This window comes from Eleutherodactylus coqui, chromosome 3 (genome assembly GCF_035609145.1).
Source record: "Eleutherodactylus coqui strain aEleCoq1 chromosome 3, aEleCoq1.hap1, whole genome shotgun sequence".
Lineage (NCBI taxonomy): Eukaryota > Metazoa > Chordata > Amphibia > Anura > Eleutherodactylidae > Eleutherodactylus > Eleutherodactylus coqui.
Genome location: NC_089839.1, coordinates 179958888 through 180103066, shown reverse-complemented (window position 1 = coordinate 180103066; position 144179 = coordinate 179958888). Strand labels below are relative to the sequence as shown.

The window sequence follows — 144179 nt, the reverse complement described above, 5'->3', positions numbered from 1 at the left end:
ACCCCTCTAAACCCAGAGATGGGCTATGTCGTGTTCACTTCTATAGAGAAAAATAACAAATCCTGCAAAAAAGACACGTGAAGCTGGAGATTTAGAGTTCCAGGGGCATCCGTGTCAGTGTATCCAGATCTTTCCAAACGTACACTCCAGCTCCGCCGGGCCCTCAAACCTATTTTAAACGCCTTGAGAGAAAGGGACATTCCATACAGATAGGGTTTTCCCCTTCAACTGCAAGCTAGAAAAGGAGGGAAGACGGTGATATTCAGAAACCTAGGTGACCTACCCAAGTTCTTAGGGACTTTGGAACTGCCGCTAATTGCGATTCCAGACTGACCCAGAATTGGAAGGTTGCCGGTCCCCCCCGCCTAGAATGGAGTGGCAGGTGGTGAAAAGAAGCGGTTGGCCAGCGAAGAATAAATCTCAGAGGGAGCAGGACAATGGCTGATTCGGAGAGCTCAGTACTTCCAGACTCTATGTGTTTCATCGGCTTATAATACTTTGATGCTAGGATCTTTTCTTTCTCTACTCAAGATCTCTCTCTTTATATGTTGCGTCTATTTCTATTTTCACTTTCTTCTCCCACTATGGTTGGCGGTGATAATGGTCCTGCGGCGGACTTGATTTTTGCTTCAGACATGCAAATTAATTCTCCCCCTCCCCCCCGTCTCCCACCCCTCTTTTTTTTCTTTATATTCTCTCTCTCTTTCTTCTCCCGTTTTCTGTTTTCTCAGTCCCTCTTCCTTTCTTCCCTCCCCCTCTTAGTCTTTTTTTTCTTTTCCTTCTTTCTCTTCTTCTTTGCTGTTAATAAGAATTATGGCAGTGGTGATGTCGGGGGAAGACTTCTGTTTTCGATCTCCCCTTCCTCCATCTAGTGTAGGTAGCTTTCAGCTGCATGAAAAGATAGTGTGCGACAGGCTATCGAACCTAGTTTAGCCTGTTGAGGTTATTTAAGTTTGAAAATGTTTATGTTCCCTCTTTCCCACCCCCTTTTCCCTCACCCCCATCCAATTTAGGCCTTTGCTCAAGGATTTATTATGGTCTTTGGCTGTTTATTGCCATGTCTAGTCTGACGGTTTGCACCTATAACGCCAAGGGGTTAAACATTCCATCTAAAAGAGGCCAAATACTCTATCATTTGCAAAAGAAGGGGATGAAGGTACTTCTATTCCAGGAAACACATTTTAAGGCGGGTGAGATCCCTCTTTGCTTTACTAAATTCTTTCCTTCCTGGTTCATTGCCCGGATCCAGCCTGAAAGGCCGGGGGTGTGTCCATTGCTTTTCACAGATCTTTGCAGATTCAACCCCTTGGCACGGTACTTATTTATAAAGGCTGAAGTGTTGGGCAAGGTGATCACACTTGCTAACTTGCTAACCTCTTGAGGGATCTGGCAAAGTTTGCAGATGGTGCAGCCATTGTATTGGGGGGGAGACTTCAACTTGGCAATAGACCCAGAACAGGATACATCCTCTGGTAGGTCCTCTGTCTAGTGGTCCGTGACTCGTTCCCTACTAAGGGAGCTGGGAAGAATGCACTTGGTGGATTTGTGGTGAGTGCTGCACCCGGGCTTCAGGGATTACACTTTCCACTCGTCAGCGCACAATAGCTATGGCAGGTTGGACTACATATGGATTTCCCATATGCTTCTAGACTCCCAACTGTCCAGTGCGTTTGGGCATTTTATTTAGTCAGACCACGCCCCGGTTTATGTTGAACTCGTGGGCTTCCAGGGAGACACTCATGCAAAAACTTGGAAGATAAATGACAACATGCTAGGAAACCCCCTGTGCATTCAAGATATTAAAACAACCATAGCCAATTATATAAAGGATCACCAAAACGATGTAACCCAGGCCCCACTTAAATGGGAGGCTTTGAAATGTGTTCTAAGAGGAATCCTGATCTCTCATGGAGCTAGATTAAAGAAAGAGCAATCTAAGGATCTGGGGAATTCATTGACGTCCCTGCATGACTGAGAGGTAGTGAATAAAAGGGTCCTGAGCAATGTTTTATGGGCAGAAATTCATCCTTACGCCAACGGATTGTGTCAATTTTAGATCAGAAGATGCTGGCTTTTAGGGACAGGGTTCATAAAGAGGCATACGAGACGGGGGGACAAATGTGGGCGCTGGCTGGCCCGAACACTTCATCCTAGAGCTCCTTAGATGTTTGTCCTGAAAATCCATAAAGCTCAGGAGGAAGATTCTCCACTTGGGATATTTTGGAGGAATTTTGCCTCTATTATGTTATGTAATATAGAGGTGGGTCCCTTGGTGGGAGGAGTTAGGAGAGAGGAAAAAGGAGGCATTTATAAGGAGTATGGCTCGGGTCCCTTGGGCCTAGAGGAGTCTGGGGCTTTGGAGGAAGACTTTGCCCATGAGGAGATCTTGGAGATTATTAAAGATCTAAAGTTAGGCAAGAGCCAGGGGCCTGATGGGTTTTGGCACGATGTTATAAATTATTTAAGGAAGAATTCTCCCTGCTCCTAGTGCAATTTTTTAATGGGGTTTCCCGGGGGAATCCCTTTCTGCCCCAGGCTCTTCAGGCGCATATAGTAGTAATCCCGAAACCGGGGAAAGATCCCTCTTCCTGTGCAAATTACAGACCTATTTCCCTAATTAATATAGATGTAAAGATGTTCGCTAAACTCATATCCAACAGGCTCAGCAAGTATATCCCGAATGTGATCCATAGAGAACCAGGATTTGTCCCTGGGAGAGAAGCCAGGGATAATAACATTAAATCTATCTCTTTGATTTCCCGGGCTAGAGCGGGAAATAGGCCACTCTGCCTGCTCGCAGTCGATGCGGAAAAGGCATTTGCCAGGGTCAGGTGAAGGTTTTTGGAGGGGACCTTTCAACAAATGGGACTGAGGCGGAGGATGAGAGAATGGATTTTGGCCTTGTATAATGACCCTTCGGCTAGGATCAGGGTGAATGGTGCCCTATCGGAAACTATCTTAATTCACAATGGCACTGATCAGGGATGCCCTCCCTCACCTCTGCTCTACGTCATATCAATGGAATCATTGGCCAACGCTATCAGGAAAAATGGGTCAGTAAGGGGCTTGACGGAGGGCTCCACCAAACATAAGATGGCTTTGTTTGCAGATGACCTCCTCCTGTTCCTGTCAAACCCCAGGGTGGGACTGCCAGTTGTGATGAAGGAATTTGAGAGATATGGGCGGGTGAGTAATTTCAAGGTCAACCTCCAAAAATCAGAAATTTTAAATGTGACACTTCCCCAGACTGAAGTTAGAGAGCTCTCAGAAATGAAGTGGAGATTCACCTCTATTAAATACCTAGTGGTACAGCTTCCGGCGAACCCCTCCCACATATTTGAGTTAAATTTCTAAACTTTTTTGACTAATCTCTGGGCGGATGTGGGCAGGTGGAGCCCACCCTATGTGTCATGGATGGGTAGGGTTAACACAGTTAAAACTTTACCGAAGTTTTTGTATTTATGTCAGACCCTACCTGTTCATCCTGGCCAGTGTTATCTGTTCAGTACAAAATCTCTGATCAGTAATTTTGTGTGGATGGGACTTAGTCCTCACCTCAGATTTACGCTGTTCACACACTCTAAGGAGGAGGGGGGGGGGCTCTCAGACTTCTCGCTCTATTAAAAGGCTAGCCTTGCAAATTTTGTCCTTACTTTACTACAGGGCAAGTTATCTAAGCTGTGGGTAGAAAACGAACATGGGGCGGATTCTGGGACGATTCAGGGGGCCCCCCTGGATCCTGGGGCAACTCCTGGGAGAACTCCACACCCTCCTGCCATTATTGGCAGGAGTCTTTAAGATTTGGAGTGTATGCGCCCAGAAGCTGGGCCTGATATCTCTCCTGGGTCCCCTTACGCTGCTGGTGGGCAACCCTTAGTTTCGGGCCGCAAGATATAGCAGCACTATCCTGTCCCTTCCTAGCTCCCCGATTCCTCGAATGTGGTAACCCAAGCAGGGGTGAAACTCTTGAGAGATTTCTACAAGGACTCTAGATCCCCCCTGGGGCTTGGTTGAGCTATTTTAAAGTGAGAGGTTTTCTGGAGTCCCTGACGCCCGGGGGTTGTGGTTCCCTGCCGCTGATGCCATTTGAGGCCCTGTGCATGTCGTCATCCCCCATTGAGCACGGGATCTCGTTAATATACAAATTGTTGCTGGCCCGCGAGACTGGGGACACTCTCCCCAGTTACACAGGGCAGTGCGAACGGGAGCTGGGGGGTAGCTGCTCCGGACCTAGTTGGTGGAGGGCCTTCCTCGTGTTACAAGAGTACCAAATTTGGCAGACTGCAGGAGCAGAATTTTAATATTCTATCTCGCTGGTATGGGATACCGTCGAGGCTGCATCAAATAGATGCCCACATCTCTCCTGTGTGTTGGAGGTGCCAGGGCAGTCCTGGAACAATGCTGTATATATGGTGTGAGTGTCCAGCAGTCAGAGATCTTTGGATTAGTGTGGAACAACTCTATAATACTATGACCAGATCGTCAGTGTCCATAGCAGCTAAGATGTTCATTCTTCTAATGCTCCCCGATTCTATCGCCAAGATTAAATCGGAACTGCTGTGGTTGGTTATATTGGCAGTGAGGATGTCTGTCCCTGGCTTGTGGCGTTCCACTTCATCCCCTTCAAGGATCATCTGGACAGAGAAACTTGATATGCTTATGAGGTATGAAGAGGAGAGGTCTATGGACGAGCTGGAGTGGATTGGTTCCTATGAGCTCTGGAGACCATGGATTTCTATGAGAGCTTCTGATCCCTTTAAAAACTGTCTGGCGACTGGTCGACTTTGCTCCTAATGGGTCCCCAGAATCAAAAGAGCAAGGTCCATTCCCTTCCCTTCTTCCCTTGCCCTCCTTTCCATAATTTTATTTATGTGTATTCTCAATCAGTCATATTATTACTCTACAGAGATGTGATGTTTCTAAGATTGGACTGAAAATTATTCACAGATTGATATAATGTGTTGTTGCTGTTTGTTACTCAAGAAATGCATAATAAAAATGATTGAACACTAAAGGTATCATATTTACAAGATTACTTTGTTTCCCTTAGTAAGAACAATCTCATTTTTCTCTCTGGATGGGAAGACTGTGGAAGTGTCGTGGATCCTGCAGTTTATAATTTTGACATTAGATGGCAATGTGGTCTTCTAAATCAGCAAGTGCTCCTCTTAAATTCCTGGAAATGGAATTATTAATTTTTTTTGTTAGTGTGCATCTAGCCTTTCAAACAATAAGGGCTTTTACCCCTAAGCCAATGCTCAAAAACGCTTATCTCGGCAAAATTTATTTGCGGATGAACAAGGTTGGATGACTCATAGACTATAGTACTCTACTTTTTGCGCATGCAGGGCTAGTTCACACACACGTGCGACAAACTCTTTCTGCGGATTAAAAGGCTATTTGTCTAATGAGGTCCAGATATGTTCTTCTTTTCGCAGTTTTGAGCAGTGTTTCACGCATCCCTTTGGGTATTTGCGCACCGCCTATAGTTTTGGGGGCCTTTTCTGCACAAAACACAGGAAAATATAGCAGGTCCTACTTCTTTCTGTGCATGGACGTGTGCTCGCTAAACACACACCTGGAAACGAGCCAATTGAAATCAATGAGTTCTCTTCTCTTTGTTTAGCGCATGTATATTTTATGCATGCAAATCTATATGTGCAAATACGGTCGGGTGAAGACTCCCAAAATTTCAGATTTTGAAAATAATAATTTTCACAAAACTTTGGATTTTGTTTAAGTAAACACCCAAAGTAAACAACCAAAATTTACTAATTTGTAAGCTACATGGCTTACAAAAAAATCACAATCACTTGAATAAGTTAAAACATTCCAAAGTTCCTACCACGTAAAGAGACAAATGTCAGAATTTAAAAGTTGGGCTGTTTCAACAAGACCAAAACTGTCTAAGACTCCAAGAAGTTAAACTGCAACTTGCATAATCAACTCTTTTTCCTGTTTCATCTGCTATGTGCTCTTATCAGCCAAAAGCTGTATCAGCACTCTGCACACTACATTTCTTGTAAATAGCCTGTTTTCTACTGTTACTAGAAATTCAGAATGGAAGTGAAACTGTGCGTTCTCTTAGGAGGTTGTGTAAATACTCACTTGTCTTGGGACCCAGGACTCAGCAGAGCCACTGCCACTACCCGATCCGCAGGGCCAGAAGCCAATCAGTAACGTAACCAGACCTCTCGATTTAGGCGGGACAGTCCCGCTTTGGAACCCTGTGTCCCGCCTTCCACCGGGACCCCAGCGGAACAGCCATTTTGCTTTCGCCCCGCTTTCTGGTGACATCTGGTCACCACCAAAGTGATTACTGGGTAAGGTGCCGCAGCTCCCTGCCCGGTAATCACTGGGCAGTGTCGCGGACCGGATACACACACTGACCGCAGTATGTGTATCTGGGATCCTCCTCCCCCTTTCTCTCAGCTCTCCTCTTTGGTTCCGTAAGAGAGGAGAGCAGTGGGGAAGAGCGCTGTTGCTGGTGCAGAGACTTCCAGCTGTCGGCAGCAGCGCTGAGGGGATCATCTGTGCTGTGAAGAAAAGAAGGAAGGTAAGTATGTGGGCCACTGTGGGGGTCACAGGGCTGGTATAGGGGGCACTAATACTATGGGTCACTGTAGGGGTCACTATTATTGCTGAAGCTTGTGTGGGGGGGTCACCATTATTGCTGGTGATATTGTGGGGGGGGGGTCACTATTATTGCTGGTGATATTGTGGGGGCTCACTATTATTGCTGGGGATACTTTGGAGTCATTATTATTGCTATGGTTACTGTGGGGGGTCACTATTATTGCTAAGGGATACTTAGCAAGGGACCCCAGGGGTCACTATTATTGCTGGGGCTTCTGTGAGGTCATTATTATTGCTGGGGATACTTTGGGTGTCAATATTATTGATTGGGATACTTTGGGGGTCACTATTATTGCTGGGGATGCTGTGGGGTTACTATTGTTGCTGGGGATACTTTAGGGTCACTATCATTTCTGGGGCTTGTGTGTGTGGGGGTCATTATTATTGCTGGGGATGCTGTGGGGTTACTATTGTTGCTGGGGATACTTTAGGGTCACTATCATTTCTGGGGCTTGTGTGTGTGTGGGTCACTATTATTGCTGGAGATACTGTGAGATTACTATTATTGCTAGAGATACTTTGGGGGGGTCACAATTTTTGCTGGGGATACTTTGGGGGTCACTATTTTTGCTGGGGATACTGTGAGAGGGTCACTATTATGCTGGGGCTGGTATAGAGGAGCATTAATACTACTGGGGCCACTGTGGGGGGTCACCATTATTGCTGAGAATACTGTGGGTTCGCTATTATTGCTGGGGCCTGTATAGGGGACACTATCACTACTGGGACCACTCTGCACATGGCAGCGTACCTCAAGCTGACTTAGGGTATGTTTTACGTGGTGGAAATGCTGTGGAATGTCCATAGCGTAAATTTCTGCAGCTAAAAACACAGTCAAAATCTTTACTTCACGCAGTGAAAAAGAAAGACGAGGCGGCCCAGACGCAGGAGACCTGCTCCGGAACTGGACAGGTAATAATTATGTGTCCTAGGCCGCGGGCAGGGTGGGATTCCGCTGCGGGCTCTTGCATGTGGAATCTGACACGCAAGTGGACATTAGCCCAAGACGTTACTATTCTTGTTTAGTTTTATTAACTAATGATAACACTGGAAACAAAAATGCACTATTTCTCAAAATAGTTAAACTACCCTAATTTTGGGTCAAAAAACACAAATATGACATTAGATTTTGTTTATTAGCTCTGGTTTTTAAGATATACTAATTTCAAATCAAAATACGCTTTGAAGTTCTTTCTTTTCTTAAAATAACTAAACTACTCCAAATCATTGGGACGGCAAACGGCATTGAATGTTTTGTTTTGTTCAACAATCCACATAGGTTCACAGCACATGAATTGCAGACAATATGTGGTGCTCAGTGCTTGTCCTGATCTCCTCACTGGACACTGAAATATTGGCAATATGCAGTCTTTATGATTGGAGTAATTCAAAGTTTTTTGGCAGAAAATGTTGCCTCATTATACATGTAGCAAAAATTTTCAGAAGACGTGACATCCTGGATTCTAACCTAGAATTACAAAAAAAAGCAAGTTGAAGAACACTTAATTGCATTTTTATTGGAATATATACATATTAATTCTAGCATTTAAGCATTACGTTATCTGATTTACATTTCAGTTATTCAACTATTTTACTATATGTACTTTTGTTTATTTAATGATTTCACTCATCTAACCTTGTGGATCTGAATAAAGGTGCATATATTTAACTTAAATGGTCTGTATGACTAAGGATAAAGGCTGAACCTGCAGATGGATATCTTTTCCTTCTGGAGAAGACTTTGATTTGGCTTATATATTTAGTCCTGATGTCAATGGCTGTTGACAGGTTGAACATTTACTTATAGGGAAGCCACTTTCAAATAGCTGGTGCTGTAGAGGTACTTTTCCATTCTCCATTTGAATACTCCTAAATGTAAATGGCAAAAGTGACTGGTTTACCCATTGAGAAGGAGCATTTTTAACACCTTAAAAACGACCCATACATCTTAGCCTTTAATGGGCTTTATTCTGCAGTGCTGTATTTTGATGGTGGCTACGTCAAAAGCCTGCCATGTGTCTCCCGTGCCAGGGAGATCGGCTGCTCAGCTGTCAGGTGACAGCCTGGCACTTGCTCCAACAGCAGGCACCAAAGAAACCATAGGTTACTGATGTGATCATGGGGTCTCGATGGGTTGTTATGGTATTAGAAGAATGATAAAATGTGGCGATAATCAAGTCCCCTAGTGGGATAAAAGTTAAAAAAGTATAACAAAAATAACTAAAAACATCAAAACCCCACCTTTCCACCTTTTAATAATAATAAACCTTATTTGTATAGCACCAACATATTCTGCAGCGCTTACAAAATAGGGGTAACAGAAACAAAACCACAGTTACATGAAGTAATCAATTGAAGGAAATAGGAGGGCTGAGGGCCTGCTCCAATGAACTTACATACTACAAACAATGGGTTGATATAGAAGGTAAAGGGGTGATATAGAAGGTAAAGGTCTGCAAGGTAAGGCGAGGTGGAGAGTGTGAGATGCTACACACATAGACAAAGGTCAAATTGAGCCGTACAGTGGCTAAATCGGTATGACTGCAGGGGGTGATTGATGGCAGCTAGCAGGGATTGCAATCAGTAGGACAGAGAATATGTTATCAAGAGAGTACAAAGGGGTTTGGCTTAGGAGCTATGGTATGCCTCCCTGAAGCGCACGCCTGAAATTATGTGTGTCAGGGATTGCATGGATAGTTTGGCGTAGAGTGTTTCAGAGGACAGATGCTGCTCTGGAGAAGTCATGGAAGCATGAATAAGAGGTTTGAATTAAAGGTTTGCTTAATCTGATTTTGTTAGCAGAGTAGAGGGCGTGGGCTGGGTGGTGGATTGAGATGAGGGATGCAATATAGGGCGGCACGGTGCTATGGAGAGCTTTGTGGATGAGGGTAGTGAGTTTGAATTGGATTCTCTATTTGATGGGCAGCCAGTGCAATGACTAGCACAGGGCAGAGGCATCCGAATAGAGGCTGGACAGGAAAATGAGCTTGGCTGCCACACTCAGGATAGATTGGAGAGGGAAGACTCTAGCACAGGGAAGGCCAATCAGAAGCGAGTTGTAATAATTGAGCCGAGAGTGGATGAGGAGACTGGTGAGCATTTTGAGCGTGTCCACTGTAAAAAAGGGGTGGATTCTTGCGATGTTCTTGAGGTGCAGGTGGCACATCCGGTCAATGGATTGGATGTAGAGGGTAAAGGAGAGATTGGAGTCAAATATAACCCTAAGACAGCAGGTGTGCTGTCCTGGAAGTTATGATGTTGACACATACTGAGATGGAGATGTCAGCATGTGGTCGGTTAGTAGACGACGGACACACCAGTAGGTCAGTTCTTGAGAGGTTCAGTTTTAGGTAGAGAGAAGATATAGTGTTATAGATAGCGGACAGACAGTGAGTGGCATTCTGAAGGAATGGTGCTGTGATGTCACGGGAGGAGGTGTATAACTGGGTGTCATCAGCATAGAGATGGTATTGAAAGCAAAATCTCCTGATGGTTTGTCCAATAGGGGCTGTGCAGATGGAGAAGAGGAGGGGGACGAGTACTGAGCCCTGGGGGTTCTCAACAGCAAGGGGAAGATGAGGGGAGGTAGAGCTTGCAAAGGATCCGCTAAATGAGCGGTCAGATAGGTTGTAAGAGAACCAGGAAAGAGCAGTGTCCTTTATGTCGATGGAGTGAAGCATATTGAGGAGGAGTTTATGATCAACAGTGTCTAATGCTGTGGAGAGGTCGAGGAGGATCCTTAGGGAGTAGTCACCCCTCGATTTAGCTGTCAGGAGGTCGTTTGACACTTTTGTAAGGGTGGTTTCTGTTGAGTATAGAAGGCATAAGCCAGACTGTAGGGGGTCAAGAAGAGAGTTTTCTGAGGGATAGCTTATAAGGTGGGAGTAAACCAGGTGTTCTAATAATTTGGAGATGAAGGGAAGATTTGAGATAGGTCATTAGTTGGCAGTATCGGTCGAGTCAACAGTTGGTTTCTTTAGCAGTGGGGATATGACTGCATATTTGAATGAGGAGGGGAAAATGCCAGAGGTGAGAGAGAGGTTGAATATAGTGGTGAGATGTGAGATAATCACCGAGGAGAGGGACCAGAGAAGGAGTGAGGGAAGAGGGTCACTAGTGCAGTTGGTGGGAGGAAAGCAATCTGGAGACTTCTTCCACTGTCATTGGTCTGAGTACAAAGAGTGAGCAAGAGCTAGATGCAGTACTGAGGAGACTAGGGTCAGGGCTAGTCTGGGATTGGAAAGTTATTTCTTGGCAGATGTTGTTGATTTTCTTTTTTTTGAAGTAAGCAACCAGGTCTTCGGCACTGATATCCATCAGGGGCGGACTGCAATTTAGAGCTGATAAAAGAATGAAAAGTGTCAAAGAGTCGTTTAGGGTTATGAGATAGTGAGGAGACGAGAGAGGTGAAGTAGACTTGTTTAGCATGGTGGAGGGCTAGGTTGTAGGTTCTGAGTATGAATTTGAAGTGGAGAAAACTGCAGACTTTTGTGGCTTTCTCCTCAGCAGCTCAGCATACCTAGAGCACTGGCAAATGAAGCGCATTTGAGATGTGAGCCAGGGGTACCACAGTCTGCATCAGACGGCTTGAGTTATGGGGGGTGCCGCTTCATCCAGGGCCTGTTTGAGCATGGTGTTGTAATGTGGGGCAGCCAGGTTGGGGCAGGAGAGGGATAGGGAACAGAGAGGACTGAAGGGTCTCAGTAAAGATTTTGGTGTGAACGGCCTGAAGGTTCCTGTGCATACAGTAGGTAGGAGGGTCTGGGGAGATGCTAGGGAGCTTGACACAAAAAGAGAGGAGACTATGGTTTAAGAGAAGGAGAGGGGAATTAGTCAAGTGCGAAGCAGAGCAGAGATGGAGGAAGACCAGATCCAGAGTATTGCCATCTCTGTGAGTGGGAGAGGCTGTGAGTTGTGAGAGACCAAGATAGGAGGTGAGCGATAGAGGCAGATGGGGTCATTGGTTGGGATGTTAAAGTCACCTAAGATGAGGGTTGGGATTTTGCAGGATAGGAAGTGGGGGAGCCAGATGGCAAAGTAATCTATAAACAGGCAGGGAGGACCTGGGGGGCGGTAGATAACTGCTACACGCATAGACAGTGGATGGAAAAATCATAGGGTATGTACCTCAAACGATGGGAAAGTAAGTGAGGGTACTGCGGGGGATGACCTCCAAGGGGCATTGTGGAGAGAGAAGAGCACCTACTTCCCCACCTCCCCTGTTTTCCGGTCTTGAGATATGGGAGAACTGCAGGCTATTGTAAGACAGTGCAGCAAGGGAGGTAGTGTCAGGCCCAATGTCCACAGGCAGATTTGAATTGCATAATCCACGCCGGACACCCATGTGGATGATCCGCAGTTCAAGCTGCCAAATAGGAAAGCATGGGCCGTCCGCACTTCAGTTAACACCTGCGGTTTTGATTTGCGAATGTCACGCGTGGAAAAAAAAATCGCAGCATACTCCATTTTACTGCAGATACTGCATGGTTGGGTTCCATTGATCTTTATAGAAGCGAGCAATCCGCAATGTATCCACAATTCAATTGCAGATGTATTGCGGATTTGTAGGCAGATGCCTCACTGGTTGCTTGGAGACCAAACAGGGAGGTAGGGAAGGGGGGAAAGGCAGGCACTTTTAAGTTGCCTTTTTGTTTTCTGCATGGACAATCTGTAGTGAATCCACGTACATCTGCGCGGAGAAAAAAAAAAAGCATTCCTCAATCGCCGGCAAGCATTTAACAATAATTTCTACACTGACGCGCAGGTTTTCTGCTGTGGAAATCCACGTGCGGAATCCGCGCATACTGTGGACATGAGGCCTAAGACTACTTTTTACTATGTAAAAAAAAAGTCACATATGTGGTATTGCTGTGTTTGTAATGACACAGGGAAAAAATTGTACACTATTTAACCCACATGGTGCATGTTATGAAAATAGAATACAAAAAACATGGCAAAAATAGCTACTTTTGCCTATCTCAACTTACAAAAAATAGAATAGAAAGTGATCAAAACCTCACTTGGGTCAAGAAATGGTACTATTTAGAAAACCTTTCACACCACTGTTGACAAAAGAAGAACAATTTTAGGGGTCTTTGGATGCAGCGAAATTAAGGGAGGCCCAGAGCCTACCAAAAGGCCTCTCTGGTCATCTGAGTCCAGATCCGGTATATCCAAGCCCTGTTTTTCAAGAGCCCTGTCTCCCAGTGAAGCAAGGCTATACATCGGATATCTATAGAAACAGAGAGCGGCTTTAGGATATTAGCCATCTGTGCCAACTCCTCCAGCTGAGTCAAGATGAGGGGGATACTCAGGCCCTCAAATTGGTCTCTGAGGGCGTGGTGAAGTTGGAAATACCTAAAAAGGGAGCTACTAGGGAGTGTCTGCAATTGTAAAAAGGTACAGAAAACACCACCTTTGACAACATCTGAGAGGGTAGTGATCCCATGGCATCTCCAGAAGACTATATCAAGCATACATTGCAAGTGTGGGAGGTTGGGGTTGCACCATAGAGGGGTATGAGGAGACCATTTAGTTGCCTCATCAGGTATCAAATGAAGGGCGGCATTCTAGATTTTGAGAGTCACCCACATGGGCGCAGGTAGGGCACTTACACACGAGGTTGGACCCCTTAATCATAAGCCTCTCAAACTTTGTTCTGAGCCCACCACTTTGCGCTTGAATCCCACCACTGGATTCTAATCGGTAGACGATAGCCACCACCCCACACATACAAATTAACTAGACAAGTACTAATAGTAGAAGTGGGGAAGGGCCAACCCCCCTCAATCTGTGGACAGGTAGAGAGTTGACAACTTGATTCTTGGGGTGGAGCCCCACCAAAATATGCGAAGGAGTATTTTAGGGAGAATTGTAAAGAATCTTTTAGGGATCAGATTAGGGACGCTCTGAAATATATACATAATTTGGGTAATAACTTAATTTTAATTAGGTTTATACGACGAACTAGGGTCAATTGGATTGTGGCCCATCACATTGCCATGTCTCTTGCCCAGTCCAAAAGTGGAGCAAGATTATCTGTGTAAAGATCGTCGGTAGATTTCCGCACCATTATTCCCAAATAAGTAATGCTATGTGTCCACTCCAGGGTAGCAGGGAGGGCTAATGATACCGCAGGGGTATTGACCACCAGCAGCCCAGTTTTATCCCAGCTAACCCTTACTCCAGAGTACTCTCTGTAAATGTTAAAAATTGAGAGCACTGAGGCTAAAGAAGATTCTGGGTCTTGCAGGAGCAGAATAGTATCCGCGTACAATGCCACCCGTTGTTCATAAGTTCTCAATTGGAACCCTGTGACCGTCGTTGACACTCAAATCTGTATTTCAAGCGGCTCAATCGCGATAGTGAAGAGGGCTGGGACAGAGGACAGCCCTGGAGGGAAAAGAAAGAAACACAAAGGAGGTAGATTCAAGCGCCTGTATTTGTGCCCTAAGTGGTGCGACTATGTCCTCTAGATCAGAGACTCGCATCTCTACAGTGGCGGTGAGCTCTCGCAGGTTATGGACATCTGCCTGTAGCAGGCCGAAGTCAGACTGCAGGGCATCAATCTTTTGCAGTAAGAGCAGATCGGCATCCTGTTATGGCCCTGAGTATGTTTGCAATAGTTGTACTTGGGGTGGTGGGACCAGGGAGGGAACCCTGAGGTGAGCTGGACGCATGAGGTTCAGTTTCTTCCATAGCGTCAGGTTTCACAAGTTGTTGTACTCTATTGGTGAGCTTTGTTTGTTTTGTGTGTGTGTGTGTGTGCGTGGGGGGGGGGGGGGCATATAGGTGGAGGGTGTTATTGAAGTATAGAGAAACGTATTCAGAAGTAGAGATGTCACTTAGCCAGAGCTTTTAAGTACGACATAGGAGTTCCCTCAAGACTTCCACAGCTACTTCATCACTGAGCTCCCATACCCAGCAGAGTGTGGGGTGTGCACAATCATGAGTTTGTCGTGCTAGCAGCAACACACTCCACAATTTCTAGTTTCAAGATCAGAACTCTGCAGCAGAGATATTATGTAGGGTGTTGTTTCAGCAAGAATCCACTGGGTGGCAGCAGAGTACAGTAACAGTCCTACACACAGTGGACAGCAGCTGTATCTCGCTTCTCCCTCTGCTCCGGAGTGTCTTTTCTTTCTATCCTGGACCCCAAGCTTCTGCCTAAGTGGGTGAATAAGGAGGGCTACAGGTGGGTAGATGAGGGGGGAAGGCAGACAGGTGGCTTCACTTTTGGTGGGATTATAGTGTTTATTAGGATTCTCTTCTTGTTGCCTCCTCTGGATTTTCCTCTTTCTTCTCACTGTGTCTCTTCCCTCTCCTTCCCTTCTCCCCCCCCCCCCCCCTCTAGTATCCTCCGCCACCATGCTGTGGTGTGAAGAGCTGGTGTCTCCCTGCCTCCCAAGATGATGTCTGGCAGACAGTGCAGAGGTGTCAGGTGTCAGCAGGGGTGTGCAGGCAGCCCTAAAGTGCAGGGGCCTGGGGAGGGGGTTTGCAGGTTGGGAGCAGTTGGCAAAGTCTCTGTCAGGGCTGCCTGTCACTCACCCGGCCATCTCTGAATGAGTAAAGCAGAGGGAGCTGTGCACAGCCGTGGTGCCTTCAGGATTCCTCAATTTAACATATGATTTACACAGCAAGGTAAATGCCATTAAAAATAAAAAACAAGTAAGAACTGCAGATTTTGTTACTCTTGCCTCTAGAAAAAAAAAGAATAAAAAGCAATCAAAATATGATTTATTTTCAAAAATTGAATAAATGAAGACTGGACTTCATTCCACAAAAAACAAGCCCTCGTAGAGCTCCATCGATGAAAAAATAAAAATGCTACGACTCTTGGAATGCGGTGACACAAAAGCAAATTGAAAAAAAAAAATGTTGTATACAAAAATTGCAAAATAAAAATTGTATAAACCTGGTATCACAGGAATCGTGCTGACCCAGAGAATGATATCATCACATTATTTATTCTGTACACTGAACACCGTGAAAATGAAATCCAAAAAACAAATGGCAGAATTTATTTTTTCCCCAATTTCCCTAAAAATGCTTAATGAAAGTTATACAGTACATTATATGTACCCCAAAATGATGCCATTAAAAATACAATTTTTAAATTTATGGCTCCTGAAAAGTGACAAAAAAAACCTGAAAAATGAGTTGGTCATTAAGGAGCAAACAGGTCCCTAAGGGGTAAAAAAAAAATGTTTCAGTTGTTACGGTATGGCATACATAAATGTTATTTATGGTTTTGAGACACTTTTTCAATAAATTGTATTTAAAAAGCCCTGTTTATTGTTTATTCTTTTCATATTTTTTATATAGAAGTACTTGTTATGCCTTTGCAGCAATTTTGTTGAACCAACTTTACAATCATGTTCCCTTCCGTCTGTTCCTACTCCTTGTTAAAGGGGTTGTCCCGCGAAACAAAGTGGGTCTATACACTTCTGTATGGCCATATTAATGCACTTTGTAATGTACATTGTGCATTAATTATGAGCCATACAGAAGTTATCAGAAATTTTTCACTTACCTGTTCCGTTGCTAGCGTCCTCGTTTCCATGGAGCCGTCTAATTTTCAGCGTCTAATCGCTAGATTAGACGCGCTTGCGCAGTCCGGGTCTTCTTCTTTTCTGAATGGGGCCGCTCGTGCCGGAGAGCGACTCCTTGTAGCTCCGCCCCGTCACGTGCCGATTCCAGCCAATCAGGAGGCTGGAATCGGCAATGGACCGCACAGAAGCCCTGCGGTCCACCGAGGGAGAAGATCCCGGCGGCCATCTTCAGCAGGTAAGTAAGAAGTCACCGGAGCGCGGGGATTCAGGTAAGCGCTGTCCGGTGTTCTTGTTTAACCCCTGCATCGGGGTTGTCTCGCGCCGAACGGGGGGGCTGTTGAAAAAAAAAACCCGTTTCGGCGCGGGACAACCCCTTTAAGGTACATTGCAGGCTATGCATCGTATTCCATACCAAGAATGTTTGAGAAGGGAATGGAAAATTTATTATTGAAACAATATTCATACTGTAAATAGAGAGAGAAATCCTGGTGGGAGGAGGAGGGGGGGGGGGGGGGAGGGAGAAAGAAAAACAAGGGGGCGCTCTCTGGTGTAGTATTCCAAAGATTACACTGGGGAACAATTTTGAACAAAATTTTTGTTGACTTCAGTTTTTCAGGTGATTTAGATTGAAATAGGAATGCTGATTTTTTTTTAAAAAAATGCAGTTAGTTGTGTTCTATCACGTCAGTTTTTTAATGCAACTACTGAAGCTTTGGTCCAAGGGACCACTAGTTTTCTCCTATTGGTCAAGAGCAAACCTCCCTTGAGTGGTGAAGGGTGGAGGATGAACTTGGCGACAGATTGTTATTTGTCCAGGCATTCAGTTTTCTGTGTGACACTGTGGTGAAACGTTGTGTGCCGCTTTATATAGAGAATCAGCAAAATTTATTATTTCATTTACATACTTATTACCTTTCCTTAAGATCATGTCGGCATTAACTATTTTTTGTCATAAGTGCCTAATCAGCCCTGATTCCTTTTGCTTTATCTGTGGCAGTTTTATCATTCCTAGTCAAAGAGTGAAGATCAGCGCATTTGTCAAGCAAGCCCATTGCATATTTCAAAGTTAAACTTGGTGATCAGGATAGGTCTTGGGCCCCTCACAAGTGAGTCGAGAGTTTACAGATAAAGGGAACACGTTATGAGTTGCCCTTTGGAATACCTATGTTTTGGCGAGAGACATGGATTTCAAGAGATCATTCCAATGACTGTTACTTTTCTATAGCGATAACTTCAGGATATAACAACAAAAAATAAGTAAAATAGAGTATCCTAGTCTACCATCAGCTATACGTCCAGTGTCTCATTCAGGTAAAATTCCCGGGCCAGTTTTTGTTAAACTACCCTCTCTTGAAGAAAATAATAATAGTGAAGAGCTAGGTGACAGCAATGATGAAGATTTTGAAATTGAAGATGACTTAGTTCATAAGGGATTTGATCAGCATGAGCTGAATGATTTGGCACGTGATTTGGGACTATCAACTTTGACCTACTGACAGCCAAATCGAGGGGCGATTACTCCCTACTGATCCTCCTCGACCTTTCCGCAGCGTTTGACACTGTTGACCACAAACTCCTCCTCAGCATGCTTCGCTCCATTGGCCTAAAGGACATTGCTCTCTCCTGGTTCTCCTCCTACCTATCTGACCGCTCTTTCAGTGTCTCCTTTGCTGGCTCTACCTCCCCTCCTCTTCCTCTTGCTGTTGGGGTCCCCCAGGGCTCGGTCCTTGGCCCCCTTCTTTTCTCTATCTACACAGCCCTTATTGGACAAACCATCAGGAGTTTTGGCCTGCAATACCACCTGTATGCTGACGACACCCTGATATACACCTCTGCCCGTGACATCTCTGCACCTTTCCTCTAAAACATCACCGACTGTCTGTCCGCTGTCTCTAACACTATGTCCTCTCTCTACCTAAAACTAAACCTCTCTAAAACTGACTTACTGGTATTTCCACCCTCCACCAACCGACCTCATCCTGACATCTCCATCTTGGTGTGTGGCGCCACCATAACTCCTAGACAACACGCCCGCTGCCTTGGGGTCATATTTGACTCTGATCTCTCTTTTACCCCCTGCATCCAATCTTTGGCCCGAACATGTCAGCTGCACCTCAAAAACATCGCAAGAATCCGCTCTTTTCTCACTGTGGAGACGTTAAAAACGCTTACTGTCGCCCTAATCCACTCCCGGCTCAATTATTGCAACTCGTTGCTGATCGGCCTCCGCTGCATCAGACTCTACCCTCTCCAATCCATCCTGAATGCGGCAGCCAGGCTCATCTTCCTGTCCAGCCGCTACTCGGACGCCTCTGTCCTCTGCCAGTCACTGCACTGGCTGCCCGTTAAATACAGAATTCAATTTAAACTCGCTACCTTCATCCACAAAGCCCTGCACAGCGCAGCGCCCCCCTATATTGCTTCCCTCATTTCAATCAATCACCCAGCCAGGGCTCTCCGCTCTGCTAATGAAACCAGACTGAGCGCCCCTTTAATTCGAACTTCTCATTCCCGCCTCCAAGACTTCTCCAGAGCAGCACCGGTCCTCTGGAACGCACTACCAAAGGCTGCCCGGGCAATCCAGGGCTCGCAGAACTTCAGGCGTGCTCTAAAAACGCACCTTTTCAGAGAGGCATACCGCATTTCCTAAACAAACCCCCCTGTACTCCACCTGATAACATGCTCTCTGCCCTAGTGACTGCAATCCCTGCTAGTCATCATAAACCGCTCCTGCAGTCACACCGTTTCTGCTGTCACACAGCTAAATGTCTGACCATTGTCTATGTGTATAACATCGCTCACTCCTCAACTTCGCCATACCGCGCACATCTCCAGGCCCTTTACCTTCTGTATCACCCCACCATTCGTAGTATATAAGCTCGTTGGAGCAGGACCCTCACCCCTATTGTATCAATCAACTGATTACTATATGTAACCGTGGTTCTGTAATTTTTGTATTTTGTCTTTCTGTATTCCCCCCTGTCTATGTAAGCGCTGCGGAATATGTTGGCGCTATACAAATAAAGTTTATTATTATTATTATTATCAAGAAAGGCTTCAAAAACTTGCTTGCAAAAAGAGCAATCCAGAGAAATTGCATTTCTGCAATACTTTAGAAGTGACAGTGGCTTTGTGTATTGCCAAAACATACATGGTTAAATGGAGGAATTGGGAAACCCAATCTATGACTCAACTGAATGGCGACTGTTCATCGATAGGTAAAAGTGGAAGTTAAACACAATAGCAGAACTATAATATCCCGGGGACATTCACATGTTCCACGTCTGATGTTGTGTACATGATCATGTGCAGTAAATGTCCTGTTGGGGGCCTTTATGTTGGAGAAACAAGGCAAAAACTGAAAACCAGGATGAGATCTCATTGCCACATGATTAAACAGAGAAAGACAGTGCAGCGTCCCGTAGGGTAACCCCTGACACATGACATACGCTGAGGAGCTGAGAAGGTAAGAGGCTGACTTGTCATGGTGGCACTTACCAGGCTCCTTCCTGGAGAGACACACGTAGCCAGGGCCAAGACAGCACTGGGCCTCTCCCGGGCATTCCCGGCATGGGGATGCCCAATAAACAGGATAATAGGTGTAGAAAGATTTGTCACGGGTGACGCCACCGTTCCGGTAACCTCCGGCATGACCATTGGCGGGGGAAAAAAATGAGCCACAGACACTTTAAGTACCTCAGGTCCCCAGGAACAATCAGGGCCTGAAAATAACTTTACTGGGAAGTTTAACAATACAAAGCACAAATTCAAGGGATACACTAGTGCAGGCAAGACAGTAGATTTGATGTCAGGGAGGAAACTCAGGCTGATACCGGTCCTGCAGTTCATGTTATCTGTCAGGAATGGCTCCTGGAAGGGTAACACCCCAGAAGAGGATAGGGTTAGCAACACTCCACAGACTCTCATTTTGCTAACATAATGTCATACATGTAATGTCTTGTCTTGATGCACTGTACAAAATGTCTTGTCATTCTGTTATGTCAATATCTGACTCACAACCTACACTTCGGTCTCTAATTCCCCATAGGGACCATGTCTTTACAGCAGGACAAACAATGTCATAGATATAAATAATACCAGGGCCTCACATGCTATACACTACTGTCTCTTTCTCCACACCAGGGGCCTTGCTGCATGGTTCATATTATTAATCAACAATTCCTATGCTCTATGTATATACAACGGTACTGACCATAAGGGGTTAACCCCTTAATGACGCGGCCCCTTTTTTTTTTCCATTTTCGTTTTTTCCTCCCCCCTTCAAAAAAATCGGAACTCCTTAATTTATTACATTTATTACATCAATGTCGCTGTATGAGGGCTTGTTTTTTGTGGGAGGAGTTGTATTTTTCAATGGGGGTATTTAAAGTACCATATAATGTACTGAAAAACTTTAAAAAAATTCTAAGTGGAATAAAATGAAAAAAAAAAGCCGACATTTCGCCATCCTTCAGTGCGTCTTGTTTCTACGGCGCACAAACTGTTACAAAAGCGACATGATAACTTTATTCTATGGGTCGGTACGATTACTATGATACCAAACTTGTATTGTTTTTTTTTTGTACTATACTACTCTTTTTTTCTTTTCAAAGGCATTTAATTTTTTTCAATTATTTTTTGCGGTCATCTTGTGCGCGCAATAACTTTTTTATTTTCCGTCGATGTAGTTGAGCAAGGGCTCATTTTTTGCAGGATGTCCTGTAGTTTCTGATAGTACCAATTTGGAATACATACGACTTTTTGATCGCTTTTTATTGCATTTTTTCTGGGAGACAGGGTAACTAAAAAAGTGCATTTCTGGCATTCTTTATTTTTTTTTTCGGACAATGTTCACCATGCGGGAAAAATAATGCACTACTTTGATAGATCGGATTTTTACGGACGCGGCAATACCAAATATGTATTTTTATTTTATGATTTAAATTTTTTAATAATAGATATGGCAAAAGGGGGGATGAGTTAAACTTTTATAATTTTTTTTTTTACAATTAAAAAAACTTTATTGATTTTTTTTAAACTTTACTTTAAAGCATTACGGCATACTGCCACTTAACGGGCAGTCTATCAAGCCACCCCACGGGGATGGCTTGATAGGCTGTCTGCTAAGGCAGCCCTGGTGCCTTTCAGAAGGCCCCCGGCTGCCATGACGCCTGCACGGCTCCCCTGATCTCACCGCGGGGGGGGGGAATTTAAATGCCTCTGTCAGAATTGACAGCGGCATTTAAATGGTTAGTAGCTGCGATCGGCCGATAGCGGCTATTGCCCGCGATGGCAGCTGTAATAAACAGCTGACGCCCGCACTGTATGAAGAGAGGCTGCCCCGCAACCTCTCTTCATAATACCCCGCCGCTCCATGACGTACCCTTACATCATGGAGCGGGAAGGGGTTAAACATCATAACTCAGGAACAACATTAGCGTTCGTAACCCTTAAAGGCTCTCTAGCAACTCCCCTGGTCGTCCACCAACATGGGGATACCTCTGCAGTTGCTGCTAGGATGTCAGCGGTTTCTGCCCCTTCCTCTGCTGGCTGTTGCTGCTTCATTTCTTACACTGTCCTCACTCTTCCGTGCTGCACCCTGCACTCAGCTGCTGTGACGCAGATCTAATTCCTTATATAGAGGCCATGAGGTGCAGAGAAAAGGACCGAGAGTGGGAGCAGTGGGCAAGGCTTAGCCCTGCACTGTTCACTGTTTGAGGGCCGCTCCTAAATAGTGACATCACTGAGGCTGAGCCTCCATGTACCAGTGTTACACATTGCAGACGCATGTTTCCTTCTAGTTTTCATTCTCTTGATAGTTGGGTTATAACTTTGATATTCATATATAGGGATATGGACAATGTTGGTTTAAACTGTGCATCTCCTGCTGGTCAGAATCCCCATGGCTGAACAACTCAGTCTCTGGAAGGAACTGAACAGCATCGGACAGCCTCTATTGACTATAATGGGGTCTGCCCACTTTCCGTCCAGCTGCCCAGCTTTTGGAATGGAAAAAAATAGCTGCATGCAGCACTTTTTCTTCTGGTATTTTGAGCAGGATCTGTGACGGAATCCACAGACAAAGGTCATAGAAGAATTTGGGAGTACAAGTTTATAACCATCCTTGATACTCTCAAAAATGGAATGAAAGTGGCTTTTTACATCTGGAGAATATGAGAAACCTGGAGCAGAGATAACACGCTGGCTTGGTGACCCCTTAACACCAATTTAGAGACCATAAAACTTTCACATCCCTTATCAGTGGACTAATTAAGTATGTAGTCCTTTGTTAATGCTGCTCTAGTATTCTTTTAAGTGCAAATTAATCATACAATGTCTGTGCCCTGTCATATGTATATGTGTGTATGTATATGTATGTATGTATATATATATATATATATATAGTATACTGTGGGCAATAATTACGAGTGGACTTTTTCTGTTTGTCTTCTGAAATAAACTGAAATGAGTTTATCAACTGTCTAGTCCAGAGTGTCTGTGCCGGCCCCACCCCTGAAGGACTGTCTCACATATGGTGCTTGGATGCGGGCAGCCTTGAGGAAGGACGAAGCTCCGACTACAGCCAGGCCCAGAGAGACTGTGCAGAAATTTCTGCAAACGATGACTCCTGAGGACGATATTGAGGCCTATCTGACTGTGTTTTAGAGAACCGCCAAACGAAAGAAACTCCCTAAGGAGGGGTGGGTCGAAGTTCTAGTATCGTTCCTCAAGGTGGAACCACAGAAGGCATACCACGACCTCAGTAGTCACGAGGTAAATGACTATGCCAGATTAAAAGTAGAGATCCTGTCTCGTCTGGGTGTTATGGCGGTGGTCCGGGCTCTAAAATTGCATAATTGGAGCTACAGGTTCGACCAATCAGCCAGGTCGCAGATGTTTGACCTGTATCATCTGGTAAAAAAATGACTGGAACCGGACGTTTGCACACCCGCCCAGATGGTCGATAAGATTGTGGTAGATCGCTATACCCGTGCCCTGCCGGCAGATCTGCAATGCTCTCTCATCCATGGAGGACCCCAGGATGCTAACCAGCTGTTAGACCTGATCGACCGCTACACTGCGACGGAGAACTACCTCCGGTACGACCATTCCGTCCAGACCCCCGCTACGAGTTCCAGACCTGCACAGGCTAAAAGACCACTAGATGCCGGAGGAAAGCTGTGGCATGGTGGGAAGGAGGTCGGGCCACCAGAAAGGGCACCGTTGGAGTTAAAAGGCTCTGATAGCCCCAGCCAGTTTACTAAGCCAAAGAAACCAGGGCCTTTGAGGTGCTGGAGATGTCAGGAGCTTGGGCATGTGTTGGCTCAGTGCACTATGACTAATGAGCCTATGGAGTGTGCCGGTGCTTGGCACCGGTCCTTGTCCACAAGTACTATTTGCAATGCTTCACACTGAAGACTGAGCCACAACTGTGTCGCATAAGTGTAAACCAACATTCTGTGGAGGCTCTACTGGACTCGGGTAGCCTGGCCACCTTAGTGCATGCTAGCCTGATAGCAGAAGGCTTCATACCAGGTAACCACATAAGTGTGGTATGTATACACAGTGACACATGGGTCTATCCTGTGGCACAGTGTAACTTTGAAAGTCATGTCGGAACTGTGACCCACGATGTAGGTGTTGTCAGAGGGTTAATGCACAATGTGATATTGGGGTGCGATTTTCCTGTGTTATGGGACTTGTGGGAAAAATGACAACCCCTCCCAAGGAGACTGACACAAACCCAGCTGACCTTACACCTCTGCAGGATAGCAGGGTAAATGTGGACGTTGAACTAGAGAATGTAACTTTTCCTTTACAGGTCTTGGCTGGAGATGATGCTGAAGAGGAAATCTACCCCTCGGCTCAGGATGTGTCCGATCTGGAGGATGCGTCTGGGAACTTTTGGACAGCCCAGTTAAGGGACCCCACGTTTGTCAATGCAAAAGAAAATGTTGTAGTGATAAATGGTGTGTTACAACGGTTCCCCCATTTTGCCATGAATAATAACTTGTTGTATAGAGTAACAAAAACAAGCAGGAAAGTGGTGGAACAGTTGGTCATGCTGAAGCCGTAGAGGCGTAAGGTGCTATACTTAGCATATAATCATGTATTAGGAGGACATTTAGGAACTGATAAAATGCAGGATAGAATTCTTCAAAGGTTCTTCTGGCCAGGGGTATACAAGGACATAAAGGAGTACTGCGAGTCATGCCCCACCTGTCAGATCACCACTCCTGTGTTGCACTTCTGCAGTCCCTTAGTGCCTCTCCTGATTATAGAGGTTCCTTTTGAAAGAATTGGAATGTATTTAGTGGGTCCCATAGTCAAGTCGGCTAGAGGACATCAATACATTTTGGTCGTGTTAGATTATGTCACTCGATACCCAGAGGCAGTCCCTTTAAAAAGCCCTACTGCCAAAAACATTGCACGAGAGTTGTCCTTTATGTTCTCCAGAATAGGTCTTCCCAAGGAAATCCTCACGGACCAAGGGGCCCTGTTCGTGTCCAAAGTAACGAAAGAATTGTGCCAACTCTTTAAAATTGACCACATACGAACCTCGGTATACCACCCTCAGACGGATGGGTTGGTGGAGAGGTTCAATAAGACCCTGAAGCAAATGCTCAAGTGGGTAGTAGAGAAAGATGGTCGGGACTGGGACAGTCTGTTACCTTATCTCATGTTCTCCATACGGGCAGCCCTCTCTGCCCGATGTTAGAGTAGGTGAGGCCCTCTCTGTGTGCCAACGGCAGGAGGCAAAAGAGTTCCTACAAAGAAACAGAGACAAATTCTCTGACCAGCCCGGTCGTACACATGTCATAACACATGATATCATAACTGAACCCAGGATGAAGGTCAACTTAAAACCGTATAGGATTCCAGAAGCACGTAGGGAAGCAGTTTCTGCCAAGGTTATGCACTTGCTGGAATTAGGAGTAATAGAGGAATCAAAAAGCGAGTGGTCAAGCCCCATTGTGTTAGTCCCCAAACCAGACGGTACTTGGAGGTTTTGGAATGATTTCAGGAAGTTAAACGAAATCTCCAAATTTGATGCATATCCCATGCCCAGGGTTGATGAATTAATTGAGAGATTGGATAATGCTAGATATATTATCACCCTTGACCTTACCAAAGGTACTGGCAAATACCTCTGACTGACAAGGCCAAAGAGAAAACGGCCTTTTCAACCCCAGAGGGCTTGTTTCAGTACAAAGACATGCCGTCTGGGTTACATGGCGTGCCTGCTACCTTTCAAAGGTTAATGGATTGGATTTTGAGGTCTCACTGTAAGTATTCTTTCGCGTACCTGGACGATGTCGTAGTCTTTAGTACCGATTGCTCCCATCTCTTCCAGCCTCCTCCCCCTGCAGAGAGGGACACCGTATATCGTCCGGTCGTGAAAACCCGGCTGATATACGGTCTTCTGAATAAGCCCTAAGAACAATCCCATTTTTCTCTCTGGATGGGAAGACTGTGGAAATGTCGTGGATCCTGCAATTAATGATTTTGAAATTGGATGGCAATGTAGTCTTCAAAATCAGCAAGTGTTCCTTTTGAATTTATGGAAATGGGGTGATTTATTTATTTATTTATTTACTTTTCTTATTAGTGTGCATCTAGCCTTTCAAACTGGCTTTTTCACATGGGCTAATGCTCAAAAACGCTCATCTCTGCGCAACATATTTGAGGATGAACAAGGTTGGATGACGCATAGTACTGTACTTTTTGTGCATGCAGGGCTAGTCCACACACACGTGCAACACCCTTTCTGTGGATTAAAAGGCTATTAACCTTATAAGGTCCAGATATGTTCTTTTTTTTTTGCGGTTTTGAGCAGTGCTTCACACATTCCCTTATGTATTTTCGCAGCTACCATAGATTTTCATTGGGGCCTTTGCTGCACAAAACACAGGAAAATATAGCAGGCCCTACATCTTTCTGTGCATGGACGTGTGCTCGCTAAACACACACCTATAAACGAACCAATTGAAATCAATGAGTTCTATTCTCTGTGTTTAGCGCATGTATATTTTATGTGTGCTATATGTGCAAATATGGTCGGGTGAAGAAGCTCTAAATTTCAGATTTTGAAAAAATTATTTTAACAAAACATAGCAACCAAAATTTACCCCGTACGTAAGCTACATATCTTACAAAAAATTAGAATCACTTGAATAAGTCAAAACATTCAAAAGTTCTTACCACATAAAGAGACTAATGTCAGAATTTAAGCCGTGGGAACTCCAAGGGGTTAAGCTGAGTGTTGTGCAATCAACAGTTTTTCCCCTTTAATCAGCTCTGTGCTCATACCCTCAGCCAATAGCTGTATCAGCACCCTGCACACTACAGTTCCTGTAAATCGTCTGATTTCTACTGTTACTAGAAATTCAGAATGAAAGTGAAACTGCGCGTTCTCTTAAGAGGTTGTGCAATTATAAGAAAAAACATGTTAACAGCCGGGCAGGAGATAAAAAAGGCAGTATACTCACTTGTCCTTGACCCCCAGGCCAGCACCCAATTAAGCCACTTTCACCACCCCATCCGTGGATGGTCGCCAGTAGCCAATCAGAGGCGGCAATGAACTCCTGGCATCATGGCACTCTAGATGGTTATGCTGCAGCGTCTGCTTGGCCAAATAAGTCGCCTGACTTCTGGCGGCTGTTCACAGACAGTGATGAGGTTTGGGCTGTGGGAGTGGTTCAATTGGGTACTGGAGGCCGAGGACAGCTGAGTATACTGTCTTTTTTTAAATTTTATTACCTGCCTACTCATTATCACCCATTTATATCTACATAGATTATACCAAAACATTGAACTGCACCACAAAGAAATCTGAGCTGCACAAATAATGCCCCGGTTAAACTAAGGAAAGACTCTAGTTCCATACAGAGGACAGGACTGTAATTGAGGAAGGGTATGCTTAAAGGGCCACTCTGGTGAAATTTATTTTTCATTTACTATGTAACTAATCCCCTGTATACTGTAAATATATAAAGATGACTAATATTTAGTGATGAGCGAGCATACTCGCTAAGGGCAATTGCTCAAGCGAGCATTGCCCTTAGCGAGTACCTGCCAACTTGAGACACAAGGTTCGGGTGCTGGCAGCGTGCAGGGAGCTGCGGGGAAGAGCGGGGAGGAATGGAGGGGAGATCTCTCTCTCCCTCTCTCCCCCCCCGCTGACTGCCGCTACTGACTGATCCCCCACGCCGGCACCCGAACCTTGTCTCTCGAGCAGTCAGGTACTCGCTAAGGGCAATGCTCGCTCGAGCAATTGCCCTTAGCAAGTATGCTCGCTCATCTATACTTATATTACTTTGGTTAGTTTATCTGAAACTTCCTGGTGTCCTTCCTAGGTGGGTCATATGATCTCAAACTGACTATATAAGATTTACTTGGCTTTGTGTTCTCTCAAAATTAGTCAGTTTTTCAGTCAGCATCATTCCTGTGTGATGATATTACATATACTCTACCACACAAGCTCTTTATAGGGGGTCACCAAAACTCCCATCATAGTTACTGCTGATGATTAGAGGTTCCTGTGCACAGTTATAATTAAGGAGATGACAGTTCATCCTCCTGACTGTATTCTTATAGTTTGTAGCTTATTTAGGGGAATATAGAATATAGATGTTAATAACCCTGTCCTCCCAGCAGGCAGAGATAGTACAGGCTCTAGCTAGTCATGTGATGCTGTGTTGATGCATCATGGGATTGATAGCAAAAACTAGTCAAAGAAGAAGCAAGTAGAAATCTCAGTATCAAGATGGTGCCTGATAAGCATCAGAAAGGATACTGCACTGCATCAAAGTGACTGCCTGTCACACTGGGGGTCTCTTATATATATTGCAATCAAGTGAGGGGTGTAGTCATGGAAAAATGTATTTTCGCATGGAATGACTCTTTAGACGGGTTGCCCCACTGCCCAAAGTCTTTTTTTTGTTTCCCATTAATGCTCTGTAGAGTAAAAGCATCATACAATACAGCATTACACATATTCTGCTAACCTTTTTATTCCTTATCCTCTCCTTGTAAAGCTGACCTGTAAAATCATTCAAAGAAGGCGCCGCCCAGGGAGTTCCCATGATGCACTGCTCTCTTTCGGTCCTCAGCATGCACGCTCCCGATGACTGGAAGACTGGCGTCATTATGGGAGATGCACATTGCTTTCAATGGAGCCGGCAGCCGCCCGGCCCCATTCAAAACAATGGGAGAACAGTGTGATCTCCTGCTACTGCTCTGACAGCTGTAGCAAAAGATTCATGCTGTCCCAGTGTCCAGTGATGAGGGGACATGCTGGGGAGATGAAGGAATCTTCTGCTACAGCTGTCACAGCAGTAGCAGGATTGCGATCCTCTGCCATTGGAAGTAATTGAAAGTGAGAGTAACACCAAACATACCCCCTCCACAGTGCTCCCCCTACAATGCCCCTGCACAGTGCCCCCCCACAGTCCCCCCAAAGTGCTCACTCCACAGTGCCAACCTACAGTGCCTCTCCCCACAGTGCCCCCCAGTGCTCCCTGTCTATGTGACAGTACTCCACAGCGACAAGTCTATGTAAGAGCACCCCCACAGGGACAAGTCTATGTGACAGCACCTTCACAGCGACAAGTCTATGTCAACAGTGCCCCTTCACAGTGCCCCCCCCCCACAGTATCCCAGCACAGAGCCCCTCCACAGTGCCTTACCCCAGTGCACCCCACAGTGACAAATCTATGTGACAGAACCCCACAGCGGCAGGTCTATGTGACAGCACCCCACGGCGACAAGTCTATGTGACAGCATCCCACGGCGACACGTCTATTTGACAGCACCCCCACCCTCGGCAACAAGTCTATGTGACAGAACCTGACAGAGAAAAGTTTATGTGACAGCACCCCACGGCGACAAGTCTATGCGACAGCACCCAAAAGTGACAAGGCTATGTGACAGCATCCCACAGCGACAAGTCTATGCAACAGCGCCCCACAGTGACAAGTCAATGTGACAGAACCCCACAGCGACAAGTCTACGTGACAGCAGCCCACGGCGACAAGTCTATGTGACAGCACCCCATAGCGACAAGTCTATGTGACAGCACCCCCACAGCGACAAGTCTATGTTACAGCACCACCACAGGGACAAGTCTATGTGACAGCACCTCCACAGCGACAAGTCTATGTAAAACTGTGCCCCTCCACACTGCCCCCCCACAGTTCCCCCCATACTGCTCCCCCCGCAGAACCCCTCCATAGTACCCCCTCCACAGTGCCGCGCCCACAGTATCGCCCCAGTGCTCCCACCACAGAGCCCCTCCACAGTGCCTTACCCCAGTGCACCCCACAGTGACAAATCTATGTGACAGAACCCAACAGCGACAAGTCTACATGACAGCACCCTACGGCGACAAGTCTATGTGACAGCACCCCACAGCGAAAAGTCTATGTGACAGCACCCCACGGTGACAAGTCTTTTTGACAGCACCTCCACCCCCGGCAACAAGTCTATGTGACAGAACCTGACAGTGACAAGTTTACGTGACAGCACCCCACGGCGACAAAGTCTATGCGACAGCACCCAAAAGTGACAAGGCTATGTGATAGCACCCCCACCCCTGGCGACAAGTCTATGTGACAGCACCCCATAGTGACAAGTCTATGTGACAGCACCCAACAGTGACAAGTCTAAGTGACAGCCCCCCACGGTGACAATTCTACGTGACAGCACCCCACGGCGACAAGTCTACGCAACAGCACCCACTGGCGACAAGCCTATGCGACCGCGCCCCACAGTGACAAGTCTATGTGACAGAACCCCACAGCAACAAGTCTACATGACAGCACCCCACGGCGACAAGTCTATGTGACAGCACCCCATAGCGACAAGTCTATGTGACAGCACCCCCACAGCGACAAGTCTATGTAACAGTACCCCCACAGCGACAAGTCTATGTGACCGTACCTCCACAGCTACAAGTCTGTGTCAACAGTGCCCCTCCACAGTGCTCCCCTCACAGTGCCCCCCCACAGTGCATCCCACAGTGACAAATCTATGCAACAGAACCCCACAGCGAGAAGTCTATGCGACCGCACCCCACAGCGACAAGTCTATGTGACAGCGCCCTCAGAGAAACAAGTCTATGTGACAGCACCCCCAACCCTGGCAACAAGTCTATGCGACAGAACCCCACTGCGACAAGTCTATGTGACAGCACCCCACAGCGAGAAGTCTATGTGACAGCATCCCACGACGACAAGTCTATGTGATAGCACCCAACAGCGACAAGTCTATGCAACAGCACCCCGCAGTGACAAGTCTATGCGACAGTACCCAAAAGTGACAAGTCTATGTGACAGCATCCAACAGTGACAAGTCTATATAACAGAGCCCCACATCAACAAGTCTACGTGACAGCACCCCCACCCCCAGCGACAAGTCTATGTGACAGCATCCCACAGCGTCAAGTCTATGTGACAGCACCCAACAGTGACATGTCTACGTGACAGCACCCCATGGTAACACGTCTATGCGAAAGCCTGCCACGGCAAGCAGTCTATATGACAGCACCGCACGGCAACAAGTCTATGCGTCAGCACCCCACGGCGACAAGTCTATGTGACAGTGCCCCACAGTGACAAATCTATGTAACAGCGCTCCACAGTGACAAGTCAATGGGACAGCACCCCACGGCGACAAGTCTATGTGACAGCAGCCAACAGTGACAAGTCTATGTGACAGCACCCCACAGCTAGCAGTCTACGTGACAGCACCCCACCCCCGGCGAGAAGTCTACGCAACAGCACCCCATGGCGACAAGTCTTTGTGACAGTGCCCCACAGTGACAGATCTATGCGAAAGCGCCCCACAATGACAAGTCTATGTGACAGCTCCCAACACTGACAAGTCTATGTGACAGAACCCCCCGCAATAAGTCTATGTGACAGCACCCCACGGCGAAACGTCTTCGTAACAGCACCCAACAGTGAAGAGTCTATGTGACAGCACCCCACAGCGACAATTCTATGTGACAGCACCCCCACCCCAAGCGACAAGTCTATGTGACAGCACCCCACAGTGACAAGTCTACGTGACAGAACCCCACGGCGACGAGTCTATGCGACAGTACCCAACAGTGACAAGTCTATGTGACAGCATCCAACAGTGATATATAACAGAACCCCACATCAACAAGTCTGCCTGACAACACCCCACGGTGACAAGTCTACGTGACAGCACCCCCACCCCAGTGACAAGTCTATGTGACAGCACCCCACAGCGACAATTCTATGCAACAGAACCCCACAGCGAGAAGTCTATGCGACCGCACCCCACAGCGACAAGTCTATGTGACAGCGCCCTCAGAGAAACAAGTCTATGTGACAGCACCCCCAACCCTGGCAACAAGTCTATGCGACAGAACCCCACTGCGACAAGTCTATGTGACAGCACCCCACAGCGAGAAGTCTATGTGACAGCATCCCACGACGACAAGTCTATGTGACAGCACCCAACAGCGACAAGTCTATGCAACAGCACCCCGCAGTGACAAGTCTATGCGACAGTACCCAAAAGTGACAAGTCTATGTGACAGCATCCAACAGTGACAAGTCTATATAACAGAGCCCCACATCAACAAGTCTACGTGACAGCACCCCCACCCCCAGCGACAAGTCTATGTGACAGCATCCCACAGCGTCAAGTCTATGTGACAGCACCCAACAGTGACATGTCTACGTGACAGCACCCCATGGTAACAAGTCTATGCGAAAGCCTGCCACGGCAAGCAGTCTATATGACAGCACCGCACGGCAACAAGTCTATGCGTCAGCACCCCACGGCGACAAGTCTATGTGACAGTGCCCCACAGTGACAAATCTATGTAACAGCGCTCCACAGTGACAAGTCAATGGGACAGCACCCCACGGCGACAAGTCTATGTGACAGCAGCCAACAGTGACAAGTCTATGTGACAGCACCCCACAGCTAGCAGTCTACGTGACAGCACCCCACCCCCGGCGAGAAGTCTACGCAACAGCACCCCATGGCGACAAGTCTTTGTGACAGTGCCCCACAGTGACAGATCTATGCGAAAGCGCCCCACAATGACAAGTCTATGTGACAGCTCCCAACACTGACAAGTCTATGTGACAGAACCCCCCGCAATAAGTCTATGTGACAGCACCCCACGGCGAAACGTCTTCGTAACAGCACCCAACAGTGAAGAGTCTATGTGACAGCACCCCACGGCGAAACGTCTTCGTAACAGCACCCAACAGTGAAGAGTCTATGTGACAGCACCCCACAGCGACAATTCTATGTGACAGCACCCCCACCCCAAGCGACAAGTCTATGTGACAGCACCCCACAGTGACAAGTCTACGTGACAGAACCCCACGGCGACGAGTCTATGCGACAGTACCCAACAGTGACAAGTCTATGTGACAGCATCCAACAGTGATATATAACAGAACCCCACATCAACAAGTCTGCCTGACAACACCCCACGGTGACAAGTCTACGTGACAGCACCCCCACCCCAGTGACAAGTCTATGTGACAGCACCCCACAGCGACAATTCTATGCAACAGAACCCCACAGCGAGAAGTCTATGCGACCGCACCCCACAGCGACAAGTCTATGTGACAGCGCCCTCAGAGAAACAAGTCTATGTGACAGCACCCCCAACCCTGGCAACAAGTCTATGCGACAGAACCCCACTGCGACAAGTCTATGTGACAGCACCCCACAGCGAGAAGTCTATGTGACAGCATCCCACGACGACAAGTCTATGTGACAGCACCCAACAGCGACAAGTCTATGCAACAGCACCCCGCAGTGACAAGTCTATGCGACAGTACCCAAAAGTGACAAGTCTATGTGACAGCATCCAACAGTGACAAGTCTATATAACAGAGCCCCACATCAACAAGTCTACGTGACAGCACCCCCACCCCCAGCGACAAGTCTATGTGACAGCATCCCACAGCGTCAAGTCTATGTGACAGCACCCAACAGTGACATGTCTACGTGACAGCACCCCATGGTAACACGTCTATGCGAAAGCCTGCCACGGCAAGCAGTCTATATGACAGCACCGCACGGCAACAAGTCTATGCGTCAGCACCCCACGGCGACAAGTCTATGTGACAGTGCCCCACAGTGACAAATCTATGTAACAGCGCTCCACAGTGACAAGTCAATGGGACAGCACCCCACGGCGACAAGTCTATGTGACAGCAGCCAACAGTGACAAGTCTATGTGACAGCACCCCACAGCTAGCAGTCTACGTGACAGCACCCCACCCCCGGCGAGAAGTCTACGCAACAGCACCCCATGGCGACAAGTCTTTGTGACAGTGCCCCACAGTGACAGATCTATGCGAAAGCGCCCCACAATGACAAGTCTATGTGACAGCTCCCAACACTGACAAGTCTATGTGACAGAACCCCCCGCAATAAGTCTATGTGACAGCACCCCACGGCGAAACGTCTTCGTAACAGCACCCAACAGTGAAGAGTCTATGTGACAGCACCCCACAGCGACAATTCTATGTGACAGCACCCCCACCCCAAGCGACAAGTCTATGTGACAGCACCCCACAGTGACAAGTCTACGTGACAGAACCCCACGGCGACGAGTCTATGCGACAGTACCCAACAGTGACAAGTCTATGTGACAGCATCCAACAGTGATATATAACAGAACCCCACATCAACAAGTCTGCCTGACAACACCCCACGGTGACAAGTCTACGTGACAGCACCCCCACCCCAGTGACAAGTCTATGTGACAGCACCCCACAGCGACAATTCTATGTGACAGAACCCAACAGTGACATGTCTACGTGACAGCACCCCACAGTGACAAGTCTATGCGAAAGCCACCCACGGCGACAAGTCTATGCGTTAGCCTGCCACGGCGAGCAGTCTATATGACAGCGCCGCACGGCAACAAGTCTATGCGTCAGCACCCCACGGCGACAAGTCTATGGGACCGTACCCCACAGTGACAAATCTATGTGAGAGCGCCCAACAGTGACAAGTCAATGCGACAGCACTCCACTGCGACAAGTCTATGCGACAGCACCCCCACCCCAGTGACAAGTCTATGTGACAGCACCCCACAGCGACAATTCTATGTGACAGAACCCAACAGTGACATGTCTACGTGACAGCACCCCACAGTGACAAGTCTATGCGAAAGCCACCCACGGCGACAAGTCTATGCGTTAGCCTGCCACGGCGAGCAGTCTATGTGACAGCACCGCACGGCAACAAGTCTATGCATCAGCACCCCACGGCGACAAGTCTATGGGACCGTACCCCACAGTGACAAATCTATGTGAGAGCGCCCAACAGTGACAATTCAATGCGACAGCACCCCACTGCGACTAGTCTATGCGACAGTACCCAACAGTGACAAGTCTATGTGACAGCACCTAACAGTGAAGAGTCTATGTGACAGCACCTCACAGCAACAAGTCTATGTGACAGCACCCCACCCCCAGCGACAATTCTACGGGAAAGCACCCCGCAGTGACAAATCTATATCATAGCACCCCACAGTGACAAATCTATGTGAGAGCGCCCAACAGTGACAAGTCAATGCGACAGCACCCCATGGTGACAAGTCTATGCGACAGCACCCCACGGCGACTAGTCTATGTGACAGCAACTAACAGTGAAGAGTCTATGTGACAGCACCCCACGGCAAGAAGTCTACGCGACCGCACCCCCACCTCCAGCGACAAGTCTATGTGACAGTGCCCAACAGTGAGAAGTCTATGTGACAGCGCCCCTCAGTGACAAGTCTATGTGACAGCACCCCACAGCGACAATTCTATGTGACAGAACCCAACAGTGACATGTCTACGTGACAGCACCCCACAGTGACAAGTCTATGCGAAAGCCACCCACGGCGACAAGTCTATGCGTTAGCCTGCCACGGCGAGCAGTCTATGTGACAGCACCGCACGGCAACAAGTCTATGCGTCAGCACCCCACGGCGACAAGTCTATGGGACCGTACCCCACAGTGACAAATCTATGTGAGAGCGCCCAACAGTGACAAGTCAATGCGACAGCACCCCACTGCGACTAGTCTATGCGACAGTACCCAACAGTGACAAGTCTATGTGACAGCACCTAACAGTGAAGAGTCTATGTGACAGCACCTCACAGCAACAAGTCTATGTGACAGCACCCCACCCCCAGCGACAATTCTACGGGAAAGCACCCCGCAGTGACAAATCTATATCATAGCACCCCACAGTGACAAATCTATGTGAGAGCGCCCAACAGTGACAAGTCAATGCGACAGCACCCCACGGTGACAAGTCTATGCGACAGCACCCCACGGCGACTAGTTTATGCGACAGCACCTAACAGTGAAGAGTCTATGTGACAGCACCCCACGGCAAGAAGTCTACGCGACCGCACCCCCACCTCCAGCGACAAGTCTATGTGACAGTGCCCAACAGTGAGAAGTCTATGTGACAGCGCCCCTCAGTGACAAGTTTATGTGACAGCACCCCACGGCGACAAGTCTATGTGACAGCGCCCCACAATGACAGGTCTACGTGACAGCACAATACAGTGACAAGTCTATGTGACAGAACCTCACAGCAACTAGTCTACATGAAAGCAACCCACGGTGAGAAGTCTATGTGACAGCACCCCTCCTCTGGCGGCAAGCCTATGTGACAGCACCTCACATCAAGAAGTCTATGTGACAGCACCCCACGAAGACAAGTCTATGTGACAGCAACCCACGGGGACAAGGCTATGTGACAGCACTCTACAGCGTGAAGTCTATGTGTAAGCACCCAACAGTGACAAGTCTATGTGACAGCACCCCATGGCGACAAGTGTACGCAACAGCACCCCACGGCGACAAGTCAATGCGACAGCACCCCACAACAACAGGTCTATGCGGCAGCACCCCGCGGCGACAAGTTTATGTGGCAGCACCCCACGGTGACAAGTCTATGCGACAGCACCTCACGGCGACTAGTCTATGCGACAGCACCCAACAGTGACAAGTCTATGTGACAGCACCCCACAGCGAGCAGTGTACGTGACAGCACCCTACCCCCGGTGAGAAGTCTACACAACAGTACCCCACGGCGACAAGTCTATGTGACTGTGCCCCACAGTGACAAATCTATGTGACAGCACCCCACAATGACAAGTCTATATGACAGCACCCCACGGTATCAAGTCTACGTGACAGCGCCCCACGGCGACAAGTCTATGCGCCAGCTCCCCACAATTGAGCGTCTATGTGACAGACTCCACAGTGACAAGTCTACATGACAGCACCCCACTGCGACAAGTCTACGTGACAGCACCCCACAGCAACAACTCTATGTGCCAGCACCCCCACCCCATGCAACAAGTCTAGGCGACAGCACCCCATGGCGACGAGTCTATGCGACAGCACCCAACAGTGACAAGTCTATGTGACAGCACCCAACAGTGACGAGTATATGTAGCAGCACCCAACAGTGACAAGTCTATGTGACAGAATTCCACGGCGACAAGTCTATGTGACAGCAGCCAACAGCGACAAGTTAATGCGACAGCACCCCACGGTGACAAGTCTATGCGACAGCACCCCACGGCGACATGTCTATGCGACAGCACCCCACGGCGGCAAGTCTATGCGACAGCACCCCACCCCCAGCAACAACTCTATGTGACAGCACCCCACAGTGACAAGTCTATATGACAGCACCCAACAGTGACAAGTCTATGTGACAGCACCCTACGGCGAGAAGTCTATGCGACAGCACCCCACAGCGAGAAGTCTATGCGACAGCATCCCACAGCGACAAGTCTATGCGACAGCACCCAACAGTGACGAGTCTATGTGACAGTACCCCACAGTGACAAGTCTATGTGACAGAACCCCACAGCGACAAGTCTATGTGACAGCACCCCACAGCGACAAGTCTATGTGACAGCACCCCACAGCGACAAGTCTATGTGACAGTACTCCACACTGAGAAGTCTATATGACAGAACCCCACAGCGACAAGTCTACGTGACAGCACCCCACAGTAACAAGTCTACATGACAGCACCCCCCAGTGACAAGTCTATGTGACAGCACCCCACAGCAACAGGTCTACGTGACAGCACCCAACGGCGACAAGTCAATGTGACTGCAGCCCACAGTGACACGTATATGCGACAGCCCACCATCAGTGACAAATCTATGTGACAGTCTCCAACGGCGAGAACTCTATGAAACAGCACCCTGTGGCGAGAAGTCTATGTAATAGCACCACCACCCCCAGTGACAAGTTATGTGACAGCACCCAACAGTGACAAGTCTATGTGACAGTACCCTACGGCGACAAGTCTGCACGTCAGCACCCCACGGCAACAAGTCTATGTGACAGCACCCGCCCAGCGACAAGTCTATGCATCAGCACCCCGCGGCACAAGTCTATGTGACAGCACCCAACAGTGACAAGTCTATGTGACAGCAACCCACAGTGACAAGTCTATATAACAGCACCCAACAATGGCAAGTCTATGTGACAGCACCCCACAGCGAGAAGTCTATGTGACAGAACCCTACAGCGACATATCTATTTGACAGCACCCCACAGTGACAAGTCTATGTGACAGCACCCCTTGATGACAAGTCTTTGTGACAGCACTCAACAGTGACAAGTCTACGTGACAGCACCCCACAGTGACAAGTCTATGTGACAGCACCCCCACCCCGGCCACAAATCTATGTGATAGCACCCTACAGTGACAAGTCCATGTGACAGCACCCAACAGTGACAAGTCTATGTGACAGAACCCCACAGCGACAAGTCTACTTGACAGCACCTGACGGCAATAAGTCTATGTGACAGCACCCCGTGGCAACAAGTCGATGCGACAGCTCCCTATGGAGACAAGTCTATGCGACAGCACCGCAGAGTGACAAGTCTATGTGACAGCACCTCCACCCCCGGCGACATGTCTATGTAACAGCACCCCACAGTGACAAGTCTATGTGACAGCACGTCCCGGTGACAAGTTTATGTGACAGCACCCACCCCCTTTCGACGAGTCTATGTGACAGACCCCCACAGCGACAAGTCTATGTAACAGCACCTCACAATGACAAGTCTATGTCCTAGCAACTAACAGTGACAAGTCTATGTGACAGCACCTCACAATGACAAGTCTATGTCATAGCAACTAACAGTGACAAGTCTATGTGACAGCACCCCACGGCAACAATTCTATGTGACAGAAAGCCCGTCCCGCCAAGTGTTATGTGACAGAACCACCACCCAACCCCTACTCAGCAAGTGTTACATGAGAGTAGCACCTCCCTCCAAGACCAGTGACAGTGCGACACCCGTCGCCACATCCCCTGTGGGACAAGTGACAGGCCAGCGCCTGCACTCCTGTTAAGACTAGTGACAGTACAACACCCATCCCCACCTCTCCCTGCAGGATAAGTTACAGCCCGGCACCCACACCCCCCAACTCCCCCCCCGTAAGAACCAGTCACAGCCTGACACCTGCACCCCCCCCCCCCCAGGGAACCAGAGAACCAGTGAGAGCCTGGCGCCCACACCCTTCCCCCCCGCCTGTAAATGTGACAGCCCGGCGCCCTCCCCCTCTAGACCAGTGACAGTAGCCCCCCCCCCCCCAAAAAAAAGACAGGACAAGTGACCGCCCAGCGTTCGCACCCCCTCCTTTCCCTCCAAGACCGCTGACAGTATGGCACCTCCCCCCCCCCCCCAGCAGGACAAGTGACAGCCCGGCACCCCTTCTCTGCAGGACAAGTGACATTCCGGAGCTCGTTCTCCCCCCCCCCCCTCCAAGACCACTGACAGTTCGGCACCCGACATGCATACCTACCCATCAGCTGAGAATGGATCGCCGGGGAAAGCTATTATTCTTCTGCAGCGGAAGCCAGCTTGGGAAGCCGTTTTTATGAAGTGAGCGGAGTGCGCATGCGACTGCACCAGACGCATTTACGAGGACCCGACCAGCTGGCAATAGCTACTGTGCCTGCGCGACTATTGGATGAAGAGACACCGCTGAAAAAGTAGTATCCAAGGACAAAAGACAGGTAAATATAGGGGGAGGGGGATCAGATAAGTATATATCTTCTGTATGGCGTTTTTACAAAGCACACATTATATAACAAAGTGCTTTGCAATGGCCATACAAAAGTATATAGATCCATTTTGCACGGTGGGACAACCCCTTTAAAGGTTTTGTCGTATTACAGACAATCCCTTTTAGAATGTGGCTCCTAGAGCAAAAAACTTATTGCCCTGGGTCCTGCTTCTGCCATCCCACACAAACAACTGACCCTGTTGAATTGAGCTATGACCAGCCAGACATATGTAGAAAATGTAGCATTACAGGATGGCCATTCAGATGAAAGGTTGTCCTTGTAAGGCCGCCTGCACACGAGCGTTCCGGATTCCGCTAGCGGATTTTCACGCGCGTATGGTACCTAAATGTGCTTGCGGATAGGTGCGGATGGTTGAAAAATCACGCGCGGATATACGCGGATGTGTTGCGAAAAAAAACGCGCAGAAAAACCAGCAGACGCCCCTTATTGTAAACCCAACCCCTAGAGAACTGCCCATTCCTTGGAAAACAGCTTAAAAACCAACACCCAGACTCCGTTTTGTCCCTCTTGCTTGTGTGAGCACCGTTAAATTATTCTGGCAACATGCTTTCACCCGGTGAGCAGATGTCTTTGTGGGCATGGTTGATCCATTTAACTTTTTTCGGGCGCTTCTCCAGCGTGACTTTATTTCAGTCACTGCAAAAAAATTCACAAGAGGAATTCATTACTACAGATTTTGTGCTCTTACATCCTGCATTGGCAAGAAATTGTACCTATCTCCCTCTACACATTGCGGGTGTCTGCTGAACAAGGCTATTAACCCAATAAATGCCGCTTCAGTGGCACCAGTGGAAAATACAACTGTTCCCGCAAAAAACAAACAGGGAGGGCTTAGTAACTTGGGCGCATCCTGGCAGCTGATGCACCCGTCTTCCTGCACAAGACGGCCGCAATGCAGGATGGACGTCTTTCCACAGAGCTGGAGGAAAGAACACAAGTCCGGCAATGGAGCCGGTCATGTGCTCTTTTCTGCCAGCGTTGCGGAGAGTCGTCCGTCCTGCAGTGTGACCGTTTTGGTATCGCTGCATCCGTAAAAGTCTGATCTATCAAAGTAATGTATGATTTACCCTGCACGGTGAATGTGGTAAAAAAAAATAAAGAAACTACGCCCGAAATGCACTTTTTCGGTCACCCTATTTCCGAGAAAAAATGTAATAAAAGGCGATCAAAAGGTCAACTGTATGCGAAAATGGTACCAACAGAAACGTCAGGACATACCGCACAAAATGAGCCCTCACACAACTATGTCGCCAAAGAAATAAAAAAGTTATTGCGCGCAGAAAATGGGCACAGAAAATAATTTTAAAAAATTAAATATCTTAAAAAAAAAAAAAAATACAAGTACTACAGCAAAAAAAATACTATATAAGTTTGGTAACGTAGTAATCGTACTGACCCATAGAATAAAAATATCAGGTCGTTTTTGTTGCACTTTACGCGCTGCAGAAACAGGACGCACCGAAAGATGGTGGAAAGTCTTTTTTTTTCTCTCCGATTACAATTTTTTAAAGGTTTTTCAGTAAATTATATGGTACAATAAATAGTACCATTGCAAAATACAACTCGTCCCGCAAAAAAACAAGCCCTTATACAGCGACGTCGATGGATAAATAAAGGAACTACGATTTTTTAGGGAGTAGGGGAAAAAAAAGGAAAAAAGCTCCGTCACTAAGGGGTTAAAAGTGGGGATGGAAAAAAGCACAATAAAAACAAAAGTAAAACTGCTTGGCCACTAAGAAAAAAGGACATTTGACGCAATAGCGAATAATACTCACGCAAGTTCTTCTTTTCTGCTTCTATTGCGTTCGTCCAGGCATCCCCATAAACCTGAGCGGAGAGTTGAAGCCAGGATTGTTCCTTTCGATTCTTGTTTAAGTACTCTGGGGAGTTACTGTCCCATATGCTAGGGAAGTACTGCATCATTGCGACAAGTTTGCCCATGTCGATCATTATTCGTTACGCCTGGTGGCTGGTGGCTGCAGGCTGGTGGCTGATGGCTGGTGGCTGCAGGCTGGTGGCTTGTGGCTGCAGGCTGGTGGCTTGCGGCTGCAGGCTGGTGGCTGGTGGCTGCTGTCTGGTGGATGAGGTGACTGGAAGGGCAGTGCTGCTGCTGAAATTTGCCTGTGAAGCTCTGTGCTGTGTGTTAGGATGCCTCCTACCACGCCTACTTCCTGTAGTCATAGCAACCAGTGACTCCATCCGCAGCTGCACTGCGGATGTACTGTGTGAAAAAACGCACCCATTCACTTGTATTGGAGGCTTCACGCGCAGAATCCGACCCAAATTAAAACAGGTCGCAGATTTTTTCAAGCGCGTGAAAAAACGCGATACAAATCCGTCCGTCTGGGGACAACTGCGGATCCTCATAGCAGTATATTGGCTGCGGTCTGGGGCGGATAATGTGCCTAAAATAACGCGCTAGAAATTCCGTTCGTGTGCAGGCACCCTAAGGCCGCCTGCAGACGAGCGGGTCGGATCCGGCAGCGAGAATTCTCGCCGCGCGATCCGACCCGAGCGCCGTCAGGGACGAGCGCGTACTCACCCGCGCCTGGCGGCCCCGGCTCTTTCATGTGCCGGCTGCCGTGCAGCCGGCGCATGCGCAGACCGGAGCCGGCGGCCGGGTGAGTGCGTGCCCCGCAGAAAATTAGGACATGCCGCGGTTTGTTTGCCGCGCGAGATTTCGCATGGCCAAACCGCGGCCGTCTGCATAGGAGTGCGTATTTTAATGCACTCCTATGCAAACTTTCAGCGGCGGAAATCCTGCGGGAAATCCCGCGGCGGGATTTCCGCTCGTGTGCAGGCGGCCTAAGACTACCAGAATGGGAGCTGTTCTTACAGAGTAGCTCTCTGCCTCGTCTTATAGCTCTGCCTCGTCTCATAGAGTGGGGTGCTGACCTCAATATGTCTTAGCAGGGGATATAAACAAGGGTGATTTTGTTGGAACAACACCTTTAACGCCATTATTAGCCTTTATGGCAGTGTATGGAGGTTGTACAGCTTACTGCTACAGAGCCGCTGCTATACAGGATCAATTGGGTGCTATATGTGCTGAGTAGAGATGAGCGAGCACACTCGGATAAGTCAGCTACTCGAGCGAGCCTCGCTCTTCTTGAGCAACTGCATTTTTGTCCGAGCGTGCTCAGGGGTCTTCGGGGGGTAGCGGGGGAGTGAGAGAGATTTCTCCCCCCCCCCCCCCCTGCTACCCCGCACCGCCCCCCCAAGCCCTCTCCCCCGGAGCACACTCAGACAAGAATTCAGTTTCTTGAGAAGAGCGTGCTCGCTCATCTCTAGTGCTGAGGTATTCTATGGGATCACTCTATATATACCACATCTGACAGTGTATGCCACAATTTTTTCTTCAACAGAGTTCATACAGGTGCAGAGAAAACCAGGTTATACCTCTGCTTGAAGTCAGAGGCTGCAGCAGTATGTTAGAGGCCATTATGAACATAAATAGGAGCCCTTTATGGTTCTGTACAAAATATAGCCATAATGTAGCTGTGTGCATGGGGCCTTAGAGGATTACATGCATTATCACTAGCATCTTAACCCCTTAACGATGACACATACACCTTTTGATGACAGCTATTAAAGGCGCTTTATTCTGATGCAATCGCCTTTTTACAGTGCTGCGTCAGAATTTGGTCTTCAGTGCCAAGGAGAGTGGGTGCTCGACTATTGGATAACGGCCTGGCACTTGCTCTAACAACGGGAATGGAGAAATCTCTGATCCCTGCTGTTTAACCTTTGACATGCCGCAGTCCATGTGAACGCGGCATTTAAAAGGCTGACAGAGGGAAGGGGCTCCGTCTGTCACCCAATGTAATTGTGGAATGCCGATGGATTGCTCTTAGAGATGAGCTAGCATGCTCTTCCCAGCTTGTCACTCGTTCGAGCATTAGGGTACTCGAGATGCTCGTTACTCGAGACAAACACCACGCGGTATTCGAGTCAATTTCATTTTCCTTCCCCGCATGTTTAGCGCCATTTTATAGCCTATAACCATGCGGGGAAGGCATTATCACTTCCTGCTGTGACGTGCCAGCCCTCTTTCCCCCTACAGTAGTGAGTGGCTGGGCCATTTAGGTGACCGACGAGTACTTAAACTGGTCCCGCCAGCGGCTCGCCTCAGACGCATGCTGGCAGAGGTTAGGGAAAGTGCTGATGCTTATACAGGGAAAGTGTTAGAGTAGGATCCTCTCGTCAAGAACCCCAACGGTCCTTCTTAGGGCTACTCCTCATCGTGTGCATTACAGTTGTGGCTGTCTGGGAGCAATAGTGCACCCCTTTTTTTTAAAAGCCTCTAGGCCTGTGCAGAGCATTACAGCTATACCATTCTCAGTCTGCAGTGCATTATGCAGAGTTTAGGGAAAAAGCTGCTGATATAGGGAGTGTTACAGTCGGGATCCTCTCTACAAGAACCCCAATGGTCCTTTCTTAGGGCTACTCCTCATCGTCTGCATTATAGTTGTGGCTGGCTGGGAGCAGTAGTGCACCTTTTTTTTGTTTTTTAAAGCATCTAGCCCTGTGCAGAGCATTACAGCTATACCATTCTCAGTCTGCAGTGCATTAGGCAGAGGTCTCACTGCGAAACAGTACTCTAATATTTCCTAGGCCACTGCAAAGCCTTTCAGTTATACCGTTCTATGTCTGCAGTGCATTAGACTTAGTTCTCACTGCTAAACAGTACTCTAATATTTTCTGGGCCACTGCAAACTATTTCAGTTATACCGTTCTATATCAGCAGTGCATTAGACAGAGGTCTCACTGCTAAACAGTACTCTAATATTTCCTAGGCCACTGCAAAGCCTTTCAGTTATACCGTTCTATGTCTGCAGTGCATTAGACAGAGGTCTCACTGCTAAACAGTACTCTAATATTTTCTGGGACACTGCAAACTATTTCAGTTATACTGTTCTATGTCAGCAGTGCATTAGACAGAGGTCTCACTGCTAAACAGTACTCTAATATTTCCTAGGCCACTGCAAAGCCTTTCAGTTATACCGTTCTATGTCTGCAGTGCATTAGACAGAAGTCAGTTGTAGGATTTAGTGGTCGTGATTCAAGACCTGTCCGGTCGTATGGTGGCCCAGGAGCAGCAGGAGTTAGTGCATCTTTCTACCGCCCCTTCTATTCCTTAGCCCAAGTGTCCGCTTCCTGAGGTATTTTCAGGGGAGAGGAGCAAGTTTTTTGTTTTTCAGCAGGCATGTAGATTGTATTTTCGGATGCGGCCCCGCTCCTCTGGCTCAGAATCCCAGAAAGTTGGATTGATTATGTCCTTACTTCGGGGTCCCCTCCAGACATGGGCCTACTCCTTACCCGAGAGTTCGGCTTGCCTGCAGTCAGTTGATTTGTTTTTTTCGGGAACTTGGAGGTAACAACAGTTATCTGAGACACTGGTTTGGACCAATCAAAAGAAGCGTAACTGAATTAAGTAGATTTTCACAGCTGTACTAGCATCCAAGTCCGCTTTATGCCCCCGATTGCTGAGGATGTGGGCAGAGGCCGAGGTCCTGGGGGGGATACAACTGTGCCAGGTTTGGCCTGTGGAACTTCTTTGTCGTTCATCCAGTCTTTGGAGCGATGAAAGCAACCATAACCGATTTAATGAGACATTCACAGCTGTACTAGCATCTGAGTCTGCTTTATGCCCACCATTACTGAGGGTGTGGGCAGGGGCTGAAGTCCTGGGGGGGGGGGGATGCAACTGCGCCAGGTTTGGCCTGTGGAACTTCTTTGTGGTTCATCCAGTCTTTGGAGCGATGAAAGCAATGGTAACTGATTTAATGAGAAGTTCACAGCTGTACTAGCATCTGAGTCCGCTTTATGCCTACAATTACTGAGGGTGTGAGCAGAGGCCAAGGTTCTGGACGGGGTGAAACTCTGCCATGTTTTGGCACTCTGATTTCTTCATATTTAATACTATCTCTGGGTTGCAGGGGCCCACCTATGCTGTGGGTGCACAAAGATTTCCCATTGCGGTGTTTTAGCTATCTGGCACAAATGAACTGACTGACTTGCGTAGGGCGCAGAAGGCTTTCCCATTGCGTTGTTCAGCTATCTGACACCTACACAGAATAAATTGTATGGGGACACATGGATTTCCCATTGCTATGTAACTCGAGGCACCTTGGGTCATGGTTTCTCGGGCTTATTATGCCACCTCCTCATCCTGCTTGGGGTCTGGGGATCTGCGTTGGTCGGCATGTATTATCTCTTGTGCTACAAATTACCACAGTTATCCGAGATACTGCATTGGAGCATTCACGGGTAGCGTTAGTGATTTCATGAGACTTTCAGAGGGTCACTGTATACCTGTGGTGGTTACTTTTGCGACACCTCCTGCTTAAAACCAATCTTTGGTGTTAGTATGCGCTGCTGCATTGTGGAGATGTGTGGAAGTGCCAGCACCTGGGTCCCCTTTAGGCCCACGTTTGCGGCTCCTGACAATTTTGTGACGGAGGTGGCATGGGATTGGATTGATGATTGTATGTCAATTTATCATCAATTCTCATCAGCATTGTGGGCTATCGCCCACACTTTCAAAGAGTGTCGCTTCCTGGCCTTGCCAACCCTCTGCAGTGTGTGCCTCCGGTTCCTCCTCATCGCAGATGCACTTATAAATATACACGAGGGTGGTGTAGCTATGAAGCGACATGTGGCATGAGGCCAGCTGAACGCTTTGCTGGGAAAATTTTGTGTGCGCTGTGGACGCAGGGTCGTGCGGGGGGTTGGACAGCAATGACAGCATATAACCCAGGAGAAGAGGCAGCGGTGTCACCCGCAGGCAGTGATTGTCCTTGGTTGCAGCTAGTGTGGTGCTTAGCTAAAATGTGCCAGCGAGTGTGCCTTGCTGCTTATGGTCTGTCCCAAGTAAATTGTTAGGGGGGTGACCGCCAGGCTCTTGCCTCCATTTAGGCTTAAAGGGGTTGTCCCGCGAAATCAAGTGGGGTTATACACTTCTGTATGGCCATATTAATGCACTTTGTAATGTACATTGTGCATTAATTATGAGCCATACAGAAGTTATTCACTTACCTGTTCCGTTGCTGGCGTCCCCGTCTCCATGGTGCCGTCTAATTTTCAGCGTCTAATCGCCCGATTAGACGCGCTTGCGCAGTCCGGTCTTCTCCCTTCTGAATGGGGCCGCTCGTGCCGGAGAGCTGCTCCTCGTAGCTCCGCCCCATCACGTGTGCCGATTCCAGCCAATCAGGAGGCTGGAATCGGCAATGGACCGCACAGAGCCCACGGTGCACCATGGGAGAAGACCCGCGGTGCATCGTGAGTGAAGACCCCGGCGTCCATCTTACTAAGGTAAGTATGAAGTCGCCGGAGCGCGGGGATTCGGGTAAGTACAAAACGTTTTTTTTTTATTTAATCCCTGCATCGGGTTTGTCTCTCGCCGAACAGGGGGGCTATTGAAAAAAAACAAAAACGTTTCGGCGCGGGACAACCCCTTTAATAGTGGGACCTAGGAGTCTTAGATGCAGCAGTGTATGCTGCCCCTGCCGTTCCCTATCTGTTTCTGTGGTGTTTCCATGACTTTCTGAGGTTTTCTGGTGTTTCACAAATCATCCCCTATGCGGGGCATCGGTCCCATGCAAAAAATGCTCGAGTCCCCCATAGACTTCAATGGGATTCGTTACTCGAAACGAGCTCTCGAGCATTACGAAAAGTTCAACTCGAGTATCGAGCACCCAAACATTTTGGTACTCGCTCATCTCTAATTGATATGACACCAGGAGGCGTGAATATGGCCCCTAGGTCTGCCAGCTACGGTGGCCTGTGAGGCTCTGCCTCTGGCCGCTTGCAGACGGGCGGGTTGGATCTGGCGGAGAGAATTCTCGCCGCGGGACCCGACCCCAGCGCCTGCAGGCAGCAGCGCGTACTCACCTGCGCCTGGCGGCCCCGGCTCTTTCTGCGAGCCCCGCACAGAAATAGGGCATGCCGCGGTTTGTTTGCCGCGCGACATTTCGTGCGGCCAAACCGCGGCCGTCTGCATAGGAGTGCGTATTGTAATGCACTCATATGCAGGCTTTCAGTGGCGGAAATCCCGCGGGAAATCGCGCCGCGGGATTTCCGCCCGTGTGCAGGCGGCCTCTGGCTGAGCTTCTTAGGCCTCCTTCCCACTAACAGATTTCTGCCGCGGGAATTAGGTTCTATTGAACCTAATAGCTCAGGGCTCACGGTGCGGAATTCCACCGCGGAATTCCGCACCATGAAATCTCCCGTCCTCACCCGCGACATGCTCTACTTGCCGCGGGTGTACGCGCGGACTGCTCTATTTGCTGCGGGTGTACGCGCGGACGGCTTCCATTGCAGTCAATGGAAGCCGTCCGTTCACTCTATCTTCCGCTGTAGCACAGTGGAAGATAGCGTGAAATTGCCTCTCCGCCTACCGCCGCCGCGTCATATGACACGGCTGCGTCATGTGACGTGGCCGGCGTGTCACATGACACGTCATGCGGGAGCGAGGACGCCGGATCCGCAGGTAAGTTTGGGGTCTCCGTGGGGCGCCGTGAATGGGCTCCGACGCGGAATTCACGCGGCGGAGCCCGTCACGGCCGTGTGCAGCCGGCCTTAGGCTTTATAATACAGTTCTTTAGTAAAGAATATTTTGCACCACTGAAATTTTTTGAGGAAACATTTGTTACATGAAAATACATTTCTAGAAATAAAATCACATAGGGAGTAACGTATGTTTAATACAGAATTTAAAAAAACAAACAAACAATAAGTGTAAGTAACGAAGGCAGGGTTTTGAGGAAGAAGGTTTCCATATTGAAGGATATTTTGGTAGAAGATTATTATGAAAGGCATACATTTTCTCATTAGCACTATGTTCAGAAACTAATGATATAAACTTTGAAAGTGTAGGGATCTTGGGAGACCTCCAAAGTCTTGTTAAAAGGATCTTTGCTCTCAGCAAGATGTGACGTATCAGTATTCTATAGGAAAGTGGGAAATACCTCCCGAAATACAAGGCCCAGAGTTTTTTTTTTGGAAGGGTCACTCCTGAAATGTTAGCAGTCATATTAAGTACCTCATTCCAAAAGGGAGCAATAGAGGGGTATCCCTGGAATATGTGCAACAATGATCCTAGTTGTCCCCACCTACTCCAGCATAAAACATCCATCTCTGGGAAGTATCTTACCAATCTTATTGGGGTATAATACTATCTGGTTAGTAATTTGAAGTCAACCTCTAAATGTGAGGTATTAAGTGTCGATCTATTGGCTCATTCAAATGCTATAAGCCATTGTACAAGGGAGAAACATTTGACATTTAAGGTTTGCAAGGAATGAACTTATTTGAATGAATTTGAAATGATCTCCCAAGGGCATTCAAAATTCTGATATTTCCAGGAAAGGCCTCATCCTACGCTCTGACATTATATAGTTAATGTACGAAATACCTCTCTGCATCTATCCCTTTATACAAATGTTTGGTATAAAGTATTCAAGCACCTCCCTACTAACGGTCTCTCTATTTCGGCATTTCGCAGTCCCCTTTTTATGCTGAAAGACTAGGAGAATAGAGATGCTTTCATAGGAGGTGAAAAAACCAGAGATTTAGGAGGAAACTATATTTTTGAGTTTGTACAGATAATGGATTGTGCCACTATACGAGCTATTCAAGTTATTTTACCAGAAAAGGAGAGCTTTATATATTAGTTCAAGGAGAGCTCATTCCCCACTCCTTCATTTGGTTGAGAACGATGGAGTAGTAGTAAGATTGGAGGCACAGTACCCCTAAGCCCCCTGTCTACAATGTAGGTAGATAATAGAAGCCGCTACTCTAGATTTTTATTGTTCCAGATACATTTAGAGAATTGCGATTGAAATTTAGCTATTATAATTTGGGGGAGAGGTACATCTAGTGTTCATAGAAAGTAGAAGGTTTCAGATAATATTAGCATCTTATATAAGGCTATGCGTCCGATCCAGAAGAGTTCATGTTTAGAGATGAGGTTTAGTTCCTTTTGAAGGGAGGAAAGGAGAGGCATACAGTTAGTTGTTGTCAATTTGGATAGCGGGAAGCATAATAGACCCCTAGATAGGGTAAATTGTTTGGTTGCCAATTTTAAGGGAAATTTTTGTTGAATGTCCCTCTTCATGGTGCCAGGGATATTAATTCCCAGAAGTTGGGATTTACTTGAGTTTAATTTATAGTACGAGATTTGGCTGAAGTGGGCGATAGAACCATAGGCATCTCTCAGTGAGGGCATAGTGTGAGAAAGGGTCAGAATCACATCCTCTGCAAATAATCCTACTTTGTGTTGTCTAGACCCAGCTGAAATTTCCCCTAATATTTATGTTGGACCTAATTGATTCAGTGAGGGGTTTGATTACTACAGAGAATAGCAAAGGAGACAAGGGGCATCCCTGTAGAGTTCTATTAGTTATCTTAAATGTCCTGGAAAACGTGTGGTCCATGAGAACCCAAGCTGAGGAGGAGCCATAGAGAGCCTGAAGGACTGAAAGAATATTTCCTTGGAACCCAAATTTTTGTAATGTTGGAAAGGCAAAACCCCAATGGATCCTGTCAAACGCCTTCTCCGCATCCAGTGTCAAGAGCAGAGAAGGCACTTGAGAACACTCTGCCACTGCTAAGAGATTAATTATTTGTCTAGTAGCATCGGAGGCTTTTCTCCCCTTCATCAATCCCACCTGGTCGCTATGAATGAGATCAGGTAGGATTTCCAGAAGTCTGTGGGCAATCAATTTAGAGTAAATTTTTGTGTCGCAACTAAGTAGGGAAATTTATTGAAAAATGGCAGGAGAATCTCTCAGTTTATCGGGTTTGGGTATGGTGTGTAATGACTGTGGATGTGGAACCACTGTGTCAACCTACTGGGGAGGTGAAGATCCCATCCACCACGGCTGACAGCCAACCCCAGCGTGGGAGGTAAGATACCAGATGAACAACCCCGTATATAGATAGAAACTAGGGAAGATATCTTGCCCTGAACTGATAACCAGGAGAGGGAGACTCCTACAAGCGGAGCACTCGTCCCAATAACGACAACCTCACGGTCTTCCTCTAGGTGCTGGCTTACCCTGGCGAGCCAGAACACTTGTAAGACAAAGATAGAACCACGCCAGGGAGTCAAAAAACAAAGGAGAAACAAGCGGACAAGGATAAACAGAGAAGCGGACAACGGGAATAACAGACCACAGAGTACACGAACGAAGAACACAGAACATAAGCAGACCGCAAGGTAACTGCTGAAGCAACGGCTGGACATGAAGTAATAGGAACAAACTCTCAACATTACTGCAGCAAGGTCTGAAAGGCCCAGGGCAGCTATATAGGACGGTGATTAGAAAAGAAGCATCAGCTGAACAAGAGACCAGAATCTATTAACCATAGGAGTGCTGGAAGAGAGCGAATATAAGCTCAGAGAACAGAGAGAATGGGCTGATGCCCATATTTGTCAGACACAGAAGCAGAAGATTGTGTCTGAACTGTGCACCTAACATGGTGACAATCGCAGCATGAAGCATTTCTTCGGGGAAGAGTCCACTTACTGTTTTGCTGAAAAGCTTAGCTAAGTGGGGGGTTAAGACATGATCGAATGTTTTATAATACTCATTAGCGAAGTTATTTTTTTAGTACTTTGAGAGTTAATTATTTTAGAGACCTCATATGGGAGGATGGGAGGATTTAGCGCTTTGAGCTGTTTAGGGGAAATTAATGGAAAATTAATTTTCTGAAGGAAATCGTTGATTATTTGTAAAGAGGGTTGATAAGCGGATGCGTCATCTTTTAGATTATAAAGCTTGGCGTAGAATTTGCTAAACTCATTAGTGATGCTTTGAGGGTGGGTAATTTTATAACCTGAACTGTCCAGCTTTAGTTAATAGAGTATTTTTGTCTTAGGGGGCCTCTTTTGACTAATGATGCCATTAATCTGGAGGGTTTATTATTAGAGGAGTAGAACAATGCTCGGGAGAATTTTCGTGCGTTTTTTAAACTCCTCTAAAAGCAACATTAAGCAACTTAAGGAGTTGGTTATGGAGACGTGTCTGGGAGGAAATTTGTATAGATTGTTCACTACTTTTGATTTGTGCAAGAAGGTCATTGATGCAAAATTGTTTGAGTTTTTTTATGTTGTGAATTGATCTTGATCAATATTTCCCAAATGAATGCCTTGTGGGCTTTCCACATCGAAAAGGGGAATGTCATTGAATAGAAAATATTCCTTGAGTTTCGTTGAAAAAAACTCGCTATACTTCAGATTTTTTAGAAAGGGAACATTGATTTTCCAAGTTCTAATGTTGTTTATTGGGGTGCCAAAAGATACGTTTACAAAGATAGGTGAATTGTCGGACCAAGTAGAGATACTAGTAGATGAAGAAGAAACCGATAAAAGAGATCATCTATCTGTGATAAATAGATGTATACAAGAATGGTACTTATGGGGGCTTGTGTAGAATGCATACTCCTTAGATGAGGAGTTTAGGCATCTGAAAGAGTCATATAGGGATTTTTTGTGTAACGGTGGAGAAAGAGATGGAGTTGTTCTTCTGATAGGGCCCGTGAAGTCGAAAATTCTGGAACAATACTGAAGTCACCACTGATATATAGATTGTCCCTATGGAGATTACGAATTTTCTTTATCACTTTATTTAGAGAGCTGAGTTGCGAAGCATTTGGTGCATAATTGTTAACTACCATAATTGGAGTATTGTTAACAGAGCCAGAAATGAATAGATATCTGCCTCTGGAATCTATGTGCAATTGCCTAAGTAGGAAGTCTACATTTTCACGGAAAGCTATCAGAACCCCTGCCTTTTTCTTGTCGGAAGAAGCCATATAAATTTTTGGGTAATTTTTATGTGAGAATTTCAGGGTGGAAAGGGAGGAAAAATGCGTTCCCTGTAGGCATAGGATGTATGTTTTGGAGTGTAAGGGCGAGCACCCACTGGCGTTTGCATTCTCCGCGGGGGAAAAACGCAGCGTTTTCGCCGCGTTTCCCGCGTTTTTTCCGCGCGTTTTTCGCGGCGTTTTCCGTTAATTTCCATTGACATTCATGGGTGCATTAGGAGAAAAATAGGGACACATATGCAACTGACAGTTCCTATGTTAAAAACGCAAACGCAACGCAAAAAAAACGCCAGTGGACAGGAACACATGTTATCTCTATGCCTGTGCAGGAAAAACGCAAAACGCAGGTAAAAAAACGCCAGTGGGTGCTCGCCCTAAGGCGTCTTTTCACATCGAAGCCCTCTTAAAGGGAAGGTTAAGTTCCTTCGTATTCAGTGACATAAATGTAATTGATATGGGAAGTGAAGAAGGACTGCAGTGGAAGGTGGAACCTTGGTGGGTGGTAACAAAGTGTATTTTACACTTAAATACCATTTTGGTTTCTGTGATGAATAGAAATTAGGCAACTTGGAATAATATTTCCTGCTTTAAGGGTAGCAACTAGAGCTGGTGGGGTTAACATGAAAACAAGAAGCAGCAGAATTTACAATCTGCTCTTTGTGTGTTGGGGAAAAAGTTTGTCTGGAGATAAATTAACTACCTTCTTTCACTATGTTGAAAGTCAAGGTATCAGTGGGTCAGCATCTTCTGGTTACAATCTGGAGCTAGCCTGATGCAGCGTCTGAGGAGCGGGCCCACAGCAGAGGAGATAGCGAGGTAGAAAAAGGCCTTGTCACGGGGCTCTACCATCTCCTCCCACAGACTGAACAGTGTCTGACAGACTTCTTCAACTCTCCACTCCTAGACTAGACTGTTCTACTCTGCCTCTTCGCTCTCCCAGACTCCTTGGACTCACCCCCTCATTCGTGCACTCACATACATATATATCAAACATATGTAGCAAAGTACGTTTTGACAGCAGCACTCTCTAGAATTTTCAAGCTGAAAGGAAGCATATAATATGGGGAGTGATGCACGCTAAGAAAAGGATATGGACTCGCCATGCACAAAAATCAAATAGGCTTCAATGATACAGCAGCATCAGGGGTGCATAAAATCCAATAGTCAGGTCTTTAAATATACATCTTCTTTATTAGTCCACAGCTATATATCAAACATAGTGACGTGGCTTACACAACAATACATTTTCAGACATAACCCAGACATAACCCAGACATTAACCTATTCAGTACTGCAGAGGTGCAATACAGATAAACCAAATGCATACTATACATAAGACGCTGACAAGGCAATGGCACGAGATAGACATCTAACATTATGGACTAACTCTGGGCCACCACAGTGGTCAGTTTCCTTGAGGAAGAGATTAATTTGTGTGCTGGCAGGGGGATCCTCAATGTTTCAAGGGGTTTAAGGCCTTCCTCACGTTTAGCGATCGCATTGAGGGATTTAACTTTTTGTATTAACAATTTCGTCAGAAATCACCACCCATAGGGAATTTTGGCTTTACAAAGGGCTGCTGTGATCTCTAGCTTGCAAGGTAGCTGGTGATAGGTCAGCAAATAGTAGAATGTCCGTGAAAGGACTGGGTAGCTTTTGTTTGAATGAGAAGCGCTTCCTTAATCCTGGTGATGACATTGTATGGGACATTTTGTGGTAGAAACTTCGTTTTTTGCAGTCTAATAAGAAGCTCTTGGATGGCATACGAGGGAAGCAATGCTTTAAATAATTTAGGTAGGAAAAATCTTTAAGTTCGGATGGAGGAACTGTTTCTGGGATGCCACAGAATTTTACATTATTCCTTCTATTACGGTCTTCAAGATCGGCTAATTTTTTAAGAAAATACGCTTAAAATCCTCACTTAGAGCTTAGAGAGCGTATATTAGGTCATTATTTGAGTTGGCTAGCTCTCCTATTTTATTTTCGAAGTGGCTTACTCTGTAGCCATGCTTGCAAGTCGCTGTGTATTGAGCCTTTCAATGCTACTATCATGTCTTTTATAAAGACTTCTGAGGCAGGCTGGTTAGAGGAAGGAACACTGAGGATAGGGTCAGTAGCTTCATGTACTAGAAGTTGGGAAGGATGAGAATTGTCCATCCTGGACCTTTGATTAACTGCGCTGTCTGTGGGCGACTGTAATGTACCAGATCTACTGTGTGAACGGGTGGCATTTTGGCTCTGTGTGGGGGGCTATGAAGAGAGAGAGAGAGAGAGATTACCCTTCCTTATTCACCAGCCCTTCTGCAGATACAGCCCCGGAGATCGCTGTCAGCACTAGAGGAGAGCATGAAGCAGTTGGAGATTTTTTGTTCTGCAAGTCTTCACTGTCCCTCATGTCCCTGGGTGATGAAGAAGTTGAGACATTCCCTTGTGAGCTCTCCCGCCTGTCCGGCTGTGAGCCATGGGCAAAGAAAAACTGTGTCAGGTGCTTTGGTTGAACCTTAGAAGTCCTCCGTTGAGTCATGGCTGCAGTCTTCTATATCAGCCACTGAGTCTAGAGGTTAGTAGCTGTGGCTGACATGCTGAGTATGTGCTCCTCAAGGTGGAAACCATGCAGAGCTCACACAAGTGCAGCCATTGCAGCTCGGGTCCAGACCACGTACCCCTGAGAGACCATAAGATTTAACTATAACATGACATCTTTATTATCCCATCTTAAATTAGGATAAACCAAAAGCTTATGTCTGAAGTTTTCGTCAGATTGGAACCAACCCATTTCTTCATAATTTCTGTGTGCCTCCAGCACAATATAAATCAATACAAAAAGCTTGCAACCAATTCTGAAATGTACAGGGACTAAGATGCTGCCTTCTCCTCTGACCGGTCTTCTTTTTTATCCAGCCACAATGAAATCGCATTAGAAGCTGTCAACAAATTCATTATTCCAAGTCCTTTCCTTAACAGACATAAAAACGTGAAAACCTGGAGGAGAGACATCACATGGCAGAACTTTCTTATAACACAATTCAAGTACCTCTTTGTCCCTATTAACCACAGGGGGTAAAGAGGAAGCCATACTGTCACTATCAATCCCTGTGCACCACCTGTGACTCTTGTATCAACATCACAAACTGAAGGGGAAGATCCCCTTAGCTTTAGTCACAGCGACTCAACGAAGGTTAACAACCAACTGTAAAGATGTTAACACATTAGAAAGTGAATCTAAAACAGCAGCCAGTTGGGAGGAGTATAACTCATCTGCTGCTTGCAATGATCCAGGATTCTGTGCAGGGTCTATGCTCGGGGGTGTCACCATCTGATGCGGACTCCAAACATCACCTGTCATGCCTGAAAGATCCTCAATGATGCTGTCCTTGTTCAGACTGCGGCGCAGGGAAGCCAAGTCCCCTCAGACCTGCTCCTAACGTACTGAAGATCCAGATGCTGAAAGGAAGAAGCCAGCCCAGGAAAGGACGAAAGAAGGATTTGTTGTGCTGGAAACCCATGTTGTCCCTGACGATACACCATCGGCTGCTGCTGAAGATGTGAAGGCAAAAGCTGCTGAGGGTCATGCTGAGATGACTGCAGTATAAGCTGACCTGAAGTACTTTCCAGGTGCTGAGAAAAACCTGCAAGCTGTTCCAGATGAACCACGTGTGAAGACACCACAGATGGAGGAGCTGCAGTGGGCGCCAGAGAAGTGGTTCCAGGAAGATCCTATGGCAGGTCCGGCCACAGAACAGAACCGCAAACCTCTTTTATAAAATTGGAAGGGCAGAAGCAGAAGTTGTGGCAGTGACTGACACCAGACTGAAGGTGGGTTCCTGATTTACATCCTGTATGCTCTGCCAAGATGAGTCAGGGGAAAGTGGTGGGGGTGTGAGTAATGGACCCTTCGCCTTTTTGATCAACAGGATAGCTCTTAAATCAGCACCACAGACTGTGGATACAAAGCCACAGAAAAAGACACAGGATCTATCTCCGGAACGCCATCCATGAAGGCGCAGCTCCTAGACCAAAATCTCCATGAAGTGAAAATGTTTCTTTTACAGCTCAGAATCAAGGCAATGACAGCCACAAGCCTTGATCCCAGCTTCATAACCACCCTGTCACGTGAGCTTAATGTGAGCCCTAATATCCTGCTGGTGTGGAGGCAGTGGAATTTGACCCCAACAACCGCAGCCAATAGGTCAAATACTAGTAATTATTAGGAAATTATATTACCTGTATTTCTAGTGGCGCAGTGCACCACACTGCTGTGCTACATGGTACATCCATTATGATCCACACACATCACACACACAGCTCTATTATATCCATCCTGATTCCCACACATTACCCACACAACTTTACTACATCCATCTTGATCCCCACACATTACACACACAGCACTTTCACACACAGCTCTAGTACATCCATTTTCACCCCACACATTACACACATAGCTCTGCTACATCCTGATTCACACACATCACACACACAGCTCTAATACATCTATCCTGATTCACACACATGACACACATCCTTTACTACACACATCCTGATTCACACATGACACACACAGCACTGCTACATCCTGATTCACAAACATCACACACAACTCTGCTACATCCACATCCACACATCACCAGACTCCTAGATACAGTGATGAGTCCCTGGTCATGTGATTCCTGACTCCACCCACACAGGTGACATTATCACAGGTCCTGGTAGTAGCTGCTGTCTGTTTATACAGTACTTTCTACCAAACTACACAATGGTCCTTCAGCCTACCGGATCTGTGTGGTGGCGGTAGGTCAGTGTTTTCTGACCGCTGAGTTGTATTCTCATTTTGTTATTTTTGTCCTCCGCTTTATAAGAGCCCTAACTCTGTTGTTCTTCTGTCAGTCAGGCTCTGTGTTTTATATATGTTGTAGGACCTTCAATGATGTCACCAGGGGGCAGAGCGATGATGTCACCAGGGGGCAGAGCGATGATGTCACCAGGAGCAGAGCATCAGAAGCACTCACAAACTAACTGATAACTGGTCATTAGTAGTTTGATATCTGATCTATCAGCTGAACTGTCTCCATGGCTGAATCATCTGCATGAGTCATAAAAAAGAGCTCTGAGGAGATCGAGGAGGAATGTTTATATAATCCCATGTGGAACCCTCCAAAATACATGAGTTCCTGTAGTTTTTAGTAGCTTTTGCTGAATTTGGACATCATAAAACATTTTTAGTAGGTGTGCCCTGAGGTAATTTTTTTCCAGGGGTGCCCCGAGGGTGAAGAGGTTGGTAAAACTGCATAATATACTAAACCTTCCTTTTCCTGATATCACTACATCCTGTATACCATATACGGGTATATACTCAATCATGTTCTTTAGAAACTTTACATACTTACTACATGTAAAGTACAGGGTCGGAACCAGGTCCCCCAAAAGGGGCCCATAAGTGTAGGCCCTGCATGACAGAGTTGTCAGGGAGACGAGAGGCACTAAGGGGTTAATGATATGCAAGGGAGGAGATAGAAGGGGAGTGGCCAGGTGATGTAGTAGAAGGGGATTGATAGAGCAGTTATGGGGTGAGGGGGGATGAAAGGGTTAAAAGGGGCAGTTTAGGCGGGAGCGCCATCTTTTAAAAAAAAAATTGAGAGAGCCCCACTCACCCTCCCTATAAGATAATAAGGATAAGGTAGATGGTAGGTAAAACGAGGAATCAAATGTGTGAATAGGTACTTTTGTAAGATTGTTTTCATAATGTCGTGGCAGCCTGTGGCGGGTGGGGGTGGGGGGCCCTTTACAGGTGGGTTTTAGATTGGGTGGAAGGAGTTATGGTGGGGGTGGCCTCACCAGGAAGAATTCCCACCCTATTTGTATCGTGGTTGGGACTGGTGCGTTGGGAAGGCCAGGGAAAGGATCCCGGGTGGCCTGAAGCAAACTTTGATTTTCCAGCCTCCCAGTGGTGTTTTTACAAACACCTCTATGAGACTGGCCTGAGACAGTTAGCAGCACTCAGAAAATCCACATATAAAGGAGTATATGGTATATCAGAGTGCAGCAACCTGTATTTAGGAGTATACAGTATAACGGACTGCAGCAGCCTGTATATAGGAGTATACAGTATAACGGGGTGCAGCAGCTTGCATATAGGAGTATACGGTATAATGGAGTCCAGCAGCTTGTATATAGCAGTATACAGTATAACGGAGAGCAGCAGCTTGTATATAGGAGTATACAGTATAAGAAAGTGCAGCAACTTGTATATACGAGTATACAGTATAAGAAAGTGCAGCAGTTTGTATATAGGAGTATACAGTATAACAAAGTGCAGCAGCGTGTATATAGGAGTATACAGTATAACAAAGTGCAGCAGCTTGTATATAGGAGTATACAGTATACCGGGGTGCAGCAGCTTGTATCTAGGAGTATACAGTATAATGGAGTGCAGCAGCTTGTATATAGGAGTATACAGTTTAACAGGGTGCAGCAGCTAGTATATAGGAGTATCTATATATATATATATAAAGACAAAAGTCCTCATTGACTGACTCGCCACTAATTCTCCAACTTCCCGATGTCGTAGAAACATGAAATTTGGCATTCCAACTCGATTATTCAATTCTAAGCGCAAAAGAATTAGCATCCAAATTTTATGCACTGAATCTAATTCTCTCACTTCCCGATGTCATAGAAACATGAAATTTGGCACAAGCATAGATTATGTCATAAATAGGAAAAGCTAATGGGTCCCAACTCGAATATTAAATTCTAAGCGCAAAAGAATTAGCATCCAAATTTTACGTACATAATCTAATTCTCTCACTTCCCGATGTCATAGAAACTTGAAATTTGGCGTGAGCATTGATTATGTCATTAATAGGAAACGTTAATGGGTCCCAACTCGATTATTCAATTCTAAGCGCAAAAGAATTTGCGTCTAAATTTTATGTACGTAATCTAATTCTCTCACTTCCTGATGTGATTTTATATAAAGGAAATGTCGCATGGTTACCTCCACGTAGTGTGTTTCATGTGACGCGGTGTGCGTGTCATGTGACGTGGCCGGCGTGTCACATGACCCTTGCGGCACGTCACGACAAAGCGTCATGCGGGAGCGAGGACGCCGGATCCGCAGGTAAGTTTGAGGGTCTCTGGGGGGGCGCCGTGACGGGCTCCGCCGCAGAATTCCGCGGCGGAGCCCATCACGGCCGTGTGCAGCCGGCCTTAAGCTGAGGAGGGAGCAACACCTCACTGCATGGACCAGAGCACCCTGCGTGGTGCACCTGTTGTTTTGAGAGGACTTCTCTATTTTTCTTTGCTTGGACTCTACTTTAAAATAAAACTAAAACAAGTTTTATTCACTTTCTGGTCCAGTGTGTCTTTGCCGCCCCCACCCCCTGGAGGACTTTCTTACATTTGGTGCTCTCTTCTTACATGCAGGCAGTAATCCTGAATGCTGAGGGCAACGGCAAGGCACCTGGTGGATGTCCTGGGTAAAACGTGCGACTGCGATGTAAGCACCAACCCCTGCCATGGAGGAGATGTTGGCGTGGATGGTTTGGCTGATGGATGTCCTCCTAAAACATCCTGCCTTGAGCAAGGACGGAGCTCCGACTACAGTAGGGCCAGAAAGACTGTGCAGAAATTGTAGCGAAAGATGACTCCTGAGGATGATATTTTGGCCTATCTGAGTGTGTTTGAGAGAACCGCTGAACGAGAGAAACTCCCCAAGGGTCGAGGTTCTAGCACCGTTCCTCACTGCGGAACCACAGAAGGCATGCCATGACCTCAGTAGTCACGAGGTAAACTACTACGCCAGCTTAAAATCAGAGATCCTTGCTCGTCTGGGTGTTACCATGGTGGTCCGGGCTCTGAGAGTGCACAATTGGAGCTACAGGTCCGACCAATCAGCCAGGTCAGATGTTTGACCTGTATCATCTCGTAAAAAAATGTCTGGAGCCGAACATGTCCACACCCGCCCAGATGGTTGATAAGGTCGTGGTGGATCGTTATACCCTAGCTCTGCCGGCAGATCTGCAACGCTGGGTTGGCAATGGAGGACCCAAGGATGCTAACCAGCTGGTAGATCTGATTGGTACGTCCATATCGTCCACACCCCCGCTAAGAGTTCCAGGCCTACACGGGGTAAGAGACCACTAGATGCCGGAGGAAAGCGGTGGCATAACGTCAAGGAGGTCGGGCCACTGGAGGTGGCACCGTTGGAGTTAAAAGGTTCCGATAGCCCCAACCAGTTTTCTGGGCCAAGGAGACCAGGGCCTTTGAGGTGCTGGAGATGCCAGGGCCTCGGGCATGTGTTGGCTCAGTGCCCTGTGACCAATAAGCCTATGGAGTGTGACGGTGCTTGGCACCGCTCCTTCTTCGCACGTCCTATTTGCAATGCCTCACAGAGACTAGAGACTGAGCCACAACTGTGTCGCATAAATGTAAACCCCAATTCTGTGGAGGCTTTACTGGACTCGGGTAGCCTGGTCACTTTAGTGCACGCTAGCCTGATAGCAGAAGGCTTCATACCGGGTAAGCACATAATTGTGGTATGTATATACGGTGACACAAGGGTGTATCCTATGGCACAGTATAACTTTGAAACTCATGTCGGAACTGTGAACTACAATGTAGGTGTTGTCAAAGGATTGATGCACAGCGTGACATTGGGTCGCGATTTTTCTGTATTCTGGGACTTGTGGGGAAAAATGATACTCCCTTCTAAAGAGACTGATGCAAACCCAGCTGACCTTACACCTCCGCAGGATAGCGGGGTAAATGTGGACATTGAACCAGAGGATGTAACTTTTCCTTTACAGGTCTTGACTGGAGATGACACTGAGGAGGAAGTCTACCCCCACGGTTCAGGTTGTGTCCAATCTGGAGAATGTGCCTGGGAACTTTGGGACAGCCCAGTTAAGGGACCCCACTCTTATCAATGCCAAAGAAAATGTGGAAGTGATAAATGGTTTGTTACAGGAACCGGGTTCTGACCAACGGTTCCCTTATTTGAATGATAACTTGTATAGAGTAACAAGAATAAGCGGGAAACTAGAGGAACAGTTGGTCGCGCCAAAGCCATACAGGCGCAAGGTGCTAGACTTGGCACATAATCATGTATTAGGAGGACATTTAGGAACTGATAAAATGCAGGATAGAATTCTTCAAATGTCCTTCTGGTCATGGGTATATAAGGACATAAAGGAGTACTGTGAATCGTGCCCCACCTGTCAGATCACCGCTCCTGTGTCGCACTTCCGTAGTCCCTTAGTGCCTCTCCCAATTATAGAGATTCCCTTTGAGAGAACTGGAATGGATTTAGTGCGTCCCATAGTCAAGTCGGCTAGAGGACATCAATACATTTTGGTCGTGTTAGATTATGCCACTCGATACCCTGAGGCAATCCCTTTTAAAAGCCCTACTGCCAAGAACATTGCATGAGAGTTATCCCTTATGTTCTTCAGAATAGACCTTCCCAATGAAATCCTCACGGAGCAAGGGACCCTGTTCATGTCCAAAGTAATGAAAGAATTGTGCCAACTCTTTAAAATTGATCACATACGAACCCCAGTATACCACCCTCAGACGGATGGGTTGGTGGAGAGGTTCAATAAGACCCTGAAGCAAATGCTCAAGTGGGTAGTAGAGAAAGATGGTCAGAACTGGGACCGTCTGTTACCTTATCTCATGTTCTCCATACGGGAGGTACCACAGGCTTCCACAGGCTTCTTGCCATTTGAGTTGCTATATGGTCGGCATCCCAGTGGGTTGTTGGATATAGCCAGAGAAACCTGGTGGACCGAGTCTACCCCCTATAGGAGCGTCATCGCATTAATACTGTAATGCCCATTGTCTGGGAACACCTGCAGAGGGCACAGGAGGCCCAAAGCAGAGTGTACAATCGTTCTGCCAAGGTGAGAACTTTTAGCCCGGTGACTGAGTTCTCACATTGGTGCCTACGGTAGAGAGTAAATTCTTCACTAGATGGCAGGGTCCCTACGAAATCGTTGAGAAGGTAGGCGACATAAACTATAGAGTACACCAGCCAGGGAAAAGGAAGCCCTATCAAGTGTACCATGTTAATTTAATAAAACTCTGGAAGGACAGAGAAACTTTGGCTACCTCGAGCATTGGGAGGGGTGGGCCGCAGCCCTCCCTGCCCGTTGTTAGAGTAAGTGGGGGAGGGCTGCAGCCCCATGCCCAGGGTTGATGAATTAATTGAGAGACTGGGTAATGCCAGATATATCACCACACTTGACCTTACCAAAGGGTACTAGCAAATACCTCTGACTGACGAGGCCAAAGAGAAAACTGCCTTCTCAACCCCAGAGGGCTTGTTTCAGTACAAAGACATGCCGTTTAGACAACATGGCGCGCCTGCTACCTTTCAAAGGTTAATTGATCGGATTTTGAGATCTCCCCGTAACTATTCTGCCGCGTACCTAGACAATGTCGTAGTCTATAGCTCCGATTGGGAAAGTCACCTTGGGAAGGTACAGGGGGTCATGGATGCCAGAAAAGGGGCAGGTTTAACCTTAAACCCTGGAAAATGTGCACTAGCCCAGGAGGAAGCCAAGTACCTTGGCTGTGTTATTGGCCATGGCGTCATTTAACCCCAGGTCAACAAGGTAGAGGTCATACAGGCATGGCCTAGACCTTTAACAAAAAAACAGGTCAGAGCTTTTTTAGGAATGAACGGGTACTACCGTAGGTTTGTGCCTAACTTTGCAGCACCACTTATGGACTTGACGAAAGGGGGCAAGTCGGTAATGGTGGCATGGACAGCCGAGGTCGAGCAGGCCTTTCAAATTTTAAAGTCTGCTCTTTGCCAACAGCCAGTATTGATAGCGGCCGACTTCTCGAAAGAGTTTATTGTGCAGATGGACGCTTCTAATGTAGGGGTGGGTGCAGTATTGTCCCAGTCCATAAATGGGGAAGAACATCCAGTATTGTATTTAAGCCGGAAGCTATCTCCTGCAGAGAAGAATTATGCTATTGTGGAACGTGAATATTTAACGGTAAAAAGGGCACTGGAAACATTGAGGTACTATTCTCTTGGGGAGAGAGTACAAATTGGTGTCAGATCATGCCCCCTTGACCTGGATGAAGCAAAATAAAGAAAAGAATGCAAGGGTGACGAGGTGGTTTCTTTCGCTTCAGAACTTCAAGTTTACCCTCGAATATAGACCAGGCAAGTCACAAGGTAATGCTGATGCCCTGTCTAGGGTGCATTGTCTTATCACCAAAAAGGCCCAGCCCTCCGGGCTGGAGAAGACGGGGGGATATGTAGGCAGTTAAAGGGTGAAGTTTTGGATGGAGTATATCTCCCTCCCAGGCTCTTGGTCTGGACAGGGTGGCGGTCCAGTCCACAACTTCACCCTGGTTCTTAGGAGGCTCAGCTGTAGGCACTGACCCCGTTATGGGGGCATAAAAGACTGCAGTTCCCAAGGAGTCAGTGTCTGTTAAGCTGAGGAGGGCGCAACACCTCACTGCATGGACCAGAGCACCCTGCGTGGTGCACCTGTTGTTTTGAGAGGATTTCTCTATTTTGCTAGTTTTATTTACTTTCTGGTCCAGTGTGTCTTTGCCGCCCCCACCCCCTGGAGGACTTTCTTACAGAGTATATAGTATAATAGAGTACAGCAAATGGAATATAGGGGAATATAGTATAACTAAGTGCAGCAGCTTGTATATAGGAGTATACACTATAACCGAGTACAGCAGCTTGTATATGGGAGTATACGGTATAACAGAGTGCAGCAGCTTATATATAGGAGTATCAGGTAAAGCAGAGTGCAGCAGCTTGTATATAGAAGTATACAGTATAATGAAGTACAGCAGCTTGTATATAGTATAATAGGGTGCAGCAGCTTGTATATAGGACTATACAGTATAACGGAGTGCAGCAGCTTATATATAGGAGTATACAGTAAAGCAGCTTATATGTAGAAGTATAGAGTATAATGGAGTTCAGCAACTTGTTTATAGGAGTATACAGTATAACAGGGTGCAGCAGCTTGTATATAGGAGTATACAGTATAAAAAGGGCAGCAGCTTTTATATAGGAGTATACAGTATAACAGAGTGCAGAAACTTGTTTCTAGGAGTATATAATATAAGGAAGTGCAGCAGCTTCAATATTGTACCGCGTTTCCCTGAAAATAAGACAGTGTCTTATATTAATGTTTGTTCAAAAAGGTTTAACTTTTTTACATGTATAGCTGCCTGGACACTATTTAAATTGACTTTTTTAATTAACTGTTAGCAGGGCTTAATTTTGGAGTAGGGCTTATATTTCAAGCATCCTCAAAAAGCCTGAAAAATCATTTTGCATCCTCAAAAATTCTGGAAAATCATGCTGTCTTATTTTCAGGGAAACAGGGTAGTATACAGTATATCCGAGTACAGCAGCTTGTATATAGAAGTATACAGTATAATGGAGTGCAGCAGCTTGTGTATAAGAGCATACAGTGTAACGGAGTGCAGCAGCTTGTATATATTAGTGTACAGTATAGCAGAGTACAGCAGCTTGTATATAGGAGTATACAGTATAACAGAGTGCAGAAGCTTGTTTCTAGGAGTATACAATATAAGGAAGTGTAGCAGCTTCAATATTGTAGTATACAGTATAATGGAGTACAGCAGCTTGTATATAGAAGTATACAGTATAATGGAGTGCAGCAGCTTGTATATAGGATTATACAGTATTTTGGGGGACAGCAGCTTGTGTATAGGAGTATACAGTGTAACGGAGTGCAGCAGCTTGTATATAGGAATATACAGTGTAACAGAGTGCAGCAGCTTGTATATAGGAGTATGCAGTGTAACGGAGTGCAGCAGCTTGTATATAGGAGTATGCAGTGTAACGGAGTGCAGCAGCTTGTATATAGGAGTATACAGTGTAACGGAGTGCTGCAGCTTGTATATGAGTATACAGTGTAGCGGAGTGCAGCAGCTTGTATATAGGAGTATACAGTATAACAGAGTGCTGCAGCTTGTATATGAGTATACAGTGTAACGGAGTGCAGCAGCTTGTATATAGGAGTATACAGTGTAACGGAGTGCAGCAGCTTGTATATAGGAGTATACAGTGTAACGGAGTGCAGCAGCTTGTATATAGGAGTATACAGTGTAACGGAGTGCAGCAGCTTGTATATAGGAGTATACAGTGTAACGGAGTGCAGCAGCTTGTATATAGGAGTATACAGTGTAACGGAGTGCAGCAGCTTGTATATAGGAGTATACAGTGTAACGGAGTGCAGCAGCTTGTATATAGGAGTATACAGTGTAACGGAGTGCAGCAGCTTGTATATAGGAGTATACAGTGTAACGGAGTGCAGCAGCTTGTATATAGGAGTATACAGTGTAACGGAGTGCAGCAGCTTGTATATAGGAGTATACAGTGTAACGGAGTGCAGCAGCTTGTATATGGGAGTATACAGTGTAACAGAGTGCAGCAGCTTGTATATAGGAGTATGCAGTGTAATGGAGTGCAGCTTCTTGTATATAGGAGTATACAGTATAACAGAGTGCAGCTTCTAGACAGGAGTATACGGTATAACAGTTCACTGATAACTCAAATTGAAAGTGAAACCAGGATTGTTTCTTTATAAATAGCCGACAATTGTCCTTGTTCTTCACAGCTCTGCAGGAGATTTGTGAGGTCTGTATCTGGTAGCCAGAGCTGGAGGTGGAAGGTAAAACTATAATGTTTTCTCTTTTCTTTCTCTGGCTTTGTTTTCTTTGTCTAAAATTATGCAGCATTTTACTTTTTACATAAAATACATATTTTTGGTTGTAATGGTGGAACTATTGAGCTTACCTGATGGCCTACACAGTATATCTTCTGTAGCAATGATCAAATTGAGCCTCTCTTTATGGTTTCAGGCATAGACTGCAATAAATATGTTTCAGTAGAATAAGGGCTTCTTTACACTGGCGAGCATGATATCAGGCCAATAATCTTATTTCTGCTGATTTAGGAGATACTGCAATTTTTCTTCCGTATCGCTTCTAATCGCAGTGCTGTGAGATAATAATCCCACACGTAAATGCCTCCATTAAAACAATGTATTCTTTTGACGTGTAATTACTATGCATCTCGCAACACAGAAGTTTTATGGAAAATGCACCCTTTGAGTAACGCTAAAATGTGACTTCGAAGGAGATCATAGATGGATGGAAAGAAAAGAGAAATGAGACGTACTAAGCTACATTGAGAGGGTTGCAGGTGCAGAAAGACTTACTGGGTCACCCTTGAGGAAGCCTATTCATTTGGAGTGGGCGATACGCATGGGAGATACATCCCTCTACCCCCGTCTGACTGCACCTGATTTGGGATATGTTCTCTCAACATATTGTTTATTTTTGAGGAAAATGTGATTGTATTCCTTTTGCAATTTTGATTGCATCAAGGTGTGCTACTCCTGTTCCTGTAGTACTACACCATTTAAATCAGGTCATATTTAATGATTAGCCTTCCTCCCTTTTTTTCTGCAATCACACTTTTTCTGCACTTGCACTTTTGTAGTAATACGCTATACTAAGGAGGGTTAGCTTTTTACCTGTATGTTTGTTATCTAATCGCAGTTCTGCACTTTGTATTATATCCTTTAGGCGTGCAGTGGAGGTGCAGAGATCACTTATTAAAGTGACCTATGTTGAGCTTTGATCAGTGTTGTATGAACACGGTTTTAATTGTGTGTCTATATATTCATATGTGGTTTATAAAGGTTTATTCTAGTGCAGCGTCCCATAGGGAGACCCTGGATACCTGACATATGTGGGGACCTGGAAGGGGTAAGCGTTGTCTTGTCACAACGGCACTTCCCAGGTTTCTTTCCCTGAAGGGTTGCACGCAGCTAAGGCCAGAGTATGACTGCAGGCCACAAAAGACACCCCTAGGATAGGGAATTCCAATAAACACAGGAAAATGAGGGTTGTAGTTGTCACGGATGTCGCCACGATTCCTACACACTGGAATGAACTTCGGTGGAGAATAAATGTAGACAGAGACAGCCTTTGAGTGCCACGGGTCCCTAGTAGTGGTTAGCGCTGGCATAAACTTTTACTTGCAAACTTGAACAGATTTTACAAGGCAGTTCACTTAAAGTCTTCTACAGTGCAGGCAAGACAAAAGATCTGAGGTCAGGGAGGAAACTCAGGATGACACTGGTCCTGCAGTCTACGTTATCTGCCAGGTAGCACTCCTGTGGGGAACAATCCGGAGGAGGAAAGGGGTAGGGTCGTTCCACAGACATTCAAGCCGCAATTATTGACTTGAAGTATCTCTACCCAGCCTTGGAGATGCGTGGGTGCGACAATTAAAGGGTGTACCTCTACGCGCGTGTTTTTTCCAACCTTTTCAGCCTTGGGGCACCCCTGGGAAAAAAATTATTACGGCGCGGCACCCCTACCAAAAGGGTGTGTGGTTAGGGGGGTGGCTATGGTGTGGTCAGGGGCGTTGCTTATTACAACATATTATTTGACCTCCAGGCATCACTATATATACAGGGATGTCTAGCTTATACCAGCTGTACATATATTATTATATACAGGAGATACCTAGGTTACCCCAGCATGCTCTATATCACTATATACAGGATATGTCTAGCTTATACCAGTAGTACATATATAATTATATACAAAAGATACCCAGGTTACCCCAGCATGCTCCATATCACTATATGCAGGGGATGTCTAGCTTATACCAGTAGTTCATATATAATTAATTATATACAGTAGATCTCCAGGTTACACGACCATGCTCTATATCACTATATACAGGGGATGTCTAGCTTATACCAGTAGTACATATATATAATTATATAGATACCCAGGTTACACCAGCATGCTCTATATCACTATATACAGGAGATGTCTAGCTTATATCAGTAGTACGTATATAATTATATACAGAAGAGCTCCAGGTTATCCCAGCATGGTCCATATCACTATATACAGGAGATGTCTAGCTTATACCAGTAGTATATATGTAATTATATACAGGAGATACCCAGGTTACACCAGCATGCTCTATATCACTATATACAGGAAATGTCTAGCTTATACCAGTAGTACATATATAATTATATACAGGAGATCTCCATATTACTCTAGCATGGTCCATATCACTATATATAGGAGATGTCTAGCTTATATCAGTAGTACATATATAAATATATACAGGAGATCACCAGGTTTCACGAGCATGCTCCATATTACTATATATATATATATATATATATATATATATATATATAGCAGATATACATCCCCTGTATATAGTGATGCTGATGTAACCTGGATATGTCCTGTACATAATTATATGTACAGCTGGTATAACGTATACCACCTAAACATACAAGATTATATGCAGCACACGGTACATACCTCATTGTACCGCATTTACTGTTCCTCTGCTCTCATCCTTGGGTCCCAAAACTGTAACTGCAGAGCCGGACGGACATCCATCATGAACCCCAGACATCACACACACAGCTCTGCTACATCCATCCTGATCCCCACACATGACACACACAGCTCCGCTACATCCATCCTGATCCCCACACATGACACACACAGCTCCGCTACATCCATCCTGATCCCCACACATGACACACACAGCTCCGCTACATCCATCCTGATCCCCAGACATCACACACACAGATCCTCTACATCTATCCTGATCCCCAGACATTACACACACAGCTCCGCTACATCCATCCTGATCCCCAGACATCACACACACAGATCCTCTACATCTATCCTGATCCCCAGACATTACACACATCTCTGCTACATCCATCCTCATCCCCACAGCTCCACTCACTCATTCAATGAATCCATCCATCCATTCATCCTGACCCCCACAGCTCCACTAACTCCATCCATCCATCCTGATCCCCACAGCTCCACTCACTCACTCACTCACTCAATCCATCCATCCTGATCCCCACAGCTCCACTCACTCACTCAATCCATCCTGACCCCCACAGCACCACTCACTCACTCAATCCATCCATCCTGACCCCCACAGCTCAACTCACTCCATCCATCCTGACCCCCACAGCTCCAACACACACACACACACACACACACACAGAACACAGCAGAGTCCTACATTTTCCGAGCTCCCCCGTGGTCATGTGATCTCTGACTCCTCCCACACAGTGTATCACATGACATGACATCATCGGAGGTCCTGGAAGCTGCCGGCTCTGCAGGTCTGTGTGTCCTCTCATGACAGAACTGCCGGGGGGGGGGAGTTAACCGGCGCTAGGGGGCAGTTCCGCTCCCGCACGCACCTTGCAACACCACTGTGTCAAGGTACAACAGTACCAACGTGATTTCCAGCCAGAGAGCCGCGGCACCCTGGCACCCCGGTTGGGCCACTACACTAGTAATCCTCCTTTGGCTACATTGATATTGGTGTGCTAAGGTTTTTATATACACACTTGTCATTCCTTTTTTATCTGACATAACAATTCTTTAGGCCCATTTACTTGTAATGATCACGCTCAAAATTCGTTCAAACGACTGCAAATGAGCGATCATTACATGTAAACGCGGGCATCGTGCACTTTTCGTTTGAACGATGATTTTAAGGTGACCTTAAAATCCATTGTTCCTCTACTAAGAGGTAAAGCAAACACATTTATCTCTCAATAGACCGCACGCTGTTATCTTCACCGGAGTCGGCAGATAACATTATAATCTGCTGTAAGCTGTGAGCAAAACAGTGCAGCTGATTAATCACACGCTGGGCTCTGCAAACAGATCCTGGAGGCCCTTTTACATGAAAATGATAAAGTGTTAACACTTTGTGCAAAATCTTTCAATCTTTTAGTTGTTTGAAAGATTATCTTTGTGTAAATGAACCTTTAGTCTATTGCCTTACAGAAACTACTTATGTGTGTTTTTTTGTTGCTTTTTACTCAAGCTGTGCCCATTTTCTTTCTTTGTTCCTAACAGGTCACCAGCGCAGGGCTGATAAGCAGATCAGTACATGAACGCTTGGAGTTGCTGCTAATTGGTTGGCTGTGTAACTAGCTGACATGATTTGGAGCTGCCCAGCAGCCACCTGTGTGAGCAATTCAATAGTTGTTTTAGCACATTATTCCTCAGGGTTATTACAATTCACTTAGAGACTGATAAAAGCAGTCACAAGCAGAACAAACTGGCTAACACTGGGTTGCTGGGTGGAAGTCAGCACAATTTGGTTGATGACTATATTTGATCATATATTTGTTTGCTTATAAGATTAATGTATTCATGCGTCATACCCTGTTTCCCCGAAAATAAGACAGTGTCTTATATATTTTTGCTCCCAAAGATGTGCTAGGTCTTATTTTCAGGGGATTTCTTATTTTTCCATGAAGAATTCATTTTTTTTGCTCAACAATAAATGTGAATATTATATACTGTGCAGTAGTTGTCATCACAAACCAGCATAACCAGACAAACAGAAGCGCCGGAATAGCAGACCGCAGGGCTATAGATGGAGGCAGCGCATGACAGGGTTAACAGGGAAGGTAGGGGTTAACAAAAGGTGAGACTGGTGAGTAGAGAAAGGGGGGGGGGGAGCTAAGGGGGGGGGGAGCAGATAGAAAGTGCGGGAACAGCAGGAGGAGGGGTCAGTGCAGCAACGGACAGCAAGGAGCAGAAGCACAGGCAGAGAGGAAGTCCCACCCACCCGCCCTTATTTCAGTAATTGGGGGGGGGGGGGTCACGGGTTAGTTAGCCTGGGAGGTGGGGAGGTTAGTGGGTTATATGTCATAGCAGCGTTTAAAGGGGGGGATCCTTGGAGTCAGCTGTAATAGGGGTGGGGTGAAGGCGGGAGCTCTGAGCTACCTCCCCCACACCCATCGTTCATAGGGTGTATGGTAGTCTGTCGCCTCTCGACTCTGTCAGGCCGGAGTCCCTGCAGAGACGGTGGAGCTAGCATCGGAACGGCTAGCGGGTCTCTGAGTCGGGAGGTCGGCGACTAGGGGCAACCGGGTGTTCCTTCCCCTCCGAGTCGGCGGTCTTGTGGCGGGAGGCGGTAGCGGGATAGAATTTTGGTCTCCCGAGTCGGATAGGTGGAGTGCGGCGGGAGGCAATACAAAATTCGTCCCTGTGGGTGAGGCGACAGCGGTGGTTGAGGCTCCAGGGACTTGCCCCCCCCCCCAACATTTTTTCTAACAGGGTTTTTTTGGTTGGTTGGACGGGTTGTTTATTTTAGGATGTTTTTATATAAATTGTTAAAGAATTTTATAATAAATGGCTGCTGTGGCCAAATTATCCAAAGTTAGAAGTTGTAACGTGTTTCTTTAAGGTGGGGAAAAGGGGTGGTTGGGTCAGGTCACAGGGCCTAGATCCGTTATACCCATCCGTCATGTGAATCCTACCAAGAATTTGTTGTTACTACTATTATTTCCATGTACACACTGTCTGGATACTATAACAATCACCAGCTAAAGAATCAAAGTGACACACTGGTTGCCTGACTCACACACAGGGCCACAAAAAAAAGGAGCTGTAAAGTACCTGGCTCCCACACACTGGCTGGAGACTGTAACGATCACCCACAGCAGTTCCTGGACCACTTATAGAGCAGGGACGGTATTGCAGCTTCTGGACACCAGGGGCAGCTCATTACAGCAGACTCACACAGCAGAATCACACAGCAGGGGCAGAGCCAGGTCTTACTTTTGGGGGATGCCTTATATTTAGCACTCCGGCAAAACCTCTACTAGGTCTTATTTTCAGGGGACGTTTTATTTTCGGGGAAGCACGGTAGATATAACCTTACAATGATTTTAACAAAAAGGCCATACATGTTAGTTAATGATTGGATAGCTACAGGGTGCTGTCTGATGCAAATTAGTTATTGTTATACTTTATTTCTCTATATACGTAATAAAATAGGAAGCACACGTCAGAAGAACTCTGTGACTCAACCATTTTCATGTTGTGTCAGTTCTTCTCCTGTGCACTCTTCAGATAATTGGGCATACCTGGTTGATGAGGCTCCGATATCCCTTAAATATCATCTAAATTAAAGGATTACTCCAACAGCTATTATGAGATCCTCCTTTGACTGCTTCTCTAGTGATACCCATTACACCCTATAATCATAGTGATAGCGAATATCACTAGAGGACGGGCTTATACATTTCTGACAGATGCAAATTATTTCCATCAATCAATTACTTCTTTACTCAGACTGTTGCCATAAAGGATCTTTTTTAACTCGCTTCACAAAAAATCATCATTACTTGGTTGCTATAAGACGAGTGTAATACAGGTCTGTTTTGCACCTTGTTTACAAACACAACACACAAACCTCCCCATAGTCCATGAAAACCAGATTTAGGGCTCCGTTACACGAGCATATGCGTTTTTACGTTCGCTTGTCCGCACCATAAATTCGCATGAATGGACGATTTTCCACAATGACGCCAGAGATAATTAGCGTTTTCTTGTCCATTCACATGACCGGGCATAACGTTTAAGCGAAAAAATACGTTGCTGCCCGTAAAAGCCTCGCTCGGCTTAAATCCCCGGAATTACTTCGAAACCCTAAATAGAGGCACCTGTAAGCTTTTTGCAGCGTTGGACGCTGCTAAACTGCATCCCCCTCCCTTTTGTTTACAGCTCCCATAGGAGTGTATGGTAGCCGCTGGGATATATTGGTCGAAATATAGAACCAGACTTATCTTTTTACCCAGCGTATAATCACCGGCGCGAATTTCGGTCACGTATGTTCCAATTTTTACGGTGCAACGTTTTTACGCACCGTACATTCACCCACGTGAATGAATGCATTGGAAACCAATGCCCCAGAGGATCGTGTATAATGGGCGGTCGTGAAAACACGGCAACGTTGGCGCATATATGCGCTCGTGTGAATAAAGCCTTGGGTTGTATTCACATGTCTGATAGTCTTGCATGATTCTGTCTGTATCTGAGACATACAGAAATCGCACGGAAAATGAACTAATTCATTTAAATGGTTTCATTCAAATGAGCGATTTTTTCACTCGCACGTGAAAACAACCCATCATTCCCTATGGCCTCAGTCAGATGAGCGTTTTCTTTTGCACATCAATAGGCACGCAAAAAAAAAAATCGTGTTACGGGCAATGTTTCATGCGCAGCTGCTCCAGGAGGATAGAACGAAGAAGCCCCGCAGAGCTTTGGGATTTCCGCATAGCAGAAAGAGAGAGCGGAGCTATGTGGGATTAATTCATAGCAGGGAGAGACGGAGCAGGGCCATGGGTTAATCCCCCATAGCTTCACTTTCTCCCTGCTATGGGGAAATCCCACATAACTCCGCTCTCTACCCTGCTACTGGGATATCACCCATAGCCCCGCACTCTCTCCCTGCTATGGGGATCCCCGAGGGATATCCCCATAGTGCAGAGAGAGTGGGCGTGGCTATAGGGCTTCTCATAGAAAAGCCCTATAGCAAATATAGAGGGGGTAGGGGTTTGATCCCTCTAGCTCCGCCCCCCGCCCTCCCATGCTCTCGGGGAAGCCCTTGGGGAAAGTCCTGTAACCCTGCCCACTCTGTCTCTCCCCACTATAGAGAAATCCTTGGGGAGAGAGGGAAAGGGAGTTATTCTGACTGTTGCCATAAATGATCTTTTTTAACTCTCTTCACAAAAAAAAATCATCATTACTTGACTGCTATCAGACGAGTGTAGTACAGGTATGTGTTGCACTTCTATTACAAACATAACACCCAAATATCCCCCATAGTTCCCGAAAAAACAGAGTTACAGGGCTGATATTCTAGTATGAGGTCTGTCTATGTCTGAGACGTACAGAACTCGGACGGAAAAAGAACCAATTCATTTGAATGGTTTTATTCAAAAGAGTGATTTTTCACTCGGACTGATACTCTGAATTTGCAAAATCGCTGAATGTCTTATTTTCGTGTGAGTCTCGCATGAGAATGGGACATTTAATGTGTGATGTCCCACAAATCGCACATCATGCAGATGGGGTGTCCATGTGCTGTGCAAAGCGAGTTGCGTCCGAGAATCTTGAGCATAGCTCCCTCTCGGCTGTGTGAATATGGCCCTATGATGTTCCAACTGTAGTTTGAAATTTTCCTGTCTACCATAGGTACATAATAGCCAAATACCCCTGGCAGCAAAAGGGTTCTAAGCCGCTCATATGCATACTATAGCCGTTCTTCATCTTATAATTGCAAATAACAAATGTGCAACAATTGTAGGATTGATGTATACTGTAAATGTAAATGTGACTGAAGACAAGACTTAAAAAGGCAATTTTACAAAATAGTAACACACCTTTTCGTCCACAGATGGCCATTGTAATGGCATAAAAGATCAACCTGCCGTCAGTCAAAGCTTCTTCTGCTTCATCCACTAGTTGCCATATTATAACAGACTTGCAATACAGTAAGTGAATAGTATTATATAAAGAGTTACTAATGATCCATTACTTATATTATAAGGGGAATTGGATTTATGTAATTAAGTTAAAACAAGTTTTCTGGAACTTTACTATTCTCACGATAGGTCATCAATGGTTGATTGGTGGGGTTCTACTGCTCAGGACTCCCGGCGGTCAGCTGTTCTCAGTCTCTACAATTACCAAGTCAGGTTACTGCAATGCGAAAGCAGCTGCCAGCACTGACAGCAGGGTGAGAACAGCTGATCACCAGTGTTCCCGAAGACCCACACTGATCAAGTGAATAGGTCATCAATAGTAAACTCCCAGTAAACCCCTTTAAAAGGCATTTTGCCACATGAAGTGACCCTCCAATCCACAGTAAAGATTTGACTATACATTACCAATGTGCAGTAAACACACCTGGCTCCTTTCTTTTGAAAGCTGCTGCCGCTGCTGTTAGGGCCATATAGGGCCTTATTTGCATGTCTACAAAATGACTGCTGGCCTTTAGTATAGACCAGATAGAACTCACTTTTAGGCTTAAGATCTGTGCAAATTGGGTCCTCTAAAATGTTGTTAGTGATATCGTTGATCTAAGCATATGTTGTGTCATTTTGTTCTTGGTTAAGTATAATAGGGGCACTGGTGTAATGCAGCCCCTCCTATGCTTGTTAGACAACAGGGATTTGTTTCAGATGCCATTGATTTTATCCTTCACACTTTGCGCCGAGTTACGCTAACTTCTATATGGGAAAAAGATATAATAAAAAACAGCAGCACTCACCACAACCCATAAGGGAGGGGAAAAAAGGGTATTTTTTCAAAGCGTATACTGCAAGCCTGTACCGGGATTGAATCCAAGTCCCATGGAAGTACAGCGATATGAAAGAAAAACAGGCAGCAGGTTTCTGGTGCAAAAATCAGACTTTATGCCTCCATAGGAATGCTAGATGGTTACCGCATCATCCCACAACATTGCAATTTTTCGACTACATCTTTAGGTCTTTGTCAAACTTGACAAAGACTTAAAGATGTGGTCGAAACGTCGCAATGTTGTGGGATGATGCGGTAACCTCTATATGGGAGCACTTGAAGAACTGTTTCAAACTGACCCCCAGATTTGTTTTTAATAAAGACATATTGATGATCTTTTCATTGTGTAGGAAGACTTGGAGGATGATTTAGGGAGTTTTACCAGAAACTTGATCCAGAATGAATGGGATCTTAATTTCACATGTAATTTTAAGAAGTTGAATTTTTAGATTTACATATTTTTATAGAAAACTAGTTGATATACCCGGCTTCGCCCAAGTTAATTTGGTACTGGTGTTTATCTGCTGTTCACACAGAAAATCTTATGAAGTCGTGGTTACTTTAGAGATACCGGGAAAAAAATATGTTCACCATTTTGCATGATTCTTTGCGTTACCCAGGAAACACCACGTGAAGGTAACCATGCGACGTTTCCTTTATATAAAATTACATCAGGAAGTGAGAGAATTAGATTACGTACATAAAATTTGGACGCTAATTATTTTGCTCTTAGAATTGAATAATTGAGTTGGGACCCATAAACTTTTCCAATTTATGACATAATCAATGCTTGTGCCAAATTTCAAATTTCTATGACATCGGGAAGTGAGAGAATTAGATTACGTATGTAAAATTTGGACGCTAATTGTTTTGCGCTTAGAATTGAATAATCGAGTTGGGACCTATTAGCGTTCCCTATTTATGATATAATAAATGCTCGTGCCAAATTTCGAGTTTCTATGACACCGGGAAGTGAGAGAATTAGATTCCGTACGTAAAATTTGGACGCTAATTTTTTTGCGCTTAGAATTGAACAATCGAGTTGGGACTAGAGATGAGCGAACGCGTTCGTCCGAGCTTGATATTCGTGCGAATATTAGGGTGTTCGGGATGTTCGTTATTCGTGACGAACACCATGCGGTGTTCTGGTTACTTTCACTTCCTTCCCTGAGACGTTAGCGCGCTTTTCTGGCCAATTGAAAGACAGGGAAGGCATTACAACTTCCCCCTGCAACGTTTAAGCCCTATACCACCCCCCTGCTGTGAGTGGCTGGCGAGATCAGGTGTTCGCCTAATATAAAAGTCGGCCCCTCCCGCGGCTCGCCTCAGATGCGGTGTGAGTTAGATGAGGGACAGTGCTGTTTGTACCGGAGCTGCTGTAGGGAAAGAATTGGTAGTTAGTGTAGGCTTCAAGACCCCCAAAGGTCCTTATTAGGGCCACTGATAGCTGTGTGTTGGCTGCTGTTAGCAGTGGGATTTTTTTTTCTTCTCAAAATCGGCTCTGCAGAGCGTTGCACCTGGCATTAGGGACAGAAGTGCTGCATAGGCAGGGAGAGTGTTAGGAGTGAGTGTAGCCTTCAAGAACCTCAACGGTCCTTTCTAGGGCCATATTTATCCGTGTGCAGTACTGTCCAGGCTGCTGTTAGCTGTGCTGCATTTTTTTTGGGCTTCTCAAAATCGCCTCTGCAGAGCATTCCACCCTCCATTGATACTGCAGGGAAAGAATTGTATAGGCAGGGCCACAACACAGTTATTATTCATAGAATATACGCAGTGCTGCCTGTTGGTGGGAAAAAACTGAAAACAAATCTATTTGTCCAGCCTCTGTCCGTCCTTACGGGCGGTGGACACGTGTGAGCTGCGTGAAAAACATTGCTAAATCATACGCAGCCAGCTACGCTTTACTGCTGGGTTCGCCATTTGCTTTCCTTAATTGGGAAAAAAAATACCTGCTCTCCAAGAGTTATAATAACTCTGCTACCCTCACGTTCTGTGACACATAAGCAGGGACACAGCACAGTTATTAAACTTCTCAGGTTCATTGAATATACGCAGTGCTGCCTGTTGGTGGGAAAAAACTGAAAACAAATCTATTTGTCCAGCCTGTGTCCGTCCTTACGCCTGTGGAGACGTGTGAGCTGCGTGAAAAACATTGCTAAATCATACGCAGCCAGCTACGCTTTACTGCTGGGTTCGCCATTTGCTTTCCTTAATTGGGAAAAAAAATACCTGCTCTCCAAGAGTTATAATAACTCTGCTACCCTCACGTTCTGTGACACATAAGCAGGGACACAGCACAGTTATTAAACTTCTCAGGTTCATTGAATATACGCAGTGCTGCCTGTTGGTGGGAAAAAACTGAAAACAAATCTATTTGTCCAGCCTGTGTCCGTCCTTACGCCTGTGGAGACGTGTGAGCTGCGTGAAAAACATTGCTAAATCATACGCACCCAGCTACGCTTTACTGCTGGGTTCGCCATTTGCTTTCCTTAATTGGGAAAAAAAATACCTGCTCTCCAAGAGTTATAATAACTCTGCTACCCTCACGTTCTGTGACACATAAGCAGGGACACAGCACAGTTATTAAACTTCTCAGGTTCATTGAATATACGCAGTGCTGCCTGTTGGTGGGAAAAAACTGAAAACAAATCTATTTGTCCAGCCTGTGTCCGTCCTTACGCCTGTGGAGACGTGTGAGCTGCGTGAAAAACATTGCTAAATCATACGCACCCAGCTACGCTTTACTGCTGGGTTCGCCATTTGCTTTCCTTAATTGGGAAAAAAAATACCTGCTCTCCAAGAGTTATAATAACTCTGCTACCCTCACGTTCTGTGACACATAAGCAGGGACACAGCACAGTTATTAAACTTCTCAGGTTCATTGAATATACGCAGTGCTGCCTGTTGGTGGGAAAAAACTGAAAACAAATCTATTTGTCCAGCCTGTGTCCGTCCTTACGCCTGTGGAGACGTGTGAGCTGCGTGAAAAACATTGCTAAATCATACGCACCCAGCTACGCTTTACTGCTGGGTTCGCCATTTGCTTTCCTTAATTGGGAAAAAAAATACCTGCTCTCCAAGAGTTATAATAACTCTGCTACCCTCACGTTCTGTGACACATAAGCAGGGACACAGCACAGTTATTAAACTTAGATAATTCATTCACTAGAGGCAGTGGGGCCTTTCGTTTTCCAAAAAGGGCAAAAATTATATTTGGCCTGCAGTCTTGCGCCAATTTATTTCCTGCCTGTGAAATCAAATCACTGGTAATACAGCATGCTGAGGGGTAGGGGTAGGCCTAGAGGACGTGGACGCGGCCGAGGACGCGGAGGGCCAAGTCAGGGTGTGGGCACAGGCCAAGCTCCTGATCCAGGTGTGTCGCAGCCGACTGCTGCGCGATTAGGAGAGAGGCACGTTTCTGGCGTCCCCACATTCATCGCCCAATTAATGGGTCCACGCGGGAGACGGTTATTAGAAAATGAGCAGTGTGAGCAGGTCCTGTCCTGGATGGCAGAAAGTGCTTCGAGCAACCTATCGTCTACCCGCAGTTCTGCGCCGTCCACTGCTGCCAATCCGAATCCTCTGTCTGCTGCTCCTCCTTCCTCCCAGCCTCCTCACTCCACTACAATGACACCTGCTCAGGAGCGGGAACACTCCCAGGAACTGTTCTCGGGCCCCTGCTTAGATTGGGCAGCAGCGGTTCCTCTCCCACCAGAGGAGTTTATCGTCACTGATGCCCAACCATTCGAAAGTTCCCGGGGTCCGGGGGAAGAGGCTGGGGACTTCCGCCAACTGTCTCAACAACTTTCTGTGGGTGAGGAGGACGATGACGATCAGACACAGTTGTCTTGCAGTGAGGTAGTAGTAAGGGCAGTAAGTCCCAGGGAGCAGCGCACAGAGGATTCGGAGGAAGAGCAGCAGGACGATGAGGTGACTGACCCCACCTGGTGTGCAACGCTTACTCAGGAGGACAGGTCTTCAGAGGGGGAGTCAAGGGCATCAGCAGGGCAGGTTGCAAGAGGCAGTGCAGTGGCCAGGGGTAGAGGCAGGGCCAGACCGAATAATCCACCAAGTGTTTCCCAAAGCGCCCCCTCGCGCCATGCCACCCTGCGGAGGCCGAGGTGCTCTAAGGTCTGGCAGTTTTTCACAGAGACGCCTGACGACCGACGAACAGTGGTGTGCAACCTTTGTCGCGCAAAGCTCAGCCGGGGAGCCAACACCAACAGCCTCACCACCACCACCATGCGCAGACATATGATGGCCAAGCACCCCGCAAGGTGGGACAAAGGCCGTTCACCGCCTCCGGTTTGCACCCCTGCCTCTCCCCCTGTGCCCCAACCTGCCACTGAGATGCAACCCCCCTCTCAGGACACAGGCACTACCGCCTCATGGCCTGCACCCACACCCTCATCTCCGCTGTCCTCGGCCCCATCCAGCAGTGTAGTTCAGCGCACCGTTCAGCCGTCGCTTGCGCAAGTGTTCGAGCGCAAGCGCAAGTACGCCGCCACGCACCCGCACGCTCAAACGTTAACCGTCCGCATCGCAAAATTCATCAGCCTTGAGATGCTGCCGTATAGGGTTGTGGAAACGGAGTCCTTCAAAAGTATCATGGAGGCGGCGGCCCCGCGCTACTCAGTTCCCAGTCGCCACTACTTTTCCCGATGTGCCGTCCCAGCCCTGCACGACCACGTCTCCCGCAACATTGTGCGCGCCCTCACCAACGCGGTTACTGCCACGGTCCACTTAACTACGGACACGTGGACAAGCACAGGCGGGCAGGGCCACTACATCTCCCTGACGGCACATTGGGTGAATTTAGTGGAGGCTGGGACAGAGTCAGAGCCTGGGACCGCTCACGTCCTACCCACCCCCAGAATTGCGGGCCCCAGCTCGGTGCTGGTATCTGCGGAGGTGTATGCTTCCTCCACTAAAGCACCCTCCTCCTCCTCCTCCTCCTCTGTCTCACAATCAAGATGTGTTAGCAGCAGCATGTCGCCAGCAGTCGGTGTCGCGCGGTGTGGCAGCACAGCGGTGGGCAAGCGTCAGCAGGCCGTGCTGAAACTACTCAGCTTAGGCGATAAGAGGCACACGGCCCACGAACTGCTGCAGGGTCTGACACAGCAGACCGACCGCTGGCTTGCGCCGCTGAGCCTCCAACCGGGCATGGTCGTGTGTGACAACGGCCGTAACCTGGTGGCGGCTCTGCAGCTCGGCAGCCTCACGCACGTGCCATGCCTGGCCCACGTCTTTAATTTGGTGGTTCAGCGCTTTCTGAAAAGCTACCCACGCTTGTCAGACCTGCTCGTAAAGGCGCGCCGGCTCTGCGCACATTTCCGCAAGTCCCACACGGACGCTGCCACCCTGCGCACCCTGCAACATCACTTTAAGCTGCCAGTGCACCGACTGCTGTGCGACGTGCCCACACGGTGGAACTCTACGCTCCACATGTTGGCCAGGCTCTATGAACAGCGTAGAGCTATAGTCGAATACCAACTCCAACATGGGCGGCGCAGTGGGAGTCAGCCTCCTCAATTCCTTTCAGAAGAGTGGGCCTGGTTGGCAGACATCTGCCATGTCCTTGGTAATTTTGAGGAGTCTACCCAGGTGGTGAGCGGCGATGCTACAATCATTAGCGTCACCATTCCTCTGCTATGCATCTTGAGAAATTCCCTGCAAACCATAAAGGCAGCTGCTTTGCGCTCGGAAACGGGGGCGGGGGAAGACAGTATGCCGCTGGATAGTCAGGGCACCCTCCTGTCTATTTCTCAGCGCGTACAGGAGGAGGAGGAGGAGCATGAGGAGGATGAGGAGGAGGGGGAAGAGACAGCTTGGCCCGCTGCTGACGGTACACCGGCTGATTGCCTGTCATCCTTTCAGCGTGTATGGCCTGAGGAGGAGGAGGAGGAGGAGGATCCTGAAAGTGATCTTCCTAGTGAAGACAGCCATGTGTTGCGTACAGGTACCCTGGCACACATGGCTGACTTCATGTTAGGATGCCTTTCTCGTGACCCTCGCGTTGCACGCATTCTGGCCACTACGGATTACTGGGTGTACACACTGCTCGATCCACGGTATAAGGAGAACCTGCCCACTCTGATTCCCGAAGAGGAAAGGGGTTCGAGAGTGTTGCTATACCACAGGACCCTTGCGGACAAGCTGATGGTAAAATTCCCAGCCGACAGCGCTAGTGGCAGAAGGCGCAGTTCCGAGGGCCATGTTGCAGGGGATGTGCGTAGATCGAGCAGCATGTACATCCCAGGCAGTGCAACAGTCTTTAAGGGCCTGGCCAGCTTTATGGCTCCCCACCAAGACTGTGTCACCGCTCCCCAGTCACGGCTGAGTCGGCGGGAGCACTGCAAAAGGATGGTGAGGGAGTACGTAGCGGATCGCACGACCATCCTTGGTGACGCCTCTGCCCCCTACAACTACTGGGTGTCGAAGCTGGACACGTGGCCTGAACTAGCCCTGTATGCCCTTGAGGTGCTTGCTTGTCCTGCGGCTAGCGTGTTGTCGGAGAGGGTGTTTAGTGCGGCTGGGGGAATCATCACAGATAAGCGTAGCCGCTTGTCAACCGACAGTGCCGACAGGCTAACACTCATCAAGATGAACAAAGGCTGGATTTCGCCAGACTTCTGTTCTCCACCAGCGGACAGCAGCGATACGTAAGCAATACGTAGGCTGCACCCGCGGATGGAAGCTACGTTCTCTCTCACCATCCAAAACGGGGACATTTCTGCTTCATCAATCTGTGTCTAATATTCCTCCTCCTCCTCCTCCTGCTCCTCCTCCTGAAACCTCACGTAATCACGCTGAACGGGCAATTTTTCTTAGGGCCACAAGGCTCACTCAAATAATTTTTCTGAACAATTTTTATAAGTTTCAATGCGCTTAAAAGCATTGGAACTTTAACTTGAACCAATTTTTCGTTACACTGGGCTGCCTCCAGGCCTAGTTACCACTTAAGCCACATTAACCAAAGCGATTAATGGGTTTCACCTGCCCTCTTGGCTGGCCATGGCCAATTTTTGGGATGTACATTAGTACTGTTGATACAGCAATTTTTGTGGGCCCTCGCCTACAGTGTAATCAAATTAATTTTTAGCCCACCTGCATTACAGCTGACGTTACCTCAGCTGTGTTGGGCAATGCAATGGGATATTTTTGTGTACCGCCGGTGGGTTCCAGGGAGCCACCCATGCTGTAGGTGCACACTGAGTTTTTAATACTTCTGTACACTTCTAAAGAACCCGTCTGACTGGGGCATGCAGTGCGGGCCGAAGCCCACCTGTATTACGCACGACATTACTACCTCAGCTGTGTTGGGCAATGCAATGGGATATTTCTATGTACCGCCGGTGGCTTCCTGGCACCCACCCAGGCAGTGGGTCCACAGGGAGTTAAACCTACATGTGTCCACTTGTAAAGAACCCCAGTCTGACTGGGGCATGCAGTGTGGGCCGAAGCCCACCTGCATTACGCACGACATTACTACCTCAGCTGTGTTGGGCAACGCAATGGGATATTTTTGTGTACCGCCGGTGGGTTCCAGGGAGCCACCCATGCTGTAGGTGCACACTGAGTTTTTAATACTTCTGTACACTTCTAAAGAACCCGTCTGACTGGGGCATGCAGTGTGGGCCGAAGCCCACCTGTATTACGCACGACATTACTACCTCAGCTGTGTTGGGCAATGCAATGGGATATTTCTATGTACCGCCGGTGGCTTCCTGGCACCCACCCAGGCAGTGGGTCCACAGGGAGTTAAACCTACATGTGTCCACTTGTAAAGAACCCCAGTCTGACTGGGGCATGCAGTGTGGGCCGAAGCCCACCTGCATTACGCACGACATTACTACCTCAGCTGTGTTGGGCAATGCAATGGGATATTTTTGTGTACCGCCGGTGGGTTCCAGGGAGCCACCCATGCTGTAGGTGCACACTGAGTTTTTAATACTTCTGTACACTTCTAAAGAACCCGTCTGACTGGGGCATGCAGTGTGGGCCGAAGCCCACCTGTATTACGCACGACATTACTACCTCAGCTGTGTTGGGCAATGCAATGGGATATTTCTATGTACCGCCGGTGGCTTCCTGGCACCCACCCAGGCAGTGGGTCCACAGGGAGTTAAACCTACATGTGTCCACTTGTAAAGAACCCCAGTCTGACTGGGGCATGCAGTGTGGGCCGAAGCCCACCTGCATTACGCACGACATTACTACCTCAGCTGTGTTGGGCAATGCAATGGGATATTTTTGTGTACCGCCGGTGGGTTCCAGGGAGCCACCCATGCTGTAGGTGCACACTGAGTTTTTAATACTTCTGTACACTTCTAAAGAACCCGTCTGACTGGGGCATGCAGTGTGGGCCGAAGCCCACCTGTATTACGCACGACATTACTACCTCAGCTGTGTTGGGCAATGCAATGGGATATTTCTATGTACCGCCGGTGGCTTCCTGGCACCCACCCAGGCAGTGGGTCCACAGGGAGTTAAACCTACATGTGTCCACTTGTAAAGAACCCCAGTCTGACTGGGGCATGCAGTGTGGGCCGAAGCCCACCTGCATTAACCCTTTCCAGTCCACTGTGTGACCTGTGAAGACATTAGGGTTTAAGGCTGTACAGCTCCGTTGTTGGTAGACGTCCGTCGGGGTTCTCTTACTGTATATTGCCAGCCTCTCTGCTGTCGGAGCCTATCCTACGTGTCAGCTCATGCAGTACTGGCTTTAGCCAGCATATAGCGCCGTTGTATAACAGCAGAAAAAGAGTAAGCCCCCTAGGAAAACCATATACAAATTGGATTGGAAAGGGTTAAGCACAACATTACTACCTCAGCTGTGTTGGGCAATGCAATGGGATATTTCTATGTACCGCCGGTGGCTTCCTGGCACCCACCCATGCTGTAGGTGCACACGGAGTTTTTACTACATCTGTACACTTATAAAGAACCCCAGTCAGACTGGGGCATGCAGTGTGGGCCGAAGCCCACCTGCATTAAGCACGACATTACTACCTCAGCTGTGTTGGGCAATGCAATGGGATATTTCTGTGTACCGCCAGTGGGTTCCAGGGAGCCACCCATGCTGTGGGTCGACAGGGACTTCACAATAGGGAGTTGTACCTGCCTGTGTCTATGAATTAAAAAGCCCGGTCTGACTGGGGCATGCAGACACCTTGACAGAATGAATAGTGTGTGGCACATAGGTTCCCCATTGCTATGCCCACGTGTGCAGCTCCTGATGGCGGTGGCACAGGATTCTATTTCTCATTGCTTCTGTACAGCATTGTGGGCTATCGCTCCGCCACTTTTAAAGAGGGTCGCTGCCTAGCCGTGCCAACCTCTGCAGTGTGTGCCTGCGGTCCCTCGTCATGGCAGACGCAATTCTAAATAGACATGAGCGTGGTGTGGCATGAGGGCAGCTGAAGGCTGCGCAGGGACACTTTGGTGTGCGCTGTGGGGGGGAGGGGGGGCGGTTGGGCAGCATGTAACCCAGGAGAAGTGTCAGTGGAGTGTCATGCAGGCAGTGATTGTGCTTTGTTGGAGGTAGTGTGGTGCTTAGCAAAGGTATGCCATGCTAATGAGGGCTTTTCAGAAGTAAAAGTTGTTGGGAGGGGGGGGGGGCCCACTCTTGCCGGTATTGTGGCTTAATAGTGGGACCTGGGAACTTGAGATGCAGCCCAACATGTAGCCCCTCGCCTGCCCTATCCGTCACTGTGTCATTCCCATCACTTTCCTGAATTGCCCAGATTTTCACACATGAAAACCTTAGCGAGCATCGGCGAAATACAAAAATGTTCTGGTCGCCCATTGACTTCAATGGGGTTCGTTGTTCGAAACGAACCCTCGAGCATCACGGGAAGTTCGTTACGAATAACGAACACCCGAACATTTTGGTGTTCGCTCATCTCTAGTTGGGACCCATTAGCTTTTCATATTTATGACACAATCAATGCCCGTGCCAAATCTCAAGTTTCTATTACACCAAGAAGTGAGAGAATTAGATTTTGTACGTAAAATGTGGACACTAATTCTTTTGCACTTAGAATTGAATAATTGAGTTGGGACCCATAAACTTTTCCAATTTATGACATAATCAACGCACTTGCAAAATTTCACGTTTCTATGACACCGGGAAGTGAGAGAATTAGATTCCGTACAGAAAATTTGGACGCTAATTGTTTTGCGCTTAGAATTGAATAATCAAGTTGGGACCCATTAGCTTTTCCTATTTATGAAATAATCAATGCTCGTGCCAAATTTCGAGTTTCTATGACACCGGGAAGTGAGAGTATTAGATTCCGTACGTAAAATTTGGACGCTAATTCTTTTGCGCTTAGAATTGAACAATCAAGTTGGGACCCATTAGCTTTTCATATTTATGACACAATCAATGCCCGTGCAAAATTTCCCGTTTCTATGTCACCGGGAAGTGAGAGAATTAGATTCCGTATGTAAAATTTGGACGCTAATTCTTTTGCGCTTAGAATTGAATAATCGAGTTGGGACTCATTAACTTTTCCTATTTATGACATATTCAATGCTCGTGCCAAATTTCAGGTTTTTATGACATTGGGAAGTAAGAGATTTAGATTATGTACATAAAATTTTGATGCTAATTCTTTTGCGCTAGAATTAAATAATCGAGTTGGGACCCAATTACTTTTCCTATTTTGGACATAATCTATGCTCTTACCAAATGTCATGTCTCTACGACATCGGGAAGTTGGAGAATTAGTGGCGAGTCAGTCAGTGAATCAGTGAGTGAGTGAGTCAGTGAGGGGTTTCGTCTTTATATATATAGACTAGCTGATATACCCGGCTTCGCCCGAGTTAATTTGGTACCGGTGTTTATCTGGTGTTCACACGGAAAATCTTATGAAGTTGTGGTTACTTTAGAGATACTGAGGAAAAACATATGTTCACCATTTTGCATAGTTCTCTGCGTTACCCAGGAAACACCACGTGGAGGTAACCATGCGATGTTTCCTTCATATAAAATGACATCAGGAAGTGAGAGAATTAGATTACGTACATAAAATTTGGACACTAATTCTTTTGCGCTTAGAATTAAATAATCGAGTTGGGACCCATTAACTTTTCATATTTATGACACAATCAATGCTTGTGCCAAATTTCATGTTTCTATGACATTGGGAAGTGAGAGATTTAGATTATGTACGTAAAATTTGGACGCTAATTCTTTTGCGCATAGAATTGAATAATCAAGTTGGGACCCATTAGCTTTTCCTACTTATGACATAATCAATGCTCGTGCCAAATTTCACAATTCTATGACACCGGAAAGTGAGAAAATTACATTCCGCACGTAAAATATCGACACCAATTCCTTTGCGCTAGAATTGAATAATCGAGTTGGGACTAGAGATGAGCGAACACGTTCGGCCCCTCCCCTTTTTCGCCCGAACACCGAACTTTGCGAACACTTCAGTGTTCGGGCGAAAAACGTTCGGGGGCCGCCGTGGCAGCGCGGGGGGGGGGTGCGGCGGGGAGTGGGGGGGAGAGGGAGAGAGAGAGGGCTCCCCCCTGTTCCCCGCTACTGCCGCCCGCGCCGCCGCGCATCTCCCCGCCCCCCGGCGGCACCCGGACCTTTACGCGCGAACACTGCAGTGTTCGGCAAAGCCAGTGTCCGGGTGCGGATGTGTCCGTAACGGACATGTTCGCTCATCTCTAGTTGGGACCCATTCGCTTTTCCTATTTATGACATAATCAATGCTCGTGCCAAATTTCCTGTTTCTATGACACCGGAAAGTGGGAAAATTACATTCCGCACGTAAAATTTGGACGCTAAATCTTTTGCGCATAGAATTGAATAATCGAGTTGGGACCCATTAGCTTTTCCTATTTATGACATAATCAATGCTCGTGCCAAATTTCCTGTTTCTATGACACTGGAAAGTGAAGAAATTACATTCCGCACGTAAAATTTCGACGCCAATTCTTTTGCGCTAGAATTGAATAATCAAGTTGAGAGCTATTAACTTTTCCTGTTTATGACATAATCAATGCTCGTGCCAAATTTCCCATTTCTATGACACTGGGAAGTGAGAGATTTAGATTATGTACGTAAAATTTTGACGCCAATTCTTTTGCGCATAGAATTGAATAATCGAGTTGGGACCCATTAGCTTTTCCTATTTATGACATATTCAATGCTCGTGCCAAATTTCCCGTTTCTATGACATTGGGAAGTGAGTGATTTAGATTATGTACGTTAAATTTCGACGCCAATTCTTTTGCGCTAGAATTGAATAATCGAGTTGGGACCCAATTTCTTTTCCTATTTTGGAGATAATCTATGCTTGCGCCAAATTTCATGTTTCTACGACATTGGGAAGTTGGAGAACTTTTGGTGAGTCAGTCAGTTAGTCAGTGAGTCAGTGAGGGCTTTCAGCTTTATATATATAGATAATAATCAATGTATAGAGACATTTTTTTAAGAAGTCCAATAGTTACTTGAATTTTAATAGTTGCCATCTAAGAAGTTGGAAAACGAACATTCCCTATGGCCAATTTAAGAGGTTCTGAAGGAATTGTTCTAACGACTCTAATTTCAGATCCCAATTGAACATTTTGAGGGATTTATCATTTTGATCAAGATTTATCAAGATAGGATATCTGAAGGATTTAGTTGAAGCATATGGAAAAGCAGAAGCCCTTAGCCAAGGAGACTGCCTCTTGAAGAATATGAGTAACTTGCATAAAACAATAGATAATTTCAATGTCTCTTTCATTAGCTTCATCATCCAATATAATATACAGTACAGTGACATCAAAGCCATACTTTACAGGCTTTGGAACATCATAGAAGGCAATGATATCCTTAAAAGTTACCTACCAAAAAGGCTCAGAACAATTTTTTGATATGGGAAAACTCTGAAAAATATGCTGGCCCCCTCTTATGTTCGGCAGAACCGCATGATCAACAAAACCTGACATATGGGGGCGGAGTAAGGTGTCTTCAAGTGCATGAAGTCAAAATGCAAGTGCTGTATGGAGATTTATCATGGGAGAAAGTCAATTGTTATTAATGACGAGGAGGCCCCCTTCAAAATTTAACAACATCTGCATTGTGGATCAAACTATGTTATATATCTCTTGAAATGTCCATGCAATTTGAGGTATGTCGGCCAGACCATAAATACTCTATGAGAAAAAGGGAAAAATAGAGATGAGTGAGCACTAGAGATGAGCGAGCACCAAAATGCTTGGTTGCTCGAGTCAAACTTTTCGTAATGCTCGAGAGCTCGTTTCGAGTAACGAACCCCATTGAAGTCTATGGGAGACTCAAGCATTTTTGTATGGGACCGATGCTCCGCATAGGTGATGACTTGTCAAACACCAGAAAACATCAGAAAGTCATATAAACACCACAGAAACGGATAGGGAAGGGCAGGGGCAGCATGCATGGCTGCATCTGAGGCTCCCAGGTCCCACTATTAAGCCAAAATGGGGGCAAGAGTCTGGCGTTACCCCCCTAACAATTTACTTGGGACAAACCCTCATTAGCAAGGCACACTCGCTGGCACATCTTAGCTAAGCACCACACTACCTGCAACCAAGGACAATCACTGCCTGCGGGTGACACCGCTGCCTCTTCTCCTGGGTTACATGCTGGCATTGCTGTCCAACCCCCCCCCCCCCCTGCACGACCCTGCGTCCACAGTGCACTCAAAATTTGCCTTGCACAGCGTTCAGCTGGCCTCATGCCACACACTCGCTTCATAGCCACACCACCCTCATGTCTATTTATAGGTGCGTAATGGATGAGGAGGAACTGGAGGCACACACTGCAGAGGGTTGGCAGGGCTAGGTAGCGACCCTCTTTAAAAGTGTGGGCAATAGCCTACAATGTTGTTGAGAATTGATGATAAATTGACGTACGATCAGCATTCCAATCCCGTGCTACCTTCATCACAAAATTGTCAGGAGCCGCAAACGTGGGCATAAAGGGGACTCAGGTGCCAGGAATTCTACACATCTCCACAATGCAGCAGAACTCTGTGTGGGAAGCACGTGAGCGGGCCCAGGGTCAGGCTCCCTCCCAGCCTCCAACTTGTGTGACCCAAGGTGCCACGAGTTACATAGCAATGGGAAATCCATGTGTCCCCACACAATTCATTCTGTGTAGGTGTCAGATCGCTCAACACAGCAATTGGAAGTCTTTGAGTTCCTTGGGCTCGCCTATGCTGTCGGTGCACAAAGATGGTATTACACAGGAAGAAATCCGAGTGCCCAAACATGGTAGAGTTTCACCCTACTAAGGGCCTCGGCCCACATTTCTGCCCTAGTCAGTCAGTGTATTTGTGCCAGACAGGTAAAACAACACAATGGGATGTCTTTGTGCACCCACAGCATAGGCGAGCCCAAGGACTCAAACATGGTATTACACATGAGGAAATCAGAGTGCCCAAACATGGCAGAGTTTCACCCTGCTACGGGCTTTGGCCTCGGCCCACATTTCTGCCCTAGTCAGTGAGTGTATTTGTATCAGACAGGTAAAACAACGCAATGGGAAGTCTTTGTGCACCCACAGCATAGGCGAGCCCAAGGAACTCAAACATGGTATTACACATAAAGAAATCAGAGCGCCCAAACAAGGCAGTTTCACCCTGCCAAAGACCTCGGCCTCAGCTCACATCCTCAACTATCGTGGGCATAAAGCGGACTCGGATGCTAGTGCAGCTGTGAACGTCTCATTAATGCAGTAACGCTCCTTTTGTTTGGCCCAAAGCAGTGTCTCAGATAACTGTGGTAACACGAGAGAAAATACATGTTGCCCAGCGCTGATCCCCAGACCCCAAACAGGAGGAGGTGGCATAATGAGGCCGAGAAACCATGACTGAGGTAGGACACGCAATACTCTGTGTGGGAAGTACGTAAGTGGGCCCTGGGTCAGGCTCAGTCCCAGCCTCCATCTTGTGTGACCCACAGCAGAGGCAGACCCCTGTAGCAAAAGTATATGTGAACCCCTGTAACATTTCTGTAGCAAAAGTATAGGTGAACCCCAGTAACATTTCTGTAGCAAGACTATGGGTGAACCCCTCAAACCATTCAGTAGCAACTGTATAGGCAGACCCCAGTAACATTTCTATAGCAAGAGTATAGGCGGACCCCAGTAACATTTCTGTAGCAAAAGTATAGGCAGACCCCAGTAACATTCTGTAGCAAGAGTATAGGCAGACCCCAGTAACATTTCTGTAGCAATAGTATAGGCGAACCCCTGTAACATTGGTGTACCAATAGTATAGGTGAACAGTACACCTGTAAAAATTTGTTTACCAAGAGTATAGGCGAAGGCTGGAAAAATTAGTTTTCTAACAGTATTGGCAATGGCCTGAAAAACTGTTGTACCAAGGGTACAAGTGTACCCCAGAAAAATTGCTCAACTGCGGGGGCAGGTGAAACCCACAAACATTTTTTGAAGATACAGCTCGTTATTGGTTAATTTGTAACAGAGCCTGGAGGCAGCTCTTTTGCAAAAATTGGTTTAAGTTTAATTTTTAAAACTTTAAAAACTGATAAAACTTTGAAAAGTTTTAAACAGAGCATTTTGGGCCGCATAGAAATTGGCAGTTCAGCGTGATGACATGCTGTTTTAGGAGGAGGAGTAATACAAAGCGATCATTTATGGAGGGAAGTGAAGTCATAGATTTTTTGTTAGCACAATGTTCGCATTTGATTAAGCAATCTTGGAGATGAGCGCTTGATGCGTTCCACCGAGTGCGCATGCGCCCCGTAATGGGTGTGCTCTGCGAAAAACTCACGATTTTTCGGACAGCGCCGCAAAGCATCTTAGGTAATGCGTAGCCGCAGTTCATCGATCATGATGCCCGGGTATAGTCATGAAGTGCTTGGTGGGTTCCACCGAGTGCACATTCGCCTCGTAATGGGTGTATTCTGCGAAAATCTCGCGATTTTTCGGACGGCGCCGCAAAGCATCTTGGGTGATGCATAGCCACAGTTCATCGATCATGATGCCCGGATGGTACGGAGCGACGCCATGACAGCAATCCACATGGTGGGTGTGTACAAAGGAGGAGAGACCACGCAGCAGAAGGTTTCTGATTTGTTATGTATTTATGTGATATTGTATATATATGTGGGTTTTATATGGTTTTTGTATACTTGATAAAGACGTGAGTCGAAACGTTGTAACTGTTTGGAGGAATAAAGGAATGCCCTTTTGAAACAAGCACCGTTTATGCTGCCATCATCTCTTCTTTACATTGCTCTGTCAGACCCTGTAACAGCTCAGGGGCCGTGTACCTCTTGTCACCTAAGCTGATTAGTTTCAGCACAGCTTGCTGACGCTTGCCCACCGCTGTGCTGCCGCGCGCTACCGACTGCTGGCGACGTGCTCACACTTCTTAATTGACAGGTAGATGCGGCAGAGGAGGAGGGGGTGGGTTTGGATGAGGTGACATAAAACGCCGCAGATACTAGCACCGAGGTAGGACCCGCTATTCTGGGTGTGGGTAGGACGTGAGCGGTCTCAGGCTCTGACTCGGTCCCAGCCTCCACCAAGTTCCCCCAAGGTGCCGTCAGGGAGATATAGTGGCCCAGTACTTGTCCACGTGTCCATGGTTAAGTGGACCTTCCCAGTAACTGCGTTGGTAAGGCACGATTTATGTTGCGGGAGACGTGCTGGTGTAGGGCAGGGACGGCACACCGGGAAACATAGTGGCGACTGGGGACCAAGTAGCACGGGACCGCCGCCATCATGTTTTTGAAATCTTCCTTTTCCACAAGCCTGTACGGCAGCATCTCAGGCTGATTAATTTGGCAATTTGCAGATTTAAAGCTTATGCATGCGGGTGGGTGATTACATATTTCCGCCGGAAGGTGCTCGTGCCTGTGTCCTGGGAAGGGGGATTGTATCTGTGTGGCAGGTTGGGGCACAGGGGAAGAGGCAGTGGTGTGACCCGGAGGCGGTGAATGGCCTTCGTCCCACCTTGCGGGGTGCTTGGCCATCATATGCCTGCGCATGCTGGTGGTGGTGAGGCTGGTAGTGGTGGCTCCCCGGTTGATCTTAGTGTGACACAGGTTGCACACCACTGTTCGTCGGTTGTCTGCGCTCTCACTAAAAAACATCCACACCTTTGAACACCTAGTCCTCTGCACGGTGGTTTGCTGCAAGGGGGTGCTTTGGGAAACAGTTGGGGGATTCTTCGATCTGGCCACTCCACTGTCTCTTCCAACCTGTCCTGCTGCTGCACTTGCCTCCCCCTCTGAAGCCCTGTTCTCAGTAGGCTTAGCAAAGCAGGTGGGGTCAGTCACCCCATCGTCTAGAAGCTCTTCATCCGAATCCTCTGTGCACTCCTCCCTTGGACTTGCTGCCTTTACTACTACCTCACTGACAGACAACTGTGTCTCATCATCCTCATCCACAAAAAGCTCTTGAGACAGTTGCCGGAAGTCCCCAGCCTCATCACCCGGACTCCGAGAACTTTCCAAAGGTTGGACATCGATCACGACAAACTCCTCAGGTAAGAGAGGAACCTTTTTTTCCCATTCTGAGCAAGGACCCGAGAACAGTTCCTGGCAGTCTGCCTGCTCAGAATATGTCATTTTTATGGAGTGAGGAGGCTGGGAGGAAGGAGGAGCAGCAGCCAGAGGATTCAGAGTTGCAGTCCCTAGGCCGGAAGAAGTGGACAATGTAGAAGACTGGGTGGATGATACATTGCTGGACAAGTTTTCTGCCATCCATGACAGGACCTGCTCGCACTGCTCTGTTTGTAATAAAGGTCTACCACACGGACCCGTAAATTGTGATATGAAGCTGGGGAGCCGAGAAACTTGCCTCTCTCCTAATCCCTCAGCAGCCGGCTGGGATTCACCACACCCAGGAACTCGGCCTGTGCCCACTCCCTCACTTGGACGCCCCCGCGTCCGCGTCCTCGACCCTTACCCCTACTCCTCATCATGGTGGTTTAAGAATAGAGCAGAGCCCAAATAAATTACCCTACTGTACAGCGCTGACAACTGTGGCTAATTCACCGCACACAGAGACTTGTAGATAGTGGAGGCTCTATGCTGGGACTTGAAAAAATTAACCCTCTGTCTTGCGCTGATACCTAGGGGTAATTTACCGCTTACAGAGACTTGTAGATAAGAGAGGCTGTATGGAGTGGGAGAAGATTCTAAAGCCAGTGGATAGTGCTGGTAACTGCGGCGATCTCAACCCCACCAAGGAAAGGGTATTGTGAGACGCTCTGCACAGTGGCAGAGCTGAAATACTTTGCAGTGGCCCAGGAAATATTACAGTACTGTTTAGCGGTGAGACCTCTGTGTAATGCACTGCAGACATAGAACGATATAACTGAAATACTTTGCAGTGGCCCAGGAAATATTACAGTACTGTTTAGCTCTTAGAAGGACTGTTGGGGTTCTTGCACAGATGATCAGGAGGACTGTAAATCTTTCCCTAAACTCTGTCCTTAAACTCCTCATAATACACTGCAGACATAGAACGATATAACTGAAATAGATTGCAGTGGCCTAGGAAATATTAGAGTACTGTTTAGCGGTGAGACCTCTGTCTAATGCACTGCAGACATAGAACAGTATAACTGAACTAATTTGCAGTAGGCTAGGAAATTTTAGAGTGCAGTTTCATGGTGAGAGCTGGTTGTACGGCACTGCAGGCTGAGAACGCTATTACTGAAAGGCTGGGAACAGGCCTAGATGCATAATACAAAAATTGGTGCACTACGGCTCCCAGCCAGCCACAACTGTAAAGCACACAGTGAGATGTAGCCCTATAAAGGAGCATTGGGGTTTTTGCACGGAGGATCAGGACTGTAAAACTTTCCCTATAGAAGTTGCTGTGTCCTTAAACGGGGCGTTATGCACTGCACACACAGAACGGTATAACTGAACTACTTTGCAGTAGGCTAGGAAATTTTAAAGAGCAGTTTCACGGTGAGAGCTGGTTGTACGGCACTGCAGGCTGAGAACGCTATTACTGAAAGGCTAGGAACAGGCCATTGGTGCACTACTGCTCTCAGCCAGCCACAATTGTAAAGCACACGGTGAGATGTAGCCCTAAGAAGGAGTGTTTGGGTTCTTGTACGGAGGATCGGACTGTAAAACTTTCCCTATACAAGTTGCTGCATCCCTAAACTCTGCGTTATGCACTGCACACACAGAACGTTATAACTGAACTACCTTGCAGTAGGCCAGGAAATTTTAGAGTGCAGTTTCACGGTGAGAGCTCGTTGTACGGCACTGCAGGCTGAGAATGCTATTACTGCAAGGCTGGGAACAGGCCTAGATGTGTAATACAAAAGTTGGTGCACTACTGCTCACAGCCAGCCACAACTGTAAAGCACACAGTGAGATGTAGCTCTTAGAAGGACTGTTGGGGTTCTTGCACAGAGGATCAGGAGGACTGTAAATCTTTCTTTAAACTCTGTCCTTAAACTCCTCGTAATACACTGCAGACTGAGAACGCTATAGCTGAAATGGCCTACACAGCCCGAGATGCTTAAAAAAATAATAATGGTGCACTACTGCTCCCAGCCAGCCACAACAGTAATGCACACAATGTGGAGTAGCCCTAAGAAGGACCGTTGGGGTTCTTGAAGACAGGATCCTACGCTAACACTATCCCTGTATAAGCAGCAACACTTTCCCTAACCTCGGCCAGCATGCGTCTGAAGCGAATCACGGGCAGGACCAGTTTAAGTACTCGGCGGTCACCTGATCGGCCCAGCCACTCACTACTGTGGGGGGAGGGGGGGGGGGGAGAGGGCTGGCACGTTACAGCAGGAAGTGGTAATGCCTTTCCCGCATGTTTATTGGCTAGGAAATGGCACTAAACATGCAGGGAAGGAAATGCAATTGACTCGAGTACCGCGTGGTGTTCGTCTCGAGTAACAAGAATCTCGAGTACCCTAATTCTCGAACGAGCATCAAGTTCACACGAGTGTGCTCGCTCATCTCTATTTTCATTATATATTATTTATTATATTTTAGCATTTTCATGTCTTTTATATATTTTAACATATTTGTATGTTTGTATCATTCTCTTTTTCCTAGTTTTTTGTCCTACATTTTATGTGTGTGTGTGTGTATATGTGTGTGTGTGTATATATATATAAATATATATATATATATATATATATGTGTGTATATATGTATAAATATATATATATATTATAATGTGTGTGTGTGTATATATATATATATATATATATATATATATATATATATATATATATATATATATATATATATATATATATATATAGTTTTGATACATTTTCCCCTTATTTTTATCTTTTTTATGTTCTATTATGTTCCCATAGGCTGGGCTCACACAGATTACAGATGTATAATATACCATTTTAGTTTCTTTTAATGCTTTTAATATATTATTTATTTATGCTTATTTTATTCAATAATAGTATCTTTTAATACCCCCACATAGAGGAGACCACATGGACATGAGACCACGTACACCATGTAAGATGACTTACCAGTATATCGATGCTTAATCCTAAACACTTCACCTTTCAGGGGGAGACAAATTTTATCCCTCTTATTCATATTGCCACAACCGGCGCACCCGAGACATGGGAAGTTCCGTTTTTTGTTGGAAGGGGAGCCCTTCTGTTGTATTCCTTGGGTGTAGAAATGTACAAGCCAATCTTTTAAATTGGGGCCCCGTCTATTTGCCATCATTGGCATCATTTGCAATTCTTAAATCTGTGGACAGATTTTTGTTAAAAGATTGCTGTTTCCAAATAGTCCCTATATACACTACCGTTCAAAAGTTTGGGGTCACCCAAACAATTTTGTGTTTTCCATGAAAAGTCACACTTATTCACCACCATGCGTTGTGAAATGAATAGAAAATAGAGTCAAGACATTGACAAGGTTAGAAATAATGATTTGTATTTGAAATAACATTGTTTTTACATCAAACTTTGCTTTCGTCAAAGAATCCTCCTTTTGCAGCAATTACAGCATTGCACACCTTTGACATTCTAGCTGTTAATTTGTTGAGGTAAGCTTGTGAAATTGCACCCCACGCTTCTAGAAGCATCTCCCACAAGTTGGATTGGTTGGATGGGCACTTCTGGCGTACCATACGGTCAAGCTGCTCCCACAACAGCTCAATGGGGTTCAGATCTGGTGACTGCGCTGGCCACTCCATTACCGATAGAATACCAGCTGCCTGCTTCTGCTGTAAATAGTTCTTGCACAATTTGGAGGTGTGTTTAGGGTGATTGTCCTGTTGTAGGATGAAATTGGTTCCAATCAAGCGCTGTCCACTGGGTATGCCATGGCGTTGCAAAATGGAGTGATAGCCTTCCTTATTCAGAATCCCTTTTACCCTGTACAAATCTCCCACCTTACCAGCACCAAAGCAACCCCAGACCATCACATTACCTCCACCATGCTTAACAGATGGCGTCAGGCATTCTTCCAGCATCTTTTCATTTGTTCTGCGTCTCACAAACGTTCTTCTTTGTGATCCAAACACCTCAAACTTGGATTCATCCGTCCACAACACTTTTTTCCAGTCTTCCTCTGTCCAATGTCTGTGTTCTTTTGCCCATCTTAATCTTTTTCTTTTATTGGCCAGTCTCAGATATGGCTTTTTCTTTGCCACTCTGCCCTGAAGCCCAAAATCCCGCAGCCGCCTCTTCACTGTAGATGTTGACACTGGTGTTTTGCGGGTACTATTTAATGAAGATGCCAGTTGGGTACCTGTGAGGCGTCTGTTTCTCAAACTAGAGACTCTAATGTGCTTATCTTCTTGCTTAGTTGTGCAACGCGGCCTCCCACTTCTTTTTCTACTCTGGTTAGAGCCTGTTTGTGCTGTCCTCTGAAGGGAGTAGTACACACCGTTGTAGGAAATCTTCAATTTCTTAGCAATTTCTCGCATGGAATAGCCTTCATTTCTAAGAACAAGAATAGACTGTCGAGTTTCAGATGAAAGTTCTCTTTTTCTGGCCATTTTGAGCGTTTAATTGACCCAACAAATGTGATGCTCCAGAAACTCAATCTGCTCACAGGAAGGTCAGTTTTGTAGCTTCTGCAACGAGCTAGACTGTTTTCAGATGTGTGAACATGATTGCACAAGGGTTTTCTAATCATCAATTAGCCTTCTGAGCCAATGAGCAAACACATTGTACCATTAGAACACTGGAGTGATAGTTGCTGGAAATGGGCCTCTATTCACCTTTGTAGATTTTGCACAAAAAAACAGGCATTTGCAGCTAGAATAGACATTTACCACATTAGCAATGTATAGAGTGCATTTGTTTAAAGTTAGGACTAGTTTAAAGTTATCTTCATTGAAAAGTACAGTGCTTTTCCTTCAAAAATAAGGACATTTCAATGTGACCCCAAACTTTTGAACGGTAGTGTATATGCCTGAGGGGTGTATATAGATAGGAAGTGTGAGAAATAGTGATTAATAAAGTAATACTCTTCTATTGATCTATAGAAATGCAGGAAATGATATGCGCCCATGGACACTCCATGGATAGGTGGACGCTTTACTTTGTCTCCATGGGAATAGATAGAAGGCTCTTGCGTAGGCCCTGCTATTACATTGGGAAGCTTGTAGTAACAAACGAGCCATGTATCGCAAGAACTTATTTTTCCTGCACATGCGCAGCAATGGATTCTGTCTGCTGCATTGAGGAATGGATCACTGCGAGAGTTGAATACTCCCTTGCATGCGCTGAGGATAGCATAGAATACCGGACCGGTGTAGAGCATGGTGGAACACAAGGGAATTAACTACCATCCAGATATCAGATTTCTTAATTGGATTATTAATGTTATATTGGTATGTGATTGGTGGTGGTGAGGGTTTATATAAGATGCTGTTTATGTGCACAAATTTATAAGCTTGACAAAGACTGCAGGAGGCAGTCGCTCTATATGTCTGTAAAGAAGCTGGACAAAGACCCCTGCTGCGGTTGAAACTTTGCGTGTAACCTCTATTTGGAGTAATAAAGGAGCATCGACACGGATGCAATAATTCTGTAACACTCGGTTATGCTGCTCAACTTATTTACTTATGAAGTTGGTGGTCTGGATCCTACCTACAGGGCGTGCATTAAAGTCTGCTTCTCCATGAAATTTCTGGATGTTTGACGAGTGCTGCTGACATTTACATTTCTTTGATACTGTTATGGTGAATCACTTAATAACCTGCCTGCTGTAATTTAAAATTATATCAAAGGGCTAGAAAGAGTTCAAACAATTAAGATATGCCTTGAAGCGTGGAAAAATAAACATTCGAGCATTGACTGGAAAAGGTGACCTTCAACGCAGGTTTGTCTCCCCAGATGCTCTGAATAAAAAAAATGTTGGGAATTTTTTCTTTTCAGCCTTTAGTGACCAGCCTATGAACCTTTATCAATTTAAAAAATATATTTTTAATCTTTTAAAAAATTTAATAATTTTTCATCAACATAGTTATACGAGACATTTTTTTACAGAGAGAGTTGTATCTTTTAATTGTACCATACTGAGTACATGCAGGGGCATACCCAAAGGCTCAGGGGCCCTGGTACAAAAGTTCAGTTCGGCCTTCTTCTCCCCCTCATCCCGTACCCATACCAATACGTAAATTGTGATGCATACAGCTGCAAAATGAACTTGAGCAATGTTAGGTGCTAATGATTGCTGGATAGACCACAGGTTAATTCAATCTACGATGGGCATCAGGATTATTTCCAAACGCAGACTCCAAGGAAGATACTGTAAGATGTAAAATGAACACCCAAGCCCTTCAAGAGCTCTCTAAATGAACCCTTCTCTAAACAATTCTTAAGGATCATCTATCCATGGAATACCCTGAAAATGTTGAGGAACATTGGGATAAACTGAAGATCATCATTATTACAGCCTGTGAAGAAATCAATGGATACCAAACTAAGAAACATCAAGACTAGAGATGAGCGAACGTACTCGTAATGAGTACTTACGCACCCGAGTACCGCCATTTTCGAGTACTTCAGTACTCGGGCGTAAAGATTCGGGGGGCGCCGGGGGGCGGGGAGAGGCGCGGCGGTGCGGGGGGGAGCAGCGGGGAACAGGGGGGAGCCCTCTCTCTCTCCCTCTCCCCCCCACTCCCCACTGCTACCCCCGTGCCGCCACGGCGCCCCCCCGAATCTTTACGCGCGAGTACCGCTGTACTCGAAAATGGCGGTGCTCGGGTGCGTAAGTACTCGTAACGAGTACGTTTGCTCATCTCTAATCAAGACTGGTTTCTTAAAAATGATAATGAGATCCAACAGCTTATCGATTAAAAAAAGGAAAGCCTTACAAGTATGGCAAAGAAACACCAATTGTGTTGCTAAGAAAAAGATCTACACTAGTGCAAAAGCTGAGGTCAAAAGAAGAACCAGAGAATTCAAGAACATCTGGTGAACAAAAAAGGCTCAAGAAATCCAACATTTTGCAGATATCCACGGGGTTTCTTTAAAGTCACAAATAATGGCCCAACAAATCATGGCATACACCTACATTCATTAGATGGAACCAAGCTTCTAAAGGACAAAAAAAATCAATTGCACTACGTTAGAAAGAGCACTATCATAACCTTCTTAACTGCAGTTCTAATGTGGCTAAAGAGGCTCTCTTGCAAATTCTGTAACAACAAGTCAGGGACGAGCTTGCAGTATTGCCTAGCTTGGATGAAGTCAGCAAAGCCATCAGCCAATTAAAAATTAACAAAGCCAGCGGACCTGATGGTATCCCTGTTGAAATTTTTAAAGAGGGTAAACCTGAGCTCACACAAAAACTCCACAAGCTAATTGAAAAAATGTGGGCGACCGAGAAAATCCTGGCGAACTTTAAGGATGCCACTATCATCAGCCTTTTTAAAAACTGAGGAAAGAACAGACTGTGAACACTTTTGAGGTATCTCCCTTCTAACTTCCGCTGGGAAAATCCTTGCAAACCATCTTTTACCCATTTCAGAAGACATCTTCCTGGAATCCCAGAATGGCTTCTGCCCTTCTAGAGGAACAGTAGATATGATCTTCACAGCCCGAGAACTCCAAGAAAAATGCAAGGAACAATATCCACTGTACATGGCTTTCATTGACCTTGTAAAGCCATTTGACACAATGAATCGCAATGCTCTTTGGACCATCCTCCAAAAAAATCGGATGGCCTAATAAATTTGTGAACATCCTGCAGATCCTCCATGATGACATGATGGCAATGGTCTTGGACAGCAATGGCTCCCAAAGTGACCCATTTAAGGTGGAGTCAGGGGTCAAACAGGGTTGTGCTATTGCCCCAATTTTATTTTTCATCTTTATAGCTATGATACTGCACTTTGTTGACGGGAAGCTTCCCACCAGTGAGGAAATCAGCTATCGAACAGATGGCAAACTATTTAACCTTAACAGACTAAAAGCCACAACAACTTCTGTTATAGAACTCCAATATGCTCATGATACCGTAGTCTGTGCTCATTCAGAAGAAGATCTATAAGCCACTTTAAACATCTATGCAGAAGCATACAAAAAGCTTGGCCTCTCAGTGAACATTGAGAAAACCAAAGTGCTTTATCAGCAGGCACCAACTAATCCTTCAGCAATGCCAGAAATAAAGCTTAATGTTGACCATTTTCTCTGCCTTAAAAGTGTATGAGCAGTGCCTCGTGCGTCCTTGATAGATAATCTATTGATATCAGTAGAAAGATCAATATAAGCACTCACCTGGTGCCTGGTGGGATCACTCAAGACATGAGGAAGCCCACCAGCACCTCAAGTCTGGGTTTTCTGGTCAGTCACAATCCCCTTCCACGATCCAGCTGGTATGCTGGAGAGATGTACAGGAGTCAATAGACTATCTGTTCCTTCGTTTAATATAATTTTTTATTGCAAGTGAATCAGCTGGTGTATTTTAACAAACTTTATTTATGCTTGTTGCTTGTTGGCTCCGATCACTAATGAATGACTACAACCATGAAATTGTATATTCACTACGATTGTTTTTATGAATGAAATATAGTGACACCTCTGGTTGATGGCTAGTAGCAATGGAACGCAAGTTTGAGCTCCAATTAATTGAGAATGTGGAACGCATGTTGCGTCCATGGTACAACGTGACAGGCGTTATTTCATCAGTAGACCAACCCCTCCCTAGGTGACGTCACATGCTAGTTTGACGTCTATCGTGACAACCTGCTTTAAGTGTTTTTCTTATTATAAATACTTGCCTTGTAAAGTTATATTTCTTTGCTTCAAAAAAGCGTTTCATTACAACAAAACTCGTTCATTGTTTGAATAAAGTACGGTTTGTTAACCTACATCCATTTCAGATTACTTCAACAATTTTCCCTAACCCGTGGAGACCGGAGTACTTTTTTTCTTTTTGATTTGCTCTACCTTGGTAGCCACCTCTCCACAAAAGTTAATGTTGATGCTGAAATACAACGCCGCCTGAGCTCTGCAAGTGCAGCATTTTTTTTTTTTTACCAGGACCAGGATATTCGTAGGGATACCAAAATGCTTGTTTATAAAGCTATTGTGGTTCTAACCCTGTTATATGTCTGTGAAACGTGGACCATCTACAAACGTCACTCTCGACTTCTGGAACGATTCCATCGAGTTGCCTTCAAAAAATCCTGCAAAGCTCTTGGGGAGACAGGAGGACAAATGTCAGTGTCCTGGAAGAAACATGGACCACCAGCATTGAAGTGATGATCCTTCGCTATCAACTTCGCTGGACTGGCCATGTTGTGCGAATGCCCGATTACCATCTCCCAAAGCAGTTACTATACTGTCAACTCAAGAACAGAATATTGGTGGACAGCAAAAGAGATTCAAATAGTGGCTTAAAGCAAACCTTAAAAATTGTGGCATAGACATGAGAACTGAGAAGCCCTGGCCCTCGAGCGCTCAATTTGGGGGTCAGCCGTTTCCAACATCACCGCGAATTTCGAAGAGGCACGAATGGAGGGCGAAAGGGGGAAATGTATCAAGAGGAAAACAAGTCAAGCCAACCCTTATTGGGACAGTCTTCCACTTGGAAACCGATGTCCTCACTGCAAAAGAACCTGCAGATCAAGGATAGGTCTCTCTAGTCAGCTACAGACTCATCGCAAAGACCCCATACTTGAAAGGGAATTATGCTCGGCCACGAGTGGTAGCCTATGATATTATGATGATAAAAGATACCTGCATCAAATTACCAGCAGTGCCACGGCACTCTGCATATTACAGCAAAGCTAAGCAATTGTGCAGGGATCAAGTGAAGTGGCCATCAAGCAAGGATTTAGGAGACTACTTCTCCTTTCCACTCTGCAGCTGACCCTAGCAGCAGGTGCTTTGAGGCAGGAGCTGACCAGTTCAAAATGCTCTTTGTGTAGCATGGCAGAAATGATGATGTTGATTGTAATTAAAATCTATATTTCTGTTAGGTCCTAAAAGCAACCTAGGTTGTACAAATGCATTCTCAATTCTATTTCTTCAATGGGGAGTCAGGTATTTAGTAGAGATGAGCGAGCATACTTGTCCGAGCTTGATGCTCGTTCGAGTATTAGAGTACTCAAGATGCTCGTTACTCAAGACGAGCACCACGCGGTACTCGAGTCAATTCCATTTCCTTCCCTGCATGTTTAGCGCCATTTTCTGGCCAATAGACATGCAGGGAAGGCATTACAACTTCCTCCTGTGACATTCCAGCCCTATCCCACGGCCCTGCAGTGAGTGGCTGGCGAGATCAAGTGACCGCCGAGTATATAAAGCGGTCCCGCCCGCGGCTCACCACATACACACGCTGGCAGAGATTAGGGAAGGTGCTGTTGCTCATCCAAGCATAGTGTTAGCGTCTTCAAGAACCCCAACGGTCCTTCTTAGGGCCACATCTGACCGTGTGCATTACTGTTGTGGCTGCTGGGAGCAATTTTGCACCCAAAAATTTTTTTTTCATCTCGGGCGTGCAGGCCATTACAGCTATAGCGTTCTCAGTCTGCAGTCAATTATACAGAGTATAAGGAAAGTGCTGGTGAGGCAGGGACAGTGGTAGTGTAGAATTCTGTCTACAAGAACCCCAACGGTCCTTCTTAGGGCTACCTGTGACCGTCTGCATTCTACAGCGTGGCTGATGGGAGTTGTAGTGCTTCACTATTACGCAGCTAGGCCTTTTTGCAGCCTTGCATATAATTTTTTTCTGGCTGTAGTTTGCGGTACATAACCGCTGTCAGCCTCCAACTGTACGCAAATAATTCCATAATTATTTACACCGCTCTGTGTCTGCCATCAACTTGACATACAGCTTGCGGCGACAGCCATTGATAGAGGGAAAGTCATATACATGCTATATAGCCTGTATTCTTTTTCAAAAAAATTTAAATAAAAGCTCCTTGGTTGGGCTACCCCTGACCGTCTGAAATTTACTCTGTCTGGTGGGAGTTGTAGTGAATCACTATTGCACGGGTAGGCCTGTTTGCAGCCTTCTCTATTCTTTGATTCTGCCTGGGGTTAGTGTTACAATACTTCTGTCAGCCTCACACTGTATGCAAATAATTCCTTAATTATTTACACCGCTCTGTGTCTGCCGTCAACTTAACGCACAGCGTGCGGCGACAGCCACTAATAGAGGGAAAGTCATATACACGCTATATAGCCTGTATTCTTTTTTTTTTTAAATTACAATAAAAGCTCCTTCTTAGGGCTACCTGTGATCGTCTGCATTTTACTGCGTGGCTGCTGGGAGTTGTAGTGCTTCACTATTACGCAGCTAGGCCTTTTTGCAGCCTTGCGTATATTTTTTCTGGCTGCAGTTTGCGTAACATAACCGCTGTCAGCCTCCAACTGTACGCCAATAATTCCCTAATTTTTTACAACTCTCTGTGTCTGCCGTCAGCTTCAGGCACAGCGTGCGGCGACAGCCCCTGATAGAGGGAAAGTCATATACACGCTATATAGCCTGTATTCTTTTTCAAAAAAATTACAATAAAAGCTCCTTGGTTGGGCTACCCCTGACCGTCTGAAATTTACTGTGTGTCTGGTGGGAGTTGTAGTGAATCACTATTGCACGGCTACGCCTGTTTGCAGCCTTGCGTATAATTTTTTTCTGGCTGCAGTTTGCGTAACATAACCGCTGTCAACCTCCAACTGAACGCCAATAATTCCCTAATTTTTTACACCACTCTGTGTCTGCCGTCAGCTTCAGGCACAGCGTGCGGCGACAGCCACTGATAGACGGAAAGTCATATACACACTATATAGCCTGTATTCTTTTTCAGAAAAATTACTAGAAAAGCTCCTTCGTTGGGCTACCTGTGACCGTCTGAAATTTACTGTGTGTCTGGTGGGAGTTGTAGTGAATTACTATTGCATGGCTAGGCCTGTTTGCAGCCTTGCGTATAATTTTTTTCTGGCTGCAGTTTGCGTTACATAACTGCTATCAGCCTCCAACTGTACACCAATAATTCCCTAATTTTTTACACCGCTCTGTGTCTGCCGTCAGCTTCAGGCACAGCATACGGCAACAGCCCCTGATAGAGGGAAAGTCATATACACGCTATATAGCCTGTATTTTTTTTCAAAAAAATTACAAGAAAAGCTCCTTCTTAGGGCTACCTCTGACCGTGTGCATTTTACAGGTTGTCTGGTGGGAGTTGTAGTGCATCACTATTGCAGAGTCAGACCTTTTTCCAGCCTTCCGTTTAATTTTTTCCAGCTGCAGTTTACGTTACATAACCGCTGTCAGCCTCCAACTGTACGCCAATAATTTCATAATTATTTACACCGCTCTGTGCCTGCCGTCAACTTCACACACAGCGTACGGCCACAGCCACTGATAGAGGGAAAGTCATATACACACTATATAGCCTGTATTCTTTTTCAAAAAAATTACAAGAAAAGCTCCTTTGTTGGGCTACCCCAGACCGTCTGAAATTGACTGGCTGTCTGGTGGGAGTTGTAGTGCATCACTATTGCACGGCTAGGCCTGTTTGCAGCCTTCTGTATTCTTTGTTTCTGCCTGGAGTTAGCGTTACAATACCGCTGTCAGCCTCCAACTGTACGCCAATAATTCAATAATTATTTACACCGCTCTGTGTCTGCTCTATTCGTAATCCACCATGCTGAGGGGGTCCCCACCTTCATATCACAATTTTTTGGTCCACGTGGTAGACCTTTACTACAAACAAAGCAGTGTGAGCAGGTCCTGTCATGGATGGCAGAAAATGCATCCAGCAATGTATCGACCACCCTGTCTTCTACGCCGTCCACTGCTGCAACTCTGAATCCTCTCGCTGCTGCTCCTCCTTCCGCCTAGCCTCCTCACTCCATGAAAATGACACATTCTGATGAGCAGACAGACTCCCAGGAACTGTTCTCGGACCCCTGCCTTGATTGGGAAAAAATGGTTTCTCTCTTACCTGAGGAGTGAGTCGTGACCGATGCCCAACCTTTGGAAAGTTCCCGGGGTCCAGGTGAGGAGGCTGGGGACTTCCGGCAACTGTCTCAAGAGCTTTCAGTGGGTGAGGAGGACGATGATGATGAGACACAGTTGTCTATCAGTGAGGTAGTAGTAAGGGCAGTAAGTCTGAGGGAGGAGCGCACAGAGGATTCGGAGGAAGAGCCGCTGGACGATGAGGTGACTGACCCCACCTGGTTTGTTAAAGGAGATGTCTCGAGGAAGCAGTGAATTTTTTTTTTTGCCCAGTCACCCTTATTAAGCATACATTACTAAGCCCCCCTGTAAATGACTTTTCTAGCTGGTTTCTACTTACAGTTCCAGCGTTTCAGCAACTTATAAAAGTTTCCCCAAGATGGCCGCCGGCTCTTTTCCCTTCGCTTGCTGCAGCCTGACGTGCGCGCTCCCGAGACGCTACCAGCTGTGTCTCCCTGACAACCAGACGCCCCGCAGCCGCCGACCGGACCCCTGGATTGAACGCCGCCGACCAGTCACCCACCGCCAGGCAGCAGGTAACCGGCGCTAGCCCCCGGCTCCCCAGCGCTACCCCATGGCTCCCCAGCGCTACCCCCCGGCTCCCCAGCGCTAGACCCTGACAAGACGAAGGCCCCTCGGCCCAGCGCTAGGTTCCGGAGCCCAGCGCTAGGTTCCGGAGCCCAGCGCTGGGCCCCGGAGCCCAGCGCTGGGCCCCGGAGCCTAGCGCTGGGCTCCGGGGCCTTCACCTGTTAGTGAACATCACCCCCGACCCATCACTTACCTGGGCGGCTTCTCGGCTGGGCAGCTCCAGTTTCTGCACCTTCCTCTAACAGAGGATGGTACAGAATGGCCGCTCCAGCGCGCTCCCGAGCAGTGACAGCTCGTCTGCGCATGCGCAGAAGAGCTGTAGCAGGAAGCACACTGAAGCGGCTCGTGCTGAAAGGAGAAGACCGGACTGCGCAAGCGCGTCTAAAAAAGCAAGCTGCCAGTGAATTTAGACGGAACCATGGAGACGAGGACGCTAGCAACAGAGCAGGTAAGTGAATAACTTCTGTATGGCTCATATTTAATGCACGATGTATATTACAAAGTGCATTAATATGGCCATACAGAAGTGTATAACCCCACTTGATTTCGCGAGACATCCCCTTTAAGCCAACTGGGGACAGGTCTTCAGAGGGGGAGGCAAGTGCAGCAGTAGGACAGGTTGGAAGAGGCAGTGGGGTGGCCATGGGTAGAGGCAGGGCCAGAGCGAAGAATCCCCCAACTGTTTCCGAAAACACCCCCTCCCGCAAAGCCACTGTGCAGAGGCCAAGGTGTTCAAAGGTGTGGATGTTTTTTAGTGAGAGTGCGGACTACCGACGAACAGTGGTGTGCAACCTGTGTGGCGCCAAGATCAGCCGGGGAGCCACCACTACCAGCCTCACCACCACCAGCATGCACAGGCATATGATGACCAAACACCCCACAAGGTGAGACGAAGGCCGTTCACCGCCTCCGGGTCGCACCATTGCCTCTCCCCATGTGCTCCAACCTCCCACTCAGTTCGCCTGCACAGGCACGAGCGCCTCCTGGCCTGCACCCACACCCTCACCTCCGCTGTCCTCAACCCCATCCAGCAATGTCTCTCAGCGCAGCGTCCAGCTGTCTCTAGCGCAAGCGTTGGAGCGAAAGCGCAAATACACTGCCACGCACCCGCACGCTCAAGCTTTAAATGTGCACATTGCCAAATTGATCAGCCTGGAGATGCTACTGTACAGGTTTGTGGAAACAGAGGCTTTCAAAAACATGATGGCGGCGGCGGTCCCACGCTACTCGGTCCCTAGTCGCCACTATTTTTCCAGTTGTGCCGTCCCAGCCCTACACCAGCACGTCTCCCACAACATCAATCGTGCCCTCACCAATGCGGTTACTGGGAGGGTCCACTTAACCACGGACACGTGGACAAGTACTGGCGGGCAGCGCCACTATATCTCCCTGACGGCACACTGGGTGAATTTGGTGGAGGCTGGGACCGAGTCCGAGCCTGGGACCGCACACGTCCTACCCACTCCCCCTCCTCCTCCTCCTACGCAACCTCTACCTCTCAATTAAGAAATGCGAGCAGCATGTCGTCAGCAGTCGGTGTGGCGCGGTGCGGCAGCACAGCGGTGGGCAAGCGTCAGCAGGCCGTGCTGAAACTCCTCAGCCTAGGTAACAAGAGGCACATGGCCCCCGAACTGTTGCAGGGTCTGACAGAGCAGACCGATCTCTGGCTTTCGCCGCTGAGCCTGCAACCGGGCATGGTCGTGTGTGACAACGGCCGTAACCTGGTGGCGGCTCTGCAGCTCCCCAGCCTCACACACGTGCCATGCCTGGCCCACGTCTTCAATTTGGTGGTTCAGCGGTTTCTGAAAAACTACCCGCACTTATCTGACCTGCTCGGCAAGGTGTGCCGCGTCTGTGCAATTTCCGCAAGTCCACCACGGATGCTGCCACCCTGAGGACCCTGCAACATCGGTTTAATCTGCCAGAGCACGGATGTTACGGCACTCTGCCCCCCCGAGCGCCAGGTGGGGTGCCCTGATCTTCCCGCACCCCACTGTCCCTGCCTACTTGCCTCGGCCCTGGCTAACCCCAGGCGGACAACTGGGCGGCGGTCCCTGCGCTGGCTAGGGACCTGGCGACTACCTAGGTGGAACTACTAACAGGGGACAGAGTGCCGACAGAAGAGGCAGGTGGAACAAACCAACAAAACTTACAAGCAGAGTAAGGCTGGAGATGGAGCTCACAGGTAAACAGACAGGATACTGACGAGCAACTAGAGCAGACTGGAACAGACCTGACTAGATGCTAGCAGAACCAATAACTGGCAGTGAGCTCAGGTCACTGCCAGCCTTTTAACTTAAAGCCTCCGCCCAGGGGCGGAGAGTGGGAGGAGCCGACTCTCCCACTGTTGCATATGGAAGGTGGAGGAGAGCGGGCGGCACCCTATGGGCGGACACGCCCACGCCGCTGCACGCTGGCTGCTCCACGCTGCCGGGAGAGCCCCGACAGCAGAGCTCCGGGACGCCGGAGCCGACATCGGAGCGCTGCGCGCCGGCCGCGGGTATCAGCGCCACCCTGCATGGTAACATTACCCCCTTTCTGACGGGGGACCTCCGGGCCCCCGGAAACTCGACCAGGCTTATCCGGAAAACGACGGTGGAACCGCCGTACCAACACGGGAGCGTGAACATCACGTGCGGCCACCCAGGAGTGATCTTCTGGTCGAAACCCCTTCCAGGCCACCAAATATTGTAGGGTTCCTCGACACCGACGAGAATCCAGTATCTCCTGGACCTCGTATTCAACTTCATCCCGGACCAGGGGGGGCGGAGGGGGACCGGAGGTGGGCATCACCGAAGGGACAAAAGGTTTCAATAGCGACTTATGGAATACCCTGTGAACCCTCCATGTGGGTGGCAACCCCAGCTCGTAGGCGAGTGGGTTCACCACACGTGTGATGGCAAACGGCCCCACGTAACGTGGCGCCAGCTTCAAGGACGGAACCCGCAATTTGAGATTTTTAGAAGACAGGTATACCTTCTGTCCCACCCTGTAAGGTTCAGACACGGACAGACTCTTCCCACTACACAACTGCATACGGGCCCCCGCTGCCTCCAAGTTTCTCTGTACCTCTTACCATACCCCCTGAAGCTTATCTGTGGCGACATCCACTGCAGGACAGACTGACGGGGTAGGGACTGCTGTAAGGAAGCGAGGATGCTGACCGTATACACAAAAAAATGGAGACACCCCAGTGGAAGAACAAAGGCGGTTGTTTAGTGCAAACTCTGCCAACGGCAGGAACTCTGCCCACTGATGAGCCTTTTCGCTAGCAAACAACCGTAAATATTGCACTAAATCTTGGTTCTTCCGCTCAGTCTGACCATTAGTCTGCGGGTGGAACGCTGAAGAGAAGGAAAGCGACGTTCCCAGGTTTCTGCAGAAGGCACGCCCAAAACTGCGACACAAACTGAACCCCGTGATGAGATACAATATTTTGGGGAACCCCATGTAGGCGAATTATTTCCTTTACAAAAATCGTGGCGAATTCTTTTGCCGAGGGTAGCTTTTTTAACGCCACAAAATGTGCCATCTTTGAGAACCGGTCGACCACCACTAAGATAGTGGTGCACTTCTGGGATTCTGGTAGGTCAGTGATGAAATCTACTGATAGGTGCGACCATGGGCTGGAAGGAACCGGTAGCGGTCTCAGAGGACCCTCCGGAGGACGCCGCCGACTCTTATTGTGAGCACAGACCGAGCAACCCCTCACAAAGTTGCGGATCTCCTGAGACATGCCTGGCCACCAGAAGTGTCTGGAACAAAGCTCCAGGGTCCCCTGGAACCCTGGATGCCCGGCGAGAACCGACGAGTGAGACTCATCCCTGACTCTAGGGCGTAGGGTCTCTGGCACAAACCATCTGCCCTCCGGCACCCCCAAAGGAGCGTCCTGCTGAGCATCCTGTAGTTGAGGGACGAAGTTAGACTCCACAACTGCCACCACCACGCCGGGGGCTAAGATATTCTCGGGAGTCATGGTCTCACTATCCGGTACCCCGAAACGCCGTGACAGGGCGTCCGCCTTCACGTTCTTCTCTCCTGGGATATATGTCACGACGAAATTAAACCTGGCGAAGAACAACGCCCACCTGGCTTGACGAGCTGTGAGTCTTTTAGCATTGGCGAGATATACCAGATTCTTGTGATCAGTATATACGGTAATTGGGTGTCTAGCACCCTCAAGATGGTGTCGCCACTCTTCCAGAGCCCATTTGATAGCCAATAGTTCGCGGTTACCCACGTCATAGTTGCGCTCTGCTGAATTGAACTTCCGCGAAAAGAACGCACATGGGCTATACCCAGACCTCCCACTGACTTCCTGCGACAATACTGCTCTTGTCCCCACTTCAGACGCGTCTACCTCAATAAAAAAGGGTAGTTGTGCGTCCGGCTGTATTAGCACCGGGGCAGTCGTGAATGCCTTTTTTAGACGGCTAAAGGCCTCAAGGGCTGCAGGCGACCACTTACCCAAGTTGGCCCCCTTCTTAGTCAGGTCGGTCAGAGGTTGAGCAATAACTGAGTAATTCCTAATGAATTTGCGGTAAAAATTTGCAAAACCTAAGAACCGCTGGAGAGCCTTGAGGTTGTCTGGTCTGACCCATTGGGAGATTGCTGCTACTTTTTCAGACTCCATCTGAATCTCCGTGGGTGAGATTACATAACCAAGGAAGGATACTTGTTTAGAACCAAACATACATTTCTCTAACTTGACAAAAAGTTGATACTCGCGCAAACGGGTCAGGACCAACCTCAGGTGCTGCACATGTGAGTCCCAGTCAGGCGAGTACACCGGAATGTCGTCAAGATAGATGACCAGAAATACCCCCAGGAAGTTGTGGAAGACCGCGTTCATAAAACCCTGAAACACAGCGGGGGCATTACAAAGTCCAAAAGGCATGACCAGACATTCAAAATGTCCTAACGGGATGTTGAACGCCGTCTTCCATTCATCTCCCTCTCTAATGCGAATTAAATTGTAAGCCCCCCGCAAGTCCAGTTTGGAGAACCAGTGGGCCCCTACCACCTGATTCAACAAATCAGGAATTAGGGGCAAGGAGCACTGGTTCTTCACAGTGATTTTATTCAAGGCCCGATAATCCACACAAGGCCTTAGTGTCCCGTCCTTCTTCTCTACAAAGAAGAGACCCGCCCCGGCAAGGGACCTGGACGGCCGGATATGCCGGTTGGCCAGAGCCTCCGAGACATAGGACTTGAGGACTTCATGCTCACGGCCTGACAAATTGAAAATGGCTCCCTTAGGGATGGGGCTGTCGGGAATCAGATCAATACCACAGTCCCACTCCCTATGAGGAGGCAGAGCCTTAGACAGTTTTTTGGAGAATACATCCTGAAAGTCTGACAAATACTCCGGAATGAGCACCGTATCTGCGGAGCACACAGCTATGGTAGACAGGTGATCATGACAGGATGATCCCCAATGAGTCAATTCCCGGGTGGACCAATCAAATTGGGGATTGTGCAGTGCCAACCAGGGCATACCAAGCACCACATCAACCGACATTTTCTCCATAACCAGGAAGGACAGTTCTTCCGAGTGGAGGATCCCCACCGTGAACTGTAATCTTGGTGTCCTCCATCGTACCAGGCCTGTAGAGAGGGGGGTAGCATCAATACTGGTAAAATGAATTGGCGTCTTCAGCGCCACAAATTCCGCCATCAGAGAACGGACAAAACACAGACTTATCAAGTTGGCGGGTGATTCTGGGTGTTTAGTGCAGCTGGGGGAATCAGCATGGACAAGCGTACCCGCCTGTCAACTGCCAGTGCCGACATGCTTACACTCATAAAGTGAACAAAGCCTGGCTTTCCCCTGACTTCGCTTCTCCACCGGCGGAGAGCAGCGGAACCTAAAGATTCTTTTCGCTGCAACCGCAGATAAAAGCACTCTTCTCTATCACTGGGAAAACGGGGCATTTCTCATTGTCAATCTGTCTCTGACATTAGTCTTCCTCCTGCTACTCCTCCTCCAGAAACAACATGTCATCGTGCTGAACGGCCAATTTTTCTGCGGCCCCAAAGGCTTATCTACATCTACCAATGTTTTTACAATTTTTCAAAGTTTCAAAAGTATTGATATTTTAACATGAAACTATTTTTTTTAACAGGGCTGCCTACAGGCTCTGTTACAAATTAAGCAACAGTGAGCTGTATCTTTAAAAAAATATTTATGGGTTTCACCTGCCCTCTTGCTTGATAAATTTTTCAGAGGTACACTTCTACTCTTGGTACACTTATTTTTTAGGTCCATGCCTACACTCTTATCCAACCAAATTTTCCGGCCTTCGCCTACGCTCATGGTACCCCAATGTTTCAGAGGTTGGCCTATACTATTACTACAGAAGTTTTACTGGGGTCTGCCTGCCTATACTTCTGCTACAAGAAAGTTACAGGGGTCTGCCTATACTGCTGTCCCTTAAATGTTACAGGGGTCTGCCTATACTGCTGGCACTTAAAAGTTACAGGCGTCTGTCTATACTGCTGCCACTTGAATGTTAAAGGAGTCTGCCTATACTTCTGCGATGTAAATGTTACAGGGGCCTGCCTATACTGTTGTCACAAGGATATTACTAGGGTCTGTCTATACTGCTGCCACTTAAATGTTTGAGGGGTCTGCCTATACTTCTGCCACGTAAATGTTACAGGGGTCTGCGTATACTACTGCCACAAGGATGTTACTGGGGTCTGCCTATACTGCTGCCAGATACATTTTACAGGGGTTTGCCTACACTGCTGCCACAAGGATGTTACTGGGGTCTGCCTATACTTCTGCTACAGAAATGTTACAGGGATCTGTCTATACTGTTACTACAGAAATGTTACAGGGGTCTGCGTATACTGCTGCCACAAGGATGTTACTGGGGTCTGCCAATACTGCTGCCACGTAAAGTTTACAGGGGTTTGCCTATACTGCTGCCACAAGGATGTTACTGGGGTCTGCCTATACTGCTGCCACTTAAATGTTACAGGGGTCTGCCTATACTTCTGCTACAGAAGTGTTACTGGGATCTGTCTATACTGTTACTACAGAAATGTTACAGGGGTCTGCCAATACTGCTGCTACATAAATGTTACTGGGGTCTGCCTGTGCTTCTGCTACATAAATGTTACAGGGGTCTGCTTATACTGCGGCGACAGAAATGTTACTGGGGTCTGCCTTTACTTCTACAGAAATGTTACTGGGGTCTGCCTATGGTTGTGCTACATAAATGTTACAGGGGTCTGCTTATACTGCTGCTATAGAAATGTTACAGGGGTCTGTCTATACTGTTACTACAGAAATGTTACTGGGGTCTGTCTATACTGTTACTACTGAAAGGTTACTAATACTGGGCTCTGCCTATACTCCTGCTACTGAAATGTTACAGGGGTCTGCCTATACTGCTGCTACATAAATGTTACTGGGGTCTGCCTATACTGTTACTACAGAAATGTTACTCAGCTCTGTCTATACTGTTACTACAGAAATGTTACTGGGGTCTGTCTATACTGTTACTACTGAAATGTTACTAATACTGGGCTCTGCCTGTACTGCTACTACTGAAATATTACAGGGGTCTGCCTATACTGCTGCTACATAAATGTTACTGGGGTCTGCCTATACTGTTACTACAGAAATGTTACTAGGCTCTGTCTGTACTGTTACTACAAAAATGTTGCTGGGGTCTGTCTATACTGTTACTACTGAAATGTTACTGGGGTCTGTCTATACAGTTACTACTGAAATGTTACTTGGGTCAGCTTATACCTTTTGCTACAGGAATATTACAGGGGTCTGTGTATACTATGGGTGCACTAAGTCTTCCCATCGTGGTGTTCTACCTATCTGGCCCCCCAAAAAACCCAGACTGACTAGGGCATGGGTTGTGGGCCGAGGCCAACATGTATTTTCTCTCACGATACCACAGCTATCCGGGGCACTGCAATGCGATTTCTTTATGTACCGTCTGTGGGTTCCTGCTAGCTACCCATGCTGCGGGTGCACACAGACCTCCCATAGCGGAGTTGTACCTGCCTGGCACTTTAAAAAAAACCCAGACTGACTAGGGCATTGAGTGTGGGTGGAAGCCAACATGTATTTTCTCTCACGTAACCTCAGCTATCCGGGGCACTGCAATGGGATTTCTTTATGTACCGTCTGTGGGTTCCTGCTAGCCACCCATGCTGCGGGTGCACACAGACTTCCCATAGCGGAGTTGTACCTGTCTGTCCCCAAAACACTGACAGACTTGGGAAGGGTGCAGAGTGCAGATGGTTTACCCCTTGCGTTGTCGATGAGGTATCCGACATCCAAACAGAGTAGTGTGTGGACACATGGATTCCCCATTGCTATGTCACTCGCAGCACCTTGGGCCACACAAGGTGTTTGCTGGGACAGAGGCTGACCTAGGGCCCGCTCACATACTTCCCACACCGAGTATTACTGCATTGTGGAGATGTGTAGAAGTGCTGGGCTGGCAGCTGAGTCTCCTTTATGTCGACGGTTGCAGCTCCTGACGGAGGTGGCACAGGATTGGAATGAAGATCGAACATCGCTCCCCTTTTAAAGAGGGTCACTACCTGGCCCTGCCAACCCTCTGCAGTGTGTGCCTCCGGTTCCTCCTCATGCAGACGCACTTATAAATATACATGAGGGTGGTGTGGCCATGAAGCCAGCGTGTGGCATGAGGGCAGCTGAAGGCTGCGCAGGGACAATTTTGTGTGCGCTGCAGATGCAGGGTCGTGCGGAGGGGTTGTGCTTGGTTGGAGGTAGTGTGGTGCTTAGCTAAGGTGTGCCTTGCTAATGAGGGTTTGTCCGAAGTAAAAATTGTTAGGGGGGGGGAGGCACTCTTGCCGCTATTGTGGCTTAATAGTGAGACCTGGGAACCTGAGATGCAGCGCTGCATGTTGCCCCTCGCCTGCCCTATCCGTTTCTGTGTCGTTTCCATCACTTTGCTAGGTTTTCCAGATTTTCACAAATGAAAACCTTAGTGGAGCATGGGTCATATACAAAAATGCTCGAGTCGCCCATTGACTTCAATGGGGTTCGTTACTCGAAACGAACTCTCGAGCATCGCGGAAAGCATTTTGGTGCTCGCTCATCTCTAGTATTTAATATGGACTAAATAACATTATTATGTATTCACCTTGCAAACTGCAATAGATAGACTATTGTAATAAGAATCTATTAATCTCTAATATGGACTAAACAAAAGTTGAGACCAAACTTAGATTTTACTTCAAAATTAGTGTTTGATAGCATATCCAAATTAAAACTTTTGAGAATTACCTTAAACTAACCTTTTTGATTATTTTTTTCAGTTGCATGGAAATGGCAGGCTCCTGTGATAGGAGTTCTACTGATATCAAGCTTGCCGATAAAGTTAAAGAGATTGGCTTGGATCCTGAGTATTGGCTCTGTGTGCTTGAAGAAAAGTTGGGCATTAATAATGTGCAATCAGTACAATACATTCAGCCTGAAGACTACTCAATCCTAGAAGAAAAGACTCGTTATCTATGGGAAAAGAGAGCATTACGTAAACTATTCGGTGTGCCAGATAGCAATACAAATATTAAGGAAACACAAGAGAAGCGATGTCAGGTAATGAAAGAAAAAAATGAACAGGCATTAAAGATAATAACTGAGCTAAAAACATTAAGATCTGAAGGCAAAGATCGACATGATGAAATGATCAGGCAAAGAGAAGAAGAAATGCGTAAAGCCCTAGAAATTCCTTCTGAATGTTCTACACCATCTGAAAAGTCATTAGTGGATCTCATAGATCACTATGAAAAGCAGATTAAGCTCATGGAAGAATCATTTTTAACTAAAGGAAATATAAAAGATGAAGATGTCCTTAAATATGCTTCTGGGGGTTTAGCACTTGAGGGATTGAGCCAAACAAAAAACATTGATGATGTGTTTAAGAAACGTGAACCACTGCTGTGTGTTCCCAAAGATTTCCAATTACTTGGACCAGAGCAAAGTCCAGTATTTCAGCAAAAGGAATTTACATCTCAAACAGAGGAATCCAGTTTTCAAAAAGCAGTTGAAAAAATGGGATTAAGTTTAAGTAGCTCAGTTAATGTTAGTTTTATGGGCTTTGGTCTTAAAAGCAGTACAGATTATAGCAAAGATTCAGAATCTGAGAAAACCAGTAAGCGCTCACGTCAGCAAACTTATGCTTGTACAACCAGATACAATTACATCCCATTAGCATCCTGTTACTTCACTAAGGATCAGCTTCGGCTCTCACAGGAAGCTCTAATTGCATTAAAAGACATTGAACAACTAATTGACATAAATTCAGATGAGCAAGTTGTAAGAACCAAATGTACAGATTTTTTCCAGAGATTTGGCACCCATGCCAACCTAGGCCCTATACATTTTGGGGGAATATATTGGTGGAAAGCTTCCATGGAAGGCATAACATCTAATGAGATGCAAGAAGCTAAAAGAAACCTTTCTGAAGCACTAAACTTCTATATAGGTGCTAGTTATGCTGGGAGTGGAGCAGATTTTGACATATCAAAAATAAATACACAGGGTTCCATTGAAAGATCAACCAGCTCTAAATTTCAGAAAGATATTCAGTTTTTTTCCACCAAAACAGGAGGTCCTTCAGAAGTTGAGTCTCTCTTTCAATGGAAATCAGGTCTTGTTTCAAGTAACAAGACTTGGAGTGTTATAGATCGTGGATTTCAGCTCATGCCTATATGGGAGATAATTGTGAACAACCATAGGGATCAGTTTACAGATATCATGAAACTTGCTTCATGTTTAATTGATTCTTACACATTATCAACTGGTCTGACTGCAAAAATAATGATCGGTGAACATCTTGTAATCGCTTTGGAAAAAGCTAAAATTTTATTGCAAGAAGTAAAGTCCTGGAAAACTGAGGATTGTAAAGAACATTTGAAAACATTGATTGACTTTAAACAAACTCTGAATGAAACCACAAAAAGTTACAGTGCTTGGGTGAATTTATGCCTGTCAGATAAAGGTCTTCAAGAATTTTTATTGAGCATTGTTAAGAGATATCAAGAAAGTACAGAGAAAGATCTGTATCTCATAAAAATTTCACTACAAGAATTACTTGAGACCCATATTTATTCAGTAGATCATTTTCCAGATGCTTCATTTATTATGAGCTGGATTTATAATTCTGAGAAGGATGAACTTGGTCAGATTGATGTGTCTGAATTTAAGGAGCTTCTTGATGTCTTGAAGAAATCAAAAGAAAATGTTTCTCAAGTTACATTCTGTCTGTCATCATCCATAGAAGAACAATACCAAGCAAAGATTAAAGCTACACAGCACATTAGTCTCTCACTTAATTCATTTTTAAAAACCATGAGGAAAATGAAACAGAAAGATACAGAATTACTGGTGCTCCTTATTGCAAATAACTCTGGATACTGTGTAAAAAATTCCTACTTCCGTAACATTTTAGGAAGTAAAGATGTAGAATTTTTGCAGAGTAGCATGGAAGAAGTCCACAAGGAGTATTCAAACCTTAAAGCTCAGTGTGCTGAACAGGCGCAAGCATTTGTACTATACACAGGATTAACATCTCCAGGTGACTATAAAGAAATGACTACGCAACAGAAGACAGACCGTTTGAATTTCATGAAAAGTCATCTAGAAGGTTATATTTTATCTAATGTTGACAAAATCATTCATCAGCATTCACAATTTTATAATTGGAGCAAAATGGAAGATAATCTAAGAGCATTTGCCTATGGAAGCTTAGAAAAAAGGGAATTTAGCACTGATGAAATTGCTAAAGAACTGGAAAATATCTGTCCGGATGAAATAAGATTAATAAACACTGATGAACAAAATGACAGCAGTAACATGGACAAAGACTTTTTGCTATTGTTGAAAAGGCTCAACCTTGTGAAATATTACCCACAAAAAATGAAAACAGCTGATTTTCATAAGATATTTAGATCCTCCATGTGTGAAACACAGACTTTAGGAGAAGACCAACTTTTATTCCACTACCTACAAAAGTTGCTTATGTTGGATTATCGTGCTAGATATGTACAATGCAAAAGTGCTGAAGCTCTCTGTCAAAAAAACACCCTAACCGTAAATGAAGAGGATAAAAATGTCACAGCTGATAATTTCTTAGATGATTTCCTTGATGACAGCAATGAAGAATATGAAAAACAAATTGCAAGTAATGAACAACCTATTCACCCTATGGATGTACAGATGGCACTTTTTCATTGTGCTAATGATTTCATGAGACAATATATTTACACAAAACTTTCAATTTGTCAATTTGCTCTACCTCTGTTGGTAAGTAATCCTAGCACAAAGTGTATCGAGTTTCCTCTTTGGTCTTTCCAAGAAATTAAGAAGAAATGGAAAGTAAAAAGTGGAGCAAACAAAGATGATAAATCTAATAACACATTTATTACTGAAGCTGAAACTCCTATTGTATCTTTCATTCGCTTTGGTCCATCGACTTCATCCAAGTCCCAAATAATTAACTGGTTGATGAGCAAACAAAGACATGACATCTTCTTTCACCGTCACTGCAAAGGGAGTAGCAAGAACTCCTTGCTAATAAATGGCATTACAGAAATTGCTTGGTATTGCCCAGGTGGGAAGGATGATGATGCATTTGATGACTGCATTGCATTTGTTAATCTACACGGTGATGCCCGAGAACATGATAAACAAGTACAATTTTTAGAACAGATTTCCTCAGTCATTGTTGTCTTGTTCAATAACTCTGATGCAAGGGCAGGAGAAGGTAAAATGGTTCTGCAAAAATTATTGAACTCTCCTACTCCATTAATCTGTCTTCTTGCAGACAAAGAATATACTCCACCAAAACGTGGTTCAAAATTAAAAATCGGGTTAAAAGACAGAAATGAAGCAGATTTGGTTCATGAAGTATCAACTGCATTACAATCATTATTGATCTGTTCAAATCAAAGACACTCTCTTAATAAATGTGCAAGTATTGCCAGATGTCAAGGATTTATAGTGGATATGGATAAAGAGCAGTGTAAACAAGGAAGAGATGAAGCTGAGGTTCTCTTGACCTTACTAAAAGAAAAAAATGTCTCTGCTATGAAGGCGGAATTTCTTCCATTACAAGGCGATCTGTGGCACATGTGGAGCATAAAAGACAAGGAACTCACTAGACTCAAGAGAAAGAATAACGTGAGTATTGAGCAACAGCGAAGTGACATTGAGTCTCAAAAACAAACAATAAGAAACAAGCAACTAGAGAAAGCATTTCCTCTGAATGACTTTATGAGGTCTTTCCTACATATTCTACACTCAAATGCCCAGTGCTCAAAATTGTATTTTCTGCAATGGTTTAAAATGTTTTTGGATGAATTATCTTCAGAAACATTATCCTCTCTGTATCAACAATATCACAATGTTTGGTCAGATTTAAAAGTTGAGAAGCAAAAGGACAAAAATAAATGTGTTATACAAAAAATTGAAGCCAACCTGGAACAACTATCAACGAAGATCAATATGTCAACATTTGGGCTTGAGCACATTCTGCGAGAACTGGGACAAATCTATGAAGCTTTAGAAACATTTCCTGAAAAAGATAAAAGGTTTTTCACTTTACCAAAAATTGCAGCACATCTTATGGTTTCAGGGTATCCAGTTGAGCTTATGGATGGTGACGCTGCGCATGTACCACTGAAGTGGATAGGAGCTGTTCTGGAAGAACTGATAAAAATATTGGGAGATAAGAAGCTTTATGTCCTTTCTGTACTAGGTATACAGAGCACAGGTAAATCCACTTTACTCAATGCTATGTTTGGCCTGCAGTTTGCAGTGAGTGCTGGAAGATGTACTCGAGGAGCATTTATGCAGCTTATTAAGGTTGATGAAGAACTTAAACATGAACTAAACTTTGAATATATGCTCGTTGTAGACACTGAGGGATTAAGAGCCATTGAACTATCAAAAAACAATTCAGTGAACCATGATAATGAACTGGCTACATTTGTAATTGGATTGGGGAATATTACAGTAATCAACATTTTTGGTGAAAATCCTTCTGAAATGCAAGACATTCTCCAGATTGCTGTTCAAGCATTTCTGCGTATGAAACGAGTTAACCTAAGACCAAGCTGTCTGTTTGTTCATCAAAATGTTGGAGAAATCACAGCTAAAGAAAAAAACATGGAGGGAAGAAGGCGGCTTCAAGAGAAATTGGATGAAATGACATTATGTGCAGCGCAACAGGAACAGTGTGATGTCACTTGTTTTAATGATGTCATTCAGTTTGATGTAAATACTCATATTCACTATTTTGCCCACTTATGGGAAGGTGACCCACCAATGGCCCCTCCAAATCCAAGTTACAGTGAAAATGTGCAAGAGTTAAAGAAGGTCATACTCTATTCAGGAAAACAGGAGGAACCAGCAAATATTTTGAGTATTTCAAAGTTTAAAGCACGTGTTAATGATCTATGGAACGCACTGCTTAATGAGAACTTTGTTTTCAGTTTTAAGAATTCTCTTGAAATTGCTGCTTATAGCAAGCTGGAAATGAAACACAGTCAATGGGCTTGGTCTCTAAGAGAGCAAATGCTGATGCTTCAAAACACAATCCACAATCAAATTCACAATGATGTAATAAAATCTGTAGATATAGCATTCCTTACCAAGCAGTTTGAAGAAAAATACAAAAACATTCTAGAGGATCTGAACAAATTTTTCACAGAAGAAAATGATAGCGAGTTATTAGTGCAATGGAGGGCAAATGCAGAAAACAGACTCTGCACTCTTAAAGGTGATCTTATAGATGAGGTGAAGAAAAACGCTGATGAATTGTTTAGAGCAAAACAGAATAGTAAACAAATTAACCATTTTAAGGAGAAATATGAAGATGAAATGTTTGAGAAAAGCAAGAACATGGCCTTGACTTTGAAAGGAAGAAACCTTAATGATGAAGAATTGCAGGAAAAATTCAATCAGATGTGGAATGCCTTGATTACTGAAGTAGCCAACACAATAGTTATGCCTCAGCCTCCTGCGATCCACCGAGATTTAGAAAATGTTTTCCTAGAACGCTTCAAAACAGAAACTAATCTTGTTGATACAATTCGTCATTCTTATAAGTGGAAGGATTTTCTTGCAGTATTCACAAAGCACATTCAAAGCAAACGAAGATATTTAATTTTACATGAAAAGCTTCAACCCGATGAGGAAAAGATAATTGAACATACAACATATGGCCTAGAGAAGAGAATTGATGAATATATTGATAAAAAGGAGCAAGACCAAATGGATTATCAGTGCATCTATTTTCATGAAATTTTGAACCTGATAAACATGGAAATATCTACAATGCAGGAAAAGAAGTTGACATATTTAGCAGAATACAGGCTGTATGTATCGCTGTTCTTGTGTCAAAAAGCTGCCAAAAGATTTGTCTTCATTTCAGATTGTTTTAGAAAAGCTAATAATCCTCTTGTTTACCTAGAAAGTAAAAAGAATCAATTCTGGCAGAGCTTTAAAATCTCCTGCAAAGAAACAACAGAAACGGCATCACTAGCGGAGTTCTTATGCAATATGCTAAAAGGTTCCATCCAACAAGAAGTGACAGAAAAAGCTGCGATTCAGTTAGCTGGTGACATAAAAAGCAATGACCCTTCTTTAAATGGGAACAGATCTAAACTAGAGTTCTGTTTACTGAAGTCACTGGCAGAAAAGGAAAGTTTCCAAGATTATATTAAATATATCAAAGATCCTAAATCAGCAGTTGAAGTCTTTATCAAGGAACGTGTTCACAAGACTTGTAGTGAAAAGGCCAAGATCTCTGACATTCTTAAGATTAACGTGGACCTTTTTAGACAACTCATATCAAAAGCTATAGATAAATCAACTGCGGAGGTCACAGACAAACAGGGAGATGTTAAATCATGGCTGGAAAGGTTTTGCCAAGAGCTTAAAAATGATATGAAACTGTCAGCAAGTGACCTGAAAAGTGTTCAGTATCAGAACATAAGTGACATAGGTTTTCTCAAGGAGGCAATGACAAAGGCTTTACAAATAGTAGTGCAATCCCTGAAAGAGGAGTTATCTGTATACGATCTGAATACTCTGGAAAGTAAGACCTTCACAATGTTGTTTGGCCAATTTCCTGGATGCTGGAAACAGTGTCCATTTTGTGAAGCCGTTTGCACACATACTACAAGCACACATGATGGATGCCACAGTATGCAGTTCCATCGGCCAAATGGTTTAAGAGGTGAGAGCTGGGAGAACACCAGACATTTTTCCACAGACATATGCACTACTCTTGTAGCAAGTAATGTAGTTCATATAACTGATGATGGGAAAAGGTTTCACTACAGAAATTATAAAGATGCAGGCGCTCCTTTCAACCAGTGGTCTATTACTCCAGACAACTCTGCCTTATCCTACTGGAAGTGGGTCACCTGGCGTTTTGAATCTGATTTTGAAAAATATTATAATTTAAAATTTGACGGTAGAGGAAAAATCCCTCCACAATGGAGATCAATATCCAAACAGGATGCCATAAGGGAGATAGAAAAACTTATATAGTCATCTACAACACAAAATGATGTTGGTTCACGAAGTGAAACTATTAAAGGGTTTCTTCAGCATGTTAAAAAAAAACGTCTGACAGAATGTGATAAAATACCCACTGCTCACCTGCAAATTCACTGCTGATCTAGCACCGCTATTCCGGTGCTCCCAACAAGTTTCGGTTTAGTCTGCTACAGTGATCACATGTATTTCCTTACTGCAGCAATCACTGACCTCAGCGGTGATGCCTGAATATACGACACGAGACTAAGGCCATTAGTTACATGGGTGTATGACACGTCATCGCTACAACACAGTAAGAGACGTGCTGGGGATTTCACACGAGTAATGGTTATTATATCACATTCTGTGGTCCTAGCCATTTTTTTTTTACTCTGGCAACCTCTTAAGTCACCCAACAAACAGTTTGCTCAGAAATCCACTATGGCATTATAATATGATGTTGTAGTTCTTAGTCTTTAATGTAAAAAATTATATGAAAAGCTTTATTATGCGGTAAAACATTGTATAATACCAAACATTTATGATGCAACAAACTGAAAAAAACTCAATGAGAATAGAAATGGAAGACTGAAGTTACTGCCAACTTTAGACAATCTGCTCATTTTAGACAATTTCTTGTTAGACGGGTCCAAAATCTAAAACTGAGCACAGGCAGCCTTATTGCTGGAATCCCCTGGGATCAGCTGCAATCTGAGAGAGAATCCAACTGCAAGTGTTTGATTTCCCTGTTGCACCATCACAGGAGAATGAAGCACTGCACATTGTTCACTGAAATCAATAGGTTGTTCAGTCACATAGGGACATGACAGGTTCTCCACAACTACAGACATTCTTTACAATGTAGCTTCTCTCCATTTTGGGTAATATATGTTGGTACTGAACAGGTGTTATGCATCCATTAACTGATGATTCCTTAATTGGGTATTTAAAAATGTGTTTCCTGAGGGCACATTCACATGGGTGAGATTGAGTCACGCCCAACATTCTTGGGTACAATTTGCATAACACAACACACAGACACCCCAACCCTATGTTGTGTGATGTGCCAGATACCGAACATCTGCACGTTTTATGCTATGTTGGGGTTTTCTATTTTGCAGCATCGCTACTGGAGAAAAATTGCTGTTAGGGTGCCTCCATACAGGCGTTTGCATTTTTGAGCGAGCGAAAAACACAACGATAGGAAAAATGTGTTTCTGCTTTGTAAAGTGCGTTGATTTTCACCCAAATTGAACAAATGATGACTTCATATGGAAACATATGTGCATAAAAAGGCAAAAAAAGCCGAAAGATAGAATATGCCCTGATTTTTTGCTAGCGCAGCATCGCGACAGAGAACACATCACAGAAGTAAATGAAACCATTGAAAGACATTGGTTGCTTAAATCTGCTTTTTTACTCACTCTCACATAGAGCAAAATAAATGCAGCATTTTAGTGCCCCTGTGGAGGCACCCTTAGAAGCAATTACAGGTCACCCAGCATTTGTTTAATTACTGATTCTGTTTATTTGTTAACAAGCAGAAGTATTTATAGTTCTTCTGACAAAGACGTTGAAAACTAGGCTAGACGTCACCTAGGTGTCCAGGCAGAACATCTCACAAGCCATGCACAGCTTGTATAATAACTGTTTTTAGGGTTGTTAATTGGTTAACCCATAAGCTTTCTTGAGATAACTCCCCTCTACCCATATACTGTTTGAATGTTAACTGTTTCTGGTCATTAATTGGTAATCTATATGCATTCCTGTGCTTAGTTAAGGCATAGTTAAATGTATAAAATATGTAAATTAAAAAACTCTTTATCGTTTCAACATTTGCTAAACAGACTGACCATACAGCGTTAGTATATTGCTAAACAAAATCCAGCCATCTTTCCCCCATGAGTACACACTTGTCTGAGTGAAGGTCAAATGCAGATTTTCTTTTGGGGCTTTGTAAACGTCCTTGTAAACTTCTGATTGTCCTGTTCACATGCCAACATATCTGAATATGTGTGTCAAACAAGTTTTAAAATGGAATGGGGAACAAGATGATTTCTTTCACATCATCCATGTAAATGCAAATGTTGCAAATACTGGGTTGTATTTTCATGCAAGTTTTATGTATCTTGCAATACACAACCCACACAATTTTCTTGTCCATGTGAATGCATCCTAAGGCTTCTTTGACATGAGCGCATATCGGCCGGCCGTTTTCTCGGCCGTCCGATATATGCTACATTGGGGGCAAAAAACCTGGTAAATGGGCACACAAATCAAATGTTTGTGCGCCCGTTCATATGGCCTGGTGAGGCCGGCGCAAATGCGCCGACCTCACCAGGCCATCTTCCATTTCCCCTCCCCCCCCATTGCAAAATTACCAGTCTTCCTCCTCGCTCGGTCTCTGCAATGGGAGGGGTTGGGGGGGGGGAGATAAGCCCTGATCCGCCCCGCCTCCTCCCATTGATGGCTATGGACAAGGGGTGGGGAGAGGGCGGGCGCTTAGCTCTGCCCATGTCCCGCCCCTTGTCTATAGCCATCAATGGGAGGAGGCGGGGCGGATCAGCGCTTAGCTCCGCCCTGCCCCCTCCCATTGCAGAGACCAAGCAGGGAGGAGAGGTAAGCCTGCACGAGGAAGGGGAGGAGAACAGAGGGAGGTAGTTTAGCATCCACGCTGCTAAACTCCCTCCCACCTACGGCCGCTGCCATGGGCTCCCATAGGAGCCTATGCAGCGGTCCGACGTATTCCGGCCCAAACATAGTTCCAGAACTATGTTTTGGGCTCGACGTAAAAACGCCCGGTGCTATATTGGTCGGCTGGGCGTTTTTTACGTCTCGCAAATACGCCCATGTGATCTGATGCATTGGAATACAATGCATCAGATCACAGCGCATATCGATCGCCCATGAAATGGCCGGCCGATATGCGCTCATGTGAAAGAAGCCTAAACCAGACAATTCCTTTAACAACTAACATTCAGGAATAGTTAAAAGAACATTCAATACATTAGAGTGAAATCTCATCGGTGTGGACATCACCACCAATGACATTCTCTACGTTCTGATTTTTTTTCTACCACTTTCTTGCTGAAAACCGGGTAAAGCTAATTATTTGAATTGATTGCATGTACAAATATTATATCCTATTAGTGTTTAGATATACTCTTTTAAAGAGAACATGCCAGGTACTTTATGGTGTCCTCACTGAGGCAGTATAAAGTAGTGACAGACATGCTGATTCCAGCATAATATTGGGTTAATGTGGAGGGAATTTTAAGAACTTACTACTTGTTTCTGCATTTCCCAGTAAGAGAGTAGTCCAGTTTATTCCAGAGGTGCTGCTAGCTCTGCCTATTGATCCTGACTGACAGTCTTCTATCTATTATACTGCATACTGAGAAAATTGCCAATTACTGAAGATAGACTGGCCACTAGATCCTCATGAATAAACTGCACTCATCTCTTGCTTGGAGCATCAAACATGAAGAAACAAGCTGTAAGTTATTAAAATCAACGGCACATAATCCTACAAGTGACAGACCGCTGAAATCAGCATGTCTGTCACTACTTTATGTTGAACTCAGGAGGGCACCATAAAGTATCTGACAGCTTCCCTTTACTTATTGTGCTTGATAAGTAAAGATGATTAAATGTAACTTTAGTTTGATGATTGTTGTATTCATATTTTCTTTATTTCACACTCATTAGTCACTATTTGCTGTGCTTCTATATGTAATGTTACAATGTTGAGTACAGCTGGTGATGTGATTATGACAATTCATGCTTCTGCTTGTATGTTATAAATCCATGTATTCTTGTATTATTAATAAACTGTTAATAATCTCCACTCAGATGTTTATCTTACTCCTTTTAAATAGTTATCCATGACCATTTGTTCTTGTCATCTGCATTTGAAAGAGAGGCTGCAGCACCACCGCCAATTCTCCTGGCATCGGCACTCACATCCTGAGCACCATGATTCCAGGAATTCAAGAACGTGATGCTGCAGCATTGTTATTTCCTGTGATATCATCTGTCACAGCAAACCCCCGGTCCACAGAGAGCTGCAGCGCTGCATCCCAGTGACCATGGAGGGGTAAGTATATACCTGCTTATTATTTTCACATAGAAGGCCCTATTGAAAAGGGGGTTGTGCAGTAACCAGACAAACCCTTTAAAAAAGGATTTTCGGAGCATCTCTGTCCCCATGACAACACTTCCTTCCTTGTGCTCTGTGGCTTTAGGTTAGTCAAAGGCATATTGTGTGGATACAAAGATATGCATAATGGGTTAACAATTTAACATATTTACTAATAATGAAAATGCTGCAAACAAGTTATAGAAAAAGAAAGCATATAATATGACACTTCTTAAGTCTATGATTAGGTTAATGGCACTTGTGAAAGATAAAAGAGACAGAATATTAACCCTTTGCAATCCAATTTTGGATTCAGCGACTCCTAGGGTGCTTTCTCTTTCTGCCATTATACAATGGCACCATCTGCTGGGTATAGCCAGTACTGTGGTATGGGACATGCAGAAGAGGCCCCCGACAACAAAACAGCCAGTAATACACAGTAAAGATACCCTGGCGGACGGCTTCCAACATCGGAGCTGTACAGCCTTCAATCAGAATGTCTTCAGACGTCAGACAGTGGGTTGGAAAGGGTTAACTTAAACACTTTTAAGCACTTGCTCACTCATGCCCCATGCCGCAAAGGCCTAATTCACTAATCACTGCGGTACAAAAATGCAATTCCATAGAAAATGTTATGTTTAAACATTATGTTTAACCCCGTGGTGCTAGGAGTTGTATACAGTATATATGGCAGTTCCAGGGAGTTAACAGCAACAGCCATACATGTGCAGTGTTGTAATGGCACAGCTTAGCTCTTGGGTTCAGCTGACACTCTGCTGCAATGCTAGGAAAGGGAGATAACGCTAGTCCCAGGCGTTTAACCCCTTAGTGACTGAGGCATCAGTAGTAATAAAGGCATCTAAGTGGCAAGAGGGAAGTGGTGATCACAGGGTGCCAATGGGTTGCTATACTAGATCAAGGCCTAACAATGGACTTGCCATCATAGTATACCTATTAAACCACTGATAGGGTCAGGACTAGTGATAAGCGAGCATACTCGGTAAGGGCAATTGCTTAAGCGAGCATTGCCCTTAGCGAGTACCTGCCCGCTCGAGAGACAAGATTCAGGTGACGGCGCAGGGAGCTGCGAAAGAAAGCAGGGAGATCTCTCTCTCCCTCTCTCCCCCCCGCTCCCCCCTGCTGACTGCCGCTACTCACCGCTCCCCTGCGACGGCACCCGAACCTTGTCTCTCGAGCAGGCAGGTACTCCCTAAGGGCAATGCTCGCTCGAGCAATTGCCCTTAACGAGTATGCTCGCTCATCTCTAGTCAGAACTTGTCTGCATTTTATTGACTTATAATACCTAGAGATGAGCGAGCACCAACATACTCGGGTGCTCGTTGCTCGAGTCGAACTTCCCGCGATGCTTGAGAGCTCTTTTCGAGTAACGAACCCCATTGAAGTCAATGGGCAACTCGAGCATTTTTGTATATGACCCAGATGCTCTGCTTAGGTTTTCACTTGTGAAAATCTGGAAAACATATGAAAGTCATGGAAACGCCACAGAAACGGATAGGGCAGGGGCAGCATGCAGGGCTGCATCTCAGGCTCCCAGGTCTCACTGTTAGGCCACAATAGCAGCAAGAGTGTGCCCCACCCTAACAATTTTTACTTCGGACAAACCCTCATTAGCGAGGCACACCTTAGCTAAGCACCACACTACCTCCAACCAAGCACAATCACTGCCTGCGAATCACACCGCTGCCTCTTCTCCAGGGTTACATGCTGCCCCCCCTCCCCCATGCATGACCCAGCGTCCACAGCGCACACAAAAGTGTTCCTGCGCAGCCTTCAGTTTCCCTCATGCCACATGCTCGCTTCATAGCCACACTACCCTCATGTCTATTTATAAATGCATCTGCGATGAGGAGGAACCGGAGGCACACACTGCAGAGGGTTGGCAGGGCCAGGTAGCGACCCTCTTTAAAAGGGGGGGGGGGGTGATAGCCCACAATGCAGTTGAGAATCAATGAGAAATTGACGTTCAATCTTCATTCCAATAAAGTGCCAACCTCCGTCAGGAGCTGCAAACATGGGCATGAGTTACATAGCTATGGGAATCTATGTGCCCACACAGTATTCATTCTGTTTAGGTGTCGGATAACTCAATCGACACTGCAAGGGGAAAGTCATCTGCACTCTGCCCCCTACCCAAGTAAGTCAGTGTCTTTGTGCCAGACAGGTCAAACACTGCGATGGAAAGTCTGTGTGCACCCACAGCATAGGTGGGTCCTAGGCAACCCAAGACATGAACAATAAAGAAATCAGAGTGGCCAAATATGGCAGACTTACACTGCGCCAAGGACATAGGCCTCGCTCAACAGCTTCAGCAATCGTAGGCATGAAACGCACTTCGATGCTAGTGCACCTGTGAAGGTCTCATTAAATCAGTTACATTTTCTTTCACTGCTTCAAAGACTGGATTAGCCAGGAAAAAGTTCCACAGACCCAACCTGGTGCAGTTGCAGTTCCTCCAGGACATAGGCCTCGGCCAACAGCTTCAGCAATCAAAGACATGAAGCGGACTTCGATGCTAGTACACCTGTGAAGGTCTCATTAAATCAGTTACGTTTTCTTTCATCGCTCCAAAGACTGGATTAGCCAGGAAAAAGTTCCACAGGCCCAACCTGACGCAGTTGCAGTTCCCCCGGGACATAGGCCTCGGTCAACAGCTTCAGCAATCGTGGGCATGAAGCGGACTTCAATGCTAGTACACCTGTGAAGGTCTCATTAAATCAGTTACGTTTTCTTTCACCGCTCCAAAGACTGGATTAGCCAGGAAAAGTTCCACAGGCCCAACCTGGTGCAGTTGCAGTTCCTCCGGGACATAGGCCTCGCCAACAGCTTCAGCAATTGTAGGCATGAAGCGGACATTGATGCTAGTACACCTGTGAAGGTCTCATTAAATCAGTTACGTTTTCTTTCACCGCTCCAAAGACTGGATTAGCCAGGAAAAAGTTCCACAGGCCCAACCTGGCGCCGTTACAGTTCCCCCGGGACATAGACCTCGGCCAACAGCTTCGCCGCTCACCATCTAGGTAGACTCCTCAAAGTTTCCAAGGACCTGGCAGATATTTGCCATCCAGGCCCACTCCTCGGTAAAGAATTGAGGAAGCTAACTCCAACTATGCCGCCCATGTTGGAGTTGGTATTCCACTATTGCTCTATGCTGCTCATACAGTCTGGCCAACATGTGCAGCGTAGAATTCCACCGTGTGGGCATGTCACACAGCAGTCGGTGCACTGGCAGATTAAACCGATCGATCTTGCAGGGTCCGCAGGGTGGCAGCGTCCGTGGTGGACTTGCAGAAAAGTGCGTAGACCCGACGCACCTTGCCGCGGAGGTCTGACAAGTGTGGGTAGTTTTTCAGAAACCGCTGAACCACCAAATTGAAGACGTGGGCCAGGCATGGTACGTGTGTGAGGCTGCCGAGCTGCAGAGCCATCACCAGGTTAGGGCCATTGTCACACACGACTATGCCCAGTTGGAGGCTCAGCGGCGAAAGCCAGAGGTCGGTCTGCTCTGTCAGACCCTGCAACAGTTCGTGGGCCGTGTGCCTCTTCTCTCCTAAGCTGATTAGTTTCAGCACGGCCTGCTGACGCTTGCCCACCGCTGTGCTGCCGCGCGACACTGACTTCTGGCGACGTGCTGCTGACACATCTTAATTGCGAGGTAGAGGTTGCGTAGGAGGAGGAGTAGGAGAGGGAGGGTTTAGTGGAGGTGGCATAAACCGCCGCAGATACCAGCAGCGAGCTGGGACCCGCTATTCTGGAGGTGGGTAGGACGTGAGCGGTCCCAGGCTCTGACTCGGTCCCAGCCTCCACTAAATTCACCCAATGTGCTGTCGGAGAGATATAGTGGCCCTGCCCGCCTGTACTTGTCCACGTCTCCGTTGTTAAGTGGACCTTCCTAGTAACCGCATTGGTGAGGGCGTGTATAATGTTGCGGGAGGCATGGTCGTGCAGGGCTAGGACGGCACACTGGGGAAAAATAGTGGCGACTGGGGACCGAGTAGCATAGGACCGCCGCCGCCATCATGTTTTTGAAAGCCTCTGTTTCCACAAGCCTGTACGGCAGCATCTCCTGGCTGATTAATTGGTAATGTGCACGTTTAAAGCTTGAGCATGCGGGTGCGTGGCGGCGTATTTGCGCTTTCACTCCAACGATTGTGCTAGCGACAGCTGGACGCTGTGCCGAGAGACATTGCTGGATAGGGTCGAGGACAGCGGTGGTGAGGGTGTGGGTGCAGGCCGAGAGGCGCTCATGCCTGTGTCCTGAGAGGGGGGTTGCATCTAAGTGGCAGGTTGGGGGACAGGGGGAGAGGCAGTGGTGCGACCTGGAGACGGTGAATGGCCTTCGTCCCACCTTGTGGGGTGCTTGGCCATCATATGCCTGCGCATGCTGGTGGTGGTGAGGCTGGTAGTGGTGGCTCCCCGGCTGATCTTGGCACAACACAGGTTGCACACCACTGTTCGTCGGTCGTCCGCACTCTCACTGAAAAACATCCACACCTTTGAACACTACCCCTGGCCACCCCACTGCCTCTTCCAACCTGTCCTGCTGCTGCACTTGCCTCCCCCTCTGAAGACCTGTCCTCAGTTGGCTTAGCAAACCAGGTGGGGTCAGTCACCTCATCGTCCAGTGGCTCTTCCTCCGATTCCTCTGTGCGCTCCTCCCTCGGACTTACTGCCCTTACTACTACCTCACTGATAGACAACTGTGTCTCATCATCATCGTCCTCCTCACCCACTGAAAGCTCTTGAGACAGTTGCCGTAAGTCTCAAGACTCATCACCCGGACCTCGGGAACTTTCCAAAGGTTGGGGATCGGTCACGACAAACTCGTCAGGTGAGAGAGGAACCATTTTTTACCAATCAACGCAGGGACCCGAGAACAGTTCTTGGGAGTCTGTCTGCTCATCAGAATGTGTCATTTTTAATGAGTGAGGAGGCTGGGAGGAAGGAGGAGCAGCAGCGAGAGGATTTAGAGTTGCAGCAGTGGACGGCGTAGAAGACACGGTGGTCGATACATTGCTGGATGCATTTTCTGCCATCCACGACAGGACCTGCTCACACTGCTATGTTTGTAATAAAGGTCTACCACGTGGACCCATAAATTGTGATATGAAGCTGGGGACCCCAGAAACTTACCTCTCTCCTAATCCTGCAGCAGCCGGCTGCGATTCACCTGGACTAGGAACTCAGCCTGTGCCCACACCCTCACTTGGACCTCTGCATCCTCGCCCATGTCCATGTCCTCAAGCCCTACCCCTACCCCTCAGCATGGTGGATTACGAATAGAGCAGACACAGAGCGGTGTGAATAATTATGGAATTATTTGCGTACACTTTCACGCTGACAGCGGTATTGTAACGCTAACTCCAGGCAGAGACAAAGAATACGGAAGGCTGCAAACAGGCCTAGCTGTGCAATAGTGATGCACTACAACTCCCACCAGACACCCTGTAAATTTCAGACGGTCAGATGTAGCCCAACGAAGGATCTGTTTTAAAATTTATTTGAAGAAGGAATACAGGCTATATAGCATGTATATGACTTTCCCCCTATCAGTGGCTGTGGCCGTACGCTGTGCGTTAAGTTCACTGCAGACACAGACCGGTGTAAATAATTATGGAATTATTGGCGTACAGTTTAACGCTGAGAGCCATATTGTAATGCTAACTCCAAGCAGAAACAAAGAATATGGAAGGCTGCACTCAGGCCTAGCTGTGCAATAATGATGCACTACAACTCCCACCAGACACTCTGTAAATTTCAGACAGTCAGAGGTAGCCCAACAAAGGAGCTTTTTATTTTTAAAGAATACAGGCTATATAGCGTGTATATGACTTTCCCTCTGTCAGTGGCTGTGGCCGTACGCTGTGCGTTAAGTTCACTGCAGACACAGACTGGTGTAAAAAATTATGGAATTATTGGCGTACAGTTTGAGGCTGACAGCGGTAATGTAACGCAAACTGCAGCCCGAAAAAAATTATACAGAAGGCTGCAAAAAGGGCTGGCTGTGCAATAGTGATGCACTACAACTCCCACCAGACACCCTGTAAAATGCAGACGGTCAGAGGTAGCCCTAAGAAGGACCGTTATAGTTCTTGAAGACAGGACCTACGCTAACACTATCCCTGAATGAGCAGCAGCACTTTCCCTAATCTCTGCCAGCATGTGTCTGAGGCAAGCCGCGGGCGGGACCGCTTTAAATACTCAGCGGTCACTTGATCTCACCAGCCACTCACTGCAGGGGGGTGGGATAGGGCTGGCACATCACAGGAGGAATTGGTAATGCCTTCCCTGCTTGTCTATTGGCTAAAAAATGTCGCTAAACATGCAGGGAAGGAAATGGAATTGACTCGAGTACCGCGTGGTGCTCGTCTCGAGTAACAAGCATCTCAAGTACCCTAATGCTCGAAACAAGTCTGCTCGCTTATCTCTAGTAATCTATATATAAACTAGCTGAAATACCCGGCTTCGCCCGAGTTAATTTGGTACTGGTGTTTATCTGGTGTTCACACGGAAAATCTTATGAAGTCGTGGTTACTTTAGAGATACTGAGGAAAAACATATGTTCACCATTTTGCATAGTTCTCTGCGTTACCCAAGAACCACTACGTGGAGGCAACTATGCGACATTTCCTTTATATAAAATGACATCAGGAAGTGAGAGAATTAGATTAGGTACATAAAATTTGGACACTAATTATTTTGCGTTTAGAATTGAATAATCGAGTTGGGACCCATTAGCTTTTCCTATTTATGACATAATCAATGCTTGTGCCAAATTTCATGTTTCTATGACATTGGGAAGTGAGAGATTTAGATTATGTACGTAGAATTTGGACGCTAATTCTTTTGCGCATAGAATTGAATAATGAAGTTGGGACTCATTAGCTTTTCCTATTTATGACATAATCAATGCTCGTGGCAGATTTCCCGTTTCTATGACACCGGAAAGTGAGAAAATTACATTCCGCACGTAAAATTTGGACGCTAATTCTTTTGTGCATAGAATTGAATAATGGAGTTGGGACCCATTAGCTTTTCCTATTTATGACATAATCAATGCTTGTGCCAAATTTTTAGTTTCTATGACACCAGAAAGTGAAAAAAATTACATTCCGTACGTAAAATTTCGACGCCAATTCTTTTGCGCTAGAATTGAATAATCGAGTTGGGACCTATGAACTTTTCCTATTTATGACATAATCAATGCTAGTGCCAAATTTACCGTTTCTATGACACCGGAAAGTGAGAAAATTAGATTCCGTACGTAAAATTTGGACGCTAATTCTTTTGCACATAGAATTGAATAATCAAGTTGGGACCCATTACTTTTTCATATATATGACACAATCAATGCTCGTGCCAAATTTCATGTTTCTATAACATTGGAAAGTGAGAGATTTAGATTATGTACGTAAAATTTGGACGCTAATTCTTTTGCGCATAGAATTGAATAATGGAGTTGGGACCCATTAGCTTTTCCTATTTATGACATAATCAATGCTCGTGCCAAATTTCCCGTTTCTATGACAACGGAAAGTGAGAAAATTACTTTCCGCACGTAAAATTTGGACGCTAATTCTTTTGCGCAAAGAATTGAATAATGGAGTTGGGACCCATTAGCTTTTACTATTTATGACATAATCAATGCTTGTGCCAAATTTCCTGTTTCTATGACACCGGAAAGTGAAGAAATTACATTCCGCACATAAACTTTTGACGCCAATTCTTTTGCGCTAGAATTGAATAATGGAGTTGGGACCCATTAGCTTTTATTATTTATGACATAATCAATGCTCGTGCCAAATTTCCCGTTTCTATGACACCGGAAAGTGAGAAAATTACATTCTGTACGTAAAATTTGGACGCTAATTATTTTGCGCATAGAATTGAATAATGGAGTTGGAACCCATTCGCTTTTCCTATTTATGACATAATCAATGCTCGTGCCAAATTTCACATTTCTATGACACCGGAAAGTGAGAAAATTACGTTCCGCACGTAAAATTTGGACGCAAATTCTTTTGCGCATAGAATTGAATAATGGAGTTGGGACCCATTAGCTTTTCCTATTTATGACATAATCAATGATCGTGCCAAATTTCACGTTTCTATGACACCGGAAAGTGAGAAAATTACATTCCGCACGTAAAATTTGGACGCTAATTCTTTTGCACATAGAATTGAATAATCAAGTTGGGACCCATTACTTTTTCATATATATGACACAATCAATGCTCGTGCCAAATTTCATGTTTGTATAACATTGGAAAGTGAGAGATTTAGATTATGTACGTAAAATTTGGACGCTAATTCTTTTGCGCATAGAATTGAATAATGGAGTTGGGACCCATTAGCTTTTCCTATTTATGACATAATCAATGCTCGTGCCAAATTTCCCGTTTCTATGACAACGGAAAGTGAGAAAATTACTTTCCGCACGTAAAATTTGGACGCTAATTCTTTTGCGCATAGAATTGAATAATGGAGTTGGGACCCATTAGCTTTTCCTATTTATGACATAATCAATGCGCCTGCCAAATTTCACGTTTCTATGACACCGGAAAGTGAGAAAATTAGATTCCGTACGTAAAATTTGGACGCTAATTCTTTTGCGCATAGAATTGAATAATGGAGTTGGGACCCATTAGCTTTTCCTATTTATGACATAATCAATGCTTGTGCCAAATTTCCTGTTTCTATGACACCGGAAAGTCAAGAAATTACATTCCGCACATAAAATTTTGACGCCAATTCTTTTGCGCTAGAATTGAATAATGGAGTTGGGACCCATTAGCTTTTATTATTTATGACATAATCAATGCTCGTGCCAAATTTCCCGTTTCTATGACACCGGAAAGTGAGAAAATTACATTCTGTACGTAAAATTTGGACGCTAATTGTTTTGCGCATAGAATTGAATAATGGAGTTGGAACCCATTCGCTTTTCCTATTTATGACATAATCAATGATCGTGCCAAATTTCACGTTTCTATGACACCGGAAAGTGAGAAAATTACATTCCGCACGTAAAATTTGGACGCTAATTCTTTTGCGCCTAGAATTGAATAATGGAGTTGGGACCCATTAGCTTTTACTATTTATGACATAATCAATGCTCGTGCGAAATTTCCTGTTTCTATGACACCGGAAAGTGAAGAAATTACATTCCGCACGTAAAATTTGGACGCTAATACTACGATAGGTGCCGCGTGTGCGAGCGTCGTCGACAGTTATGCTCCCAAGACAAAGATCCTTTGATTTCCATCTCAAGCACGAAAGCAAAAGGCATTACGAGCAACGGGCTGCGTGTTCAACTACAAAATGATGCATCCGCCGAACGTTTCGCAAGACAATTGCTGGATATTGAGAATCCTGAGGTAAAATGAAAGCCGTGCTGTGATTGGTTGCTATATATTATACTGCTGAGGTAACATGAAAGCTGCGCTGTGATTGGTTGTTATCTAGATATATATAAAAAACGAATGTATGTATGTTTGTCTGTCTTCGCAGCAACACGTGACGGGTAAGCTAGTCTATATATATAAAATTGAATGTATGCGTGTCTGTCTGTCTGTCTGTCTGTGTGTGTGTGTTTGTCCTTTATGCGCTACTACACCATTCATCCGATCGCCATGAAACTTTGGGAAGTTGTTGAGTACACTCCTGGGAAGATTATAGGCATAGTACAACTATCCTACGATAAATGGCGCGCGTGCGTGCGTCGTCGACAGTTACGCCCCCCCCCCACGTAGATCGTTCGATTTCCATCACTGCCACTAATTCTCTCACTTCCCAATGTCGTAGAAACATGAAATTTGGCACGAGCATTGATTATGTCATAAATAGGAGAAGCTAATGGGTCCCAACTCGATTATTCAATTGTAAGCACCAAAGAATTAGCGTCCAAATTTTACATACGGAATCGAATTCTCTCGCTTTCCAATTTAATAGAAACGTGAAATTTGGCAGGAGCATTGATTATGTCATAAATGGGAAAAGCTAATGGGTCCCAACTCGATTATTCAATTCTATGCGCCAAAGAATTAGCGTCCAAATTTTACGTACGGAATGTAATTTTCTCACATAGAAACTTGAAATTTGGCACGAGCATTGAATATGTCACAAATTGGAAACGCTAATGGGTCCCAACTCGATTATTCAATTCTATGCGCCAAAGAATTAGCGTCCAAATTTTACGTACGGAATCGAATTTTCTCGCTTCCCAATTTCATAGAAACGTGAAATTTGGCACGGGCATTGAATATGTCATAAATAGGAAACGTTAATCGGTCCCAACTCGATTATTCAATTCTATGCGCCAAAGAATTAGCGTCCAAATTTTACGTACGGAATCAAATTTTCTCACTTCCCAATGTAATAGAAACGTGAAATTTGGCAGGAGCATTGATTATGTTATAAATAGTAAAAGCTAATGGGTCCCAACTCGATTATTCAATTCAATGCACAAAAGAATTAGCGTCCAAATTTTACGTACGGAATGTAATTTTCTCACATAGAAACTTGAAATTTGGCACGAGCATTGAATATGTCACAAATAGGAAACGCTAATGGGTCCCAACTCGATTATTCAATTCTATGCGCCAAAGAATTAGCGTCCAAATTTTACGTACGGAAACTAATTTTCTCGCTTCCCAATGTCATAGAAACTCGAAATTTGGCACGAGCATTGAATATGTCATAAATAGGAAAAACTAATCGGTCCCAACTCGATTATTCAATTTTAAGCGCAAAACAATTGGTGTCCGAATTTTACGTACAAATCGAATTTTCTCGCTTCCCGATGTAATAGAAACTTGAAATTTGGCACGAGCATTGATTATGTCATAAATAGGAAAAGTTAATGGGAAGTTGTTGAGTACATTCCTGGGAAGATTACTGGCATAGTACATCTATCCTACGATAGGTGGCGCGCGCGTGTGCGAGCATCGTCGACAGTTATGCCCCCCCAGACAAAGATCGTTTGATTTCCATCTCAAGCACAAAAGCAAAAGGCATTACGAGCAACGGGATGAGTGTTCAACTACAAAATAATGCATCCTCCGAACGTATCACAAGACAATTCCTGGATATTGAGAATGCTGAGGTAAAATAAAAGCTGTGCTGTGATTGGTTGCTATAAATTATACCGCTGAGGTAAAATGAAAGCTGCGCTGTGATTCGTTGCTATTTTTTATATTGCTGAGGCAGAATAAAAGTTGCGCTGTGATTGGTTGTTATTTCTCTTACTGCTGACGTAACATGAAAGCTGCGCTGTGATTGGTTGTTATATATTATACCGCTGACGTAACATGAAAGCTGCACTGTGATTGGTTGTTATATATTATACCGCTGACGTAACATGAAAGCTGCACTGTGATTGGTTGTTATATTTTATACTGCTGAGGTAACATATAAGCTGTCCTGTGATTGGGTGTTATATATTATAAAGCTGAGGTAACATGAAAGCTGCGCTGTGAATGGTTGTTATATATTATACCACTGAGGTAACCTAAAAAAGCTGCGCTGTGATTGGTTGTTATCTAGATATATAAAAACGAATGTATGTCTGTCTGTCTTCGCAGCAACGCGCGACGGGTAAGCTAGTCTATATATAAAAAATTGAATGTATGCGTGTCTGTCTGTCGGTATGCGTGTCTGTTTGTCCTTTATGCGCTACTACACCATTCATCCGATCGCCATGAAACTTTGGGAAGTTGTTGAGTACACTCCTGGGAAGATTATAGGCATAGTACAACTATCCTGTGATAAATGGCGCACGTGCGAGCATCGTCGACAGTTACGCCCCCCCCAACGTAGATCATTCGATTTCCATCATTGCCACTAATTCTCTCACTTCCCGATGTCGTAGAAACTTGAAATTTGGCACGAGCATTGATTATGTCATAAATAGGAAAAGCTAATGGGTCCCAACTTGATTATTCAATTCTAAGCGCCAAAGAATTAGCATCCAAATTTTATGTACAAAATATAATTTTCTCACTTCCCAATGACATAGAAACTTGAAATTAGGCACGAGCATTGATTATGTCATAAATAGGAAAAGGTAATGGGTCCCAACTCGATTATTCAATTCTAAGCGCAAAAGAATTAGCGTCCACATTTTATGTACGGAATCTAATTCTCTCACTTTCAAATGTCATTAAACATTGAAATTTGGCACAAGCATTGATTATGTCATAAATAGGAAAAGCTAATTGGTCCCAACTCGATTATTCAATTCTAAGCGAAAAGAATTAGCGTCCAAATTTTATGTACGGAATCTAATTCTCTCACTTCCTGATGTCATCTATATATATAAAAATGAATGTATGTCTGTCTGTCTGTCCTTTATGCATTACTACACCATTCATCCAATCGCCATGAAACTTTGGGAAGTTGTTGAGTACACTCTTGGGAAGATTACTAGCATAGTACAACTATACTACGATACGTGGCGCGCGTGCGAGCATTGTTAACAGTTATGCCCCCCCAGACAAAGATCGTTTGATTTCCATTTCAAGCACGAAAGCAAAAGGCATTACAAGCAAGCGTGTTCAACTACAAAATGATGCATCCTCCGATCGTTTCGCAAGACAATTGCTGGATATTCAGAATGCTGAGCTAAAATGAAAGCTTTGCTGTGATTGGTTGCTATTTCTTATACTGCTGAGGTAACATGAAAGCTGTGCTGTGATTGGTTGCTATATATTATACTGCTGAGGCAACATGAAAGATGTGCTGTGATTGGTTGACACTTCTTATATTACTCAGGTTACATGAAAGCTGTGCTGTGATTGGTTGCTATATATTATACTGCTGAGGTAAAATGAATGCTGCGCTGATTGGTTGCTATTTTTTATATTGCTGAGGCAGAATAAAAGTTGCGCTGTGATTGGTTGTTATTTCTTTCTGCTGAGGTAACATGAAAGCTGCGCTGTGATTGGGTGTTATATATTATACTGCTGAGGTAACATGAAAGCTGCACTGTGATTGGGTGTTATATATTATAAAGCTGAGGTAACATGTAAGCTGCACTGCGATTGGTTGTTATCTAGATATATAAAAATGAATGTATGTATGTATGTCTGTCTTCACAACAACGCGCAACGGGTAAGCTAGTAACATATATAATACACTGCAATACATATGCACTATATAAATGTATAGAATAAGTTAAATAAAAATAAATACTGACGTTTTGCAGTGCCTTATTCAAGTGATCAGGCGAATACATGTTCAAGTTTCCTACTATGACTGAAAAAAATGCAAAAAAGTTAAGTAAAATCTAATAGACATAAGGTGTATGGACTTTTATGAGCTGAACTAAATATCCATACAAACACGTTTTTTGATTTTTTTCCACCGAATCTTCCAACAACGAACCACGAATAACAATGAGAACATAAAAACTCCATGCAGATTTAGTCCTTGGTCAGATTTGCACGTAGGACTCCAGCATTGTAAAGCAGCGGTGCTAACTAGAGATGAGCAAGCATGCTCGTCTGAGCTTGATGCTTGTTTCGAGCATTAGCATACTCGAAAGTACTCTTTACTTGAGCAAGCACCACGCGGTGTTCGAGAAAATTTCACCCTCTCCTCCCCACATGTTTAGCAGCTTTTTTAGCCAATGAACAGGCAGGGAAGGCTTTGGCACCTCCTGCTGTGACGTGTAACCCTGTGCACATCTATAGCAGTGACTGGCGGGTCAGATCAGGTGACCTAGGATCATAAAAACTCAGGTCATCTGATGCTCGCTTCACACGGAGGCTGGATTAGCTGAGGGACAGAGCAGCTGTGAATGAGGGAGAGCGTTAATGTAGGTTAGAAGGAGCGTTTAGGCAGGGATCCATCTGTAAAGAACCCAACAGTCCTTTTTAGGACTACAACTCCATTTTTGTGCATCATCAGTTAGGCTGCCTGGGACCAGTAGTGCGCACTAAGCGTTCACAAGCACCCCGGCTGTATACTGCTTACTGTTATCGGTTCTATATAGTATACTGCTACTGGTGTACACAGACTATATAGGAACTAACAAAACTTCACTCATTTTTCATTTTTGTATTTGTTTTTGGCTGAAAGCGTATGAATAATTTCCCTGTGTGTGTCCTGTCAATCCACACTATATAAGAAGACTGTACGTATTTTATACTGTATATTTTTGGCGTAAAGCATATGCAAAATACCCCTGTGTGTGTCCTGTCGATCCACACTATATAACAAGACTGTACGCATTTTACACTGTCTATTTTTGGCTTAAAGCATACGCAAAATACCTTTAGTCTGTGTATTCTCGATCCGCACTATATAACAATAGTGTACAAATTTTACATTGTCTATTTTTGGCTTAAAGCATGTGCAAAATACCCCTGTGTGTCCTGTCGTTCCACACTATATAACAAGACTGTACGCATTTTACACTGTCTATTTTTGGCTTAAAGCATACATAAAATACCCTTAATGTGTGTCCTCTCGATCCGCACTATATAACAAGACTGTACACATTTTACACTGTCTTTTTTTGGCTTAAAGCATTCCCAAAATACCTCACAGTTTGCGTAGCATTTTGATGCAGTGCATTATACAACATGATCAACACTAGGGGTGAGGGTCGAGGACGAGAACGTGGACATGGGCGTCCGAATGAGGGTGTGAGCAGACGCCGAGGTCCTGGATGGGGTGAAACAGTGCCTGCTGCTGAGGGAGAAGTAGAACGCCGTGTATCTACGCTCCATAGCTTCATCTTACAGTTTGCAGGTCCGCATGGTACATGATTATTAAAACCACAATAGTGCAATCAGGTGATGATGTGGATAGCAGATAATGCGTCCAGTAATTTATCCACCACCCAGTCTTTCGCACAGTCCACTCACGCTAGACAAGGGACTGGACCTGTAAATCCTCATGCTGATCCTCCTTCCTCCCAGCCTGGTCATTCCAGGAAAAGGATTCAGAACAGGCATACTCAAGGGAACTGTTCTCAGGTCCCTGCCCAAAATTTGGACCTTTCGCAGTCTCAGGGTGATGAGGGTTAAATTGTATGTTTAATCTCGATTGGGTAATTGAATGTGATGTATTGTGTATAAATAGCTTTAGTATGTACTGTGTTGTATTAGCTTGAAGAAGGCCAATATGGTCGAAACGTTGCTGTCATGGTGATGGGGCAATAAAGCAGTTTTCCATCCGCATCCGATTATGCTGCCGGTTACTTCATTTATTGGACGTTTTATCAATTGGAGTCTGTCTGGTTTGGAATCCTTCCCTGGCTTCTGCATATTTTTGCCTGACCCAGAGTGGGACGATCTTGGTGCTGCTGGTTGAATTTTCTATTTCCAGGGTGATGAGGGTGGGGAATTCCAAGTAGTGTCTCAAGAGGTCTTTGATGATGATGATGAGATACAGTTGTCTGTCGGTGAGGTTGTTGTTAGGGCACTAAGTCTGAGGGAAGAGCAGACTGAGGATTCAGAGGAAGAGCTGGTAGATGATGAGGTGACTGATCCGACCTGGGTTGGTAAGCCTACTGAAACCTACTTCAGAGGGGAAGGCAAGTGCAGCACAAGAACAGGTTGGACGAGGCAGTTGGGGGGCCAGAGGGAGTAGCAGGGCCAGAGCAAGTAATCCTCCAACTGTTCCCCACAGCACCTCCATGCAGCAAGCTCCTGTGGGCTAGGTGTTTGAAAGTCTGGAGGTTTTTTAATGAGAGCATGAACGACCAACGTATGGTGGTGTGCAAATTGTGTCGCACCAAGATCAGCAGGGTAGCCACCACTACCAGCCTGACCACCACCAGCATGCACAGGCATATGATAGCTAAGCACCCGACGAGGTGGAACGAAGGCCATTCACTGCCTGCAGGTCACACAACTGCCTCTTCCCCTGTGTGCTGGCACTGAGATGCAATCCCCCTCCCAGGACACAGGCACGAGCGTCTCCTGCCCAGCACCCACCCCTTCACTTGCACAGTCCTCCATTGCCTCCACCAATGTGTCCCAGCGCAGCGTTCAGCTGTCCATAACACAAACATCAAACCGCAAGTGCAAATCTGCAGCCACCCACCCGCATGCACAATCGCTAAATGTGCAGATCTCCAAACTGCTGAGCCTGGAGCTGCTGCCATACAGGCTGGTAGAAACGGAGGCTTTCCACAACCTAAAACTCGGTCCCCAGTCGCCACTATTTTTCCCGCTGTGCCGTCTCCGCCCTACACAAGCACGTTTAACGGAATATCAACCATGCCCTCAGCAACGTGGTTACTGGGGAGGTCCACTTAACCACTGACATGTGGACAAGTGCTGGCAGGCAGGGACACTACATCTCCCTGGGGGCACATTGGGTTACCCTTGTGGAGGTTGGGACTGAGTCTGACCCTGGGTCCGCTCACGTGCTACCCACACCGAGGCTTGAGGGTCCTACATCGGTTATGGTTTCTCTGGCTTATTATGCAATTTCCTCCAACTCCCCCTCCTCCTCCACCTCTCAATTACCATCTTCAAGCACATAGCCTTCAGTCGATAGCTCGAGGCGCTGCAGCACTGCCTTGGGGAAGCGTCAACAGGCTGTGCTGAAACTCCTGAGCTTAGGTGACAAGAGGCACACCGCCCAAGAGCAGACAGATCTGTGACTTTCACTGCTGAACCTCCAACCAGGCATGGTCGTGTGTGACAATGGGCGTAACCTGGTGGTGGCTCTGCAGCTTGGCAGACTAACAAATGTGCCATGCCTGGCCCGCGTGTTCAATCTGGTGGTTCAGCACTTTCTTAAAAACTACCCCAATTTGTCTGAGCTGCTCAGCAAGGTGCGTTGCGTGTCCGCACATTTCAGAAAGTCCACCACAGATGCTGCCACCCTCAGGACACTGCAACAGCGCTTCCACCTGCCAGTTCACCGACTGTTGTGCGACGTTTCCCTTTCGCTGGAATTCAACTTTGCACATGTTGGCCAGGGTTTACGAGCAGCGTATAGCCATTGTTGAATACCAGCTGCAACATGCCCGTCGGAGTGGTAGTCAGCCTCCGCACTTCTTTACAGAGGAGTGGGCATGGATGTCTGACATCTGTCAGGTGTTAGGAAATTTTGAGGAGTCAACACAAATGGTGAGCGGTGATGCCGCT

At 46.0% G+C, this 144179-nt stretch overlaps 1 protein-coding gene across 1 annotated transcript; it reads left to right on the top strand.

Moving 5' to 3' along the window:
* The first annotated feature begins 60109 nt into the window (after positions 1 to 60109).
* LOC136620214 (interferon-induced very large GTPase 1-like) lies at positions 60110 to 124226 on the top strand. The gene is made up of 3 exons (XM_066594920.1): positions 60110 to 60239; positions 60875 to 61115; positions 115685 to 124226. The coding sequence occupies exons 1-3, from the start codon at positions 60110 to 60112 to the stop codon at positions 122925 to 122927; spliced, it is 7614 nt and encodes a 2537-aa protein (XP_066451017.1). The 3' UTR covers positions 122928 to 124226.
* Positions 124227 to 144179: the final 19953 nt, after the last annotated feature.

What these genes read in the sequence shown, in the direction of transcription:
- LOC136620214 (XM_066594920.1), top strand. Translation starts at nt 60,110, where the DNA reads ATGTCCACACCCGCCCAGATGGTTGATAAGGTCGTGGTGGATCGTTAT. An exon ending in CCAGCTGGTAGATCTGATTG is followed by an intron (nt 60,240 to 60,874) that starts GTACGTCCATAT and finishes TCCCTTCTAAAG; the next exon opens with AGACTGATGCAAACCCAGCT. An exon ending in AAATGTGGAAGTGATAAATG is followed by an intron (nt 61,116 to 115,684) that starts GTTTGTTACAGG and finishes TATTTTTTTCAG; the next exon opens with TTGCATGGAAATGGCAGGCT.